The sequence below is a fragment of the Punica granatum genome, chromosome 3 (assembly GCF_007655135.1).
Source record: "Punica granatum isolate Tunisia-2019 chromosome 3, ASM765513v2, whole genome shotgun sequence".
NCBI lineage: Eukaryota > Viridiplantae > Streptophyta > Magnoliopsida > Myrtales > Lythraceae > Punica > Punica granatum.
Genome location: NC_045129.1, coordinates 12366626 through 12488521, shown reverse-complemented (window position 1 = coordinate 12488521; position 121896 = coordinate 12366626). Strand labels below are relative to the sequence as shown.

Genomic DNA, 121896 nt, shown 5'->3' with positions numbered 1-121896 from the left:
TTCATAGAAAATATAATAAGATATAATACAATAAAGTAAATCCACAAAATAAAACAAAAATTGTGCAAGAGTAACACCATATGACATACTCTCTCTATATATGCTCACCACTTTATAAGTTTACTATTAATTAATAATAATAATAAATCTAAATCCAATAATTCAAAAATAATATTGGATGTGAAAACAAAATTTCTTTTAAAATCAGAAAAGTAATAAATATAAAAAGTAGTGATTACGTCCCAATAAATGACGTGGCTGAAAATTTTTTACGAAAATATAATCTTTTTTATGTATTAAATTTGAATAAGATATTATAATAACAATAATAATAATAATATTATTATTATTAAAAATATTAAAAAAATAAAATCTTTTTTAATTCATGCCAAATAAGACAAAGAGTAATAAGGGTAAAGTTTATTTTCATTCATAAAAAATATAATAAGATATAAATATAATAAAGTAAATCCACAAAATAAAAAAAATGTGCAAGAGTAACAACATATTACATACTCTCTCTATACATGCTCAAAACTTTGTAGGTTTACTATTACTATATATATATATATATTATATAATAACAAGAATGTGTCAGTTTTAGATTCAAATTCCGGTTCTAGTTTTGGGTACCTGTGTGTAGGAATTGGAATTAGATTTCACCGATTCCAAATTTTCCTACTTGGACCCTACCTTTTTTTAAAGAAAACTACCCCGAATCTACCTATTAGAGCAAGTTCCAACCGGTTTTGGGTCTACCCTATGTCCGTACACACGCCTAGAAAATATATGTATTCTATTATATAAGACATTAATTTTACATATTTTATTTTGATTGTAATCAATAAGTATATATCTCATAGAAAACTCATGATAATAAAACCGGTGAAAAATATCATTTCTCTCAAATGATGAATTAGCATAAGATTTATTCACTTATTCACTAATATAATATCAGGAATGTAATGTCTAGAATAATTTTTATTCACTTATTAATATATAATGTCACGCATGCATCAATTTCAGTATAAATATATGATTTTAAAAGAACATGACAAAAAAATTATTAAAAAATTGTTTGTATAGAGTTCTTTTCATCCAATTAATAAGGCTATGTTGGTAATTTTCTTGATTAATACGCAATTGAATTTATAATTCTATGCAATTTTATGATGATAATAATTAGAAATAAGTAAATTTAAAGCTATTAAACACGTTAAAATATATTTGCTTTAAAATTTTTGTAGATAATTTAAAATAGAAATAAAAAATTGTCATAGGATGTAACAAAAAAATCATAAATAAAGTAAAAGATCTACTTTAATATCTTTAGACAAAAGCAGATCATATATGATTAAAATTCTTTGATTAGAAAACCCACACGAAAATATGAACAAAAACTGTTTAATATGCAATAAAAATTTATCATAAATAAAAATTTTATTTCAATATTTTTTAAACAAAGCTAATCATATATGATAAAATTTATGTTATATATGTATAACCCGTAGGTATTAATAGATGTGAAAAAATTCAATGATCATCGAATTAGAAGTCAAACCAATTTCACATTAATTATCATTGTGACTTAAAATTTCTAAAACTTAATGCAATAAGATCTACATAAATATTATCTTCCAATCAATATTAGTCCAATATAATTTTTACCCACAATGCAGATAATAAAATGAATAACAAAGTTTGTAATAACTAATATTAATGGTATCATTAGGATCAAATTCTAAATTGTTTTAATGCATGAAAATCTATGTATAAGTTGGATTTGGAGCTAATCTGCTCATTGACCATAGGCATGCTGAGAGGCTAGTTGGTCAACATTCAATATGATTCCTTGGCTTGGGTTTCTTCTTTTATTGAGCAAAATTCATATGGCACCTTATTTCTTCTAATTTATTTCTAATTATAATTTTAAATCCTTTCCAATGTTTTAAGTGTAAATTCCGTTGGCGTATTGTATATACAGGACAAAGCGGTTTATCAAGTACATTATGAAACGTGTAATTTCTCCATGGTGAAGTTTGATTATTCATACCCTTACTATTTTTTGAACTTTAATAGAATTTTTAATTCTTTTAAGGTTTCTCACTAGAAGTATCTAAATAAAATTTATTCACGATACAAGATTAATGAATAGTTTTCTTCCTTATATATTATACTTTTTCCGTGTCTCTCGAATAGTTATTTGTTGTCAAAAGTTTGAAATTTACAATATTAAAATTAATAGAGCAAAAATAATTTACATGTGATATATTTTATACATAGTCCATATTAACTAATATTAATAAATTTAATTCCTAATTTTATAAATGCATTATTTAAATTTCTACATTTTATGAATTTTTATTCGTAAAACCCGTGCACGCATGAGTCTAAAAACTTTGTGTGTACTATATTTTAGTCCTTTAAACTCGCCACCACGCATAACGAGAGTACATCGCTCTATTACTTTTTTTGATGGAATACTTCAATAATAATAATGACCTTATTGTTTTTAATTTTATATAGATTTAACTGACTTAACTTATTTATTTGTTTTGTAAACAAATTATAACTTTTATGCGCGACTTTATACTTCAATTGAATATTATATTTGGAATATTGGAGAATTATAGAAATGGTCCTATAAGTTTGCCATTTTTTGACATCAAGTTCTATAAGTTTTATTTTGGCTTTTTCAACCCTAAACATGTGCTTCATTGGACACTTATAGTCCAAACCTTGACTTACCGTTAACCAGTGCTGGCGTGGACGTAAATGGCTTTAGATCTTTTTCACCCGTATTTAAAATACTTACAAAACTAAAAAAATGACAACATTGGTCCTTAAAGTTTTCCATTTTTGGAACTAGAGTCCAAGTTCAACTTTGTGAATAATCAATCTTAAATCGTTTCAAAAAGTGACGGTTTTCTTTTCTAATTTTTATTTTTTTAACCTCTAAGAATCTTCTAAGTGACGTGCGATGGTTGGTCCATGTATACCATATTAACTACTAGCCGTAACCTTTTTCACGTTGTTAAGTCCACATCATCACCCATTAACGACGGTTACGGAATGAACTAAAATAGTCACTTTTTAAACGATTTAGGACTATTTTTTCCAAAATAAAGTTATAGGACTCAAGTTCAAAAAATAGAAAACTTTTAGGACCATAGCTATAATTTTAATTTCTACGTAATTTTTTTAAATATAGGTGGAAAAGATTTAACATCATTTATGTCTACATCAGCATCGGTTAACGGTTAGTCACGATTTAGATCATAAATGTCTAACGGAGCAAAACGTTTAGGACTGAAAAGCCAAAATGAAACTTGTAAGAATTGATGTAAAAAATGTAAACTTAGAGGACCATTTCTGTAATTCTCCCTTTGAAATATCAACAATAAATCTATCAACATGATATAATATATAATATAAAAGATAGGTTATCGAATCCCAGCGGAGTACAATTTAATCTCTAGTACATTAATTATTATGCACAGATGTATAGATGTAGATTTAACATTAGTACAGTTACTCTTCAGAACTGTTGAATTATTTTTATTTTAAATGATCATCCAAGAGTTGTGAAGGTGAATGCACGACACCGTGATTGTAATATTGTACAATAGAAGTTCCCATGACATGCAAATTATTTATGGATATAAATTAACGGAAGAAAACTTCATTTACTAAACTCATATACATATGAAAATCCTAGTAGCTAAATGTGTATTAGGATATATATATATATATATATATATATACACACATATACTTCTCTCTAATATAAAAGAAAAATGGAAAAATCATAAAAGAAAATGAAAATAACAGAAAGAAAAAAAAAGATCATTTCTTACTTTATTCGGGTTTGTTTGGTTTAAAAATTGAAATTTTACTCCACCCCGTTCTACTCTATTCTTCTCTCAGTCAACAATACAATTATTATTTTTTTATCACTTTCTCAAATTTAATAATAAATTTTCTCGCGTACATTTTATTAATCATTATTATAACTAATTTTTAATATTAAATTATTTTTTTAATTTTATAATAAATTATCTCACATACTCTTTCTTAATTATTATTATTATAATTCATTTTTTATAAAAATTTTCAACTATTTTGTCTCCATTTGATTAAGTGGAGTGGAGTTATAACTCTTTTTCGAAACTAAACGACCACATGGACAGTAAGAATGGGAAAATTATATTTTACACCCTAAACTGCAGTTCTACATCAATGTGGACCCTATGAACTGTCTTTCACTGGTTTGTTTGCCCCATACCTAAGATCAAGGCCACATTGCACCTTGAAGTATAGAGGAAGCCAGATTTACACCCTTAAGTTTTCAATATACTTCCATTCTGCACTTAATAACTGATGTAGCTGGCCACGCCCGAAGTTACCTTAACCACAAAGAGGGAGGATACTGGAGTGAGGAGGACTCAATGATTATTCGTTCACGAGAGCTAGAAGTCAAAGTTTTGACATGGCTCCCCATGAAAGTTTCTTTGGAGAATGGACCATGCTTGGCCATTTCCCGAGAATTATTGTATTTTATTTTAATTATTTGCAATCTTATTGACACTCTGTATTTATATTCATTGCGTCTATGATTTAGGTGAAATTCTGCTTTTGGATCTTTGCTAATCGAATCTCCTGCTTTGGGTGTTATTTCGAGACTTTCTGTATATGAGCTCCTTCAGTCAAAATGATCTATAAATTAACAAGAAGATCCTTTCAAGTTTTTAAGTTTGTTATCTGACCTGGAACATGTGAGGGAAAACAACCAACTATTGACTTACCTATTAGGAAACCAATAAGAATGTTCCCTTCCTAATTTTAAGGGCACTTAGTGAATGTGGTCTTATCATCATCTTTCGACTGTAGGTTCGGAGGAGTCATACGTTCGAAAACCATTTGATGTGCAACACTTAGAGGCTGCCAACACCTGTGATTGTATTTGAGAAAAGCTCGATCATTCGACACGGAGACCGAATCACATTTATAGTGGGATGCTACGAGGCTACAAGACTAAACTTCCGTCAAACAAAAGAAAAAGGTTCCTTGCCATATAGAACTAGTTCCAATATTTTGCAAAGAGGATCGAGCCTGCTGGTTGAGGCGAGAGAGATTGACAATTCTCTAACGTACGAGTTTGGTGATATTAAATTTTCATTGGGATATACAGATTCAAGCTCATTTCCACTTAAAAGTTCAAGTTGATAAGTGGTGGTACCTAAGTTTCACATAAATCAATGGTTATTATTTCGTCTTTTTCATGTAAGATTATAATTCCCAACACTCTCTTTCACGTGCAACGTATGATCTATTTCTGCCTACACGTTATCACATGCCCTTAAACATCCGCCATCAACAACTGACCTCGAGCCAGGTTCATTTTACGCGCTGGGGCGAGGGGAAACTAACACGATACGCTCTTTTGGCTACTCTCGATATTGGGTCAGTGCAGTATGAGCCCACGTAAGCACACGAAATCGTAACCCGCTCTGAAACCATACTTAAAAGTTCAAGCTAATAAGTGGTGGTATCTAGGGGTGTGCACGGATACCGGGTATACCCGGAACCGGTCAGAACCTACCCGGTAGGGTAAGGTCCGGGTAGCTCGTATTGAAAATAGGGTAGGGTCCGAATATCAAAATAAGGAACCGGTGAAATCCGGTTCCAGTTCCGGTTCTATCCTATGGGGTATCCCAAAACCGGAACCGGAACCGGAATCCGGAACCGGATGGTAATTACTTAAAAAAAAAAAAGAGAGAGTTAAAGTTACCCTCAATATCATCAGTCGGGATTGGGAAGACATGAAGCAACAAGGTAAAGCTCAGCTTTCGTCTCAGCCTCTAGCCGGCAGCCGCTATAGTCTTAAACCCTAAATCGACTCTGTACTCCCTCTCCCTGCAGTTCCTCTCCGTCGCTCGCCTTTCGTCTCCGACTCTCCGGCTCTCCGGCTCCGACTCTCCTTGAATCTCTCTTTACCGGTGAGATTTTGCCTCATCTCTTTACAAAAGCAGTTTTTCTGTAACATTGCTCCGATTGTAAGTCCTCCGAATTTTTCATTACCATGTCTGATTTTTTCTTCAATGCCTCTGCCTCCGCTTCTTTACTGGAAATTTGTCCATCCAGTTTCATGTAGGAGAGCAAATCAGAGACAAGTTGCACTCCAGGTGTTCGGTGGAATTCCTCAGAATCACTCTGTAAGTAGTACAGTTGCATGCGGCACCTCACCTACATATGCTCGCTCATCAACTCCACGTTTAGTCTTGACGCTTAAAGAAGATTCTGCTTCTATTGGGGTTTGGGACGAGTTCTTGATTACTAGTTTCTTCTACCCTTTATGCTCTTGGTTTAGAAGACTCTGAAATAAAAATCGGATCTTTGAACACCGATTTTTGCTTCTGTTGTGGTATATAGTTGCTGCCTGGCCTTTTGCATGAATTATCTTTGACTGTCCAATTTATCATGGGAAGCTGTAATGGGTGTTTTCTGGGTATCGTTTTAAAGCTAATGCAGTTCTGGGTATTTTAAAGCTTAAAGCTAGTGTTGATTTTGTTTCCTATATAGTCCAACTTCATTGAGCTAAAAATCTATTTTTTACTCTGTGAAGACAACTGAAGAGCCGAATATAGCTCGAACAGTTCATTTCTCCAGGCTGATACTTCCCTGCTTACCCGTGTGGTGGTTGTAGTCCAATCGTTCAGGGTAACTTGTAGTGTTACAGATTTCTGGTCTTCTGTTCTGCTGGTTATAAGCCTATATATACTTATTTGTCTAGCTTTTGTGTTTATCAGTTCTCCATTCGGATCTCTGTCAATTTTTGTCCTGAAAATTTTTGTCCCTGAATCTTTCCTAGGTTCCATGATCTTTCATCAATACATAAGAAGTTTTATAGTCCAATAGGTCCTGTAAGCAGAAAGCAATGGATTTTATCCAATTGTCTTCGTGAGAACGTGAAATACTTTTCTCAGTTTCCTTGTCCTCTCTCTCTCTCTCTCTCTCTCTCTCTCTATTTTGCCTGTGTGTTGACTACTCATTTAGAGGATCCTTTCTCGGATGTTTTGAGCCAGAGTTGTGATATTATAGTTGCCGTGATTACTGATTATGGGTGTGATATTTTCTATTTTATTTACGAGACAAAAAAATTTACAGGTTCCAACAGGGTACCCGGAACCTGTGGTATAATATAGGTTCCAGGTAGGTTCCGGTTCCAAGATTCAACAGGGTAGGGTCCGGTTCCAAAATCTTGGAACCGGTCCCTGGGTATCGTGAAAAAAACAGGGTACTCGGAACCGATCACCCCTAGTGGTATCCAAGTCTCATATAAACCCATGAATATTCATTCATTTTTCCAATGTGATATTAACATCCTCAACATGTGATAAACAACAGGGAGGCATTGCAGAGACGGTCAAAATGTTCAAACTTTATGGTGTAGGTTGTCGTAGAATGTAAACATTAAGTGTTAAAAATGGATTAAGCAAAAAGTTGGGTTGCAAAATGGTGATCCAAAAGAATAATGTGCATAATTTTTTATCATTCTCCATGGATCAAATTGTTACAGGAGAAACAATTCAGGGTCCAAAATGAAATTTTGCCGCGCAAGAATAGTTGCGCTTGTGAGCGTGTGCGGATAGGGAGCGACGAGTGAAACCGCAAGGAATTGGGACCTCTTCTTCAATGGCCCCGCCCCGCTGCTATGGCTTCCGGCAGCTGTTGAAGTGAATTTCCAGTCATGGCGGTGAAGGCAACGCTGCGGATGAGTTGAGCCAAGAGGACGAAGAAGAAGTAGCAGCAGCAGCAGCAGCAGCGGAGGACGAAGGATGGCGCTTCTCACCTTCAGCCCGGCAGTAATCTCATACCACCATCCGTTCTCACTGTCACGGAAGCATTCTGCCGCTCCAAGTTCCACCTCAAGCTCCTCGTGTCCATGTTCAATCTTGGCCTCACCTGCTTCTCCACTCCTCTTCAGCTCCAGGCCCGGGCCTCCGCCGAGGCTCTGTGTCGTTTCTCAGACTGCTAACTTGGCCCCTGACACTGATACCGCCGCTCGAGTCGGACAGGATCGTCTCCTCAAGGTCCGTAATCGTTTAATGGCAAATGGGTATTCGTTAAAATGCTGTCGAGGTCTTTGGAGTGTGTTCATGGATGGCCGTCTGCGTACAGGTTCCGACATCGAATATCAGAAACTTTTGTATTATTGCCCATATCGATCATGGGAAATCAACCTTAGCCGATAAACTGCTCCAGCTGACGGGTACGGTGGAGAAGCGGGAGATGAAGGACCAGTTCCTTGATAACATGGACTTGGAGAGGGAGAGAGGCATCACCATCAAACTTCAGGTTCGTGTTGTGTTGGCCCAAGTCGAACGACGAACAAGCTCAAAATGTTCTAAAAGAATTAAGCTTTTCCTGTGCTGGTTGCGATGATTTTGTAGTTCTTGAACAAATGCTTCACCCAAAGTATATGCAGCCTTTTTCTTTTCTATTCCTGGATTTCGGACGAGGTCCAGTGGCTTATCTGCTGTGGTAGAATGGGAACTGAGTGCCATGCCACGGCATGACATTGTGTACACTAGGGAATTTGATGCCTTTGTTTGTCTATCATAGCAAATGAGCCATAAGACTGACTGTGAAACTCCGTTATATCCTTGAACGCGTTATTATTTATTTTCTTCTGCTGGGATCATGTATTTATATTTTATAATTGTTGTGGCAGGCAGCTAGAATGCGTTACATGTTTCAGAAGGAACCATACTGCCTTAATTTAATTGATACACCGGGGCATGTAGACTTTTCTTATGAGGTATGTTTTCCATTAATTTGTACCTATAAGAGTTCACTCTGCTGAGAACAGGTTGCTACACAGTGCTATTAATCGTACGGTGATAGTTGCATGTAAAAAACTCGGAAAAGCTGCCAATAAAAGCCATCCTTCATGATTTCTCATTTGCTTGCCATCTAAGCTAATTTCGTCTTCCATTAGCTCTAATCTACTAGCTAAACATGATATTATAAACCAAACTTCTTGATCACTGATGAACTCTCTATCCCAGAATGACATGCTACTTTCTGTATGTTAACATCCTTGTTTCAATGAATAATATGGTTCCACTACTTGTGGAAATAATTTTGATCTTACACTGGTCTTATAATTTAAAATTTGAATCCTTCGAGTTACATTTCTCTAAACACGAGCTGCATGTTTTATAGCATTTAAAATGGTTGTTATCTTTCAATGCACAGGTCTCTCGCTCTCTTGCTGCTTGTGAAGGTGCTCTTCTTGTTGTAGATGCATCTCAGGTCAGTTTTTTTTTTTTTTTGGGTTAATGTTTAATCCTTAAGTAGTTATGAATAAACGAGAATTCTTGTACTTAGCTTCTGTAATTTGAACATCACAGTTATTTGTACAGATTGTTATTATGTGTTCTCTGCGGATTCTACTAAAATTATCTACTGAAAGGCGTGTTTTTGAATCATATTTGTCTTCTTGTAGGGAGTGGAAGCACAAACTCTGGCTAATGTTTATTTAGCCTTGGAAAACAACTTGGAAATAATTCCTGTAAGTGGGTTATTCTTATATTCTCTCTGTCCACCCTTGTCTTGTTTTAGCTTATTTTGCTTTTCGTTATTTTGGTTGGCATTATATCTTATATTACGCTGAGTGTTCAACAGAATTAGCTGAAAACATACCATTGGTCCCAGGTTTTAAATAAGATAGATCTCCCGGGGGCTGAACCTGATCGTGTGATCAAGGAGATTGAAGAGGTACCTGCAAACATCTGATTTGAGTTTCTGCTGCAAATTAATTTGGATATTAGGTGTAATTTCTCTGGATTTTTTTCAAGCTGTTATTACATTATTCTGCAATCTTCTTCTCCATGCGAGTGTTAAAGATGCAAATTCAGGTTAGTGAAAGCGACCTTGGAAGCATGATATGAAGCTTAGATTTTTTTATCATCTGCAGGTGGTCGGTTTAGATTGCAGTGATGCCATATTATGCTCCGCGAAGGTTAGTCTATTATCAAAAGATTTGGAACAAGTTCTCATTAATTGTGTTCATATAATAAGTGTTATGTTTGACTTGTCTGAATAGTAGTATTTTCTTGTGAAATCACATCTTTTGCAGGAGGGCATAGGTATAGTTGATATTCTGAATGCTATAGTTCAACGCATCCCACCACCGAGTGATACTACAGAGAGACCTCCAAGGGCTCTAATATTTGACAGGTTTATATCTCCACTTTCATATTATTGAACGATTATTTGCCGATGAACGCTTGATTTTTGCGTGTTATATGAAATAATTACATAGTAATTGAATATGATCCGTGAGGATCGCAGTTGCTGTTTTCCCTTCTCAAAATTTTGTGTTGCATTTCGAGGAGTTTTATCCTTTGGCAATTTCAAGTGAGGGTCTTTCATTCTTTGGATATTTCCGAGCAAATATATGGTTTAATAGTTTATCTCTTGGACATAAAAATTGTAATTTTCCAGTATCACTATAATAGTTAAGTCCTTTAGTGGACTTTGATCTTTGCCGTATTCAGGGTTCAATGATGAACAATTTCTATAAATTGTCCTATCATCTCTACACATGTATCCCTGAGCTTCCTTCTGGATTAAGTGTCCATCATGTATCAATTTTTTTCACTAATTAAACTATAATATTTTTTTTTAATTTGGCAGTTATTATGATCCCTATCGAGGTGTTATAGTTTATTTTCGAGTCATTGATGGGACCATAAAGAAAGGTGACAGAGTTTATTTCATGGCAAGTCAGAAGGTGAGCTAATTTGTCCTCTTTGAGTCCATGGTGGATTTTGTTGCTTAGATTAGATATCTATTGATCGATTTTTTTGATATATCTGATTTCAGGATTACTATGCTGATGAAGTAGGCGTCTTATCTCCTAACCAGATGCAAGTTGAAGAACTATATGCTGGTGAGGTAATGTATGAGATGTTCGATATTTTATTGTGAAAAAATCACCTTTTCTTTTGTACGATTGCTGTATTTGTCAACAATCTTGCAAGGCGCTCTGCTTCTTTTCTTTTGTGTACATTTGCCCTTGGCATTGAATGTTCACTATTTAGTTGCAATGCTAGTACCAATTCTTTTTACCTATTACTTCTCCAATTGGCCTGTACATTAGGTTGTCTTATGTTTCATTTATTTATTTTTCAGGTGGGCTACCTCTCAGCTTCTATCCGTTCTGTAGCGGATGCAAGGGTGGGTGATACTATCACTCACTATAGCAGGAAGGCAGAGAAGTCATTACCTGGTTATGAGGAAGCCACACCAATGGTGTTCTGTGGCCTCTTTCCTGTTGATGCTGACCAGTAATTTTTCTCTTGCAAGTTTCATGTGTTCTTAAAAATATCTCAGTTGAAATTATGGCCTACTCCTGTTAAACATCATTCCTAATTGTTGATCTTGTTTTTTAAGGTTTCCTGAATTACGTGATGCTTTGGAAAAACTGCAGCTTAATGATGCTGCATTAAAGGTGTGTAATGTTTTCTGTTTATCGTTTGAAGTTCCGTACTTTTTTGCCATTTTTAACTGGTCATATGCGCATTTGGGTGCTGATGGTTCGAAGCATCTTTTGTAGTTTGAGCCTGAGACATCTAGTGCCATGGGCTTTGGCTTTAGATGCGGGTTTCTGGGACTTCTACATATGGAAATTGTTCAGGTTTCCTTCTTTCGACCTCTTTCTCTAATGTTTTAAAGTATATATATCCTTGCTATTGTGATTTGTGATGTTGTATTGTATCACATTAACAGGGGGTTCTTCTATCATACAGGAAAGGCTTGAGAGGGAGTACAACCTGAGCCTAATTACTACCGCTCCTAGTGTTGTTTACAGAGTCAATTGTGTGGACGGCGAAACTGTAATTTCTTGATACAGAATATCAATGCTTTATCATGCCATTGATCTATCAAGTAGCTTGTTCAGTTTGAAGCAATCATTTTCCCATTGACGAAACGTAGGCTTGAGTTATTATTTTAGTCTTAGACCCTTCTGCAAGAATTTTTAGGTTCAACACCTAGTCTCGTCAAACCTAAAGGGCATCAGTTTTAGCAACTGGTTTAGAAGCTTAAGCTAGGTAGAAGTGAGTGATATATATACTTGTCATAATTCAATAAACATCTTTACTCGAGAGCACTTGGTCACTTGTGATTTTAAGGTTAACTTTTTCATCTGTAAAGATGATATCTTGCGAATGTTGATGATATGTTTCTTCGATTTCTATCTTTTAGGTAGAGTGCTCAAATCCATCATTACTTCCAGAACCTGGAAAAAGGAGATCAATTGAGGAACCATTTGTCAAGGTTCGTCCTTGTATGCTTTATTTAGCCATGTCTCTTTTAATGAGACAAATGAAAGAAAATACTTTATAATTGCAAAATTAGGATTGTTTTATTCTAGAGCAATAATTGCAGATAGAGATGCTTACGCCAAAAGACTACATTGGTCCGCTTATGGAGCTAGCTCAAGACAGAAGAGGGGAATTCAAGGAGATGAAATATATCACTGAGAACAGAGCATCAATCATTTATGAGTTACCTCTAGCAGAGGTAAGCATTTTCTTGTATGTTCTGCTGGAACTGATCACCTTGCTGATCTCCAGAATAAGTGCTAATTTTTTCTTGTTACGAACTAATATTTTTGATGCATTACCTCTACTAGATGGTAGGTGATTTCTTCGACCAGCTGAAGTCTAGAAGTAAAGGTTATGCCAGCATGGAATACTCTTTCATTGGGTAAAGTTATATTTTGTACAGCTAAAGTGAACTCTTCTTACAGCATGCATAATCTTTCATTCCATGTTGTTGTAACTGTTCTCTGATGTAATTAGAAATGCTCAGCTTCTTATTGCAAGAAGATGTCCACAGGACGTGTCCATAGTCATATTATTATTATACTAGATATAAATATATATATATATATATATTATACACTTCCATTTGCCAAAATTACATCAAAGCTTTGCATCGTGTCTATGATCTCTTTTCTGTTAAGTGATCTCTTCTATGTCATTAATTCTTTATGGAACACCAATATATCAGTTGCCATTCAGTTGCAGTGTAAATGTACTATTTGATTAGATTTCTGGGACCTGTTTACCACAGATACTTTCAGAAAATTTCCCAGTCCGACTGATGTCATTGTCTGCTCTCTTTCTGACCTTTAGGTACAAGGAGAGTCAACTGATAAGGCTTGACATTCAGATTAATGGGGATCCAGTCGAGGCTCTTGCAACTATTGTGCATAAGGATAAGGTAAGTAATACTTATATCTGATTTATCGCGACACATTACCATTTCTATATTCAGTGAAGAGTTGCTCATACGACCATATGTCAATGCTCTCAAGAATTCAAGTCAAATACTTTCAAATTTCTCTGGTTTAAAGTTTAGACTGATTAGCATTGTTTAATGTTTGCACTTTATTGGTCATGAAGAGAGTGATCAACTTAGTACCTCTCTCAGTTTTGGGCTTATCTAGAAAGGAGTGAAGTAGAAAGCGCCTTAATGAAGTTGAAACATGAGGCCGAATTTATTATGCTTGTTTTTGAAAAATTTTAGCTCATTGTACAAAAGACTATGCCTACATATAGCTGGATTGTTTTGTTTCATTCAAAATGAAATAAAATAAGAAAATCTGGACCCGGACGACTTGGTTAAGAAAAGCTAAAAGATTTTATGAACGAATTGCTTCCTGATTCTTCAAATATTTTTACTACTTTTTCCAGCAGATGAACTGTTATAGCGTGTAATCATGCCATTTTATTCTCTCTTCCAATTAGAAGGAGATATTGTCTTTCTAGCAAAAAAATTCACTCATTTGTTGCGTATCCTCAGTATCTTTTGGCAATAAGAAGTTTGTGGAATTTAATTTCCAGGCTTATGCTGTGGGGAGGGCATTGACGCAAAAGCTAAAGGAGCTTATACCACGCCAGATGTTCAAAATTCCTATCCAAGTAAGATCATCATATTCAAATTTTGGATATGGTGTTGGAGTATATTGGTTCAACAATATGGTGAATTATCTTTATGGCACCTACAATTATCATATCTTCATCCATGAGTTATCAAGAAGAGGTTTTTCAAGTGATGGTAACAATTTGCAATAAGAAATCCCGGAAGAAAATGGTTCTTAATTCATATATTTCCTGCATTTACATTATCCGTTAATGCATCTTGGCCACTCAATTTTTCTACACCAAAATGCCATTAACATTTCCTTAGGACTTTGTTATATGCTTCATGAGATAAGACATTATATATTACTACAATCATATATTACTACAATCAGTCTGCTACTTACTGATTTCCATTCACAGATAGTGAACTAACTCGTACATAGCTTCTTGACACGTTATATGCATGGTTGATACAGGCATGCATAGGCTCAAAAGTTATTGCGAGTGAATCCCTCTCCGCAATTAGGAAAGATGTCTTAGCCAAATGCTATGGTATGATGCAATCGGATTTGGGTTTCTCTTTCATTCTTGATAAGATGACTTCCGATGATATCTCATTCGTGTTCCTTAAGCTGCGAAAATGGTTTTGTCACAACAAGGGAGATAGTGAAGCAGTGTTCACAGGCTCCTGTCTCTATATTGTCTCGTCCATTCACCTTAATTAAACGCGTTATTGAGCTTGTTCTTATTCTGATTGGATAAAATGTTCATGCAGGCGGTGACGTCACGAGGAAAAAGAAGTTGCTGAGGAAACAGGTACGTCCTCTCTTCCTTGAACCTTTTCCTGAAGTTAAAATTGTACTTTCACCTATTGACTGAACAACTTACAGATCAGCGTCTTCTATTAAAGAGTTGAAACCTAGATAAACAATTTGGACCACAGAAAATTCGACTACAACTTAGACATCACCATGAGAAGTCATACATCAATGCTACTCTTGTTCATCTACATGAGATGGAACGAATATTTGAAACCGGCCCTTATGCCCTCGCTTTCTGCATATGTACAGGCTGAAGGGAAGAAAAGAATGAAGGCAATTGGTAAGGTTGATGTACCTCAAGAAGCCTTTATGGCAGTGTTGAAACTTGAGAAGGAGGTACTATGATGCGATCCCCCGTTTCATCAAAACTTCAACACGATATGTAAAGTTGTTATCCTTTCTGCAAATAGAAAATCTCAGTAGTTATATATATATATATATATATTTCGATTGATTTCTCCTCTTTCGTGAGCGGATTGAAAAATTATGGTGGAATGGCATATCGTAATTATTGAAGTGATAATGGCACGCCGTAGTTATATAAATTATGGTGGAAGCTTTATAAGATCTAAGAAATTTGTTTTGAACTTTTTGGAATTTTGGTGTCATTATGGAAAACAATTGTATAGAGTTCCAGAGGATATTCGAAAAGAAGTGCAAGAAATGTCGATGAAACCTCCGTCGACGTCTGGGATTGACTAATGAATTTGAAGATTCTCCATTAAGATCAGCGTTATCAAAAGGGCTCGCCTCGGCGCTTAGGCGCAGCGCCTGTGCGCTTTTTTGTCGAGGCCTAAGCGTGCGCTTTTTGCGCCTGATTAAAATTTTGCGCCAAACCACCTTTTTGGATAATTGGATTCATATGATATGCAAGACTTTGATTTGTTATAGTATTGATCTTCTTATTGCACGTACATGCTATATTGCTCATGCATGATTTTTATCGTCTTAGATTGAGAATGACATAGCTAGGGTGCGCCTTAGTCTAGTCAGGCGCGCGCTTTTTCTTGCGCCTTGCGCATCAGGCGATAGGGACACTTTGCGCCTTGAGTGCACCTAACGCTTTTGACAACCTTGATTAAAATCATAGCAGCTCAAAACCATGATCATATCAACTTCAAAAGACAAAGTGTTTTGAAAACTAATTTTAACTCTATTCACTATACAACAAAAATTAACAACACAATTATTACTTTTCTCATTTTCTTCAATTTTTTAACCATTCAATTCAATTTTTAATATTAAATTCTCTCAACTATTCATTATTTTTTTTTACAATTCAACAGCAGAATCATTACTTTTTCTCAACTATTCAATACTTTTTCACACTTTTTCTCATAATTCAACAACACAATCATTACAACCTAATTAAAATCAAAACTCAACTCTACTTAACTCTAAAATCAAACACATTATTAGTATAAGGCCTATTATGAATGAACCTCGAATTACAAACTAAGGTGATTCGAAATATTTCTGTTATTCTCACAAATTAACCTGGTTTTTCAACGTCAATTAATATCTAGGCTACTCTATTCGGGGCTAAACATGGAATTTCTCTCGCGAGTTCATTACGCTCCATTTGATTTTACAATCATGTTTTTATACCCGTTTAGTTTTAGGGTTAGTTTTTAATGGCCCTTTTGATTTCGCAATCTAATTTTAAAATTTTAACTTTAACTTTAACTCTAGTCACTACACAACAAAAATTAACAACACAGTTATTACCTTTTTATTTTTTTTCAACTTTTTTAACCATTCAATTCAATTTTTAATAATAAATTCTCTCAATTATTCATTACTTTTTTCACAATTCAACAATACAATCATTACTTTTTTTCAACTATTCATTACTTTTTCACATTTTTTCTCATAATTCAACATCACAATCATTACAAACCAATTAAAATCAAAACTCAACTCAACTCAACTTTAAAACCAAACACACTACAAATGTTTGCTTAAAATCATAGCAGCTCAAAACCATGATCATATCAACTTCAAAAGACAAAGTGTTTTGAAAACTAATTTTAACTCTATTCACTATATAACAAAAATTAACAACACAATTATTACTTTTCTCATTTTCTTCAATTTTTTAACCATTCAATTCAATTTTTAATATTAAATTCTCTCAACTATTCATTATTTTTTTTTACAATTCAACAGCAGAATCATTACTTTTTCTCAACTATTCAATACTTTTTCACACTTTTTCTCATAATTCAACAACACAATCATTACAACCTAATTAAAATCAAAACTCAACTCTACTTAACTCTAAAATCAAACACATTATTAGTATAAGGCCTATTATGAATGAACCTCGAATTACAAACTAAGGTGATTCGAAATATTTCTGTTATTCTCACAAATTAACCTGGTTTTTCAACGTCAATTAATATCTAGGCTACTCTATTCGGGGCTAAACATGGAATTTCTCTCGCGAGTTCATTACGCTCCATTTGATTTTACAATCATGTTTTTATACCCGTTTAGTTTTAGGGTTAGTTTTTAATGGCCCTTTTGATTTCGCAATCTAATTTTAAAATTTTAACTTTAACTTTAACTCTAGTCACTACACAACAAAAATTAACAACACAGTTATTACCTTTTTATTTTTTTTCAACTTTTTTAACCATTCAATTCAATTTTTAATAATAAATTCTCTCAATTATTCATTACTTTTTTCACAATTCAACAATACAATCATTACTTTTTTTCAACTATTCATTACTTTTTCACATTTTTTCTCATAATTCAACATCACAATCATTACAAACCAATTAAAATCAAAACTCAACTCAACTCAACTTTAAAACCAAACACACTATAAATGTTTGCTTAGAAATTATCATACATTCTTGTAGGCACTGCAAAATGTAGAGAGAGATCTCGAATCTTAACTTAACAAGGAATCGGCTGTTTAATCCATCGGTCACAAGTTTTAGAATTTTACCCATCCAAATATTCAAGTTGAGTTCGGTATTGAGCACTCGACACCCCCGCCTCCTCCACACCACCTCATATTAAGACCTCCGGTCTTCAAATCAGAAACTGGAGATTTCGAGGCCACACTTAAAATTTTAACTATAACTTTAACTCTACTCACTATACAACACAACACAATTATTACTTTTTTCATTTTTCTTCAATTTTTTAACCATTCAATTCAATTTTTAATACTAAATTCTATCAACTATTCATTACTTTTTTAACAATTCAACAATACAATCATTACTTTTTCTCAACTTATTTATTATTTTTTTTACACTTTTTCTCATAATTCAACAATATAATCATTACAGTTTTACTCAATTAAAACTCATTTATACTTAACTCTAAAATCAAACACACCTTGTGTCAGCGGAATTTACTGTCAAAAAATAATGTTCTTCATGGGCTAATGAAGCTCGGTTGGGCCAACGTGCCAATGGGCCGGTTCGTCCCCAGTCTCCGGCCCGACCGGTTCGGTGCGAGTTTGGAAATATCGTCATGGTGGACAAAAGGCAGAAAAGGCGGCTTACTGCTGTCGGGTCTCCCCGCCGTTGTCGTCGTCTTCCTCCCCGGTCCCCGCTAATCATCCTCACCTACCGTACCGACCTAAATCACCGCTCCGATCCTCCACTAGCCATCCTCTCCTCTCCCTCCCTCCCTCCCGCCCCGGACGTTGGCTCATTGAGGCTTGTCTTCTTGGGAAACATTAGGGTTAGGGTTTACTTCCCTGGGTGCAGTTCCTCATTTGGAAGTGGACATTTCTTGACGAGTGCGGTCGATCAGGGAGAAGAGGAGGGAGAGAGAAAGATGCAGCAGCCGCCGCAGATGATTCCCGTCATGCCGTCCTTTCCCCCGACTAACATCACCACCGAGCAGATTCAAAAGGTAACCCCTCTCCCTCTCTCTCTCTCTCTCTCTTTCATTTCTTTGGTCTTTCTGCGGTTCGAGCATCCTTCTGTGGCATCCATTGGGGTAAAGATTATTTATTGGGATCTGGGTTTATGAGAAGCGAGCTATGCCTTCGATGGGCATGGCCGAGCTTCTGCCTGCTTGTTATGGACAAAAAGAACAGGTAGAAATGAGGCCAAAAGAAGTTATTCAGGATCCGTGAATTGTGAGGAAAGGGTTAGGTCGGTTGGGTTGTTTCTGTCTGCTTGACTGAATAGGCAACGAACTTTGAAGAGAAGTTCTGATGAAGCTTGGCGGATGACGGTCTTCTTGACCAGTTATGTTTATGGAAGAAGACATTTCTTAGCGAGGCATTGGTATCTTTGACGAGAAAAGATAAAGGGAAAGAAATGGCTAGATGGAGGACGAGCTTCAATTCTAACAGAGATAGATATTGCCATCATCGTATATGACGAAGTGTTGGATTCTTGTAGTGTTTGCTGTCCTGTCATGGTGTGTGTTTCACAGTTATTTCTGTGATGCTATATATATTAATCTGGCTTGAAATGGAAGTTTGTGATGTGAAAGTTTTTCTATAGTTATATATTATCGCAAAATAATCCGTGGCCTGATTTGATGCTTCAATGTGATTCAGTACCTTGATGAGAACAAGAAGTTGATTCTAGCGATATTGGACAATCAAAATCTCGGAAAGCTTAATGAATGCGCCCAGTGAGTAGTCTCTCTCCCCCCCCCCCCCCCCTCACTCTCTCTATCAGTCTCTGGTTGTTTGCTTGAGATGTTGATGTGATCTTTTACACACCAGCCCGGTTCCTCACGATGTCTGGCGACAAGATTGCAGCTTGAACTTCCCTGGTTTTTTTATATGAAAAATGATCTTCTTTATAGAAATTAACCATCAGCAATTGGTAGGATTGGGGTGTAATCAATTGTGTAACAGCAGAGGGCTGATGCAAAATGTTATTGTTGAAAATCCATCCTTTGCTTTCTGGGGCTTTACCCTTTGGGGGATTCCACCTCATTGTCTATTCGACTGAATATGGACTTAATTTGGGAGCTTGTGAATGATTAAATGATAGCTATGCTGATTAATAAATTGATCAACATAAAAAGCTATGTTCGTTTTAACTTTCAGTGCATTGTCGAGTGATGAGGGAAGATGGTGAGTCAATAGGATGATGAGATTCCAGCAGTAACTAAGTCATAGGTGATTGCTAGTGCTGATATGCAATGTCTATAGTTGATCTTGAACCGTTTTGTGTTTGACATTGTTTACGTATATGAAGTTGTATCACAAGAGTCTTGAAGGTTTTAGCTCTGTTATTTTCAGGTATCAAGCGCTGTTGCAAAAGAATTTGATGTATCTTGCTGCAATTGCTGATGCTCAGCCTCAGGGCCCCGCAATACCACCCCAGGTATGAACTGACTGCATTTTTATATTCTTTCCCTCTATATGATTACGGGTTGCTAATTTGCTCTTTGTTTTGGGAATAGATGGCTCCACACGCTGCTGCCATGCAAGTTCAACAAGGTGGTGGGTACTTCATGCAGCATCCACAGGCGCAGGCCCAAGCCCAAGCCCAAGCCCAGGCTCAAGCTCAAGCCCAAGCCCAGGCTCAAGCTCAAGCCCAGGCCCAGGCTCAAGCTCAAGCCCAGGCTCAGGCTCAGGCTCAGCAGCAAGCAGGGCTTTTCCCTCCTAAGATGCCTCTTCAGTTCAGCAGTCCACATCAGCTGCAACTCCAGGACCCTCAGCAGCATCAGCTCCACCAGCAAGCCATGTCTAGCCAAATGCAAATGGGCATGCTAAGACCGAACAATGGGCTGCTTCATCATCCCATGCAGCACCCGGAGGCCACCACTCACACTCAAGGTAGCAAGCAAGATGCCCCAGGCTCTGATACTGGGCCTGCCTCCGGGACAGATGGCCAGGGTGCCTCAGGCCGTGCCGAGGGGTCCGAGGAGGCAAAATGAAGGGAGCAAGTGGACTTAATGGATAGCTTGCTTATTTTGTTTTGCTGTAAGCTGAATGAAGATAGTTGTAGTTGTTACTAGAAAGTGGTTCTTCTGGTCTCCTAGTTTTTGGTTCCTGATGATGTATGTACTATGTAGCATGTTAGTCGAAAGCCTGCAGCTAGGTATCATTGCCATGGAGGCAACGATTGAGTCATAGGAAGCAGGCATTGGCATCCAATCACCGGGACTGTCATTTTTAATTTTTCAAGTAAATGACTCGAGGTGAGGTGTTCTGAGAATTTGCAGGCTGCAAAGCTTGTTCTTCTCTCTTGTTAGTTAAGGTCACAGTCTGAGAGTTAGTTTTACATTTCAATGGTGATGGTCATGTATGGAGGAGGAAAAGCTCCAGTGCTTATCGTATCGTCGAAGTTAGTCTTTTGTGATTGGAGTTTCATAGTCAGGCAAATTTTTCCGGTATTTGAGATGGTTTCGAGTTGAGCTATCAAGCAAGAATTTCTGGCATTTGAGACCAGTGATGAAATGAAACTCGCGAGGGGAGTCCTCGAAGATGGGTTGAATAAAAATTGAGATACTCGAACTAGCTGCCTAACCGTTCGATGTTTCCTGGGGTTAGCACAGGGTATTCGTTCAAATATCCTTCCTTTTATGGATATTTCTTTTTCTCCTCCGGTGAACTAGGCTAAGAGCCAAATTATAAATGAAGCATAGCAAAGATGAGATAGAAATCCCAACAATGTCTCTTTTAACATTGAGTGACTTAAACCATTAGGAGTAGCATCAAGAACATCGATCACTAGAGGTCGGTGATCGCTCGTCTGGCTGGTTCTTCTTAATTCTGAGCGAGCAAATCATGAATACTCACCATGAGATCAGGGGGTGTTGAGGAAGACTAAGCAATGTCCGAGACCATGCTCTTCACGATCTCCAGGTCCACTTCGGATGAGTAGGCCTGAATCCTAGCAACCAAAGCTAACACAAGACCCGATGACTCACCCGAAAGTTCGGTCGTGACCAAGGAACCAACGCCAATATTACGGGTAAAGCTGCTATTCCAATTGCTTTCTTTACCCCCTCTGATTAATTCACCACCGACTGAACCTGCATTGCTTCTAGTTCTAGAGGATCCGTCTATCTTTCGCTTAACCTGACCCTCCCCTAGTTTGGCTCATGAAAACTTTTACTGATTTTAATAACCCAGTAAAAAGCCGAACCATTATTTTTTTAAATTAAAAGATTTAGAATTAGCGTGAAATCAATAAGTTCTGAGTCGATTCTCTATAGTATAATTTTCATTACCTGTTCGTTCCTCTTTCCATTTCACTCTATTAAATATATGGATTCTCTATAGTATAATTTTCACCCTATTTAGGTGCAAACTGGAACTATATATTCATTGAATAACATTAAAAGACCACTCGAGAAAAAGAAAAAGAAAAAAGAAAAGGAAAGATTCTATCAGAGGAACGCGCCTTGTGTTCCTGTCAGTAATTAAAAAAGAAAAAGAGAGAGAGAGAGAGAGAGAGAGAGAGAGATTCGATCTATCTATCTAATCTATCACTTTTTTTTGATAAGTATCTAATCTATCACTTACACATTAAAAAAAAATGTAATCTATCAGGTTAAAAATAATAATAAAAGAAAATTTCTTTCTTTTTTCTTTTTCTTTTTTCGTTTTTCTGGGTGATGTCTGGCTTGAACAAGGACAACATAAAGATCTGGTAGACACGTGTCGGAAGATGACAGCAGATGCGCCGACCGGTGGTTGGGGGGGGGGAGGTGGGGGGGTGGGAAGAGCACAGCCAGCGACAAACAAAGGAGGTGCCCCGCAGAGAGTCGTCCGGTGATGGCGCTGGCTACGGTCGGAAGGTGAGCGAGAGAGGGCGAGAGGTCGGAAGCCATGGAGCTGCTTTTTTATTTTATTTTATTTATATGTAATATATATATATATATATAAAGTTATATAGGTAATTTTTCGGTAATTCAGTTATAAATAACAATATTCAACTGGGGTTTCTTCCTCGCTTTTGCAGAGGTCGGTCGGATTCAGTCTCAGCTGTAAAAATCTCTCCTTTTCTTTCCTTTTTTTTTTCCTTTTTTTTTTAAAGTTTTTTTTTTCTTTTCCATTTTCATACATGGAGATTTCTATCTCCTTCCACCATATGATGCGTGCGTGTATGTGCTTATTATAGCATAGCCCAGCTGGCTAGCTTCGTGGTTGGCAGTGGGTGTATGGTCGATTCCCCGAGGGGAGCCTATCATCGATCGCTCTGGCGACACACAGTGCACATTATGGGTGTTTGAATAAAAAATTTCATCTGTCGACCCAAAAAAGAAGAAAGAGCATAGCCCAGCAAAGGAACAGCTCATTCAATCAATTATTCAGCTCAGCTCAGCTCAGCTCAGCTCAGTTTTCCTTTCTTCATCTTCATCACCATGGCCAATCTCTCTCTCTAGTTTCTACTCTTCCTCTCTCTCTCTCTCTCTCTCTCTCTGTCTAATCCAATCCGCTGCTTATCATCTGCTCAACTGCATCAGTTGTTTGTTTGTTCCAATCGACGAGCAGTCAGATCTCAGGTGACTTCACTCATTCATCATACTCCAAAAGGTTTCATCTCCTATGGAGTCTGTCTGTCTGTCTGTCTACTTATACTAAACCCGAGAAAGACAGAGAGAGAGGAAGAAAGAGAGATCTGAAGCAGCCTTCTTCCTCTATTAGTTGCTGAGTGCTGTGGAATTTACTTCTGATTACATCCTTGCTTGCTTGCTGACAGCATGGGAAAGCGAGATGGTGGCATGTTTCTCGTTTGACTGTGATCAGTGATTAGTTCTGTTGGGATCGGCTTGTCCTCTGTCCTTCAAGAAAGAAGAAAAAGAAGGCAAATTTCTAACAGCAACTTTGCTTAGCTCGAAGTTTCATGTTACATCGGATGCCGCGCATTTTAGTTTGTTTCCTCGACGCCGCTGTTTCATGCATTTGATGTTCATCTGGATGTGGGATTTGCCCGTGAACTTTGCTTCTTATCTTGCTTGAAGTTTTCATAAGCTGTTTTTACTTGTGTCTTTTTGCTTGTGGTTTGCTTGATTCCCCCTTTCAAACTTAATTCATTTGGGATGTTAAAAAAAAAAAAAGGGTCTTGTTCTTACAGTTTACTCACCCTTGAATTGCACCGTGTGGCCAGAATCATGGCGGCTGAGCTTGTCAATTCTGCAACAAGTGACAAATTGGCAGAGATGGATTGGATGAAGAACATTGAGATCTGCGAATTAGTGGCGCGAGATCAAAGGTACATTTACTATATGCCATTGACTTTTTTGGTGCTCTTGTAATACTTTCTTTCATTTGCCGTCGCTATGGCAACACCACATTTGGGTTTACCCTCAAAACTGAAGTTTAAAGCTTGAACTTGATTCTAACTGCATACTAAAATTGGTTTCTAGTTGGTGAATGTTTCGTTGGCATTATTTTGGTCACTTTACTAATGCAGGGCGAGCAAAGATGTCATTAAAGCTATCAAGAAAAGGTTGGGCAGTACAAATGCAAATATACAGTTGTATGCAGTTCTGGTAAGCAATTGACGTATTGGGAATTTCAATAATAAAAATATTATGGGTGAAGAATGATTGCCATGTCTGTTTCCATCTTTGTATTATTTCTACCAGCTTTGGCTTTAAATATTTGAGCTAACATGGCATCAGTTCATGCGGAAGAAAATAATGAAAAGTAGTGTTTTATGCCCCTTTTCAGTCAAGTGAAGATTTTCTCTTTAAGTAACCCGAAAAAAGATTCCCTCTTTCAACGATACATTTTAGGTTGCTGACCTGATATTTGGTCTAATTTAAGTTCTGCAAGATGGGCTCTAAGTATGTGAAAACACTCTTGATGTTGCAGTTGTTGGAGATGCTGATGAACAATATAGGTGAAAGGATCCACACACAAGTGATAGAATCAGGAATTCTCCCTATTCTCGTAAAGATAGTGAAGAAAAAGGTGTGGATTTTTACCACATATTTAATATATAATTTCTAGAAGTCTCGCGTATACTCATTCAATGTTTCTTTCAGACTGATTTCCCCGTTAGAGAGAGGATATTTCTTCTTCTTGATGCCACACAGACATCTCTTGGTGGTGCTTCTGGGAAGTTTCCGCAGTATTACTATGCGTACTATGATTTAGTGGTGAGTACAAGAAATTGATGGAATAATCTTTCTTTTTCTTCCTCATCTAAGTGCTGTATGCTAGGGGTAGAAGCTCAAAGTAGGGATGCTCTCGATACATGCGATGTTCCTATCTCTGACTGTGTTCCTTGACTTTAAGATGGATACTATCAGTACCTCAAAGCTTGGTTGTTTGATTTAGTTTTTCTTTTCCTAGTGGTAGTCAGGAAGTTCTCAGTGATGACTATTTCACTTCCTATATAAAAACCAAGGTTAATCATCCTCCTTTTGGGGGGTTGAACCCCTTAGAGTGCAGGAGTAAAGTTTCCTCAAAGGCCTCAGGCTGCAACTTCAGATCGTCCAACCAACCAAGCAAGCACTAAGAGACAAGCTGCTCCAGCTTCGTGGGCATCTGAAAATACTTGTTCTACAGTTGACGTGGCCTATTCCCAGGATAATGGGACCACGCAGCATATAACATCACAATCTGTTCCTGAATCAAGGTATGCTTCATCTGTAAATTAGAATACCCATCCAATGGATCTTCTAGTAATTTGATCTTATTTGTATTTGGGGCCGAGATATTGGTGGTAATGGAAGATTTGATGGGAAAAAATTTACTTCTTGCAATGCCCTGGGACAGCCAAGTTCTGCTGGACAGAGAGAATTATTGACTGAATCATAAGATATAGCTTTTGATCGTGTTCCTATGTTTCTCTTGCCTAGATGAACACATGGTTAATATGACATGCCATGGTGTACCTATTTATTTATTAGTATTTTGTATGTATACTGTGATTTTCTTTTCAGACAATGTTTTGACAGACTCTTCATTTCATTCAGTATTATTCAGAAGGCTAGTAATGCAATGGAGGTTTTGAAAGAAGTGCTTGATGCTGTTGACCCTCAAAACCCAGCGGTAGGTTTGTATGATGGTCCTGATAAAGGATTCTATGCAATGGCTATTTATTTTAATAAGTAGGACTAAACCAATGAGCCCTCTTTTCACAATTTCATCTCTAATTTTATTATCAGCATCTAGAAAAGGATGGGCTGAGAATAATCACAACGGTACAGATAGTTTTGTTGAAGATTTAAAGTCATTTTAAATCTATAGCTGGGTTGATGTGCTAATTTTTATAAGAACGTTTATTTACAATATGATATGATTATTGTTTTGATTTTGCTTAGTACACTGGAAATTCCATGAAGGTCATTAGGTACTTTAAGCAATTAGTACCATCAAGATTATACACTCTAAGATGCGAAGAAACTGTGCTCACCACTATAATTTATTGTAAAAGATGAAATTGAGAAAAAATTGAGTTTGAGTTACTCCACTGATTCTTGAGACACGGTCCTTCATGGTTTTTCAAGTTCATATAGCTGTGGTAGTTATGGAACTATTATCAGTAATTGCTTATTTGAATTTCATCTTATTATTTAGGCTGCAAAAGATGAGTTCACCCTTGATCTTGTCGAGCAGTGTTCTTTCCAGAAACAGCGAGTGATGCATCTTGTCATCACATCGAGGTAACGCCTCCTTTTGGATTAAGCTCATTCTTTTCTTTTTTTCCCTCAAGTGTTATGGGGCTTATGTGTTCAGCAATCCAGTAGAATGGGCGATGCAGTAGGATTGTTTAATATGCTCTGGCATGGTTTTATCAGTTAAATCAGTTGCTCATTAATCATCTGTACATGAAAAACAAAATTTGGGCCATTGCATGTTTTGAACATAATATATGTATGTTGTTCAAGTTCATGCTTCTCCTCTTGTTCAGGAATGAGAAGGTAATTTCTCAAGCAATCAAATTGAATGATCAGCTCCAGAAAGTACTTGTAAGACACGATGCCCTTGTATCAAGCAGACCCATTACAAGCATGAATCATTCCAACAATGACGTAGTGGTGGAGGAGGAAGAGGAAGAGGAACCAGAGCAACTCTTTCGAAGGTTTGACCATTTCCTACTGTTCTATTGATTCTGTGCAAAGGAAAAAACGCATCCTCTGAAGTGACTTGAAGATATGTCACGTAGAAAAAGAATATTGCTAATGTTTATCCAATAGATATGTAGCTGAACTCATCACAAATGACCCCTGGACGGTTCCTAATGATGATGGTTGACGTTATTATGAGTTCCATTGACTATGACCATGGAAATTTACAGGATTCGAAAAGGGAAAGCATGCGCAGGGCCTGAAGATGAAGAGGGTAGTAGAGATAAGTGCTCTCCTCGGGATCTGTACGAACCACCCTTTCAGGTACCAGCTGAAAGGCTGAACCGCCCGCTCATACGGCCACTCTCTCTGGAGCCCAACTCAAACTCGCAGCCTCCACATCCGCCTGTCACGATTCCGCCCCCTCCTGCAAAACATGTTGAGAGGGAAAAATTCTTCCAGGAGAATAAGTTACACAGCCGCAACCCGAGCAGCTCTCGCAGTGATAGCTTAGATTTTAGCGAGTGAAAAAAGACGTGTGGTTTCGAATTTTTCGATGAAAGGATTTGCCTCTACTTTTCTCATTTGTGGCTGAGGGTATTGCAAAAGGCTATGGAAGTGACTGAGTTTGTGCTCTGCAAATGGTGTTGTTTCTGCAGTGGTCGATCTTACTGATGGGATGCTACTATATGATATAGGTTTCTGTATGGAGTGGTCGCTAACATCGTTTATTCGGTGTAATTTGCTGCAGTAGAATTCATCTATTTGGGGGCCGAACTGTAAACTCTCTAACATCTTGAGGAATTATTGCAATGTAAAGTATGCCAAGTATAGATTTACTGTCAAACTTATCTGCAGCTGTTCTGCAATGGAAGAATTCTCCAACCATTATCACAATCTAAGGCCCCCGTGATGAGGTCCTGAAAGTCTAGGGTCCCATCAGCCATATGGTGGTCCATTGAATAATTTGATAAAGAAGGTCCGGTGCATTAGTACAGTAGTGCATGCCTCCGACTCAGAACCGAGATATCTCGGGTTCAATTCCGGAAAACCAAGGAGATTATTTGTGGAGTACTTATCCATGCGTCCATGGAATTGTCAAAACACCTCATTTTCCAGGAAACGTACAAGGTCCGCTTTTTGACCAAGAACAGTCTTCTGTTCCTTTTAAAATGTCTCTCAATTCAAGCTGCCTAATGCAGATAAGAGACTCCAACACAAGAAACGGTTCACTCCTTCATCGGCAATGGAAGAAGCAATCGCCCTTTACCCAGGTCCCCAGTTCCACCATGTGGTGATGATGGTCGAACTCGGGAAGCTAATTCATCGACACCGACCCGGGTTCGCCTTCAAGTTCCTCCTAACAAACGACCACACGAGTTCCCCCGGTGCTTCCTCCTACATCAGCGGCATCCAGTCTTCTCTTCCGGATGTATCCTTCACGCATCTCCCTCCGGTCGCCCCCCAGAAATGCCAGAACGAGATAGAGCTTGCTTTCAAGACCATGCGCCTCAATGTCCATGGAGTCTCCGAAGCTCTTAGGAGCATCTCCCTAACGTCTCGGGTACTCGCCCTTGTGACCTCGACGATCTATGCTCCCTATGACCTCCTAAACATCCCTACTTACTATCACTTCACGTCTTGTGCCTCGGTCCTGAGTTTCTTCTTGTATCTGCCAACCCTTCATGATCGGACAACCGGCAGTTTTAAAGACCAAGGCGATGCCCTGCTCACGGACGTTCCTGGCCTGCCTCCAGTCCGGGCTTCCCACATGCCGGAGCCGGTGCTGGACCGCGACAACCCCGCTTATCCCAACTTCCTTGATTTCTCTTCCTCCTTGCCTAGGGCTCGGGGGATCATCCTGAACACGTTCGACTCCCTCGAGCCTAGAGCCCTCCGAGCTATTGCTGACGGCGACTGCGTTCCAAGCAGAACGACACCTCCTGTCTACTGCATCGGTCCGCTGATCTCTAACACAAGAGATCGGGAACGTCACGCTTCTTCACAGGTAAAGAATTCGATACAACTACTTGCTAACACTATCTTTGAGGCTCGGCAAAAGTTTACTAAACAACGTAGGGATACGTTCTTATGTTCGATAAGGATCAGGTCGATGAAGCGTCATCATTGGCCGCAGACTCATGCCTGGCGTGTGATGCTTTTATTTCTTCAATGTCTGCAAGTATTGCAGAACAAAACTCTCACTTTCACTCAGTATATGCACTCTTGTCTGCAAGTTGTTGCAGAATTGCACTCACGCACATACAGAACAGCAGAGAGATGGACAGAAGAAAAGTTAAGAAGAGAAAACTTCATTAACATTTTTTTTTAACCCATAACTTACATCATTGACCCTTACATATAAAGCCATAACTGATTGAAGATAACTGTTTTCCACTGGAGAATATTTGAAATTCAAAATATAACCTGTCTAACTTAACTGCTAAATTACAGTTAATCAACAACACAAGACAGACAACATAAGTCTTAAAGACACAAACTAATACATCGATAAATTAAACAGTAGCTGATCCACATCTCCAACACTCCTCCTTGGATTAGGTACTGATACATACTCCAACCATCCTTCTCAGGTGCTCAAATCTTCCCACATGAAATGACTTGGTGAATAAATCAGCCATTTGATCTTCTGTCCTGCAATAAACAAGCTTGATTTCACCACTTTGCTGTATTTCCCTGAGATAGTAAAACTTCAACTTGAAGTGCTTTGTTTTCCCATGGAAAACTGGATTTTGAGAGATGGCAAGAGCAGCCTGGTTGTCAACAAATATCTCAGTTTCATGGTCAGAACCCATCCCTAAGTCAGTCATCAACTTTCTCAGCCAGATTGCCTGGTTTGTTGCTGCTGTGGCTGCAATAAATTCAGCTTCTGCTGTTGACTGAGCCACCACTTCCTGCTTCTTAGAGCTCCACGAAAAACAAGTAGAACCAAGAGAAAAACAATAGCCAGAGGTGCTCCTCATGTCATCCAATGATCCTGCCCAGTCACTATCAGAGAAACCATGCAGCTTGAAGGTAGAGCTTCTGCAGAATTTCAAACCATAGGAAGATGTCCCTTTCAGATATCTAATGACTCTCTTAGCAGCCACCATATGTGCTTCACTTGCACAACTTAGAAACCTCGACAGTACATTCACAGCAAACATTATGTCAGGCCTTGTTGCTGTTAAGTACATCAAACAGCCTATAAGACTTCTGTAGGTTCTTTCATCAACTGGACCTGATCCATCATCCTTCTGCATTTTTGTCTTCTGATACATTGGTGTGCTTACACTTTTGCACTCTTCCATTTGAAACCTCATCAAAATCTCTTTGAGATACTTTCTCTGGCAAATAAACACTTCATTTTCTTTCTGTTGAATCTCAATGCCCAGAAAGAAAGTCATCTCTCCCAAATCTGTCATTTCAAACATTTTCATCAGATCCAACTTCAATCCATCTACCTGTACTTTATTGTTTCCAGTGACCAGCAAATCATCAACATACAAGGATAGAATTACCATGTCTTCCTTCTCCTTCCTGACATAAAGTGTGACTTCACTTAGACTTCTCTCAAATCCCAGATTCTGCAAATACTGATCAATCTTACCATACCAGGCTCGAGGGGCCTGCTTTAAGCCATATAACGCTTTCTTTAATTTGTAGACTTTGCTTTCTTCTCCTTTAGCAATGAACCCTTCAGGTTGCTCAACATATATTTCCTCTTCGAGCACACCATTGAGAAAAGTAGATTTCACATCAAGTTGGTAAACCTTCCAATTTTTCTGAGCTGCAACAGCAAGTAATAACCTGATAGTGTCTAACCTTGCTACTGGAGCAAAGGTTTCAGAGTAATCAACCCCCCAAATTTGAGCATATCCCTTCACTACTAACCTGGCTTTGTATTTATTAACAGAACCATCTGAGTTTAGCTTGGTCCTGTACACCCACTTAACTCCAATGACCTTTCTTGAGGTCTTTCCACTAGATCCCATGTCTGATTTTTTTTAATCATTTTTAACTCCTCCTCCATTGCAGATACCCATCTCCTGTCTTCTTTTGCTTCTTCGAAATTTCCAGGTTCAAAGACAGCTACATTGCACCTCTGATACACTTCATTTAATGACCTGGTTCCTCTTACTGGTATGTTATCTACCAGTTCTTCATCATTCAAAGCTTCAATTTCCTCCACCTCAGATGAAGTCTTCTGAGGTGCTGCCTCCCAATTTTGTGCGACTTCCATTTCTCCTTTCTCTTCATCAGTCCACTTCCATTTTTCTTTCTCCATAAATCTTACATCCCTGCTTACAATCACCTTATTTCTTGAAGGCTGATATATTCTGTAAGCTTTTGACTCCAAGCTGTAGCCGATGAAGATACCAGCTTCAGCCTTTTTATCAAGTTTGTCCCTTTTCGCCTGAGGAATGTAGGAATAGCATATACAACCAAACACCTTCAAATTTGCTATTGAAGGTTTTCTTCCACACCAAGCTTCAACTGGTGTTCTCTTGTCCAATGACTTAGTGGGCAATCTGTTTAGCAGGAAGACTGCGGTATTTGCAGCCTCAGCCCAGAATTTTTTTGGCATCTCCTTCTCTTGTAGTAGACATCTGGCCATCTCCATTATGCTTCTGTTCTTCCTCTCACTAACCCCATTTTGTTGGGGTGAATAAGGCACGGTGAGCTGGTGCATTATACTGGATGTTTCACAAATTTCCTTGAACCTCCCTGATGTATATTCACTGCCATTGTCGGATATTATAGCCTTCATCTTGCACCCACTTTCATTCTCTACAAGCTTTTTAAACTTCATGAAGATCTCAGCTACTTCTGACTTAGCTTTCATAAAGTATATCCAACACATTCTACTGAAATCATCAATGAAGATCACAAAATACTTACTCCCACTTAGTGACTCCTCGGGCATAGGTCCACATACATCTGTATGGACTAGCTGAAGCTTCGAGACAGCTCTCCAACTTGATCTCTTAAAAGGAAGCCGGACTTGTTTTCCAAGCAAACAAGTTTTACACTCTGTTACTTCTTTCTGAATTGCAGGCAACCCATCCACCATATCATTTTTCTGCAGAAAGTTTACTCCTTTGCTGTGAAAATGTCCCAGTCTTCTATGCCACAGCTCTTCTTCTTCTTTCAGCAAGTTTGTCATAGCCATGTGCTTCTTATCTAAGGGATTAAATGAGAAGCACTTGTCCTTCATTGGTATCCTAAACAGTGTCTGCCCTTCACTGTCCATGATCACACATTCAAATTCTTCAAATACAACCTTATAGCCCCTTTCAACCAGTTGACCGACACTTAGTAAATTTTGGTCAATATCAGGAACAAACAACACTTCATGAATAAGCTTCACACCATTAGAACCTTCAAGCATTACATCTCCTTTTCCCTCAACAACAATGTATTCACCATTTCCTATCTTCACCTTTGACTTTACTGATTTATCCAGGGCACTAAACAAGTCTGCATTACTTGTCATATGATTTGTGCACCCACTATCTACTAACCAACCATCTTTTATCACATTTGAAGTAAAACATGAAGCCACAAACAACTGCTCTACCTCATTTGTTATAGCATTGTGTGCTTCTCCTGGCTGTTGGTGACCTTTTTCTTTGCAAATTGCCTCCATATGACCAATCTTGTGACACCTTCTGCATTTAACATCTGGTCTCCTCCAACACTTGAAATGTGGATGACTTTTTCGCCCACAATGCTGACAAGGAACCTTCTGCCACTTTCTCTCCTGGCCACCAGTACTGGTGTTTCCAGTTTTTGAAGATACTTCTCCTTGCTTTCTCGGCTGATAAGCCTTCTTCCTTTTTGCTTCACTGTTAAACTTCAACCTTGCCTGCAAAGCTGCTTCTACAGGTTCTTCTTTTCTCATCATTCTTCTCTGTTCTGGTGCTTGTAAAGCACTCAGAACCTCAGCAAACTTCAATTCTGATAGTTCCTTCGTATTCTCTAATGAAGCAATGGTTGCTTCATACCTTTCTGGTACTGAGACAAGCATTTTTTGCACCAACCTTTGATCACTCAACTCAGTTCCCAACACCATTATCTTATTTGCAATTTCCACAAGTTTATCTGCAAACTGTTTCACTGTTTCCCCTTCATTCATCTGCAACCGTTCAAACTCTCTCATCAGATTAAGAACTTTCATACCTCTGATCTTCTCATCTCCTTCATACTCGGTCTTCAAGTAATCCCATATTGCCTTAGCAGACTGAAGCTTCATTATTCTGGTGAAGAGAGTGGCTGTTACAGCAGCATAAAGGCATGATTTTGCCTTAGCCTTGCTCGTTACTCTTTCCTTGTGATATCTTATCTGATTCACCGTGGGGTTGTCTGGAAGAGCAGCCACTTGATAATCTTCTTCTACTGCTTCCCACAGATCAGCCCCTTCCATGTATGTCTGCATCTTCACAGCCCACACGTGGTAATTCTCTCCATCAAACACAGGTGGTGTTATGGTGGAGAATCTCGATGCTGAAGTAGCAGCCTCCATCTTCAATTGATTTCCTTCTTGCGTTTCTCCTCCTGCTCCACAGATCCCTTAAGATTCTTCACAGCTCTGATACCACTGATGCTTTTATTTCTTCAATGTCTGCAAGTATTGCAGAACAAAACTCTCACTTTCACTCAGTATATGCACTCTTGTCTGCAAGTTGTTGCAGAACTGCACTCACGCACATACAGAACAGCAGAGAGATGGACAGAAGAAAAGTTAAGAAGAGAAAACTTCATTAACATTTTTTTTAACCCATAACTTACATCATTGACCCTTACATATAAAGCCATAACTGATTGAAGATAACTGTTTTCCACTGGAAAATATTTGAAATTCAAAATATAACCTGTCTAACTTAACTGCTAAATTACAGTTAATCAACAACACAAGACAGAAAACATAAGTCTTAAAGACACAAACTAATACATCGATAAATTAAACAGTAGCTGATCCACATCTCCAACAGCGTGGCTCGATAAGCAGCCGAGCGGAAGCGTGGTGTTCCTATGCTTTGGGACTGGAGGAGCGTTCTCGGAGCCACAACTGCGGGAAATAGCCACGGGCTTGGAGAGGAGCGGCCACAGATTCCTATGGGCGGTGAAGAACCCACCACCGGACATATCCACTGAGCCCGACCTCAACAAGCTCTTGCCAGAGGGGTTCCTGGAGAGGACGGAGGGGAAGGGCATGGTGGTGAAGTCGTGGGCTCCACAAGGCGCGGTCCTAAGGCACGGGTCGGTGGGAGGGTTCGTGACGCACTGCGGGTGGAACTCGGTGGTGGAGGCAGTGAGCTCCGGGGTGCCAATGCTGGCGTGGCCGCTGTACGCTGAACAGCGGATGAACAACGTAGTATTGGTGGAGGAATTCGGGGTCGCAATACCGGTGGCAGGCGATGGGCGGGGGGAAGGAGAGGGAGAGGTGCTGATCAGTGCAGAGGACGTGGAGAGGAGAGTGAGGGAGCTCATGGGGGATGGTGATGATGGGAAGGGTAGGATTGTGAGAGAGAGGTGTAAAGAGATGAGAGACTCGGCCATGGCTGCTTGGAGCCATGGCGGGTCATCCCTCTCTGCCTTCTCCAAGCTGTTGGACTCATGGAAGCATGGTGCTTTAGTTGTAAATAAAGCTAATTTAACTTAACTTTTACCGTAATTCAATAATATAATTATTATTATTTTTTCTTTCTTTTAATTCTCTTTTATATTTTTTCTTATCTATTATTTAAATTAAATTTTTAACGTTAAATTCTCTTAATTATTCAACATTTTTTTCTCAATTCAATAACATAATTATTATTTTATCATTTTTTTTTCAAATTCTCTCACATGCTTTTTTCAATTACTTTTGTCTTTATCTCTTTAAATTAAATTTAATCATATTAAATTCAACTTAACTTTATCACCAAACGCAATGTTAATGAGAAAGTTCTGTTCCATGTTATGGTCATTGTGACATGTTTAGTCCTAGAGCAATAAGGTAATAAATTTGAAAACTTTCTTTTTATTCTAATTGGGTAAATTTACAATTAATAAATTTGAAGATTACACGGACAGCATCAAGAGCAAGCCGTCGTGTGAACGAGATTTAATGTCAAAGATATTTACATAATGCAAACCTACCTTGTTAAATTGTGGGTTATGTTAGCGGTAATACTTACGTGTGGAGCGTAGGTTAAACTCGTCGAGGTCCTGGTGTTTTAGGGCATACTTGGACATACAAAAAAAAAAAAAAGAGAAGGTAAGACTATGGACTACAGTGAGGATCTCAGTTAGGTTCATCTATTTGAATGGGTCAGTACTAGCTTGCTCAAGAGCTATCTCTCATGTGGTTTTAATGGTGAGATCACATGATGAAATGAATTAGTCGAAAAATGAGGATTTACCTAACTCGACTGGTGAGAGACAAGTGAGCAAAAATAAGGTATTTGCTCAAAAAATAAACAAATTTACCAATACTACATATATTTAAAAATCTATTAAAAGTACTTCGTAATCAGGACAAGTCGATATTCAAGAAAGATTACTTTAATTAATAGATTGAAAATATACTATCGTCTTTTCGAAATATCAAAATCAATAGACTGGATATACTTCGTGGTGTGACCGAAAGATCAAACGAAAATACGGATCGAGGATCAGCCATGAACTGAAGAGAAAAAAATCAGTTGAATGTGAGAAGGGAAGAAAAGAACAATGACCGGAGGGGAAACAGGAAAATACGTAAGGACGAGGAAGCTAAGGATAAAGTTTTGGCCTTGTTGGGCTAATCTTGTTCTCATGCGTCGCCTTCCACACCACTCAATTTCCCTGCTCCGAACGACTCTGACCCAAATGAAATGAACGAAAAATGCATCAGCTTCTTTAATGGATTTTCCATCCACCAGAGCTTCACGTCCGTCATCTACTTCTTCCCTGTGATAACATAGAAAGAAAAGCTCCGATCTTGTCTTCCTTCTGCAATGGTCTCTCGGAAGTTTGTCACTGCAGAAAGACCAAAGCTTTGAGCTTCAGGGAGTGTGTGGTCTGGTGGGCACTTCTCTTTCTTTATCTTCTTGCTAATCGGATCAGACGATGAACACCGCCGCACCTTCTTCTTCCTCGTCCTCCTGCATCCCGGCCGCATCCCGCAACCCCAACCTCAATCTCTTGCTGTAAGTCTTCTCTGCTTACAGAACAGTCGGTTCTTTCGGTTTCTTCATCCGCTTCTGCTGATTGCGCAAGTTCTGGTCATGGAGGGAATGACAGTAGCAGGTCACTGCTGCCCCGCGCTGTCTGCAGTTTCCCCTCCCACAAGAATGGCAGCCGATGCACGGGCCTCCAGTTGGAAGCTTCTTCTTCTTCTTCGGGCAGTTTTCAGGGTCTTCCGAGGAACTGCGTTGTGGGCAGATATGCTGCTGAACCATTGGGAGCTGTGGCCACCTCAGATGCTCCCGGAGCCACCTCCCCCTCGGTGGTCGGCGAAGACAAGATTGGAGTGCTGTTGCTGAACCTCGGAGGCCCCGAAACTCTCGACGATGTCCAGCCTTTCCTCTTCAATCTTTTCGCTGATCCCGTAATTCGAATCTCTCCCTCTTTGTGCTTTTTGCTGGCCTTGCCACATTCCCACTCTAGTCATCTCTAACACCCATTGCCTTTGACAGGACATCATTAGACTGCCGCGGTTGTTTCGATTCCTTCAGAAGCCTTTGGCGCAGTTCATTTCTGTTCTTAGGGCCCCCAAGAGTAAAGAAGGCTATGCATCCATCGGTGGCGGATCCCCTCTTCGTCAGATAACCGATGCACAGGCATGTTCTGTAATGGCAGATTCTGTTCATAAATCATAAGTTGTTAAGAACTTCAGAGCCTTGTCTCTTACAAGAGGAAAGTCGTGTTTTTCTCTTTGATTTATGGGGGCAAGTTCTGAAGATCATACCTTGTTCAGGCTGAAGAGCTGAGGAAGTCTCTTTGGGCAAAGGACGTTCCCGCCAAGGTATATGTAGGCATGCGGTATTGGCACCCATTCACCGAAGAGGCCATTGAGCAGGTAGTTAATTGACTTTACTTCAAGTCCCATATATCATAGTGTAGGATAGGAAGGTTAGGCGCGCAAGCTTAGCTTGGTAAGATTCTTTTTCATGGTCCTATTGTTGTTGCAAGCCATTCTTCGAAGTGTCCTCCAAAAGATTGTTGCTAGAATTCCTGGTTAATATCTTTAATATCAGAATAGGATAAAAAGGGATGCTGTCTTAAGAGGGCTAGGGAGTCCTATTGACATCTCTGAGACTCTTAGGCAACAAAAACGGGGAAAGAAAAATTTGATGGTTCTGGATTGATCCTCAAGAGACAGTGCTTATAATGATGCATGTTGTATTCAAGTGAAGCCTTTCCTGCTACTGGTTCGTCTTTACAATGGGCTGGCGTAATATAGTATCTGTCATCCCAAGATTGTTGGATTACCTTTTGTCAGCTGGTGCATGCAGATTCCACCTGCTCTATGTCCCCCTTTGTCAACCTCTTTAACTAAACTAACTTCCGGGAACCAACTTGAGAGTTTTATCAAGTACAATCTTCACTTTGTACACATAATTCGGATTTTTGAATGAGAAGTTATTTGATACACGCCAACATGTTGATGAAAATGTTAGAGGACACAGCAGTATCTGAGAGTTGATTGTTGAGCCATGACTTTGGTGTTGGAAGGCGAACTTCTCGTGGTAAATTTTAGAGTTCTTGTTTATAATTCTGTTGGATGTGACTTGACTTGATAGTCGATCTTTAGTATTTTGCAAATATGTTACTTTTTGATCAATTTTTAGTCAACTGCATATGGCCCCTTTTTTGTTTGGATGGCTAAAATTAATCATTACCTTATGTTTTGATATATTTCTGGATGAAAATCTCTGGCCATGGTTACCTTTTTGTATTCTCTCTTCAGATAAAAAGAGATGGAATAACAAAGCTTGTTGTGCTTCCACTTTATCCACAATTTTCAATATCAACTAGTGGTTCGAGCCTTCGGCTCTTGGAGAGTATATTTAGGTAATGAAGATGTGCTTCTTTTTTAATTGTTATACTTGTAGATAAATATGAGAATTGTCCGTTTATTTTTTAAATTGACCTACTCTTTATCAAACCAAGAATAAAACTGATCTGACATATTATCTGTTGATTTTCCAGGGAAGATGAATATCTAGTAAACATGCAGCACACAATTATACCTTCCTGGTACCAGCGGGAGGGATATATCAAGGCCATGGCAAATCTAATTGAACAGGAGTTGAAAACTTTTGACAATCCTGAGAAGGTATGATGTGCCTTATCTTTGGGAGAATCTGGCTCTGACAACCCTTTTGGGAGCTAATTTGAATGGGGCTGCCCTTCCAAATCTCTCAGATATTCCCATTACAGTTGCATATTGGATTTATTTTCTTAGCGCATCTTCCTGTTCTACATTTTAACTGCCTTAGAATTCTCATTCAAATCTCAATAAATTCTTGTCTCTATGAACTATACAATTCAATGGCTTCATAGAGCAAAAGGTTTTAACAGCTAGACAGTAGCTTCGTTCTGGCATCTTGTTTCCAGCTTATCCTCATCCATATATAAGATTATTGCCTTCTCTATTATGCTATGATTTAAATGCATCGAATAAAATTAAGGGTCCTGTAACCATTAAGATCTTTTCTTCATACTGGTTCCTTTATTTTTCTCCTTGGGTGGTTTGTTTGGGATTACAAAGGAAACAGGCAAGCCTACTCAAAAAATGAACACAAAGTAGGACTCAGTGAACCTTTTATTCCAAAGCATGGTTGCATTTTGACTAAAAGGGTGTGATGTAGGTGGTGATATTCTTCAGCGCTCATGGAGTGCCACTTGCATATGTGGAAGAGGCTGGTGATCCATACAAGGCAGAAATGGAAGAATGTGTGGATCTGATAATGGAAGAGCTGGAAAAAAGGAAATTCATCAACGCCTACACTCTTGCTTATCAGGTACTGGACAACCCCTTTATTAGGTCTTACAATGATGATGAATATTTGCTCATATACTTCTCGAATGATTATACTGTGAATTATGTTCTTACTCTTAATCATCTTAGGAACAGTATTTTTCTCATTATAATGTCGCAATTGATGTTATTACAGAGCAGAGTTGGACCAGTGGAATGGTTAAAACCATACACAGATGAGACAATTATCGATCTCGGGCGGAAAGGAGTCAAAAGCCTGTTAGCTGTCCCAATTAGGTATATGATGTTCTCAATCTGTTTAGTCTGATTGCATTTTAGATTTATAATATTATCTAAGTAAATTTGACAATCCTTTTTATGATGGGTTTGGGCCTCAGTTTTGTCAGCGAGCACATAGAAACCCTTGAGGAAATCGATGTAGAGTACAAAGAGTTGGCTTTGAGCTCGGGCATAGAGAAGTGGGGCCGTGTTCCTGCTCTAGGATGCGAACCCACCTTTATTTCGGACTTAGCAGATGCTGTAATTGAAAGTCTCCCCTATGTTGGTGCCATGGCAGTTTCGAACCTTGAAGCTCGGCAGGTATCTACCCTTTTTTTTTTTTTGTCCCCCCTTGAGAAGTTGATGAGTCAACTGAAATGTCCTGTTATGTCAGGGAAGCTTATTTTTTCTGCCTCTGTAGCACTTTGTACGCTTCACATAAAGGACTTATTCTTCCATTCCTTGTCTTTCCTGTTATGGTTGGGGACTAAAACTTGATAGAGTTTCTTGCAAGTTAGCCATAATTTGGTTAGGTATTAGTCATTGAACGAAGATGCTGGACTCTCTGAAATCTCTAAATTGAACAACCGCTTATTTTATTAAATATTATCAGATGCTTCATTTGACTCCTAAGTTGAATATGACCTCTGCAGTCATTGGTTCCACTCGGTAGTGTGGAGGAGTTGTTGGCGGCATATGATTCACAGCGAAGGGAGCTCCCACCGCCTGTGACGGTTTGGGAATGGGGATGGACAAAGAGTGCGGAAACATGGAATGGGAGGGCAGCTATGTTAGCAGTGCTCGTATTATTGGTCCTCGAAGTCACCACAGGAGAGGGCTTCTTGCATCAATGGGGAGTGTTGCCTTTGTTCCGTTGATGGCGGTGGATCAAATCAAGGTGCTCATTCATTGTAGATTATACTTAGAGGAACACTCGTGCATTACAAATGGCCATCAATGCCAAGGAAGGTACGTCCCCGCTCGCTCTAAAGCTGGGATTCGAGTAATAATACACAGGCTATACAATTTTTTCTTCAGGTCAGAAGATGTCGCTAATCTTGTTATGGGAAGTTTTGTTGTACTTTTTAATCTGTAAAGTTGTCGTTTTCACTGCACTAACAATCCATAATAATCTTTACAACAATATGCACTTCATGTGTATTGCAGACAAGACGAATGTAAGTCATGGCATTGTATGAGAGTTTGGACCCGTAGTCTCAGTCATTTAACTTGGTTCTTTTATGTGTATTTTACTGTATGCACACTTTGACATGGAAGTGACCGTATATCCTGTTGCGAATTCTATTCTAGATTGAGAGGGAACAGACTGGTACAGAGTAATGGACAGAGAATGTAATGGGAATGGACTTATAAGATAGTCGCATTTTGTATGGTGATTTCATCGTGAGATATTTCTATTGTTTGGTTCCAGTTTCTTATAATGCCAAGCGTCATGGAAGTCGGGATACAAACTAATAAAAAGAGGGTAGTAGCGAATCCTCCAAATATAGTATCGTGCATAATACGTTGTTCTTACGAGTCCCTCATTATTCATGAATTCTTGAAATATTCGACGAGGATCCTAACTGATCTGAAACTCCCCACTGGCACGGACTTCCTTGACCCTCTTGTCATACTCATCTTCCCCATCGTCTTCTTCATCTATTTCCTCCTCCAGGTCTTCCTCATCTTCGTTGGCTGCTCCTCCCCACCCGAATCCCTTGCTGGGTTTCGAAGAGGGAGAAGGGTTCCTGGCCTCCCCCACGATCTTCATAATCTCTTCGATGCTCTGCCTTGAGAAGCTTTGGTTGTCTCCCTGTCCCTGATAGTAGACGGCCTGAGCTGATTCTGTCAGGTCCCTCGGCAAGTTCTTCAAGAACCACGGGTGTTTCTTGATTTCCTTGATAGTTATCCTCTGCAATTTAAAAATAGTTCAAATTTTCCGGAATCATGCCGCAAGCTCTCTCATCAAAGAGGTTTAATCACTGATCATATTGATATGAATACAAGAAGCAAAATTAGAACAAAAGAGGTGGTCTTATTGGATAGATTGTCCAAATATTTTTCTAAATTTTCCCTAGCTGTTTTCCGAAAACCTGGAACAATCTTTCTGGAAGTGATCCGGGAAACAAGTTTTGAGTACAGTTTCTTGAGCAATCGCAAACAGCCCCTCAGCAACTGCAAGCAAAAGCTAAAGCTTACCCTGGAAGGATTCGCAACGAATATGCGGGATAGCATATGCTTGCAATCTTGCGATATGTGGACGTAGTCAGGAATCTTGTACTGAACAGCCATGATCCTCTGTTGATAAAAAGTCACAAACCTCGGACATTAGAAATGTCCAATCACAAATATAATCAGTTACCTTTCATCTGAACTCGAATTCAAGAACCTGAATTGTCTTCCTGAAATTCTTTGGGTCCGCGTGATCTTCAAAAGGGTATGCTCCCACCAGCATGACATACAGAGTCACCCCACAGGACCAAACATCTGCTAACTGCAAATGAAATAAATGAAACATCTTAGCATGTTAAGTTTCGAGTTCATTCGTTTTTTTTCTTTATCAAAACAGAAAGAACAGAACTATTTATACCTTGCCATCATATTCTCGGCGAGAAAGAACTTCTGGTGCAATGTATGCGGGGGTCCCGACTGTAGATTTGGGTCGAGAATGGAGCACAGATGACTGCACAATTATTGCCGGATGAAAACACAGGGACGGAAATCAATTCAAGTACGTTACTATGATTGTTAGGTAAGTAGAGCTGATCTATTAAGAAAAGGGGAGAAAGGGAAACCTTAGAGTAGCCAAAATCGCAGATCTTTAATCGGGGAGCAGGGCTTCCATCTAGGAGGGTGTTCTCGAGCTTCAGATCTCGATGGCATATTTGCTGCACCATAAGCAATAAGACAGGTGAACATAAGATTAACTTCTCAAGCTTGATAAATAGTATTCGGCGTCGAACAACAGTAAGTCAGCTTCTCTGCTGTTGATTTGGTCTTGACCATCAACAATACTGACTATTGGTGCCATCCACTGTAGAAGGAGCCAAATCCTGGTGGGCTGTCGATCCTTACCATAGAGTGACAGTAATTGACTCCCGAGGTCAGCTGCTGGAAGAAGTATCTTGCCTGATCCCAAATTAAGAATGAAAATGGGGAAGACGTTAAGTCAAGTGGCTTTGGTCTAATTAATCTGGACAGGTTTGCAGACAGAGAAGCAACAGGTAACCTCATCTTCACTGAAACGACCGGCACTGCAGATACGTTCGAAGAGCTCTCCCCCAGCGGCGTACTCCATCACTATCGCCAGATGCGTCGGAGTCAAGACGACCTGCACAAATTGCGACAGAAGAAATGAAAACCGTTGATCGGAATTCTTAGCTTAGCAAAGGAAATACTAGAAGGGTGGAAGGAATGAATGAATGGATGTCACGGTCTTGCCTCCTTGAATCGGATGATGTTCGGGTGCCGAAGGGATCTGTGGTTTATGATCTCCCTTGCCACATTCTCATCTATCTGCAAATCAGACAAGGCAAAGCAGTCAGCAATCATCAGGACGGGACTGATCATACTCTACGTCGACGTCCGACAAACCGATGGGAAACTACAAAATGCCTTTCATGATCTCAGTTCGTATTAAAAGTGTATCAGATAGAAGCAGCAAGAATGAAAAAATTGGCGGGACGACATATCACGGTACCTTGTGGCCGCGCTCGATGTACTTCATGGCGACAAGTTCCTTAGTGTCCTTGTGGCGCATCAGTCTCGCCACCCCGAAGTTTCCCGCGCCCAAATCCTTCACCACCTCGTACTTCTCCATCGGATGTATCGAACCGTTACGTGGTAGCTACGCAGATATATACGTTGGGGAATAATTAGTAAGGGCGGAGCGATCTAGTTCTATATCGACTTGTCGCGGATGAAGAGTGAACTCGATCGGGTATGTGCCTCCGGAAGATGATGGAGTCAAGATGGATCAAGGATGTGAATTTATGGAGAGTTGAACATTACAATGAGCAGAGAAGAGAAGGAAGAAGAAGAAAAAGAATTATGAGTTGACAGTGCCAAGGCATGGGAGAGTGGAGGGGGGAGAGCGTGCACGTGGAGGGGGGGCCAATAGCATAATTGAGGAGGCTGACTTTTAATCTTAAAGAAATTAAAGAAATTATTTAAAAAACTTAGATTACGAGATTCGATACGATTCACAAACGAGTTATCAATTGGATGAATTTTATGTGCAGGAGTTTGGAACTCATTAGAGCATTTAGTGGTTAAGGCTAAGCTGACATTCGAGCGGACATGTAACTCAGCTAATAGGTTGAGGATACCCGTATATCAATGGTATAAAAGAGAGAACGAAATTGTATTTTGGTGAGAGGGGACAGATCCTGGAGATGACCAGCAAAGAACAGCCTGCCTCCAATTCATCACTGCCCCCTTTTACACTTCACTTCTCAGTACAAGTCAACTCCCTTTGCCTTCGGTTTCCTCCTTTGCTTTCTTGGTGGTGTCTGTGAATGAATTGGAGAGTTTTTTCCTCCCCCTTTTTACTGTCTTTCCCTTTCTTTTGGATGAATGTTCTGATTAATGTGGAGTTTGATGATAAGAAAGGCCAACTTGCTAAAACATTTTTATTTTATTTTATTTTATTTTATATCAGAGTGTGTCGATAGGTCTGCGCGTTCCACAGATTAAATTTATTGGCCTTAATTGAACATGTTGCCCTTGTAAAGATTGCGCATGGAAGACGAGGAAAAGTTAGAATAGGGGCTGGAAATTGAAATTGGACAGCTAGAAGCAGTTAGTCATAAGATTTACTCTAGGTGGTTACTCTTATGTCGTAAATTATAAGTTTTGGTCAAAAAATACTTTTCATGAAAAGTTTGAATAGGGGTGCAAATTGAAATTGGACAGCTAGAAGCTGTTAGTCAGTAGCTTTACTCTAGGTAGTTACAATTATAAGTTTTGGTAAAAAATACTTTTCATGAAGAGTTAGAATAAGGCGGTAAATTGAAATTGGACAGCTAGAAGCTGTTAGTCATAAGCTTTAATCTAGGTAGTTACTCTTATGTCGTAAATTATAAGTTTTGGTCAAGTACTTTTCATGAAACACGAACTTGCTGCTCTATCAACATTCAGCATGATGAAGCTGTTAAAATGTCTAAGTCTTATTTCATGGGTGTGTAGTCACATTGATCGTGTTAGGATCGGGTACAAGAACTTGGTATTCACAATAGACATAGAGTATCATGGACTTTATAAGAACTCATGCTTTTTACCAATCATATAGAGATTTCTGAAAAGTGAACTGGGGAAAGAGGGGAAAAAAAAACTCTCCAATATCTCTGAATTCAAGACGAGATATATGAACCTAACATAAGAAAAATGGCAAAGCAAACAAAGAACCTTCAGGATTAAACTAAATCGAACTTAAAAATCTCTCAGTTTTAAAAAGTAGTGATATTGTGCTGACCCGACCCACGTTTCCGAAACGAAAAGTACGTAGTTCTATTGGAGATAAATTCGCTGGCCACTTGCTCAAGGCTTCTTTCATAGTTGGTTACCTAGTCTTAACAGGCTAAGCACTATCAAATGCTTAAATGGGGATTGTCATTCCAACCCACTCAAAGTGAGTTTTGGGTGTAGGATTACTGGGGGAATTTGATGCAACTTATTATGCTGAGGAGGTCATGTTGGATGGCCAATAAATTGGGAACTTGAATGGGTTTCAAGCTTGAAAGACATGTCACTTGATGCTATTGCACATAAACTCTTCTGGATCATATACACATACATGATATGAAACGAAAGGAACTGGAGAATATTTGAGAAGAAATTAGCAAGTGTAGCGGATTTAGTGCTCCGTACCATCAAGATGTTGAAGATGAAATTGTTATCAATTCCAAATGTATAATTTAAGCTATCTTGATCTTCTATAACTCAAAGTTTAGGATTACAGTGTTCTTTGTTTTGAGTTTGTATTTTGGATGAGTGGAATATTGGACATATTTTTTGCTTACTGAAAATTACACCACTTATCCAAAAAAAAATTTGAACCAATCACTGTTCGCTAATTCCGGAGCAAATAATTAAATTTATTATAATGGATCCTAATTAATTCAATTTGAGCCTAGTTGATCCACATAGGGGTAAAACTCTCACAATCAATGATTTTCTTCATTTATAATATTCGAATTCGAGACCTTACTTAAAGAAAATAAGTATTAAACTGTTTGAACCAACCCTTATTCATACTATGAATGCTTATTTATTCATTGATTGATTCGTTTATTTTATTTTATTTATTTGCTGTAATAATTGATGAGATGGGAGGAGCTCAGGTCAGGTGGGTCGGTACGAAAGGGTGCGTGGGATCTCTAAACACGCCGTGGGGAGAGGAAGCAATTGACGAGTAGTTTTACTGATTGGAGAGTGAGGCGGGCAGCGCGGTGGAGTAATGGATTCCGTCTTTAAGCTTTTGAAGAGGAGTATCGATTATATTCAACTAGACCGATTCCGTACCGGGATTAAATAAATTTATCATTTTTTTTCTCCTCCATATATACTGCCATCGACTTAACTGACATCAAACTTCTATTCACAAAAAAAAAAAAAAAAACTGACATCAAACAAAACCCTAAAGCCCCCTTGTCGGTATATGTCGGTAGTTACAACTTAAATCTCGTTCCCAAGTCACCTCCCGGAGAATAAAGATATAGACTGAGACCAAGTGATACTTATTTTGCTTAGTAAGAATTCAAATTTAAGTCTTCTAATAAAAGAATGAAATTTATAATTAGGAGAGTTTTTTATCATTTAATGATTCGATTAAACAATTATGAATTAGTTGACACTCACTAGACTTTCGTATAATAAATAACGTGAAAAACAAATGACTACAATATAAATATAAATATATATATATATATATATATATATATATATAATGACATCTCTTGTCTACTGTGGGTTTAACTCATTGTGGCACGTATATAACTATAATATCAGGTTGTCTATGGCACTTAATTATTACAAATGTCACATCTCTGAATCGTAAGAAGTTCGAGTTTTCCTACCATTAAGATAAGATAGATAAGATAGATAGGTAGATCGATAGATATGGGTACGTTGAATAGAGACTACACAGCATATGCATATATGCATATAATATTATATAAGATGATCAATCATAATTCCCTTTCGGAGCCATTACCATCTCATAATTTCCCTGTCTGTGTTCTCTCAGTCCTCACTTATGGGCATCATTTAATGGAGCTTAACCAAGCCACTAGCGTCTCGTCTTAATCAGAAAAAAAACTAGTTATAGGGGAAAGTTTTCCCTTCAAAAATTTTGGTTTTAAATCCTCCAAAATGTCTCTTGTTTAGTAAATGACCACACTTTCCATACGAGTATTGCACAACTGCCATTATGCTCTCTCATTTATGAGGCTCCGATGAGGTTCCATTTGGACCATGAAGGCGTCCAATAAATATTCTTATTAAGCAACTCCGATATGATAACCATAATTTATACCCTAAAAATGTTCAACGTTCTTTTCGGCGTGACAGGGTGGATGTCCTCAGTTGGCTTTTTATAAGCCGTGTTTTCATGAAATTCGTACTGTAATACTAGTACACTTCCCTAATGTTGTTTTTTTCATTTTTCATTTTTTTGTATTTTTCCTTGATAAGCATGAATATAATAATTGACAGATGAAAAAACTAATTAAATATTTAATGCATACACACCTAGAGGCTGTCCATCTGGAATTGTTGATTTGCAAAAATCGATTACGTGAAATGCTCTCCTTGTATAAGGGGAGCCTCTCATCATGTAAGAACTCACAGGATTTTTAATGTAAAGACATGAAGAGACTTCCGATCATGAATTACATATTTGTAAATATTGATAATGTGAAATGCTTACTTGCATGATAGAGCTTTGTATCCTAAGAACTCATTGGGGTCTACTTTAATCTCCCATTTCAGATTATCCTGAGCTAAAAAGTCAAGGGATCGGTCTAGTGAAAAAATTATAAAAGAAAAGGAGAAAAGAAAGAATAAGAAAAGGAGGCAGCTTATAACTAAATATTCAATGTGTATTATTACTCATTCACAATGAATGAGTAATAACCAATAAAATTACAAGGTTAAAAATACTTGTAAGTAAGAATATTTGGATCCGTTATGGGGTTAATTATTCACTTTCAGACATTCTGATTCAATGTTATATAGCCTTGTAACTGAATAGTACTCACCGAATATTTACTCGGCTCCTTATATATGTCATGGGATTCTTTGAGGATTATTTTCTTCCATTATGTTTCTTCTACTCATTCTACCAATCCCTCTCCTAACCCGTCGACTCAGGCTGCTCTCTCCCTCATGTGTTGTGCCCGGGAGTTCGTTTGCTCATTATTGAGAATATTCATGATTTTCAGTTACAACATATGAGCTAGCAATAAAATTTATGAAAGAGATATACAGGAATGTGAATTACATCGAATTTGAAATATCTTTTCAAGTCTGCACATTGACTAGATTCTCTTTGTCAAATCACTATATATTGTTTTGTAAAAAAACAGAGAGAGAGAGAGAGAGAGGGGGGAGGGGGCGAGGAGAAAAGAGAAGCGAAGATGAGATGTGTACCGTAATGCAGGTAATCACATGGGGGAGGCACATGAGTATCTGTGCATGGCCATCCCATGAATATAATATCCACATAATTATATGTTATTGCCATTATTATTTGATTATGGGGATTGTACAACTCTGTGGTCGTTTTTTTTTTTTAAATTTTTGGGATTTGATTGGTTTGATGAATATCTATTTATATTTCACAAAGAACAATCTAACCTTTTCTTAAGCATCTTTTAAGTTTCATTATTTTTCCAGTCAATTCTCAGCTCCAAAATCCAACCGGCATGTTAATTGTGTTGCAACTCCATTTCGTGCCTCTTGTAAAGGAGAACAAGAGAAAAAATCGATACCTTTTGATCGGACCTCTTCTCCGTGTTCCGAATCTTGAACTGGCGTACGATTATGAGTTCAACCTCATCCCATCATCCCAATTTTTGTTTGGGATACTAAAATATTCATTCACATTTCTTTTTCCATTTCAAAAAATTGAGTAGTAAAACAGCATATCAATTCGAAATTATGGACCCAATGGAACTTTACATGGTGTCAGAGTATGTTTGATGTCCGCATGCCAATATGAGCTCACACCGTGGTAGGCCCAGTATTGAAAGAAGCCAAAGTGAGCTTCATTTTCATCTCCCTCGCTCGAGCAAGGAAGAAAAAAAAAGAAAAAAGAAGCCTGGTTTGTGGTCTATTGTTGATAGTAGGTGTTCAAGGGCATGTGGCACATGTAGACAAGTAAAAGAGGACTACGCATTGTCATGTGAGGACAAATGTCGAGAGTAGAATCTCGAATAGTAATAAAATTACAACTTCATAAGAAGTTAGATTTTATAACATATTAGCTTGAGTTTTTATATTGGAGATTAAATTAGTTATAAGCCAGTGAAATTTTGCACAAGGGATATTTTTCCACTATTTACTGATCTATTTTTCAGATGGAAGCCTTGATCTTATATTATTCCATATTGTAGCGTGTCCAATTGAGCAACAAAGGCTACCTTCCTCCAAATATATATGTACTTATCCAATATTTGACTTAACTAAAATCTGTCCTGTGAGAACTTAGTATAGCACGAAGCAATCATACCTTTTTTTTTAAAAAAAAAAAAACTGAATATAGATCTCTTTGGAGGGATCTCACTCCCTTGTTCCAGTCTATTTTCCTTAATCCAGACAAAAACGTATATTAACGAGTAATGATCAGAGGAAGGCAAATCAATAGAGCCCAACCATAGTGAAAAAATGTGCTTTTTTGAGGGCCCAAATTGTCATCAATTGAGAAATTGGGGGCCCGAATACTACTACATCATGAAATGGGATAGCCCGACGAAGGCGTCTCATGATGTAGTAGTATTCGGGCCCCCAATTTCTCAATCGATGACAATTTGGGCTCTCAAAAAAGCAAATTTTTTCACTATGGTTGGGCTCTATTCGGGCCCCCAATTTCTCAATTGAGAAATCGGCATATTGTGGATGGGACTGAATTTTGTGGACCACCAGGTTTTGTTTTGGTTTAGAATTATAATTATATTTCATTTCACTTTACACAATCATTACTTTTAAAATCTTTTTCTTCATATAATAATAAATTTTTCCACATTATTTTTTTAATCATTATTACAACTAATTTTTTAATATCAAATTCTGCAAACTATTAATTTCTTTTTTATCTATTTCTTCAATTTTATAATAAGTTTTCTCACACTTGTTTTAACTGTTATTACAATCAAATTTTTAATAATAAATTCCCTTAATTGTTATTACAATCAAATTTTTAATAATAAATTCCCTTAACTATTTTGACACCATTTGATGAAGTGATGCAGAATTATAACTCTACTCCAAAACAGTTCACTAAAAATCTTTGATTATTAACGGCGCGTTTGGTTTCAGAGTTAAAATAACTTTGATTTTGATTGTGGAAAAGGACAAATGTTGTGTAGTGTGTTGAGTTAAAATTAAAATTTTTGACTTGAGAAATGTGTATTTTTATTGTGTAGTGGGTTGAATTAAAGTTAAAGTTTTTGTTATTTTAACCCTAAAAACAAACGGGTCATAAATATCCAATGACTCTATAAGAAATTAGATCCGAATACTTCTTAAAAGCTTAATTCAACATAAAATTAGAATACTTAACACATGCATTCAGTTGCAGCATGAATAAAAAATCAGAATATTGCTGAAAGGACGCGTAAGCAGCACGCTGGAATGACCTTTGTGAATGTGAAGCCAGATTGAACGCGTAATTGCAGCACGCTGGGTTGGACCTGCGTGGACATGCAGCACACTACCGGGGATGTAGAACTCCGATCAACCTACAAGGAATTGAACCCATATGTATCTTACGTAGAACTAACTTCGATAGACCTACAAGGAATTCAACCCACACTTATTCTCATATGAAATTTAAAATCCCGACATTATATATATATATAATGGACCCGATGTTACCTATGACTCTGAGATCGGATTTCACTCTATTGTGCGTTTTTTCTTTTTCTGGTGAGGTCTTGTGCGTTTATTTTCAACTAGAGAAAAAGAGTGAACAATACCTAAAAAGAAATGAACTTCATTAAAAAAATGTGGCGCCATGTCGCCTAATAAACAAGAAATAAAAAAATTTAACGTGATGACACACGAAATAAAAAAATTTAACGTGATGACACACGCTATTGCATAATAAACAAAAAAAAATTCCAAATTCGATACCTAAATAAAATTACTCGTACCCTTTTATTAGCAATTAAAATTTATATTTCATTATGCCCTAATAATAAGAATTAAAATTTATATTTCATTATACCCTTTTATTAGGAATTAAAATTTATATTTCATTGTATAAGCTTCATTGTCTAAGCTTCATTGTCTAAGCTTCACGAATCGGAAAAAAAAAACTTTATAGAATGTCGAGAGTACTTATTGTGAGCGCATTCTAAAGTGATACTGACATTTCTTCTAAAGTGATACTGACTTTATAAAATGTCGAGAGCACTTATCATCGTGTGAATGACTTCTAAAGTGATACTGTCCAATGCATGAAAATTGAACCTACAATCGAGGAGATATGAAGTAAACAAAGTAAGAGCATTTCGCTCGGCTGCAATACGAAGCAAGCTTTCAAGCTTTAAATAGAGTGGGCATGAGCACACGAACACTCCGAGTTGGCTCACAAATCGCCATCATATTGCCGGTACAAGCTAGACCACCATCATATGGCCATTACGAAGAACTAGATCACGTAATTAACTTAAGCTGGACGTGGAAAAACACAGCACAGAACGATGACTCATAGAAATAATCATAACAAGCTACTGACGAGGGCCGAGGCTTCCCTCTCTGTATCACTCAACGTGCTAGAGGGGAACTAGAGAAATCGATAACCAAGGTTGAAATCAGATCGACTGCTCTCTCCTGCCTATATTAGATGCATATATATTAAACATTACATTAAACATCAGAGATGATCTCGCATTTGGTAGGATAAATGGCGATGATGGGTCGGCCGGCTGAGACATTGAGGGGGATCAACAGACCTTGGTGCAGAAGCAGCGTTTGCGGACGCCCCGACATCGGCCACCAGGGAAGCCCTCGTTGTGACAGACACTGGCACAGTTGCTGTTGCTCATGCAGACCCCACGGAACCTGTGGCTCTTCGACTCGCATATCCTCGCTTCCGTCGGCATCACCGCCTCTTCTGCATGTCATGCAGTTAAAATTTCCAACACGCAGTTATTATTTATTTGACTAATCTTAATTAAACAATTACTTAGCAATTACAAATGTTGATTTAATCGAAAAACAACTATTCGTTTTCTTATCTTTTTTTCCCTTCCTGGACTAGACCCTGCATGTCAAATAAAAAAATACTTCGTAGACCCGAGTCAACTACAACAACGAGTCACTTCCAATAATTTCTTACTAATTATAAATTATAATAATGGCCTTATCCACAAAACAATCAACAGAAGAATTGCTTTGTTTTATTTAAATAGATTTCACATTAAAATCGTGCATGCATGTTGTTGCGGCTCGGTCCGCTCATCTTATTAACTACTCGACGAATCGTGTTACCGACCCTGTTTAAACAAACAATCCAGCGACTAAGGATTTTTCGATGACACGACTAAAACACAGGATGACGCTGCGGAGGGATATATCATGATCGAAGCAGGAGCAACGACTTACGGGAAGCCAAGACAATGAGCAGCATCAAGAACAGACCCATGGACCTCTTCATCTCCATTTCTTCTGCTTCTCCCTCTTAAAGAAGATCACCGATCAGCTGATTCTCTCAAAGAGCTTTTGGGGTGTGTCACGTATATATACGTGTGTATATATAAAGAGTTGAAGAACTGATCAGTACATTAGGAAAGTGGGGCCTTTACATATACATGTACATATGTATCATACAGTGGGAAGTGGAGCTGTGCATGCATGATGGGTAATGTGTCGGTAAGTCGCGGAAGAGAGAGAACAGGTGGAGCGGGGCAATGAGTCCCTCTGCAACTGCAATGCATGCAAAGAAGAAATTATTGCGTGGATCTGGATTAGTTGAAGCGATTCATATTTTATTTTATTTAAGTAAAAGTTCGAGTTGGATTCTTTATGAATGTAAACAATTTATATTAAGAGAGTTTTAATTTTTAGTAAATCGACCTAGCTTGACTGAATTAGTTGGCACCTGATTGAACTTTCGAATATGAGCATTTATCCCAAAAAAATTATTATGTGCAGTTGGGTTTATCTCTTAGGTAATTTGACTACTCTTCTTATATAATGATTTAATGTGACATGTCTCTCCAAGACATGGATCCCATCCCCGAAGAAGTGTCTGGGTAACGAGTATATCGCATGGCAAATGCCTCTAAACAATTGTTGTCAAATGTTGATGGATCGTGTTAGCCTATGCCTTTACATTCTCTACAAAAATTGGTCGTTTGCTGGGTTCGATCGATGTATTCACTTCAACTGATGTATTAAATGCATAGGCTAGTGCAGTCCATGATGCTGTATAAACCCATCATGTTATCGCTTAAATGAAAGATTAATATAATAAAGAAAGTGGACTTTCTTCTGTCTATACCCGGTATCTGTAACTGGGCTCCGATTTATTCAAGTTTGAGTATGCTTATATAGGTCACTAAGAAAGATATAACTTTCTCAATTATGAACGTTTTTTATTGGCAAACTTCAAACTCGAAATTTTATTTAAAACAAAAAGATATCGAATGATCTAAACTAATTCATATTTGTAAAAGTGGGTTCTTTTTATGTATGTGGACAGTTGAGGCCATGGCAGCACTACTGGCCATCTCCCTAGCTCTTGATTGCGACTGGAAGAAGATCTAGATTCGTTGTAATGCTTAGTGCTAGTTGATGCTATTCTTAATTCGCATCGTTCCCATTGAAAAATTAGGAGCATAGTTTCGGATATCACTATGTTATTGGCTTTCTTTTTGGGCTGAAAATGTTCTTGGATTCCTTGCTCGGATAACTCCTATGCCCATAACCTCGGCCAATACGGCCTAAGGTCAAATTTTGTTTCCTTTGTATGCATGAGGGCTATTCCCGAATTGATGTACCTTCAGTTTCGTGGTAATACTATCATAATCTTTCCTATAAAAAAAAAGTCAACAACAAAAAATAATTAAGAAAAAATATGAGCGAGAAATTACTATCAAATGAGAGAAAGAGATAAATTTTATAGTGTTGAATTTGAAAAAGAATAGAGTTGAGTTAAGTTAAGTCGACTAGTGATTGTATTTGAAAATCAAACACAACTTCGTTTAGGAAAACAACCTACTTTTAGTACTTACCACAAAATATGTTATACAATGATAGCAAAATAAAATAACCCGTATTAAGAGAAAGAAGTAACAACGAAGTAGACAGAGATAAATGATTGACTTCGAGTATCTAAGGACTTGGAAACTGTTTAAGGAGAGTTTTCTAACGTCCTAACGTATTATAATAAAGACAAGATCTATGTGCACAATAACAATACAAAATATGAGAGAAAAATATATTCGGCATGTAAATCTATTTTTCTAAATGTTGTTAGCTAAGATAAATCTATTTTCTAAATGTTACTTTTCTACTTTATTGCCTAACTAATAAAACACCTTATTACGTTTTAATTCACACATACGCGGAAACCTTTCGTCTAGTTTGCTTAATACTGTTTCTCAACCTTCTTAACATTCCATCACATCCTCTTTTCCTTCCATGCCCACCAACGTACAAACTTCCGCTTCTGCAATCACCGATCAGCTCTCCCCTTCCGACCTCTCCACCCTCGCCATTCCCTGCCAACATCCACAATCCAACTCTCTCAACCCAACATTCAAATCCCTCTGCCTTGCCCCTTCTTCGTCGTCCATCTTATTAACGCCTTGCCTGGTTCGAAGGTTTCATCCCGATTGCCTCTCTTTGATGGAAACTAAACTAAGATTCATTCGGCTGCAGTGATGGATATTGTAAACAGACGGGTTCTCTCTGAATTGCATCTTCCCTGCTCAAGGGAAAGCTGGTGGTCCGTGCTTTTGTTGCAAGGCTGGTATAGACATTGAACAGGTGTTTGTTTCTAAGCATATTATCACGCTCCTGATTTTCGATATGCCTCTCCACACCCCTTGGACTCTTTCCCTGGTTCACGAGGACAGATGGGTACATTGGATTCACCAATGTATCCCGATTGTCTCTTACTCAACTCTCTTAAATGGGAGCCCTTGTGGCTTTTTTAAACCCTCTTGAGGTATTCGACAAGGAGACCCACTCTCACCCTTTCTTTTCCTGATTGTTTCTGAGGTCCTCTCTCGTTTGCTATCAAAAGCACAAGATCAGGGTGCTATCTGTGGTATCAAACTTGGTCGAGGCTAGCCTTCACTCACCCATCTTCTATTTGCGGATGGCCTGTTTCTTTTTGCCGAGGCCTCAGATCAAAATCTCTCTGAGCTGTTTCATGATCTGGATACGTATAAAAAATGGTCTGGCCAAAAGATCAATCGGTCCAAATATGTCATGTTTTTCAGGAGGACCATTCCGAATCAACGAAGGAACTACATGTCGTCTCCTAAATATGAAAAAAGGACATTACGATTCGAAGTATTTGGGTCTCCCTTTGTATATTCAGCAAGCAAAAACTACTTCCTTCCTTCCAGTTCTTGACAGAGTCACCCAAAAGTTCAGTTCCTGGAAGTCAAAAAGTCCTTTCCCAAGCTGGTCGTGGAGTTCTCATTCGATCTGTTGCGTCTGCTCTTCCCTCCTACACTATGTCAAACTTCCTCCTGCTTAAGCCCATCTGTCAATCTATAGGTAGCAGGTTAGCCAATTTCTAGTGGGGTTTCTCTTCCTCTAATAAACCAAAACTTCACCTTCGTGCATGGTCTACTCTTTGTTTCCCAAAAGAAAGAGGTGGTCTGAATTTCCGTAGAGGTTACGACCAAAATATGGCCCTCATTTCTAAACACTCTTGAAGCCTAGTTCAGAATTCCCGGAGACCACATATTCAGCTCTTGAAGTTTCGTTACTTGAAGAATCATCATTTTCTTAAACACGTGCCCAAGCAGACATCTTCATTCTTCTGAAAATGCGTCTGTAGATCTGCCCCTCTCATTCGTAAAGGAGCTTGCTACACTGCCGCCCCCGGGAAAGGGATCAACATTTGGGAGGATCCGTGGGTTCCTAATCTTCCTGGTTTTACTCCCTCACCTCGTGGCAACATAGCTCCTTCCACTGTCCAATGGGTTTCTGATCTGCTATTATCAGACGGATCCTCTGGGAATGTTCCCCTTCTTGCAAATCTATTTGATGACCCCACTGTCCAACTTATTCTTGCCATTAAAGTTCAACCTCATCTTCTCTTTGACAACCTTACTTGGTCTCTTCGAGGAATGGAAGTTTCAGTGTCAAATCTGCATATCTTACAGATTAGAAAGTTCGATTTCCAAGCTCTAATCTCACTTTTTTAGAATGGAAATATTTTTGGAGAATGAAACTTCATGATAGGCACAAAGTTCTATTTTGGAAAATCATTTCCAATTCCCTTCCTATGAGCTCCATCCACTCTCAACGTTTTCAGATCTCTGATCCTTATTGCCCGTTTTGCCAAGGTGCCTTGGAAACGCCTGAGCATATGTCCGTTTAAAACTATTGTTTGGTCTCAGCTTCCGCATCCTATAAGAACTTCGAGCTTCCTTAGTATGAACATCATTGTTGGGATCAAATTGCTTTTGGGTATTGATGATGCTCTAAATACTCCTCCTAGCCTTCTTCATTCCTTCCAATTGCAGGCTGCAATTTGCTTTTATAATATTTGGCAATTGAGGAACACCTGAGGCTTGCACCATCAGATCTTGATCCTCTTCAGCTTTATCGATCCATCTCCAGGAGGCTGAGAAATCATTGTGTTTGCAGGGGAAAATATTGAAGGCCTCTTCATTCAATCTCATGTTCTTTTTTGATGTCGCTTTCAGCTCGACAGTAGCATGGACTGGTGTGGCTTGCACAAACTCTACAGGCTCTCTTGTACATGCTTGGACCTCTAAACTGGACGCAACCGACCCTCTTCAAGGGGAAGCAGCTGCCGTACTTAAAGCTATTGAATATGCTAGCAATCTCGGCCTCAACACTCTGGTTCTGCTCTGCGACTCCATGGATGTTGTGGAAGCCCTGCAGAGCTCAGAAACCACCATTCCCTCCCTTTTGACTTTTACCTCAATAACTTCTGAGGCTTCGTTGTTTTTTGACTCGTGGGAAGCTTAGTATATTTCTCGTACCGACAACTTTCTTGCCCATAATGTAATTTTGTTGGATTAGTTGGTGTATTTGATTTTAGAATTAAGTAGAGTTAAGTTTTGATTTTAATTTGTTTGTAATGATAGTGTTATTGAATTAAAAAAAAAGTATGAAAAAAATAATGAATAGTTAAGGGAAAGTAATGATTTTATTGTTGAATTGTGAAAAAAATAATGGATAGTTGGAAGAATTTAGTATTAAAAATTGAATTTTGAATGGTTAAAAAATTGAAGAAAAAAAAGTAATAATTGTATTGTTGATTTTTATCGTGTAGTAAGTAGATTTAAAATTAAAATTTCATCTTTGCCCGCTGAAGTTCTTTTTAGGGCTTCTGGATATAACTGACCCAATTAACTTTGTAGTTTGTTTTAATGAATTTGCCTTTAATTAAGAAAAATAAAAATATTTCAATAATCCGTTCTTTTCACGAGATATAAGGAAATATAAATAGAATTACAGTAAATAAACAAGTGGAATTAATAGTATATAATTTATGGATCATTAGTCTACGGTATAATAAATTTCAATAATTATTTGTTCTCGTATAGTTTTTCTAAAATAAACGGACAGAACAATGAATATTTGATCCAAAAGATTCAATTCATATCGAGATGAATAGGTTTTTCTTTTCATGAGATTTTTTTTAAAAACTTTTTTTTAATAGAAAAACTGGGATGGAACAAAACGACGAATTATATACGGAAAAAAGAGGGAAACAAAACGATATACGACGAATCTGCCACTGCATGCATGCATTTTTTACTCTCTCACCTACTCTTGTCGGTCCTCTGTTCCCTCGTCAGTCCTCTGCTCTGTTCAAATTACATCAACTAAAAGAAAAAAAAATCAACATTTCACCAATAATTTCAAGTCGTAAATGAATAATATATGGTTATTGAGCATCCTACATCGAAAGCACTGGGTACGAGTATAAATCTCACATTACAAAATTAAAGAGTTTATAAGGAAGTTTTTTTTTGGATGAATAATACATATAAGAAAGTTAGTTGAGTACAAGTGTTTATAGTTTAAACTCTTAAGTTGATTCCATTATATTGTATTAAGTCAATAGGTTTCTTTTGTAAAAAAAACAATTCTTAAGTTGATCCTAAGTTTAATCGGTCATCGATTCAACGGAAATTTCTATAAATACAAAAGAAAAAACGGGGGAAATTTCTCCTCCGTCTACAATTGGATTAGGTCCATTCCTATCCAATCTGATCTAAGTGTTTATTTTCATGCCATGTCGAGTAGAGAATACAAATATATATATATATATACACACATTTATATATACATATATATATATATATATTAAGATAAGGGAAAGAACTCTTCTCAGTTTGCACGCGTCAATTGTTAATTGATAGGTGTAAAAAAGATTTATTTTCATCGACTTATAAGAGCAGCTAGAGACAAGAGAGTGGTGATTTAATTGCACTTTCAGCAAGAAATCCCCTTTAAATGCAAATCCATCTATATCTATATATGAATATATAAACTTGTATCCCCGTAATTAATTGAGTTCGAAAAGTGATTATATTTATAGTATAAGATCATAACGTTAAATGTCTAAATAAAAAATTATAAATGTATATACAATTAGCATTAAATTAATAAATGCATATAAATTATTAAATAATTAATAATTTTGTTATACAAACACATTCTTAATTTTAAAAAAGTAATCTCAAAATTTATTTAGAAAAAATACAATTTCTTAAAATAACATGAAATAATTAGTAAATAAAAATAAAATCTACTTATATGCATTAAGCATGTTTAAATGTTGAACACTTTTGAAATAATAAAAGATAAAATCTATTTATAAATTTTTAAAATAGGAATTTGCAAGAATAATTTACGATGTAGATGATTTGCACTTCTTTTTTTTTTTACAAAGTACATGGAAGTCATCTATTATAATTTTTTAGAATTTGATATTTAAGAAAATGTAATATGTTTTCTAGGTAATATAATTTTCTTCATCCATATTTAGTATTATAATTCATTTTTAATTATCCATAATTTATTATTTTATGCACTAATATTTGAATGGTTTCAATTTAAGAATACATAAAACTTAATGAATATTTCAATTGTGATGTCAAAAATTTTAAAAATCCATCTAAAAATAACCACTCTAACTAATAATCAGTGCATAGCACATGCAAAAAAGCTAGTATATATATAACGTTGTATCACATGCAATAAATAGGGTTAGAGATGTAAGTATTTACTAACATAGGGATAAAAGTGTCAATATATACACAATAAATAGAGTTATAAAGGTAACTATTTATTGAAGCTGGACTAGAAAGGTCAATATTTATGCAATTAATAAAGTTATAAAGGTAAATATAATATGTAAATAATATTTACTTCTATGTCTAATTTAGCTTAAATTTAATTTAAAAATAACAAAATTAGAAAAAAGAAACTCTACTTCAATTAATTTATATAGGATTTTGGCCCTCACCCTGCAAAATATTATTTGTAAAAAATAATTTCCAATTGATATGTTAACTGTACGATTTATAAACGAACTAAAATTTATAAGTACAAAATTCAATATATTATTAGATTATTGCAATACAAATCTCCTATCATTTTAAATTTATGTTGGAAAATTTATTATAGCAAATAAAATTTATATATTATATATAACAATTAATTATTTTATGTGCATAAAACTATGATAATCTGTACTTTGGATCTGTATAAACTTTACTTGAATTAATTTATATAGGTAATTTTGCCCTCAATTAGGAAAAATTTAGTAGTAAAAAAATTAATTTCCAAGTAACAGGTTAATTGTATAATATATAAACGAACTAAAACTTATAATTATATGTACTGTGGATCCTGCATAGTTTATGGAAACTATTTTACTCAAAATGAAACTATAATTAAATTTGAAAAACAATAAATTCTCTACCGGAAAAAAAATGATAATCACATCTAAAGCAAAAAGTTCAAGAATTTTCTATGACAAAATAGACGTTTTGGTCCCTGAAACATGATGCTCACGGCAAGTTCATCCCCGAAAGTTTTTCTCTGTACTATTTGGTCCGGCCGTTTGAAACCTTTGGACCAATTGGTCCTTCCGTTGGAGAAAACGTTGGTCCCTGGGCAGAAGACCTGACCGACGCTGTGAGGATAGAGCCTGCCTTCTTCTCCTCTTCTCTTCTCGGTTTCCCGCTCGAAATTCCCCCAATTCTTCTCTTCTCTTCTCGGTTTCCCTGCCTTCTTCCGATTCAGTGTTGAAATTGCCCAGACAGCCGTCGAATTTCTTCCGAGAAGGCCGATTGTTGTGAAGATTTCTTCCGATTGCCCCAGCCGGCCGTGAGAAGCCCGATTGTTGCACATGGGGAGCAGGTGAGTTCAATTCCCTCTAAGAATCCCGATTGTTGCAATGTAATTTCAGCCGATTGTTAAGTTTGGGTGGTTTTGGTTTGTTTTTGGGCTGTTATGATGTTGAAATCGATGTTGCTGTCAATTGCCCTAATCAGCTCCAAATTGCCCCAAATCGATCAAACCCTAAATCGCATGGCTGTCGGAGAGTCCGAGCCCTAGCCGTGATCGATTAGCAACGGGAACCTTCTTATTCTCTTCTGCTCACTTTGCTGCTGCTTGATTCCGGATTTGGCTTCAAAGTAATCGAAGAAACAAGCTGCCGCGAGTCCTCGAATCTCACTGCCTTCAATTTCGAGGTAATTTTCGCTATTTCCTTCAATGTGGTTGCCCAATTTGGTTGCCTAATTCTCTGAGTCGAAGAACTCAGTTCAATGTGGTTGCCCAATTCTCTGAGTCGAAGAACTCAGCTCAATGTGGTTGCCCAATTCTACCATGTTCAATTCAATGCGTCTATTTAATGCCATGTCATGATCCTGCTCAGTATGTTACTACGAGAACTGATTTTGCAGATCGTGAGGGAGATCAAGCTCTTTACGGGTTTCTTGATGGACACTGGGAAGTCAAAGTTCCTGAAGAAGAAATGCCACCCAAATTTCCGGAACCCACGATCATCATTAACGTTCCCAAAGATGATAAGCCGTTTGAAGAATGGCTATCCAACGTTGCTGCCTTCAGTGATGCATGGTTGCTTTCTGTGATGACCCACTATGCTAAAAGTCTCAAGTTTAGCAAGGCTGATAGGTAATAGTTCTCCTATATGTTTGGTTCCCATCTCATCATGTTTGTTGGAGTCAAATCTCCAAGAGAAGACTTGGGTTCATACATTGATCCCATTTCCAAACACTTCTCTTCTTTTGTATAGCTCGTGACGGTGGGCGTTCCATGATATGTAAGAAATGAATGTGATTTGGATTGTACTCCTGTTAAGAGTCGGTATTGTTCTGTAATGCAGGTCTGTTTGGTGGAAGAGTCAAGAGCCCGAGCACTCTTCTAAATTGACTTTCTTGTATATGCTGGACTTCTTAAGTTTTATTTTCTCTTTTCTATGTCATATGTTATGGTCGAAATTTATGGTGCAGGGGATGGCTTTTCAGTACGATAAGCAAGCTTCCAACAGTACTTGAGGTTGTGAAGGAGGTGAAGCCAGCACTAGCAGTCTTGAATAATAGCAGCTGCCATACTGGCCCTAACTCCGAGGTAGGATGAACCTCATGTTCATACAATATATTTAAAACTTCATTCTCAGAGTAGTTTATTGGAATTAATATCTTCACAAAATGCTAGCAGTTTGAAGCACAAGATATATGTTGTATACACTCGTTTTCATTTTCTGAAGCCAATGTCTTCAAATCGATATGAGAACAATGTCCAAACAATGTGATGGGAATGAATGACTGGTTCCTGTTTCTTATTGTTCATCTATATAATGATACACTCTCCTAATGATTTGATTGCAGAATCAAAGAGATTCAGAACCGCACAACGAGAGCCATCTGGTAGCTGTTCATCCGAAGCTTGAGGATCAGGATAAGTCGGCATTGCAAGAAGAGCACAAAGATGAACCTGGAGGAGACAGATGTGCAATCCCTAGTGGGAATTATATTTGGAGCGTGTCCTGGATCATCTGTAAAGTTTGCAAGAAGTGGGTGCAAATGCAAAAAAATTGAAGATTCATGAGTGCCGAGAGAAGAAAACTCCACCTTGAGATATTATAAGATGATTCTTTTCCTCGCGTTGGTAGGAGTCTGAATCGTGAAGCGAATGGCATTGTCAAGAGATGAGAATTAAATTCTCATTGATGTTTAGCAGTCTCTCCTTTTTTCCTAGTGCGGTTCCAGTAAATTCTTTTGACAACTGAAAGGGAGTTATTTTCATTTCATATTTCTCACAGTTGTATCAATGATCAATTTACCGAGATGCATAGCACAAAAATTTCTGCATGAAATTAGCTCTTCGACATGACAATGTTCAGATGAAGCCACGCGAGAGGTGTTTTCCCTTGAAAAGACTTCAAGTTCTACAGTTTTCACAACCTGGACTGGAGCGGATGATTGAACTTGTCAGAAGTACAATTCGTTTCTTCTCAGTAAATCTCAGTAAATTATCAGGGGAAACAGTTGATGCTTATTCCCCTGGTCGTAAAATTTAACTGACTTTTCATTTGGTACAAAAACTTGGAGAACATTTGAGAGTCTGTGACACACAAATTGCTAAACATATTGCAGGAATCAATATCAATATATCATATACAAGGTACTAACCCGCGTGATACCGTCGGCCAAATTGTAAAGACATAATTATTTTTCGTTGAAAAGATTCCGTTGGGTGGCATTTCTTCTTCCGGAACTTTGACTTCCCAGTGTCCATCAGGAAACCCGTAAAGAGCTTGATCTCCCTCACGATCTGCAAAATCAATTCTCGTAGTAACATACTGAGCAGGATCATGACATGGCATTAAATGGACACATTGAATTGAACATGGTAGAATTGGGCAACCACATTGAGCTGAGTTCTTCGACTCAGAGAATTGGGCAACCACATTGAACTGAGTTCTTCGACTCAGAGAATTAGGCAACCAAATTGGGCAACCACATTAAAGGAAATAGCGAAAATTACCTCGAAATTGAAGGCAGTGAGATTCGAGGACTCGCGGCAGCTTGTTTCTTCGATTACTTTGAAGCCAAATCCGAAATCAAAAAGCAGCAAAGTGAGCAGAAGAGAATAAGAAGGTTCCCGTTGCTAATCGATCACGGCTAGGGCTCGGACTCTCCGACAGCCATGCGATTTAGGGTTTGATCGATTTGGGGCAATTTGGAGCTGATTAGGGCAATTGACAGCAACATCGATTTCAACATCATAACAGCCCAAAAACAAACCAAAACCACCCAAACTTAACAATCGGCTGAAATTACATTGCAACAATCGGGATTCTTAGAGGGAATTGAACTCACCTGCTCCCCATGTGCAACAATCGGGCTTCTCACGGCCGGCTGGGGCAATCGGAAGAAATCTTCACAACAATCGGCCTTCTCGGAAGAAATTCGACGGCTGTCTAGGCAATTTCAACACTGAATCGGAAGAAGGCAAGGAAACCGAGAAGAGAAGAGAAGAATTGGGGGAATTTCGAGCGGGAAACCGAGAAGAGAAGAGGAGAAGAAGGCAGGCTCTGTCCTCACAGCGTCGGTCAGGTCTTCTGCCCAGGGACCAACGTTTTCTCCAACGGAAGGACCAATTGGTCCAAAGGTTTCAAACGGCCGGACCAAATAGTACAGAGAAAAACTTTCGGGGATGAACTTGCTGTGAGCATCATGTTTCAGGGACCAAAACGTCTATTTTGGAACGCATGGGTGAAAGAAGATGGTAGATGAATAAAGATGAATAAATAAGCCTTCTTTTTTTTGCGTTATGCCAAATGTTTAAATACTTACGAATCATATAATCAGTTATTCAATTAAAAATTAATATTGCATGAAATAAAAATATTAATTTGGATAAAGAAAGTTCAGTTCTATAATTTGATCAACATTATTTATAAAATTATATTTTTGAATTTCAGTAACTGATTCCGTGCATCACATGAGTCTTTTCATTAGTTTTTCTAATTATGGAATATCTATCTCAATGTCCATGAGAAATTTCATTCCATATTAGCTGTTAAGTAATTGTTATCGCTGTATAAGGTATTTGGACAGTGTGATTAGATTAATCAATTTAATACGTAGCTATGGAGATACAACAAATGTTCTGTAAAAATCTCCTCAATATATGTAACCGGTTGCTCATCGATGCCCCGAGGCCCCCTAGGTCACAAATCGTTGAGCAGAAACATCTAAGCATGTTAAAAGGGGTCTTAACATGCATGATGATCTAGATCCGATCAGAATTACCGAACTAGACTCGTGGACTCAACTAGCACAACTAGGTACCAATTAAATATGCTTTTATAGGTAATTTCTTAAAAAAGTTCAATTTGTTATGTCATTTTGTCTGGTTAGAATATTCTCCTGCCCTGTAGTAGAATTAGAAAACACACTAATTATCAGTTTAAACTTTTTAGTTGAATATAACCTACATATATAAGTTCAATGGAACTTTTGTAGTATTTTGCTAGACATGATCCGTGTTACATGCGCAATTAAATTACAATCGTCTCAAATATGATATTATTAAATTCGTCAATTAGACGCAAATTTTGCGGTAATAAAAATAATGTGATAGAACGTGAACTAGAAAGTTAAGAGGAGGGTAAAATAAGGAGATATTGACTTGTAGAAAGGAAAAAGGGAGAGGAGAATAATATTAAATCGATGATATTCTTTATAAACTCTTCTATTTTATTTTAAATTATATCATATTTAAATAAGAATAAGAAGTATTTTAAAATTTTTTAATCACATCAAATCCTATAAATATGGTGATACTTAGAAAATCAAACTTTCTTTCAAATAATATGTTATTCATTAAAAAAAAGTAAAATATGTTCAACAAATTGTGTCTCGCATCGGTTCCTCCAACCCAGAAGTGGAAAAAGGAACCGCCCAAGCTTGGCTATTGAGATCTCCACTTCCTTTTTTTTTTTCTTTTTACCCCTGACTTATTGAGATCTCTGATAACTCGATATCCTCGATGGAATTGAGTTATTTTAAGTACTTTTTGGGCTATAAATCAAGGCTAAATTGTTCAAATTTAAGCATGAAATTTAAGTTAAAATATGATTCATCTTCATATAAATCTGGATAAATTGCACTGGTAATCTAAAATTAATTTAAGGGTAAATTGCACTAGTGGTCCAAAATGTTTTACAAATATTTCATTATGATCCAAAAAGTTTTTTTCGCTACATGATGATACAAAATGCTTCAAAGTTGTTTTATGATGGTACAAACCGTCAATTGGCCCTAACGCCGTTAACATTTTGCTGACGTAGCTCATCCTATGTGTCACTTTTGTTACGCGGAGCCAATTATAGTACGCCACGTCATTAAAGAAAAATTCAAATTTTAAAAAGTCCAAAAAATACAAAAATTAATTAAAAAATACAAAAAAGAGTAAAAATTTTGAAAAAAAATAAAAAAAAATTAAAATTTTGAAAATTTTGAAAATTATTTAAATTATTTTTAAAAATTTAAAATTATTTAAATTATTTTTAAAAATACAAAAAAAAAAAAAATACAAAAAAGAGTAAAAAGAGTAAAAATTTAGAAAAAAAAAAAATTATTTTAAAATTTTGAAAATTTTGAAAATTATTTTAAAATATTTTAAACTTTTAAAATATTTTAAAATTTTTTAAATACTTTTTATTTTAAAAATAATTTTAAATAATTTTATAAAAAAATTAAAATTTAATATTAAATTATTTTAAATTTTAAACTTAAATTTTAAATTAAAAGTTTAAAATTATTTTTAAAATTTTTTAAAATTTAAAATTATTTTTAAAATTTTTAAAATTTTAAAATTTTTAGAATTATTTAAAATTTTTCGGCCACGTCAGTAAGGAGGTGACATGTAGTAGCCACGTCAGCGTCGGCTTGGCGGCGTCAAGCTCGAGTTGACAGTTTGTACAATCATAAAACAACTTTGAAACATTTTGTACCATCATGTAGCGAAAAAAACTTTTTGGACCATAATGAAACATTTGTAAAATATTTTGGACCAACAGTGCAATTTACCCTTAATTTAATTACAATTTAAATATTTGTTTAATTATGTATAATTAATTAAATTAATTTAAACTATTATTAATATATGTTAGCTATATTCATTTAATTAACATAATATGTATGTGGGCCCTCATGAGAGATCCAACAAGAGAGACAACTGTTGGAGTGGGATGTCTTTATTTTTCTTGAATGTGTCTCTAAATGATGTAGCACCTATATAGCAGAGCAGAGCTTGCATTTGAGATTTGGCGGAGTCTCTCTTGATGGAGATGGTCTAATAATTCGAAAAATGCCATGTCATAAAATGAGAATCAAATTCATTGATCAGCAAAATAAATAAATAAATTCAAATTCAAATTCAAATCAATACTCTTTTTCCACCTATGGCCTTGAATTTACAGTCAGAACGAGCAGAGCATTTACTCATCTCATCTCATATCATGGGCACTATGTAACTCTCATGAACTGAGCAGCTTTACTGAATCTCTTTCAGCACCAAAAAAATGAAAAAAAAAAAAAGTAGGACAAATTTCTTAAATTTTAACACAAATAAAACTACAATTACAAATGGATGTGTTGGATATTACAGGAAGTGTTGCTTGTTTCCTTTTGCTAATAAAAGGAAACGAGCTGCAATTCAGACCCAGCATCGATTCGAACTGGTGGAAAATTAGCATGGATGCGGCTTGTTGCGGAATTACAGCAGCCATCGCCGGAGAGGCAAAGCCCCTGGATGGAGGCATACATTACTCATGGTGTGCCCCGACCTCTGCACCCTCCCCCCTACACGCTGAAGCTCAAGCACTGCTCCCTGCTCCCTCCTTTGCTCTCAATTCTGGTTAGTCCAAGATTTGGCTCGAAATTAATGCTTTAGTCCTAGTTCATGCTATCCTATGTCCCTGTTCTGTTCCTTGGGACATTAATACCATTATCCTTGACATTAGGCAATTGCTTTCATTTTTCTCAGACTCGCACTGTACTTGGGTTCCACGATTCCATAATCCTCAAGCTCACGACTTATGTCAACTTTGTCTTAGGTCAGATTTTCGCTCCTTTTGTACTTTAGAGGGTTAACCTTGTAAAAATACTTGGCTTTCCTTAATGAACATTGATGATTACTCGACAAAAATATATATGTACATATATATTATATTCATGTTATTTCTCAGGACCAAGTTTGGAATCCGAATAGGGATGACAGTCTATACAAATATTTCGCTTCCATGCATAATGCAAGGACCGGTCGCCATCGTTGATGATCAAAGCCACATTTTAATATGGGTTCTTTTGCTCCTCATTCAAATCAAGGAATTCTTAGTCCAATTTTCATCAAAGGGATTCTCTACCTATACGTGCCTCTTGATCCTTTTCTTACTATGTCCGTAGACCTCCCCGTACGTGTATACATATATAACAAGAAAAAAGTTGCACTTTGGACTTGTATTGGGCCAAGTAAGTGGGCTTAACTGTTGAAGTGATTAGCCCATTTGATTCCAATGGGCTTCTTGTGAATTACCAACCAATAAACCTATATAAGTTGGCTTCCAATGATAAGCTAAATATTTCCCGACGATGGGTATAGTGTTACTGGCATGGACCACTAGATGAAACATGTAAATGCTTGCATATGTAGGACCAACTTATGCCAGCTTGACTCAGTCCTTTCCTCCAATACTCCCACCGGATAGCCGAATTCACCCTTGGACCCTACAATATTATGATCGATTCATCCGGCATGACCAATCTTTCACCTCTTGCAGTCTCAGCCACATCAACTGGCCACGGTCACTCATCATAGTAAAAGGTGCATTGACTGCCCTACTATATCGGATATCGACATCCCTTACTCAGGCACGAGCTGAGGTCCGCAGGACGGCTTTAAGAAAAGCATTTCTGCGTATTTTATAGTTACATAGATCAGTAGAAATTGTCTCAATCCCACATATGGGAAAAGGACATAATCATATTTATATATATATAGATATAGATATGTATACTGATATAAATATATATATGGGGAAGAAGGTGGGTACGGGCGGTGGATCACCTACAACCCTAAACGGTTCTCTGATTTCTCCTGGTCCCTTTAATTTAGTCTCAATCACTTCCTCGTTACTTTTAGTTTAAACTTAAAATTAAAATTGAATTAAATCAAAAACCTTCTAGAAGGAGCATATAATATCGGGAAAAGGCACATGATAGTTGGAGGCAGCGGACATATGCTTTACCTACCACGTTACTTGCCCGAATATATATATATATACACACACACATAATAGTAACACACAGATTTAATTATAAATTGTGGCCGACCAATATACCTAGAAATGAGCAGGTTGGCTATGTGTTGAAAGTGACCAGAATATTAGTAGGGAAATATCCTTTAAGGAAATTTGGCTTATTCTTTTTCCCACCCCTTAGAAATAACATCTTCTGGTCCAAAGACACAGATGCTGCTTGTTTTGAATGATACAATGAGATGGTCTTAGAGCATAATGTAAAGTTAGGCTGTTGCCTATATCGTTCGTCGTGGACGGTGTACCACAAGTGAACTTATTGTGTGCGCACACGGTGTAATTAGTGAGGTTCCTATAAATACATATATATTCTCATATCCAGGCGGGAGAGCAAAGCGCAGTTTGGGGTACAGTGTGCACAGTGAACATTGCATTACATATTGTATCATCGAACAATTCATGGGACCTTGTCGGCATAACCAAAAGATGAGATCGACGAGAGGTTGTTGCTGTTAAAGCTCTAAACAAATTGCACGAAAATATGGGTTTTCGGGAATAGCTGCTTGACATGATAATATTATAGCATTTGGAAGACACGCTGAACTTTCGCGAATATACACTCGGTAATGTACGTTGCTGCGTTTGATTTTAAGTAATATATGTGGATGTTAAGTAAATTGATGAAAATAAGTCTTTTTTTAGACACAAGTACTCTTCCTCTATTTAGAACACTTCACATATGATACGGAATGACATTTCAATATTTAACATTTTTTATTAATTAATGCAACATAATACATATGACATATATATAGAATATGTAAAAGATATTATGTAAACGCTCAATATCATTTCACAAACGTAAACAGTCTGAACTTTCTTCTTAATATCTTTATATAATATGTATGAAATTTATAGCAAGATATAATGACATGCTTTCGTTAAGTCTAACCACATAGTCCGGTGTTTGCCTGAATATATAATGATAAAACGTTAAAGAAGGGCAAGGAAGAACGAAAAGGACTGGTAGAAAAGAGTATAATTGAATATTGATTCCAACATGGAAGCAGTTGGACGGTAGGGGAAGTTGGGCAGCTAGCCATTCATATTATATATATATATATATATATATATCTTTGTGTATATATGTGTGTATGTTATCTTCATCATGAAAATTGACAAGAGTAGGTAGAGTAATTATATCCTCGTCAGCACATATCTTCTAGAAAGTCGAACTCATTTTCATTTCTTCTTCAAGTTATAATTAAAGATAAATTACGCTGATCGTCCAAAAAGTTTTACAAATATTTTATGGTACAAAAAATATTTTTTGTTACTTGATGGTACAAAATGTTTCAAAGATGTTTCAATATAGTACAAATCGTCATCTCGCCATTGACATTGTCAAATCAACGTTGATGGTGCAAAATCGATTTTTGTGGGACGTTACATGATGGTGCAAAATGTTTTAAAGTTGTAACTTAATAGTACAAAATTTTTTACGTAAGTTACATGATGGTGTAAAATTTACAGATCTTGTAAATGACGACCTGATGCTGATGGTGCAAAACCGATTTTTGTGGGACGTTACATGATGGTGCAAAATGTTTTGAAGTTGTAACTTAATAGTACAAAATATTTTACGTAAGTTACATGATGATGCAAAATTTACAAATCTTGTAAAGGACGACTTGACGGCGTCAATGGTAAGATGACAGTTTGTACTATACTGAAACAACTTTGAAACATTTTGTACTATCAAGTAGTAAAAAAAACTTTTTGTACCATATTGAAACATTTGTAAAACTTTTTGAACCACCAGTGCAATTTACCTTATAATTAATGAGAGAATACACAGGTAAAAAGTAACTCAGCAATAAATAAAGCATTAATTGCTCCGATAGTCCACAAAGTTTCATGAATGTTTCAAGTTGGTACAATATATTTTTTGGTAACTTGTTAGTATAAAAAGTTTCAAAACCATTTTAATATAGTGCATTCCGTCAATTACCCATGACGCCATTAACATTTTGCTGACGTGGCGCGTCCTATGTATCACTTTTGTTACGTGGAACCAATCATAGTGCACGACATCATTTAAGATGATATAAAATCTGAAAAAGTTGAAAAAAAATACAAAAAATACAAAAAAAAAATACAAAAAAAGTTTAAAAAAATTAGAAAAATAATTTTAAAAACTTTTAAATTTTAAAAGTAATTTTAAATTTTAAAAAAATTCTAAAAATAAATTAAAAATTTTAATTTTAATTTTAATTTTAATTTAAAATTTAAAGTTTAAAATTTAAAATAATTTTTATTATTTTTAATTTAAATTTTAAAATTATTTTTCTAATTTAAAATTTAAAATAATTTTAATTTAAAATCTAAAATTATTTTTAAAAACTTCTAAAAATAATAAAAATATTATTTTTAAAATTTTTAAAACTTTTAAAAAATTTAAATTTTTATTTTTATTTTTATTTTTATTATTTTCTATATTTTTATAGAACTTTTTCAGATTTTATGTACTTTTAAATGACGTGGCGCACTATGATTGGTTCCACGTAACAAAAGTGACTCATAGGACGCGCCACGTCAGCAAAATGTTAACGACGTTAAGAGCATGCACTACATTGAAACGGTTTTGAAACTTTTTGTACCAATAAGTTACAAAAAAAAAAATTGGACCAACCTGAAACATTCATGAAACTTTTTAGATCATCGGTGCAATTAATCCATAAAAAAAATAAAGCAAAAAAGACATATATATATATATACATATGTAGATACGGATTGGTTCAAGCGGTTCGGCGTTTGTTCTCCTTAAGCACTATCTTGAATTTGAGTCTTGTGAATGAAGAAAATCCACACCGCGAGAGCTTTACTCTTTAGTGGGCCGACTCGGCTCGTTTGGATTAGTTGGGGTCCAATTAAGCTTTTGAATAATATGATTTACGCCCAAAAAAAGAAAGACATACATACATCTATCTACATCTATATATATTTATCAAAAGAAAAAGAAAAGAATTAATTGATAAAGTTGCCTTATAGTTGCATGCAATAATGCAGAAACATTGTAAACCCCTATGTTATAACATGGTTTAGGTTAATTACATATATTCGATAAAACATGCAACATCTGTTTAAATAGATGTTATACGAATTGTTTCTTTGCACGTGATTGTTTCTGTCTAACCATATCAGTTTTGATCGAGGAAACTGCCTAACCATTTCGTTCTTGATATATTAAAATCTAGGGAAAAATACAAAAACCTCAATTGTAGTTTGAGCTTGAGACAAATTGGACCTTGTAATTTTTCAAGAGACAAATAACACATTGTGGTTCACTTCGTGAGATATAATGGACCTCACCGTTAATTTTTTCGTCACTTTTGGTTCTCAAACTTTCAACCTTTTTTCAATTTGATCCTAACATTCGGGGGAAAAAAAAGGAGGGAAGGGGTCGAGGCTGTCGGTTGGCAATCATAACCCCACCATTGAGGTTGCATGCACCCACAGAGGATGCCAACGACCATGGAGTTGGGGTTAGGGCCGCAGATTGGTGGCCTTGCCCCCAAATCGATCAAGATCTCGGTCGATTTGGGGGCTAGGGTCACCAATCGGAGACTCGACCCCATCCTCAAGGTTTCCGGCGTCCTCTGTGGGTGTCAGCCACCTTGGTGGTGGGGTTGGGATCGCCGACCGGCGGCCCAAGCCCCTCCACCTTTTTTTTCGAATTTTATGATCAAATTGCAAAAAATTGAAATTTTGAGGGTAATAATGATAAAAAAAAGTTTGAGAACCAAAAGTGATGAAAAAATTAATGATGATGTCTATTATATCTCACAAGTGAATCACATGGTATTATTTGTTCCAAAAAAAATCACAGGATCCAATTTGTCTCAAGCTCAAATCGTAATGGATTTTTTTTTTTACTTTTTCTTAGATTGTAATGTGGGTCCGTCACTGGCTTGTGTTGACCGGACGTCTATGCATATGACCCGGGGAAGATTCATAGCAATTGACTAATATATAATCCTGCCTGCATGTGTTTGATTCGTCAAGCTTGTTAGCTTTCCCTGGTCCTAGAAATCCAAAGATGTGCGCACATAGATATATATAATTACGCATGTTGATCGTGCATGATCTGATCTAATACATATCTGATTTTCTTTCTTTCTTTCTTTCTTTCTTTTTTTGGGAGGTTTGTTTGCTTTCCTTTTCTTCTGTAAAGGCAATCAGTCTCCTGTTTTTGGTTTTCCTCGATTTTGTGGAGTCCCATGATTTTTGATTTTTTGGCCAATCCCATGATTTTTGTTGGAAAACAGAAGAAGGAGCCATCGGGCATGCTTTGACTTTGACAATGAATGCATCTCATCTCAAGCCTGATCTCCATGACTTCGTTAAATATATGACCAACCTGTATTACCTACCTACGGAAACTCATACGGCCCTAAATCTTCCAAGTGCAGCATTTGCTGGGCTACCAGATCGAAGTATTTGGAACTGCTGAAAACGCCATGCAAAATTAAACTTCTCCTCCTCCTAATTTTTTGGCTAAACAATAGAGCACATTATGTACGCACGTGACGTTACGTACTAGCACCTAACCGTGATGCATGATCTCCTATAGCGTGGACATACAAGCACGGTACATTATGCCTTGAGAGTTGTGGGGTGTGATGTGGTGGACATCGAAGGGTGAAGAGTGTGAGGCATGACTTCATTTCCCGAACAAGGAACTTTGGTGAAATTCCTTCCATTATTGGAAGGAGTTCGTAATTGTTATCCCGGAATATTAGTAGAAAAGATTAGAAAAAATTTATAAGAGAACTGAATAATAACAATAGAATACTTTAAATTAATTCTTTTAAGTTCCTCCAATTTTGAAGGTTAGAAATACTTCGATAGTGGAGAAAAATGGGAGGGCGGGAAGAGTGTCTTCTCCAAATCCCTCCATCTTCATACTTTTTTCGATTATAAGAGACTCATAAATCTAATAGAAGAAAATAAAAAAATTAAATAAAATAGCATATTATAGTCCTATTTACTAAAATCAAAACCTAAAATCTACTAAACAAATTACGTGTATCATTCATCGCACAATACTCTTTTTTCTCTCCCTCTCCCTCCCTCCTTCAAGGAACTCTGGTGTATCTCCCTCAAAATCTCTCCCAGCCCCTCCAAATCCCTCCAACTCCTTCCTCCCCCAAACATGGTTAAAGAATCAAAATGAGCTTAGTAGATAGTTTAGATTTTGTAAAAGATTTCGAGTTGGTAGGCGTACGTTTCTCATAGATCGATACACATGGGCTATGATCCATCATAGGAACTTTGGATAGAGATCTAGTTTCACTTGTGTTGGGAAAGCATGCCGATTCGATGAATTTAGACCGAGAAGAGAGAAGAAATAATACCAAGATATATATGGTAAAACCTTTAAGGCGAGGAAAATATCCATTGACAAAACAGGAAAATTTCAATAAATTAATAATCAGATATTACACACCCATGTTTTCCAGTCCTCATTACGAGACCCAACCCGAGAGTAGCCTCACAATTCTCTCAATTCTCACCATTCTCGCACTCTAAGAACCATAGAGACTCCAAGAGGGTAAACTCGAGAATTTTCAAGAAGATTATCTGTGATTCTCACATATCTTTGTCTTGATACAAGACCATCTCCCCTTTAAATAAATACAATACATCCTCAATATCTCAAAGATATCATAATATAATCCTATGATATTTTTTTCTTTTGAAATATTCTAACGATGTTTTAAAATTATCTCTAACATCCTCTAAAGATAATTTTTTTCATCTAAAAGATACAACAAAATCCCTACAATTTGAGATCTCGCAACTTCCTTTTTTGTCAGCTTTTCGTTATCGATTATGGTTTTCGGATTTTTAGGTTCTCCGTTGAATATGAGACACATCTCAATAACTTGTTTTCACCCGCTTATGGACACACCAAGTTCCTCAGGATCATAGACACCACAGGGTTGGACTTGCAAAGCGTGCAAGTCCATGCTTCGTACATGCAGGCCAATGCCCGATCACATGTGCTCTAAGCCGCGAACTTAGACCGCTTATTTGATTTCACGATATATAATATCATGTACAGGGCACTCAAATTATCACCGTTACAAGGGAAATAATCGAGAGAATTTTTCTCGGTAAATCGTCGGAAGAAGTTTTCGACGACTTACAAACGGTTTACCTACGGAAATTCCCAAGTAACTTACTGAGGGAAATGCCCTCAGTAAGTGATCAATAACTAATTTTCCGTTTGGTTTTACAATCATGTTTCTAAAATTTTAACTATAACTTTAACTCTACTCACTACACAACAAAAATCAACAACACAATTATTATTTTTCCCTTTTTCTTTAATTTTGTAACCATTCAATTCAATTTTTAATATTAAATTCTCTCAACTATCAATTATTTTTTTCACAATTTAATAGCACAATCATTACTTTTTCTCAACTATTCATTATTTTTTTCCACTTTTTCTCATAATTCAACAACACAATCATTATAATTCAATTAAAATCAAAACTCAACTCTACTTAACTCAAAAACCAAACACATTATAAAAAAATAGTAATGACAGATTCGAGAGATTTTCCCTCGGTCCCACGATATTTAAAAACAAAAAGGTCAAATATTACTTCCGCCTTTACTGAGAGACTGGGTCTCGCAGTACTAGGGCTATGTAAAGATAACCAAACCGGTTCCAAACCAAAAAATAACGGAATTATTCAGTTTTGGGAAAAATTTGGTTCCTAAATTCCCAAATCATTTGATTTCGCGATGATTACAGTTTTTAATTCAAAAACTGCGATTAATCGTCATTTCTCGAATTTATATAAAAATAAATTATATATTTTGTTATATTTATTTATAAATTTGAGTTCAAATATCTCCACTTTCTTTTTTTCTTAAGAAAAAAGTTGAAAAGAAAATCTAAAAAATCATCTAGTCATTAAGTAGAAGATTGAGAGGTGTTGAGTGATGATGGGAATTTTAATATTTTTGTGTAATTAGAACTTCGTAAAAATTTGATTAGTATGTAAACATGCTTGTTTTTATTGTCTTACACTTTATTTAGTGTTGATTGTACCCTTGTAGAATGATTAGACTTTATGAATTTAGACTTTAATGTTAATTTTCTTAGTTCAAAACAGTTTCGGAAAACCGAATCGAAAAATAATCATGGTTATTTTTCGGGATGAATTTATGATTGTAATATAGTTATGGGATCGGTTTCGATCAGGAAAATTTTATTTCTGAAAATTCAAAACCGGTACAATTAGCATCTAAAACCGAACCATCCCGTTCCGTGGTCATCCCTAGTCGGTACCCTGCCAGAAAATGTTTCCGACGGGCAAGACATACCGAGTCCCTCATCCACGAAAGGGACAAGAGACAAAAAGTAACTAGTTGGTTGGTCGTTCTTCCACTTGTAGATAGCAGACGCATTAATGGATATACATGAGATGATGTGACTATGTACATTATGTCAAGAGTGTACGAACCGACTGATTCATTGAATAAAAGGTTGCTAGCGAGGACATATCCGAACCCCAAGATAAGGGGAACGATGCGTAAATACACGAAAGACAAGGGGCTCGAGATGCAAATAAAGTGAAGAGATGGCAAACAAAAAGGGTTGAACTACCTACCAAATCCATCACTAACTTAAATTGCAACCACTCGTCTGTCCTCACCAACTCGGTCAAACTCCACACACACACACACACACACACACACAAACACCTAAATCAAAATAAAAAAACAAAACAAAACATTATCACGAATTGATCCAAAATGTTCGACACTTGTTACTCTTTAATGAGATTTCAAGTTTGAATTTTGTAAATGAAGAAAATTCATGTCGAGAGAACTCTATTTTCTTAGTAGGTGACTTGACTCAAACTTAGTTAGAATGATTGAGTTTTCGAACACCAAATTACAAAAAAAAATTAAAAAAATTTTAAAAAAAATTCCGTTGATTTGAATATAAATAAACACAAAAGGTCCGAGTCAATTGCTTTGCATCCCACCTGCTTTCACCCACAACTTTCTCTCTTCTATAATTCCCATCTTCTTCCCAACACAGACCAGACATTCCCCCCACCAGCAGCTTTCCTCGGACGACCAAATGGGAAGATCCCCTTGCTGCGAGAAGGAGCACACCAACAAGGGTGCCTGGACTAAGGAGGAAGACGATCGCCTCATCAACTACATCAAGCGCCACGGCGAAGGCTCCTGGCGATCCCTCCCGAAAGCCGCCGGTATGATACATATAACACGACCCGACTTATCACGTTACGTAATATATATGGAGACCTGACAACCTCGATCCCTTCTCGAGACGTATGTCTCTGATCATTGGTTGGTTTGTTTGCGGCAGGTCTGCTTCGATGCGGGAAGAGCTGCAGGCTGAGGTGGATAAACTACCTGAGGCCCGACCTCAAGAGGGGGAACTTCACGGAGGAGGAGGATGAGCTCATCATCAACCTCCACAGCGTGCTCGGCAACAAGTGGTCCCTCATTGCCGCTCGCCTCCCTGGTAGGACCGACAACGAGATAAAGAACTACTGGAACACTCATATCAAGAGGAAGTTACATAGCCGGGGCATCGACCCTCTCACCCACGGCCCTCTCAACAACCGCGCCTCCTCCGCCGATGGCGTCACTAAGAGAGGGAGAACTATGTCGAATCATAATGTCAGTGACCATGATAAGACAGGTAACACGAGCGGTTGTCAGGCAGGAATCAAGACTGAAGGAGATTCGTGGATGATATCTTTGGCCGACGATCATCAGTTCTTGAAGAAGATCAGAAGCGTCTCCGCAGCTGAATCAAACACCAGTAGTAACAGTGGGGTGACCACCATGGAGGAATTAGTATTCCCTCCTCGAATCAACCTCGAGCTCTCTATAGGCCTCCCGAACGATCAGCAGCAGCAGCCTCGGAACATTAGTTTTTCTATGCACTCTCCTCCAGCAGTCGACGCAAAGGATTTGAACGCGAGCCAGACGAAGCAATCGAATCATCCCGAAGATAAGAGTTTCCTACCGCAAGCAGTCTGTCTGTGCTGCCATCTACGTTCTCGGAGCAATAACAGCCAGATGTGCAGCTGCAACTCTGTAACGTCTGATAACCTCTTCAGATTTTACATCCCATTTTGTTCTTGAAATCAATGTAGAAATTATCACCCCCATATACGCGAGCCCCACGTACTCGTTCTCAATTATAGATTCTATACATCCCGATCGGGGGTCTCCCGGAACACCAGAATGATCATTAGCAATGAAAAGCATTGATTCGCCTAATCACAGTCGCGACTCTCATAGTCAGTCGATAATTGGAGTAACCGAACATCACCTGCGGAAGTATCTTATTTTTGGATCCAGTTCACTTGTTCACACCTTGAAGCCTCCTAACTCTTGCACCAAATTAAGGACAGAAACATGGTTAAAGGGGAAAGTGCAATCAGAATTGAATTAATAATCTCATTTTTTCCAAAATAATTTTAGATGGGGTGACGTCAGATGAAGATCTGTTAACCAACACTCCGTCTGTTGTCACTTCTCATTATTAAAGTAACGTGTGTTGTTGCCGATCCCTTTATTCCATTTTCCTTTTTCCAATGTTTGTATGTATATGTTTGTGTATGTGTGTGTGCGCGTGTACCTAATTGATCTACCTAACTGTGGGGCTCACTTTCTTCTAGAAGGCAGGCCAAGAAACACAAGTCAGTTCCACCAAACTTACATTCCTCAGATAAAGCAAAAATGGGTTAGCGGTTCAAACCTTCTAATTGTGCTTTTAATGGTCAAAACTGTCTCTGCTCTATAAAAATTCGCGGATTTAGCATAGGTAGATCAATATCACAAGATAAGAACAGCTGAACAGATCTGAAATGTGTTAGTTCGCGTTCAAGCCGCCTTCAAGATTGCTCCGTGATCGACAAGTTTCCGTGTATTCAATTCAAAGAGAAACAAGTAGTAGATTGGAATGGAAGAAATCAAATCAAATCAAATTTCCCATTGAGCTAAAATAGAACAGAGGAAAAGTTCCAGGTGGTTGCACCTTAATTCACCCAGTGACAGCAAATACAGTTTCAAGGACATGAAAAGAATTCGGCTTTATCCAACATGGGATCCTATCAGCATTCTTCTTCAATTGTTTTGCCTTTATCAGCGGAACCATCAACTGCCGCACTCAGTCTCTTCACCCATATATCATAGTCAACAGGGTACGGGGTCCCGCAGAGGCTGTCCACGTAGTCCGCGAATGCCTTTAGAAGGGCAGAGACCTCACCGAGCTGTGACTGGATCGAGCGCCTCGACCAGCTCCTCTCCCTCCACTGCAGTGCCGATTCGATTGAATCGGGCTGAGGGATAGACCCTCCGCATACAAAGAGGAGCAGGTAAACAAGGCTCTCAGCATCGGAAGATGAGCACAGCTTCCCATGTCGAAGGGCATGAGATGATGAGAACTGCAAGTTAATTGCAGGGCTGTCCCGATCTTCGAGAACTGCCCGACCCCACGAGGTCAGAACGTTAAGGAATGTGTTTCCTGATGCGACTCTAATGATGTTCTCCGGACATATATCACCATGCTGTATATTAGCCATCGATGCACTCCCGAGGGCAGACAGGCAGTCACGACAAATTCGGGTCGCTTCCTGGGCCGATAGTGGGCCATCACGTGCAACTACAAAAGAAAGCGGCTCTCCAACAGGACGAGAGACCAGGATAGGAGTCCCACAGCTTGGATGATCACATCGGGCCCCCATGGGACCCGGTCTATCATCCTTCATACAAGGCCCAGGATGCAGAATGCGGCCCGAGGCGACTAGCTCAGGCAAGTGCTTGCTCGCCACTTCCCGCTGCCTCAGGGTGTTTAGGACCTTTGTTTGCCTCTGCACTTGGTACCACAGGCTCATGTCTTCCCACGAGGGCTCAAGTCTCGATGGGTGGGCCCCCACATAGAGGCTTAACAACTCCGAGGGATGCTCCAAACAAACAGCGCTGTAGAGATAATAGTTGCCCCCAACGTGAGACTCCTGTACCTGAAAACTCCTTGGACCCTCCTGCTGCTGCGTGCTACTGTCTAGAAGCAGTACTTCACCTGGCTCAAAATTAACACGGAAAGCTTTCTTCCTTAAAGACGGAACAGATTCATTATCGTTCTCCCCAACTTCGATAATCTCCCCATTTTGATGATTTATCGATCCATAGGAGACTAGAGCATTCTCATCCTCAATTAGACGGCATTCCATCCTCCGCTTCTGAAGACGGAGGCTGTGTCCCGAGGCCAGTGAAGAAATCGACTTTCTCGGCGGCCCGTTCCACTGCACAATAGAGTAGAAGGTTGCCATAATTAATTGGAGAGGCCCTAGGTCTCCCCAATTTGCATTGCCTAACTTGTTCCATATTTGGTCCACCGGGGAAACACAGACCTCGCAATGATTCCTTATCCATTCAGCTGCAACTTCATATGGATTAGAATTAGAAATAGATGGATGTGTTACTGTTACCCTGATTTTGCTGACATCACCCCCAAGCTTCACTACCGCTCCAAAATTAGAATCGAGAACTAGGATGAAGACTGAATCGAAGTCCAGAGAATCAGACATGTCCAAACTCCTCGAGATGAGGGCATGAAACCCGTAAAAGAGCGCCTGGCAGATAGTACTAGCAGATAATCTTAACTCATTACCTGGAGACAGTATGTTCGGTTTATAGAGGACGAACTCCATCAATTTATTCCAGTGCAACTGTACATCATTTCCTGTTCTTGATACCAGAGCTAACCCACAGAGTTCTGAAAGCCTCCCCCTTGATATTGCCTTCTCCACAGTATAGAATTTGGATCTGGGACCACGAGGACCTGATACAAGAAATGGTAAAGGTCCCGATTTGCGCCAAAATGTGCGCCATAAACTGGTAGCAGTGGCATGTAGGAAGTCTTCTATAGCAAGATAGGTGTCTTCTTTTACTATGTCATCATCATCAGAAGAACAAGGCAAGCGAGGCATTCGGCATAGCTGCTGTAATAACACCCCTTCCAGAGCGAAGTCAAGCTTTTGGAGTTCATTAATCTCAAAAGGAGATGCAAAAGTCCCCATAAGCGAGTTCTCTGAAACCCATTCCTCGAGAACCTGTGTGAGTAGTTCAACGTCAACAAGATTTCTTACGTACTCCTTTAACCCCTTCGAAGATCTTCTGGATGAGGGGTAGAGCTTGCTCGAAGTTGAGATACCAGATAAACTCTGAGTCGAAATATCTGCAACGTACCAAGAACGCTACAGTCTAGTCATCATGGTCATCCCTTGTAGTTTTGGAACAATAAAATCATGCAGTAATAAGATAGCAACGATCTCTGTACTCCTAGATTTAGAGAAAATAAAAAGACCCATTCTGAGCTATATATGTGTGTCTGCAAGTTTGTACTCTTTATCAGTGAACTTGAATAACCCCCATAATTTGACATGCTACCAAAAATAACACATAACATAAATAGGGTGCTCAAAAGAGCTTAGTGCTAAAATTCGGAGGAAAGAATGAAAAACTGACCCGATAAATGAGATCTTATTCAGTGTGTACAATATTTTATTACATGAATTCGAATAAGGATTTGAGGGAAGATTTTATCAGAGTAGTTTAAAACAAATTCCAATATTAGAACAGCGAAAAACTCTAACAGGTTTGTTTTACTGGGGAATGCTGGGATCAAAAACTCTTCGAGTCAGTCATGCTATGATAATTAATTAGCCTTAACGACTCACCAGAGTTCGACTTCCTGAAACTCCCATCAAAGCTTCTCACAGGAGAAGACTCCATCTGATCCAAAAGATAACCTGAATCATAATATCGTATCATATCATATAAATTCAGTCGGGTTTCCAACAAGAAGGGCATTCCCTCAAGAAAACTGAAGTGCCAATTATCTTTCTGTTGGCAACAGACAGACACGCCGCAAGAGTTCACTTAAAACCAAACAAAATCTCGAAATTCTTCGAGCCCGTCATCGAAGCACATTGCAAAGGAACATTTTGCAACTCTATCCGCACTTGACCGAATTGGATTATAAGGGAGCGAGCATTCTTCTAAATCGAGGAAGAACAGCACTACCAGATAGCGGAGGAGATGCCCGAATTAGGTCTACCCACCAAATAAATGGCATATCATCGTGTGCACTCACACACAAATATAATTTTTCTCGCTTGTTTTCTTTAACAAACGCAATGCAGAGGTACTAACTTCGAATATTCTACATGATGATTGAGGGGGGGGGGGGGAGGAAAGGGAAGACGACAGATGGAAATATACCCTCGGAAGACCGGCTCACCTAATTTCGTCGAGACATGTCAGTCAAGAGAGAGCGAGCATAGTGGGCACTGCTAAAGGTGGAATCTTTAAGATCAGAGAGCAATGACGCGGAGTGAAGGTGAGGCCAGCGAATTTTGATGGAACAGAAGGCAACCCGACCCGTCCATTCTTCCAAGAGGAAGGACGTCGACGGGAGCAAGCAAGCACAATGTGGGTCGATTGGGTCGGGATTCTTCCTCTTCTTCTTCTTCTTCTTCTTCTTCTTCTTCTGGGTCTTGTTCTTGCTGGAGAGAAGGGGGAGAAGATAGCTGAGAAGAAGAAGAAGAAGAAGAAGAAGAATAAGAGGAAAAGAGAAAGGAAGCCCCTTTAGGAGAAATTTCGAAAACAAGACAGCAATGTCGGAGGAGAGGATGAAGAGAAGGAAACAACAAAGACGACGGCAAGAAAGCAGACAAATGGTTCTGCTTCTCTCTCTCCCCTCTCTCTCTCTCTCTCCCCCTCTCTCTCTGTAGCACTAAAAAGCTGGAACTGTGACAGATGCTACACTGGAGGTGGAGGGGCAGGGTGCTCTCTCTCTCTCTGGCAGTTGGTCCCCTTTGACCAGTGACCAGTGTGATGTTCTCTCTCTCTCTCTCTCTCTCTCTATGATGAATCCACTGTTCTCCTACTCCCTTCCTGCTGCGCGTGCACTCACTTCCCACTTATCGTTGGACTCAATCAAGTGGTCTGATCGCTTCTTGTGGCAATGGCAGGGAAAGGGAGGATTTGCAATATTGCGTCCATGATCTGGTCTGGTGGTGGTCGGATGTTCTTGAGCCCAAACTTAACCGCCAGGGTCTAACATACGTATGTGAACTAGACATCGAGGATAACTCTGAGGATGAATTGAAAACATGAATGGATCAAGGGAGATTAAGAGACAGCAGTGTTATCAGAACCGGACCGGATGATGAACCGGAAGGGATACGGGGTCATGGGTTTATGGGTCCAACCGGGGGTTCGATGGGTCGGACCGCTCGTTTATTTAAAATAAAATAAATATTCATATTATTAAAAAAATTGTGATAATTAAGATAAAAGTATGATGATTTTAAAGAAATATAATAATAGTATAAGAAAGTATCTATATATTTAATATTTCTTACTTCAAAATAAATATTTTATTTTAATAAGTACTTAAAAGTAGAGTTAAAAGAACAAAAAAGTGGTGGTGGCTTGGTTGGTAGTATGCTAATATGAGAAGTAAGAGGTCATGAGTTCAAATCTTTACACAACCAACCAATTTTTATATTAAATAGGAAACCCATAAAAACCCATAGAACCGGCCGGTTTAATGAAATTTTGCTTAAAACCGGCCAGTTCAATGGGTCCGGCGGTTCAAAGCTGCCATTTCGGTTTTTAGGCGAACCGGACCGGACATGGTGCCGGTTCCCGGTCCGACCGGTCGAACCGGCCGGTCCGGTCCGGTTATGATAACAATGAGAGACAGTCATCCCAAAATTTTTACGTTTTAAAAGAATTTGTATATAAACCTTCTGAATTTGATGAATTTCTAATATTCGCTCTCAAATTCGAAAAAGATTATCCTATCAGTCGCCCCTTTAAAGATCTCCCCTTAATCTAAAGTTTGAATTCGCACCCGGAATGCGAGGTCCATTGCTAATTCCCGCCAACGTCACTATATGATGTTATTAGTAGTCGTGGGTTGTCGTCGTCACTTCAATTGTTGGTTGCTGCTAGCTAGCTAGCTAGCTAGCTGCGTAAGATTTTTATCTTAATTAGGCATGAATTAATATCTATCCCAAAAAATCTATCCCAAAAAAAGGGGGGGGGGGGGGGGGGGGGGGGGGGGGGGGGGGGGGGGGGGGGGGGGGGGGGGGGGGGGGGGGGGGGGGGGGGGGGGGGGGGCGCGCACTTGAAGGGAGAGAAATAATAACAGGCGTGAGAACTTTTCTAGTTTTGTTTAATAATGGCCACAAGCTAAGCTAATGAGAGGATGGTGTCGACCACATTCCCAACCGCAGTAGAATAGCGGCTTGTTTGGCATGCCATGAAGATTTGGATAGGAGGGGAAGCTTCAGCTTTACTCTACTCCTCTGCCATTGATTGATCATTTTGATTCATCATGCGGTCAAAAAAAATTTTAAAAAAAGGGTAGAATAGAAAGCATGCCTGAGTGAGGCTATTTGCTTTGCTTGTTCATGCCGCCATACCATATTAATTTCTATTCCTAAGTGCTATTAGTTTATACATATAGCTCGTTACATTTACAGGCTGCCCCCATGTTACTAACTTGATGGGGGTGTTAAGTGAAAAAACCGACCCTAACAGTGAATATATGTGTGCGAAGGCGGTCCGTGGTCTAAAAGGAAATAAGAGACATGGGTTGCCGGAAAAAGCAAATAAGAGAGACGGAATTTAAAGGAGCAAAAGTAACAATCCTATTTCCCGGCCGATGTATCCAGGTGGTCACTTGTGCTATGGCGCTCGATGCCGACCGAAAACTGTGTAGCCCGATTTTCTTGATCCATGCCTGTCCAATGCCATTTAGATTTAGGTCCTCCCTTTCAGCGAGGCTTGGCAGTCACTGGGCTAGGGCTGATTCAGGCTTTATGGGCCTCCATTACACTGCAGCGCCAATCCGACACTGTCCGGTTCAAGTTTCTATATATGTCCAACCTCCGATAAATTCTATGGTGCCATCAATGCAGCTCCCTCTCATCCCAAAGAATCACCCTAAGGGAAAAGGTGTAAAAAGAGGGGGGAGATCCAGTGGCCGGAATCGAGCCACCATAGAAGCTTGTCCATCGATGGAATCACTCCTCCATAAAAGGTAGAACTTGCTTCGCACAGCGGATACGAGGGTGCAGATCGTAATATAACTATAAGCCACCATATACATTGATAGGAAAAGGTACCTAACCAGGCTTGTTTGATTTGATATACTCACTCCCCAACAGAGATTGTATCATATGCATGTAAAGTTCAACATCCATGATACATCGAGTATAAGACAGCTGGAAGACCTTATCAAACCAAAAATCGCTCAGCCAAAGGCTTTGTTGCTATATCTTGTAGTCACCTCCGGTAAATAAGGCTTCGTCCGAGCCGATTCTTTCATATGGATTTTCTTCAAAAGTACAGGATCAAATGAAAAACTGGAATATACTGAAGTGAGGATAAACTTACATGCTTCTTGGAAGCGCTGGAGAAGATATGCTTTCAGAGATCATCACGACCGCAGCGGATATCGAATCTCGACTTTGCGAGTATCAATTGTTTATTTTGCACTGTCTACACCAATCTCTGTATCTATAAGAACACAAATTCCTGTCTACACAAGTGTTCAATATCTTACATAAATCTGAAGATAAGAGTGGTATAATCAGATTTTGCTAGGGATTGGGACGGCCAGGTACTTCGTGTGACGCCCCTGAGCAATAATCTTGCCATTCTTCTTCCTCAACTCAACACTGATAACACCTATGCTCTGCCCAACATGTAATGCTTTGGCCTCGATCTCTATTTCCTCCTGCACATGCATGCCATATCTGTCAGGTTTCAGTAAGAGAAACAAACAGAATTAAATACTCTTCTAAGAACTAAATAGCACTGTGATGATTACTATATAAATGAAAACAACCGCGCAGCCATCAGAAGTGTACAATGTCCCAGAACCCAACATTAATTATCAACATCTAACTTATCGCCTAGACTCTGGTCCACCTGGTTTTTGCCAGAAACAGTATTACTTTTTCATGCAAAGAATGCCATTGGTTTCCACCAGGAGAAAAAAATTTCTTTATATTGGTCCAACCACAACCCTGGATGTTTTTGGATAACCATAAGAATCAAACTAAGACTAATAGCAATCAACAGTTGTGATTCACCAAAAATCTTTCCTACATTTATCCCATTATCCTGTATAAACTTCATCCCAGCATGCCATCATCAAGCTGAATGCAGGTTTCAGAGCACGCACACGATTCGCCATCGATATAATGATTTCTCATGTAGATCATTGCTCTACATTCTATTTCACATTTCGACACAGAAAGAACTCTTTCCTTCCTACAAATAGAAGTAAAGATTTCACATGTCTAAACAAGAAACTTCACAACAAATCTAAATAACCATACAAGAAACGCAAACCATCAAAAAGGAAAAGGAAAGAAGCATCGAAGGATAACTTTATCAGTTTATTGTGTTCAATTTTCAGTATTAAAGCTTTGAAGTTTGAACAAGAACAGATGCCTCACGCCCCAAAACAGTAAGAAGTGCCTTGCAAAAGTATCTTTCAACTTCAATGAGGGAAAGGGTTTTCGTATCAAAAATTAAGACGTGTAGTTTAAAGCTTTTCTCGGATAAAATCAAAATCCATATTTTTTGCAGAAAAATGCGCATACTTTGGAAATTGTCCCAAATCTGGTCAATCCATTTGTCAGTCACTCCTTCCAATTCTTTCCACCAAGTCTTTGGCATGTGCATTTGCTACGGAGGAAGCCCATAAGTTACTAGTTGAGTCTAGGTCACTGGCAAGAGTCAACTAAGCTCGTTGCCAAGACTTTTAAACCTTCTCCTTCTACCAAAACCTCTCCATAATTCAAGTGCGACACTGCTATTATTATGCACGTCACAATAATCATCAATAATCGAAGAACTCATGCCGAATCCAGCAATTTTCCTCACAAGCATGTTGTTTTCTGATCTTACGATCCATATTCTATTATCCCAGTGGTAGTGAGACATATTTGAATACCACTCTCATGAATCAGACTTCCATTTAATTTCTAGAACTACAAGTCTAAAGATAACAAACTCAGTCAAAAGTGCTCAACAAAAACTCCTTTGATCTTTACACCTCTTGCATCCTTCTCGGCAACTTCTTCCGACTAATAAAAACCCCTTCCAGCTTCCACCCTGCTAGCCTAAAATCCTTGGATCAAAAACTACCACGACCAGCAACCCCTCCCTCCCCCAGACCCCAAAAATCTTCATATCATCTCTAATACGAATATTCTGTAACTCGATCATACTAAAGCTAAAGCCGGAGCTACCCACTCTATCACCTTAAAAAACAGCCTCAGTCACTTCCAGCAGTGTCCGGGGTGTATCAGATTAACCAGGATAGGTTGGAGTTGATAAGCGCACAATCAATAATTGCAGGAATAGATAAAGCCAAGTTCATGGGAGAAAGCAAGTTCTTTTATACATCAAGGGAGGGAGCATCAAAGTAGGAGACATTGATCTCCACGGAAACTCCGCTTGCGAGAGCTCCAAAACTGTAGAACACGGCCGATCCCACCACGTCCACCAGCGTCGCTGTGGCCCCGCCGTGCAAGGAATTTCCTGCGTTCTGTGCCGAAATTCGTCAAACAAGACGGACGAGGGACAAATTCACGCAGCGACAAGATCAAGAATCCGAGGATGGGAGGAGTAAGATACCAGCAAGCGAGGAGGAACCTTCAGGGAGCAGACGACGCGGCCGGGCTCGAGGAGACGGAGGCGAAGGCCTTGCAGGACGAAGGACTCGAAGAATCGGTCGGGAAGGCCTTTGGTGAGCTCGCCGACGCGGCCGCCAAGGCCATCAGCTTCACCTTTCTCCAAGTATCGCCTCAGTTTCTCGGCGGCCTCTTCCTCCATTTCTCTTCACCTCACGATCCTCCATCCTGAAACCTGCCTGCCCCATCATTTTGATTCCTCTTCCCCTTTTTTTTTTTTGGTTTAATATTATTATTATTAAATTATTCGATTTTTTCTTTATAATTTCAGGTTCATTTTACTTCTGCAATTTCACTTTTTCATGCCCATTGGTTTAATTGTTTTTAGTTTTACAACTGAGTAACAAATAAATATTGTTCAAAACATCTTTTTTATGGATAACAAATTGTTATCTTCTTATAATATGCACACAAGTGTCATGACCAAGTCAAATGCTTTTCCACTTCGACAATGATTTGCCTTTTCTTTTAAAAATATGTAAACTTTTCACAAGCGGATGGACTCATTTAAATTTACCGATTCAAAATGTCGAGATGATAAATTGCTCAATCTCTTTTAAATTTACGATTTCCTACTTAAATTTTACATATTAAATTTTGCACTCCATGGAGGATATATTTGTATTGTTGTGCCTAGCATCAATCGGACTGTTAAATATAATCCAATACCACGAAATGGAAAGAAAACAAAATGATCACTATCCATATACGGTGATTTTTTTCTATTCTATTCGGTTCGTTTTCATTCTCTCGTACCAAATATTTGATAATACGAGAACAATTCCGATCCGCACCGTGACCGTTCCATCCGGAAATAATAAAAGGAAGACTGACTAAAGCCATCTAGTAAGGAACGGTTGATGAATATACAGACGCTTCACACAACTTGTAACCATAGAGCATGAGACGAAACTCATCATCATCTCTTATGGCGGGCTAATTTGTGAAGCATAAGCAACTTCCCCACCATCTTGAGCATCCCAGTCTTTCTCCTCTGCGTCTTCGAAGAAATCGAAACGCTGCAGCCGCTGTCGCTGCTTGTACTGATCTTCGACTTGGACAAATCGAGAGGCTGGAGGTGGTACGGGACGCCGTAGCCCTCCGCCAGGTCAGTCTCCCGAGCATCACTTTGCTTGTGGGGCGTGGAGCAATCCGATGCACGACGGGACTTCGTGTATAACTCGTCGAGCCCACTTACATGGCCCCCGACATCAGAAGGAACCCTTTGGCGCAGCAGTTCCTCGCTGAAACTGAATTCCTCCCATAAGAGATCCATGGTCTCGGACCGATCATGGCCGCCGTGTTCATGTCCGTCTTCGTGACCTCTTGAAGGCCACACCGCCTCATGTTCATTTTGAAGCAGTAGCTTCGAGGGAGACGGAGGAGCCAAGTATTGATCTTCCTTGCCGAAGAAATCTGTTCTGACCAGGGAGGAGACGCGCCACAGCGAAGGGGATGACATTACGAATAGATGGGCGGCATCGGCAGCGGCAGAAGAGTCGGGGACACTCGGGAAGCTGAAATCTTGATCCTTGTCGACAAATACCGTGGACGTCATTACTACTTTCCACTGCAACTATGCTTCTTTGCTTGATCGAGGAAGGCCAGAAAGATATTTGGCTCAGTTCTTGAAAAAGGCAGGCAAAGGACCGATTAAGCCATGACTATAAGCTCAGCTACTAAGGTTGATATTTACGATGATAAGACGGGACGATGGATGGGAATCGCGATAACGAAATACCGAAAAATATCAGTAATCGGGATAATATTACTCGATGGGTTTGTAGAACAATGTGGTACCAGAATGAATTGGAGGAGGGGGGCGGCTGATCTGATTTTGAGATGGATCGCCGGATTGGACGGGGAATAGAGAGGCGAGGGAGGGTGATGTGTGGACACAAGATAGTGGAAATTTTAATGGCTGAAAGGTACATATAACCCCCTCGATTGGGAGTAGAGTGGGAAGAAATCGTTCGTAGATGGTCCCCGGGCGTTTGGTATTGAAGGTAATCCATTGGATTACTAGGAATTTAATTTTATATTCCCTAGGTATATTAGACTACCGTGTTTGGCTGAAGCAGATTACCGGTAATCTAGATGTCTAAGGTAATTCATTTTTTCACTCAACTAGTAAGAGGTGAAAATCTAGATTACCATTAAAATTAGGATTAATGACTCAAAAAAGCGTGAACTTTGATTAATATTTAAATTTTGGCATGATTTTTTTTTTGCAAAAAAACACGAGATTTAATTTTATTGCCACGTTGGGCATCTGTGATATTTTCCATCCATTTCGCTGACGTGGCGGAAAACAATACTTATGTGGCAAACGGTGTTACGTCACATTAGCAATTTTTTAAAAAAAAAAACTTATAAAAAAAATAAAGGCTTTGATTAGAGAAAGGGTGGGAGCTCCTGGCCTCCTAGCGCCCCCGATTGGGGTCGTTGATGACCCAAAGGGCACCAACTGTTATCAGCGACTCCAATTTTTCTTTTTCTTTTTTTGGCAGGGGAAGTGACCAGAATCAAGACCCCACTCGCCGGAATAGGGAGAACACCCAATTTAGGGATTCTACCGATTCCTGCGAGCCCCGCGAGTTGGGGTGCCGATGACCCCACAAGAGGGATGTGGCCGATCGGGGGGCCCTACCCTCTCACCGGTCAATACCTTTCTCTTTTTAAAGGAAAAAACTTAATAACTTTGATGATGTGGCGTGACATCATTTACGATGTAGGCATTGTTTTCCACCACGTCAATAAAAATAAATAGAAAATGTCACAAATGCCTAATGTGACAAAAAAAAATAAAGTTCATGCGAAAATTAAAAAATGGATCGAAGTTTACGCTTTTTTGGTTCATTAATCCTTAAGATCACCAATACTATGTATCACTAACAGTTCAAACCAAATATGGTTATGAGTATAACCGGTAGCGGGAATCTAAATTACTAGTAATTGCAAATGGAAATTCACCAAACACCATCTTAATGGGAATTATATGATGATTGAATCAATCGGTTTGAGCCTTTGAGGTGAAGTTTTGGAGATACTCGACGAAAATTTTAAATGATATCAGAGCGTGTTACGCATTCGAGTAACCTCACGTTGCACCTGGTCCAATGTCTATTTATCACGGGCAACCAAAGTATGCCCATTTTGGATGAGTATTATAGTTTCGAGTAGAGGAGAGTAAGCCGGTTTCATATTCAATTATCCTCCTTCCTTTTCATTTGATGTGGAAGAAGAAGCCCATCTTATGGTTATAAGTTCGAGCATGGAATTGGAACTGTGGAAGTCCGGCTCATAGTCAGTTTTTAACGTGCTAGTGTTGCAAATACTATGTCAGGGATTCAAGGCTCTTTAGGAACAAATATGGGGGGTTCCTATTTGTTGTCAAACCTATTTACGATAATAGTACTATAACCGAAGACTTGTGGATGGGTGATTTTCCTCTGATACATTATTGGGATCGCGGTGACGAGCACAGACCCTCAGGTTCTTGTGGGGGTTGTTACGCTGGTTGTCCTCTCGATCCCTTTTATTCATATAAAATGTATATATGTGGCCACTCCATCAAATTGCTGGGCCACTTGGGCCTCCAAATCACTACTGGGCCTGTTTCCGCCCACTTCTTCCTCCCTCTCAATCAAGGCCTCACCCTCTTATTATTTTGTCAATTTTAAGCAAAACTATTTTTCCCAAACCTTTTTTTTTTTTTTTGATATTTTGATAAAGAGGGAAAATGAGCTGGGCAGTGTAAGGAAAACGGCACGATTGATTGAAAAGACGAGAAGAGTGGAAATGATAAAAGAAAAAAAATAGGAGTCAACAACAGAGTGGAAGTCAAAACTAATCCTGCAACTATCCCTACCAATTTAAACAAACAAATCACCCACGAGTTGCTAATAACAGTGCACTGTTGTCCCTTTTTGCGGGTTTCATCAGCATAACAGAAAACCGAAACAGAACATCAGATTCAATTCCTATGGTTCGAAATCGGTTTTGTGTTACCGCCCGAACTGTCACGCAAGATGTCGGCTTTCAGTTGCAAAATAACCGATCAGCAACCTCTCCTCCTCTCTTTCCTTCGAGTTAGTTAGTCTCCCTGATCCACATTCCCCCCCTTCAAAGCCTCTTTTAACCCCAGTTGAATAAGGCACTCGGCTCTCGCCTTCTCCTGTCCGAATGTCGCTTTTCTTGATGCAGCGCTCGGGCTCCTCTTCCGTCTTCGAGGTATGTTGCCAAAGTTTACCTGTTCACGTTCTTGAACTTGAAAGTTAGGGGTGTTCCTTGGAGAACCACATTATGCTTACGGAAAGATCGGCATGCATGGTTCGGGTAGAAACATTGATTTTGTTACGTAGACCACTGAATGAGGAATTGAACTTCTGCAGGGGTTGCTCTCTCGCAGCAGTCTGAGAAGTTAAATAACTCTGCCGAAAGAGAAATACACTGAGCCATGAAGAATGGCTCGCTCGGAGGGGATTGTAGGCCCCTAACGACCTTTGTCAGGACTGACACCAACACCTTCCGAGAGATTGTGCAGCGCTTGACTGGTCCCTCTGAGGAGACGGACAATGCATCAGCGTCGCACAAACCTGGAGGAGGAGCCACGGGTTCCAATAAGTTTGGAGGCACGAAGAGGCCGACAGCATCAGCATCCAGATCAAGTACCCTGCTCGAAAGAAGGCAATACAACAGGAACAGACAGAAGCTCCAAATCGTCAAGCCTCCTACCCGTGCTAGATCGATGGGCAGTTTTTCAGCAGAGCTACATTCTTTCACGCCTAGTCCAGCGCTGACCCCGACTTCCAACTTCTCGAAGCTGTCCCTTGCCCAGGAAAGCACAGAAGAGCCGGCAATGCTGCTCGTATTGGACAAGAAAGAAGAAGAGAAGGCCATCAAAGAGAGCCGATTCTATTTGCATCCCTCGCCCCGATCTCAGACCCGAGCCAGCCAGCCTGAGCTCCTCGATCTGTTCCCTCTTACGTCCCCAAGACAAGGGGGGACTGATTCAGGAGGGGGATGAGTTATCATACTAGTAGAAAGGCTATGATTATGTACCTCTTATCTTGATTAACTCAAACCAAAGTATTTTGGTTGAAATGGTTGAAATTTCATCGACTTCCAAACACTCAATACTTTCAATTCGACCATGAGTGATAAATTCATCTTAATAAATGAGCCTATCGAGAAAGTTTCATCGAACAAGAAAGTAAATCAACCAGAGCTATTTCAAAAGACTCAGTTCCGATTCCAAGGTATTAACCAAGCAAAAGTCTCAATCATCCCGAGAAATTAACGAAGCAAAGCCACCGTCAAGTGTACAAGTCCTCAAATAACTGCAAGTACACCAGGCCGCACAATCAGTAAGCTTCTTTCCATCATTCATCACTGTCCACACGATCAAGAGTACCTTTCAGTTGCCCATCGGTGCATCTTCCGGGGAGTACTTATTCATGAGAGCAGTGAGTTCGGTATTGAATTCATTCTCCAATTCGACTTCCTCCTCCCAGTGCCTCCTTTTCATCTCCTTCACCTTCTCATCATGTTCTTTGATCAGCTTGTCCCTCTCGGCCATGAACTCATCCATCTCCTTGTTCTGCAACTTGATGAACTTCTCGACGTCTGCCAACCTACAACAAGCCACAATAATAGATATTCATTCACTTATCTGGGCATGGGAGAAAGCAGGTGCTGGTGTCAGAGTCGAAAGTCGAGTGTCTTCCCTTTTCATACCTGCGTTTGTCCTCTTCGGCATTCAAAGTGCTAGCATTGGACTGCATCACCATTTCTCTCTTCTCCTGCTGCTGCTTCTCGAAATTTTCTTCCTTTTGATCCATTTCCTCATGGATGAACTTAATTTTTTCCTTAAAGAACTGCTCTTGGTAATCCATCTAGTAACGCAGTCACGAAACCAAAAGTATAACTCAGCAGAAGGATGAAAGGATTCACAATAAGAACTCTAGGAACATACTTCTAGATGAGCAAGCATCTTCGTTGTTTTCCTCATCAATTTCCAAGATATTGACCAAGCCACACATAAAAAACCTTATAACACGCTGCAAATTCATTATAATCTCCTCACATATGACAATAAGAGCAAAAAGGATCAAATAACGAGACAATATTCTCATGAGGGGGATCTAGAAACAGGTTTGGCGTAAGTACACTAGCAAGAAGAAAGAAATGCTGCTGCATACAATTTACCTCTTCCTTGTTTTGCTCATGCTGTATTTTGGTTCTTTGCCTCACTATACGGTTTTCCTCCATGGTCTTGCGCAGCTTATCACTGACGACTTTGAAAGATTCTTCAAGAAATTTTGAGTGCCTCTTTTCCCTTTCAGCCCTATCCATATAGTAGTTGAGCTGCTGGTTCTTCTCAGTTAAGTGCCTGGCTTCTCTCACCACCATCTCTTGATATGATCTCATCTCGAACTTGAGCCTGGATTTACCTGATTAAAAGAGTAGTGAGATCTGTAGCATTAAAACCAGCAATAAAGGTGAAAGCAAGACAAGTTACTTACAAGCTAATTGGGCATAAATAAACTTTTCAGGCTTGAGCACTGCTTCCCTACCAAGGGAACTGAGCTCGAGCTTGGAGATACTTGGCTCAAAGAGCTGGCATCTAATTGAGGTTATGCTATATTACTAATTTATAAACTGATTACAAGTATCCCATTTTTTATTTCCGGCAACCATTGAAGTTAACCTCAGGTCAAGCCAGACCTATCCAAGTCTTGCTAGAGCTTGAGTCTGGCCTCATTTGACAGAGGGATCTCATCTATATTTATATTATTATGAAGGGAGGATGAGTCCTTTGGTGTAACCTTCGGTTCCTGTTTTTACCTGTGCTGCCACAAATTTGAATAATCACCCAGTCTCCACTTTTATCTCCCTCACTCTTTTCTCTCACTTTCTCCTCTCCCTCACCTAAAGCAAACATAAATCAAGGCTTTTTTTCTTTTTCTTTTTAATTCCTTATTATTAAAAAGTATAATGGATTTAACTAACAATTTGAAAATGAGAATATGGGGTTACAATAAACCCCACTGATCGAGATGGGACAGGCCTAAATGAAGAAAAACTGATCAAGCTTTTGGCATTATTCAGGTCTAAGTTTTGCAGGCCAAGCGCAGCCAAGCTCAGGCCTGAATGCGCACATAAACAGGAAAGCAGCTGATACCACAAAATTTACACATACCTTGCGAGTGCCGATTTAAAAAATCGATGTCCTCTTTCAGTGCCATGAATCCATACAGCTGACGATTTCCCCCGCTGCCTTGATAATATAACACACGTTGATTACTATCCCAAGCCTTTCGGTCAGTTCTTTGCTCCACAAAATGCTTATGGAGATACTCTGCATTTAGATAACCAGAAGCTGAGGCCTCAAAGATTAACACACTCATGCCTCGGTGACCCTGGGGACCATATGAGTGGCGTGCCTTGACCGGTTTGTAAGAGCTAAAGTAGTCCAATAGTTCTGCATTACCCATGCCAATCCACTGTAATTCAATACCTTAAAGCAGTCAGCAGGTGCAATTGAGCAACAATATTTTCCAAAAAGAAAAGTAATTAATAATAATGATAAAGCAGACACATCATCCTAATGATGGTGGCAGCCTCAGCAGCAGCATAGGTCAGTTGTACAACTTGGATTAGTCTTAATTCTAGGTTACTTAAAAGAAAAATTCACAAATATGACAAAGCTCTTAGTACTGATAATTAGATGTAGTAACATTTACTCTACACTTTTCCTTCCTATTGTCTGTAGCCCTTTTATTGGGTAGATTGAACAAAGATAAGCTTGGGATATGTGAGATCTGACCATGTCATTTTCATCTTGCTCCAGCCTTGTGTTCATGATCACCACCATCGGAGGCCAAACTATTTCATAATCTTTTTCCTCAGCTGATAGACCCTTCCATTTACCAAACAATTCACCGGGAGGAATAACTGAAGCTCCCCTCCTCCTCAGTTCCTCCTCCAAGATTTCAGCAAATTCTCTGTGGAGTTTGACCCTGTTTGCACCGATTGTTTTAGCATGAGTCATCAGCGGCTGCAAACCTCGATACCAGTCGATGGCACCGGGACCTCCTCGACATGCTGGGCAGTGCCACTGCCTTTCAGGATCACTAATCTGATCAGGAGCAAGTTCATCCAGGGATTCAAAAAATTTCTTAAACCAGTTCTTATTCCTTCTCGTTTCATGGCTCTTCTGACTCGAATCTGAGTCATAGTCATCACTCATTAGATCATCATCAAAATCATCAACCGACTCAGTCTCCGAGTCACCCTCATCATTGGCATCACCGTCACCAACAACTGACTGCTCAGCTTGATCCTGGCCTTCTTCTGAAGCCGTAGATTGATCATTACCAGCTCTAGCTTGCCAGTTCCACCCATTAGCAAGAGGTGCTCCAATAGAGGGTTGATGCACATTGTAGTTCTGCTCAAACCCTCTACTGTTATAGGCTTGAGGGTCAGGCCTTGTGCTACCCCTACCCACAGCTCCCGGTCTCCTAAAATCAGCATTCGACTGCGCAGACCAGGCATTTCCAGAAGACCCAGCCCTTCCAGTCCCCGCGGACTGTCCCCAAACTTTCTGAGTCTGAGGCTGCCAGGGCTTTGAGGCACTAGTTCCTCCTCTGTTCTTTGACTTCTTATTGTAGACCTCCCATTCACCATCATCATTCCCCTGTTCCAGATTCATTTCTGACACAGCCGCACTCAACTGCTCAGTATTGTCAGCTGCAGCCTTTCCCCAGGAGGATGCATTTCCATTCCCTCTCCTATTACTCATCTTATCCCTGCGCAATCATATTTTCCAACAAAACTAAATTAAAGGTTAAAAGCACTACGAACCAAAAGAATAGTTTGATTGAGCTTTCTAAACCCAGTTATCAAATGTATTTACCAACCAACTAGTAAGCATAAAGATTTGAAAAAGCAAAACTAAACAGGAAAATATTTGCTATTTTCTCATTAAAATCAAAGCTGGACACCAGGGGGAAGGGAATCACAGCAGCAATTGAGGCAAGACTCGATTAAAACATCTGCATTTAAAGGAATAGAAAAACCAACTCTTGCTTGCATCTCCTGGGGAAACAACAGTGCTGTTAATGAATCATCATGGGATTCCTCATCAATGGAACAATAGAAAAGGCTACTAGATAATCTGAGATCATTGTTCCAAATTGAGAGAAAGCGCCAAATATTGATACCTACCCACCAGAAAAGAATACCCAGACATCAAGAGAGAAGGAGAAGGGAAAAAAGAAAAAAAGAGTTGGCAGAGCGCAGGCATATTTTTATATAGGAGAGAAGTATGTCTTGATCGTCATGTTGACTGCAGGCAGAGCATCATGACAACAGGATTTTTCGCTTCTCTACAGAGAAACTACAGGGCATGCGGTTGACTGGCAGAATGAATCCAGTCGACTTTGAAGGTCAAAAAATTCAGTTCCAAGCTAAAAAATTTGTCAAGAAGGACTTCGAAGCCTCAGATCTAAATGGTATAAAAAGAAAAAAAGGAAAAAAAAAGATTGGAGGGTATCAGAATCAATCTGGGCTTTGAAATGCACACCCAGAACAGCACAGGAGCTCAAATAATAATGACTGGCCAAGCATTTCTACCACTTAAACTGTTCGAGGAATGAATCTCGTGAAAGCCCTACACAGCCCACTAAAGAAAGCTCTCGAAAAGGGAAAGCAGTGGAAGGATATGAGGATTTCTTGATCCTCATTTCAGAAATGAGAAAATCGTCAACAATGGCAAAAATGCATCACCATCGAAACGAATTGCTCTATAAATTCCTTTCTAGCTAATTCGTTATTTTCCTGCAAATTGATGCAAATGAAGATGCCTGTGGAGCCACATCAGAAACACATAAAAGACGATGAACCGATCTTCCGGCCGATCAAGTCACAGCATTATGCCAAAACGCAACCGACAAGCACGCAGTCGTCAAGAAGAAAGACGAAATCCTCCCAGAAATCCACATTTTGGGCAGAAAAAGCTAATCGGCAACGAAACAGTGGCGATCAACACGAAAATGGAGCGGACAAGATAGGACGCGAACATAGAGGTGCGGCGGAATAGAGCGCAGGGACACACGATACAGACAGGCGGGGCAAAGCATGGAGAGCTAGAGGAAAGAAGAGAGAGGGTGACAGAGAGATTACGGCGGCAGCGATTGGCGAGTCTACGCCGAGAGCGCCGGCGTTTGAGGAGGACGCGCCGGGAGGGGGAAGCAGAGTGGAGAGGGAGACTGAGAGAGTGCAGCAATAGACAAAATGGAATTTTGATGGAACTACGGATAAAGTGAGTTGGGATATTTACACCCGTTTATTTTTAGAGTTACAATCACACAAATTTTAACTTTAACTTTAACTCAACCCACTACACAACAAAAATACACATTTTTTAAGTTAACTTTAACTTTAACTCAACACACTATACAACATTTGTCCTTTTCCACGATCAAAATCAAAATTACCTTAACTCTGAAATCAAACGCCTCGTTATTCTGACCCCAGCCCGGACTTGAAACCATCGTTAAATTTTGTTTTTGTGATAAATTGATCAAAAAAAATTTATTATTTTTTTCCAGAAACCAAATATTTCTCCGTACATGGGAATGGGATAAACATAAATAAACAAAACAATTGATCAAATTAATTATTCTCTCCTGAAACTGAAACCAAATTTCTTCACTCATTGGGTGGGGAAGAAAATAAATATAATAAGTAAGTAAATAAATAATGAGTAATTTAGCCTATTATATGTAAGCCATAATAAGTCAGCAAAAATATGAACTTGGTGGTACGTCTACATACAAAAAACATAAAGGAAGGTAAATATGGCTCGTATTATACCGAATGATTTGGAGTGATCTGGGTTCCGATGTGCGCTCCGTGCTCATCAAGTTATTATCTAGTTTTCTGATGAAGGTCAGGAGGTGTTCGCGTAGAGAAAAATCGTTATTTGGCTTAGCCTAAAAATTGGACGGGACTAAATTGATCGCAATGCAAAAGAAGAGGGAAAAAAGGAAGCCATTTCTTTATTTTTCCTTCCATTTTCTTCTAGAATTATTACTAAAATGACATTGAAATTTATTAAGGTGCACTAAAATTATTAATTTTCTCTGAATACACTTTGTTGGGATAAAAAAAATTTAATAAAAAATGCAATGGGAGAAGCAAACAACATTTGGGATGCAACTACCTCGCATCTATTCAGATAAAATTCTGATTAAACGCACCTAAGTTATTTATCTGAAAATTATTAACTAATGCACCTAATTATTTAAATTTCAAATTTAAGATATACCGATGCGATAAGTAAATTAATTTTTTCTTAATATATATAAAAAAAATTAATTCTTTTTAAAGACTTTCTAGCTATATTGTAATTCAATAGCATACTTGATTATGGAATGGCAGTCGCTCTTATAAAGCCCTTGAGAGGTACATTATTACATGTACAGAGAAAATCTTCAAATGATCTTTCCTCGTGAAAATATCACAAGGAAAACAAATAAACCTTTAAAATTAAAGGAATATGGTCTATGCATGCTTAATAGTCCACACTCTCGTTTATTTTAACTAGTCATTTCACCTGCACGATACGCGACATTATTATTTGTGACAAAAGTTTTGTATAATTCTAATTATTTAATTGGGTCTTCAGAAAATATTATATAGTTTTTAATTGTAGAATCAACTCTTTGATAATTTTCAATCAACATCGAACATAAAATGTCAACATTTTATACAATAATAAAATATTTTATTATATAGTTTATATTATATTTTTTATTTGTACATATTATACAACACCTAAAAATTTAAATGTTTCAATTTAAAAATGTATTGCATGCATTGTGCATTTTACTAAACATTTTTATTAATGCATTTGGTTTGAAAATCTACATTTATAATTTTATTTCTAAATTCTTTTACATAAATTTGTCTTTTATTTATTTATGGATATTTTCCTCAATTTTTCTTTCAAGTAGATGTTTTTTCATCAAATTAACACCGATTATTCAAGTTTTCAAGATGTTGCTCATTACTTGTTGAAATGTAACTTCTGCATATAGCAAGTACAAAAATTGAGAATTCGATGTTAAATATCACTGAAGGAATTTGGGGTTCGTTTTCTTGGCCAATGGAATATCGGATTTGATATGACAACTCTTTTCAAGCTTCGTCACACTAATTATTAATTATTATTATTATTATTATTTAATTCTGGCACAAACGTAAGCAAACTAAGCAGTTCCTTCTCTTACATTTATTTATTTATTTACCCGGAAGAGGAAAAAAGAAGTATTCCTTCTCGACGAAGGTCTGCCTTTCTGAGGTGGGTGAAAGCAACTTCCTTGCCACGGGATCAGAACCCCCCAAAGAGAAGGCATTAAATTTTAAATTATTTATTTATTCATTATTTATATTATTTTGCAGAAAAAAATAAAACAATGAAGTGATGAGTGAGGTCCCGGACAGAACAGACTTGCATGAGAAGAAGAAAAAAGCCATTCATCATCAATCAATGTAATTAAATCAAACTAAAAAAAAGAGAGTAAAGAATCATTGAGAAATGTTATAGTGCAATGGTCTCAAATTGTTGTACGATATACTCAATTATTTTATTAAAAATTTAAGTGATGATATAGGTCAAAAAAATTTGAAACTCGTATAATTTATTTTAGATATTAGTAATTTACTACAAACTGAAGTAATAAATTCCAGTAAATTTATCAAAATATACGTGATTTTATTCGAAATACGTGCAACTTATTTAATATTAAGTTATTTTACTACAAGATTTAAGTAATACTTTTTGCATGCACAGTGATTGCACATAAGACATTTCCTTAACTTAATAAATATAAATAGTTCAAAAAAAAATGATAAATTAATGCAAACAAAGTTGCTCAAATGGGCTGACTAGGATCGACTTGGCCTTTAATTTAAGGGAAACACGTTAGTGTTTTTATCTTCTTTTCATTTTGGGAGGGGAAATATTTATGGCTTGTTTGGTTTCAAAGCGTGATTTTAAAATTACATTTTAACTTAATTCTACAAATAATAAAACAAAATAACTCATACAAAATCATAGAGTATGTCTCATTTATACCACTATTTTTTCCACAACAAAACAAAATAATTCATACAAAGTTAAAAAGTGAGCCTCATACATAATCATTTTATCACTCTTTTTCAAAATCAAAATCTGATTTTAAAATCCTACATTGAAACCAAGCGCAGCATGATTGTGTTTGGTTTTAGAGTTGAGTATAATTGAGTTTTGGTTTTAATTGGTTTGTAATAATTGTGTTGTTGAATTATGAGAAAAAGTGTGAAAAAATAATTAATAGTTGAGAGAAAATAATTAGGGCAAATTACAAAAAAAAACCCAAATTTTGTAAAAAGTCTCAGTTTTGTCCTAAATTTTGTTTTGTTACAAAAAAAACCATAAGTTTTCTAAAATGTCTCAAAAATGACCTCCGTTATAACTTCCGTCAATTTTTGCTGTTGATGGTGGGTCCCTTTAACAGTCCACGTAGGTCACACGTAGGCAAAAATTGACGGAAGTTATAACGGAGGTCATTTTTGAGACATTTTAGAAAATTTATGGTTTTTTCTGTTACAAAACAAAATTTAAGACAAAATTGAGACATTTTACAAAATTTGGGTTTTTTTTTGTAATTTACCTAAATAATTATTGTGTTGTTGAATTGTGAAAAAAGTAATAAATAGTTGAAAGAATTTAGCATTAAAAATTGAATTGAATTGTTAAAAAATTGAAGAAAAAAGGAAAAGTAATAATTGTGTTGATGAATTGAAGATAAGTGAAGTAGAGTGAAATTGAGTTAAAAAAAATTTTATGACCCGTTTATTTTCAGAGTCGTGATTTAAAATTTTAACTTTAACTTTAACTCAATATACTACACAACAAGATACATTTTTCAAAAGTCAAACTGGTGGACCCCATATATTATTAAACATACAATCTCATTATAATCAATTATCTATACTTTCCATTCATTCCAATATTACTGGTTTCCTCTTGTTTTCGCATTCCATATTGCATTTGTAATACAATTACGAAATGCATTCATTTCCCTGCTTCTCATGTCTACATCAACCCGATCCCCAGTTAGATGAGGAGGATTTCGAAATTCATCGTAATATGCCCATGCATTTCCATACTCTTCGAATAATTTATCGTGATAATTATTAAGCCGAATGAAATTGTGCAACACGAAGCATGCAAGAGTAATTTGTCCTTGGCGAATCGGGCCGTAATTTGATATTGTCCGCAGTATTGCAAATCTGTTCTTCAACACCCCAAAACACTGTTCGATAACATTACGTACGGATGCGTGACGCTGATTGAAAAACTCTTTCTCCGTCGTTGGTGGGGTGTCGTCATTATAATCACTATGGTGATACCTTTGGCCTTTGTAAAGAGCCAGATAACCGGGAATATTAGAGAATCCCGCATCAACTCCATAATATTGTTCTTCAAGCACAAATGTAGATCTAAAATATAACAGTAGTGGAATGTATTTATGAAAATACATACGCGATTGACACACGAACATGCGATATGAGCATGAAGAACTTACCGCCATATGGTGCAGGAAATAATTCCAATGTAGCGGCATCGGACAGAATTCGAGTCATGAGCAGAACCCTCCCATCCAGTGACGACATAAGTGAACATCATGTCATGCGAATAAGCGGCGAGTACATTTTGCGTAATCTCGTTATTTCGATCGCGATACGCACCTCTCACCAATGATGGAACACAAGCAGACACATGGTCCCATCGATTGCTCCAATGCAATTCTACAATAATAATGAAAAGAATACGAATTACATTATAAAGCAAAAAAAATTAGTGGCATTTTAATTTCTCACATGTACGACACATACCTGAAAGAATGGTTACCATTTTCGGCAACTCTGAATTTTCGACTGCACATCAACGATTACATTGTAATGCTATTTCTATTAAGCCATTCATAGACATTTCATCGAACATGTGTGTTGCCTGTGACCCGGGGAACGAAACAAATGCAAGGAAGAAGGTTTCAGCAACACAGATCAATGCAAAACATATCAGTATTCCAATCAAAAGCGGCCGGAATCGACAAATTGACCAACAGCAACAACAAAATCCACTGCACAAATGTACACCTTAAGCAATCAAACCGAAATCGACCAAAAATCATCAGGTACTTCGACCAACAGCATGGGCGAAGAAATATCCTCAACCCAGCATAAAAATGGTGGAAAATCACAGAATGTAACTTGAAATTGGTGGAAGAAAGTACCTTTCACTTCGATATGGAAGTGGCTTCGGACGAAGATGCCTCTTATACAGTAACACCACTGGTAGGGGCCCGGCAAAATTCGACGGCTGTCCACTGATTCCACTGGCGATCGAATTCTGCAGGGGGGACTGTGCGGCTTCACGCATTCGTACATGACAGGGATCGTGCGGTAGAATCGACAGATTCGCGGATTAAAACTTAAAGGATGTAGATCACAGAAGGAAGAAAGTGGGGGTTTGGGGGGGGGGGGGGGGTTGGGCGGCGATGTGTCTCAAGATAAGAAGAACGTTGGGTAGGGGTCTCTCACTGAGGCTGTTAAGTCAAACTAAGACTGTTCTGCACGGCTTAGGGTGTGGTGGGGGGCAGGGGGAGAGACGGGTTTGTGGACCCCCACAAACGGGTAAATTTATTTTTATTTTTTCCTACAATCAAAATCACAACCATCAATTCTTAACTTTTAACTCTGAAAACAAAAGCACAATTAAAGCCAAAAAAGGCCCTTAAATGTTTTGAATAGTAGCTTTTGGTACATTTATTTGCATTTCAAATTTTCAATATGATGAGGAACACCCGCCCATACCATGAGTCTTCTCTGCGAATTAAATTATGTTACCAAATCAATTTTAATAATTGATTCTTTTTCGTCCTTTTTTTTGCCAGAACAATTATGCTCGATTAAGACATCTTTATAGTACATTTTGTGGGACCCCCAAAAAATATGAGGACCTTCTTCGATAGGTTTTACAAAATTTTATTATATTATTATTAGATTTGAGGAAGCTATCTCACGATTTTTTCTTTTAATAGAATGATTTAATAGGGACCTCGAGTCATTGATGGAGAAAATTTTAAGGTCGTTTGGTAGGCCTCGACGGCATCAGATCATGAAGCTATTGACATTGCTCATATCGGATGTTCTTGTACATCTCTCAAAGGGCTATTCTTAAGAGAAAGCATATAATAAGATGATATTGTATCATCAATCATCAACCATCAATCAGCAAAGTGTAAGATGATTGATCACGATCAAAGTTGTGCCATCTGATGGAGGTTCATGGGGTAGCAGTCGGATGTGGGCCCGCTGTAAACCCTCTGGGCGATGATCTTATTGAAGGCTTGCGTCGGGTGGAAGGCATCCCAGAACACGTACTCGTCCCGGTTCAAGCAGGGGAAGGCCAGAGGCAGGCATGTAATTTGACCGCGGTTCCTCCCTATCCCACAGCATCCTCTGTCCACCACCTTAAACCCTATAAGATACGCATTGCAGCCATTTCATTTTACTTAGCTTGACACTGGCCTAAAGTAGTAATCATTACGGCAAATATGGCCCGACAGAATGTCAAAGAAAATCTAATGGTGGAACTTTGCGATATGTACGCTATCACATTCGGGTTGCCTTCATCGATCCCGATCTTGACCTGGTCCATAGTCAGAGCTAGCACTAATAGTATTAGCAGAAAAAACATTATATAGGCATGATCTTACCGTAAGATTCGGCTCTATTGAGTATACTGGTAAAAAGATCAAAGGTGTTGCCGTAGACAAAGACGGCTCCTAAGATGCTGATTCTGGAATTGAGTTGATCCACAAGAGAAACCAGCCTGGTATTGAATAAGCTGACCAGTTCGTTCACATCAGTCACGCACTTCCCAGGAGGTGGAGGCGGATCTACTCTCGCTATTTGGTTCGGCATACACCCAAGCGGCCCCACTGCTCCTATCAAGAACTTCCTCACTCCTAAGCCATGCAACATCTGCAACATAACTCATGGTTAAAATCAGTCCTTTGGTGGACCACACAGATCCCGGTACTGTACACTAGAAAATGTTGATCAGATCCCTTTTACGTGATGTATTTTGCTTAGAAAACTTTGAGCTTTGAACTGCAGAGCGCAACATAAAACTGTCAAACCAAGCGGCTTTACACCCAGAAACAGCTCAAGTTTGGACCAGTCCGACCGATCCAAGCAAAATAAAATCGTAATTGAGTATGTGCAGGATGGAACTTGAATCTTTGAATAGAATTCTGTGGCCTAAGACAATACCAAACCTAGCCTCCCGATCGTATATTTGATAAATATAAGTGTACTCTAATGACCATTCAACATCCGACTGCGATAATAGTCGAACCAGTGAACCCTCAAACCTGACGCTTCCTAGATCTTAAACTGGTACAAAACCCGCTTACTTGACAAAGATGGCTAACTTCTCTTGAAAATGAATAGGTATATCTAAAAGGATTAATGCATTTCAAGATTTACCAGGATTTGGGCCGTGTAGTTTCTGATGAGAAGGTCGGCAAACTCCCTTGGGTTGTAAATGGAGCTAGTCGGGTAGATAGAAGGCAGCAGGTAATTGTTTAGATAGTCATTGCTTCCAATGTTCATCACCACCAAAGACTTTGCAAGGAATTCCCTCAATTCCTTTTCTTCCATTGGGTTCTTCAGCTGGTTCACCGTGTTCTCAAAGTTTGCTATCTGCTGGTTTAGGGTAAACCGATCGCCCTGAAACATGAACAGCAATAGTATATCCGCATGGGGAATAAAATTTCAATCGAGATTCAAAATAAATAGAACTAAAAAAAACAAAAAAAAAACTTACTAGCTGGCTTCCTGATACATCAAGGATGCCGGCAGCAGCTGATGCAAAATTCACTCCTCTTAATATGCTTCTGTCGTTCCCAATCGTATTCACATAGGGTGGAAGATATGGAAGGCCAAGTAGCTCTCCTGCAATGAAATTGGACGGGTAATTGTTTCACAAGAAGAGACAAATACCAGAAAGAAAATCATTAAGCATGCTCTACAGTTACCGAGGAAGTCGATAATGGTTTTCCCATTGCAGAACCTCCCACTTGGACCTCCAAAGAAATCAACACCATAGGGCAGGTAGTTGGCTTTAGCTAAAGAGCTCAAGTAATTGTTATTTCCATCATCCACCAGAGAGTCTCCAAACACGAACATGGTAGAATATTGCAGCGGTGCGCCGGCACAGGTTGGAGATATTACCAGAACGGAGACAGTGATCGTATACAGAAGTAGCAATCTCAAGAGCGGCTTCCCTGTTTCCATCTTTGCTCTCATCTCTATTTTCAGGAAAAAAGTTAAACGGGTTCCTTTTCCTCTATATGACAGATTCTTTGAGGGAGAGAGATTCAGGGGCCACTTTTCTACAAAAGTTAAAAGAAGTTACTCTTCAAAACCGACTAGTCATGTTTTCTTGCTTGTTGTCCTCCTTATATCTCTCTTGATTTCTGGAACTCCAGTGGCAGGCCATCTCGGATGGTGCGATTGCCACCTTTTCAGCAAAAGCAGCTCATTTTCCGGATGGCACAGGCATTATCTCATGATTGGAGCCTGGACACGCTTTCCCTTTTCTTTCTATCGCTCAGTTCCTGAATGCATTGACCATCCAGCATTCCAAACTCTTATCTGAACCATATATCCATCCAGAGAAAAACAAGAATCAAACAGTTCTTTTATAAACCTGTTGCTGCTGAAACCAAAATTCGGTGTTATGTTTGCAACACTAGATCAGGTGTTTCATAGTGCTGATAAATTATAATCTACACACCAACCAGAAGGATCTGAACTGGCAAAGGCCGAAAATGCGTGACTGCTACAATATGCATGAATTGTATGATCTTGCAATTCATGTGTATGTACCAGGCATACATGCAATCATCTTTCCCTGTTGCATAAATTGTGTTTTAGTAGTTACTCTCCTTATCAGTAGAAGCGCAAGGCACTTTAGTTAGTTTCTGCTACAACCTTAAAAAGGTGGAGAGAAACGTTTTTAACATGATATCAATACAGAGGAGAAGAGGCTGAAGACAGTATTTATTAAATTCAACACTTGACAAGCGTAGGATACAACAGCAGCTCTACAAAGGATAATCGAATGCTTAGATGTGCATTAGATAATCTGTAACTTCTATAAACTATTTTACAGAGAACAACTGTCCCCAACATTCACATTTATTAACAACGAAACCTGCCTTCATGACAAGAATCAGCTGGAAGCGGAATTGGAAGTGGATGTGAACCGGTAAGAGGCATAAGAAAGGGTACCGAGGCTCCAGCTGTGGTGAATAAGTTCAGCCTTGGAATCTTCACCAGCAGCCCCAATTGCTACATGCAGTGGATAGAAGTGCTCAGGCCATGGGTGAGCCTTCTTGGCATGCGGCGCTTCCTTCTCATAGTGATTTATGTCATCATATCTATAAAACAATGGGGACAGAAGAGAACGTATTTCGCGTTAGACAGATAGCCTAAATCATCATCAGCTCGCTCTCATAATCCCGAGAAGGACAAACCCATTTCTAAGAGAAGTACTGGGCACTCCACAGAGTGCAAAGTTGTACATATGGTCCAACCCATTATGAGCTCCAACACATTATGAGCATATGCTCATGCTTGAGGACGACACTGTATACATCATCAACTGAGTGACAAGATGTCATTGGTCAAGAGCATCGACAATGCGGTACTCATAGAGCATCCAATGATTTTGTTTCTAATAAGCCAATGGTTGATGGGAGAAGCTAAGAAAAGCTGGCTGCCACATAACTAAAATCCCCGCAGAAAAGTACCCGTATTTGCAGCCAAAACAAATGAATCAAGGATAAAACTAACTTTAGTGTCATATCGAGGTGCATATAGTAGCCAACAAAATCGATGCATATGACACAGAATTCCTGCCGTCAAAAAGAGTAAGCAATCCACAATTAGTCTATAAAGGGATTTAAAGCTGAAACCTCACCTTCCTTCGAGAAGGCTATCCTTGAGCCAAGTATCAAATTCTAGAGCCCAAGGGACAACAGAACCATCAGACTTGAAACGGAGATCCCGCAAGTTGTGAGTGGCGCTTCCCGATCCGAAGATGAGCACCCCTTCCTCCCTGAGAGGCCTCAACGCCTTTCCCAGGTTATAATGATACGTCCCATCCCGATTCGGCTGTACAGAGAGCTGGCAGACCGGGATATCCGCTTCCGGGTACATCAGCATGAGCGGCACCCACGCCCCGTGGTCGAGCCCCCGCTCAGTGTCCGCGAGGACGCGCTTGAAACCGCCCGCGACCAGCACCTCCTTCACCCTCTTGGCCAGCTCCGGGGCTCCTGGTGCTGGGTACTTGATCTGGTGTATGATTCGAAAGATAGAATCTATCAGCTCTGGTCGGAAATCTTAACATAACATCGTTCACCCCTAACCTCATGAAAGCTACTCCAATCATGATCTCGAACGTCCATTATCATAAAAACAAAGACAAAAAATGAGAGCTTTCCACGCGGGCATTTGATAAATCAGTCCCTTCACCAGCACAGATGAAGAAGAACAAAGAAAGAGAAGAGGAGACGATCATGGGACCTTGTACATTGGGTCGGGGAAGCCGTAGAAGTCATAGATGGTGGGGTGGCGGCCCCCGATGACGTTGACGGTGGGCTCGGCTGTCTCCCAATGGGCGGAGACGACGAGGATGGCAGTGGGGAGTTCGGGCAGCACCTTGTGCTGCCAGGACTGGAGGAAGTGCCTCGCCGGCAGCGAGTCGTCGATGGACAGCGTCGGCGACCCGTGAGATATGAAGAACGTATCCATAACCTCCCGCAACTGAACCTTCCCTCCTCTTCGATCCGAGCTCGACGACGGTGACGGTGACGGTGACGGTGATGGCGATGGCGGAGAATCAAAGAAAGCCCCGTATAAGAAGACGATCAGCAGCAGAATCAGGATTTGCTTCGCCGTCTTCCCTCTCATACATTCACGTGTTCCCGCACCCCACCAACTCCCGAATAGAGACCAAATTCATTGGAGCATACGTTCGTCCTCATTTCCCTTCCAGAAGGTCAATGCGATAGACTGCGTTAGGTAAAGTCCCCCCCATTCATCGCGCCTTGCAATAGGTTAATAATTTTATTTTCAAATGATCTAGGTCTCATTAAATTAGTTTGCTTGCAATAATTCCTTCTTCTTTTAAAATTAATAGTAAATTTATTATTTCTTTGAGCGTGCTATCTATTGCAATTCACATCACAAAATTATATAGTTTATTTCGATCCTAGAAAAACCAATTTCTTTCAAGTCATTTAGTTGATTACTTATTCCGTGGATAATTTAAACAATATTAATTAAAATTTATTATATTTATGAGATTATGCATCCTCATTTAGTTAAATCAATTTTTAGCTATACATATTATATATACATATATTTATATCTAAGTATAATATTCTCTATAGAATCAATTTCTACTTGTCATCGCTTACTAATAATTTTCTAAATTATATTAGCTCAAACAAGGTTGCTCTTGCATACATTCAATTGTGTATTTTACTATATGCGGAGTGTAGATATATGGATTAAAATAATTAATGATATATATGTTTGTAATAATATAGGTAATTTAAAATTATATATCGTAATTTGAATTTTACCATATCAAATATAGTGGTTAAAATAATAGAAAAGTATAAATTATTTTGAATTCTTCACAAATTTTATGATATAAGAAAAATTTATAAAAATTATTTATCGATAAAGCAAGTTGATGATATAACCCATTAATTGTGTTTAGGAGTCAGTTTTACTTATATATAGATAGATAGATACAATAATACATGATTTTATAAATAATTCATAAATACAATTTCAAGTCGAGCATTAAAATTCATGAAATCCGTTGTGCACCCTGATATTCAGTCCTAACCGACCTTCCAAGGAACTCATCTGAAAAAGTATGAAATTGAAACAATTTGACACACCTAAACTAGTCGAGTACGAGCATGGTTTCAATATCAAAATTTATAATACACATAATAACTATTACGGCCCCTTCTCAACTCTCTCAATGCAGTAGCAGCTCCATATCTGACAACCTCTTTGCCTCGGTGTAACCCAGTTTCCCCGAGTCAATGTTGACTCAGGGCGCCACGTGGTTCACTATTCTCCCAAAAACTCAATTGGAAACATATCGCATATCATAGCCATAACATCCAAAATCAACTTCGCATTATATCAAAATACACGTGTGACTCGAATATTGCGTGGCCATGACAATGAATTTTGACAGATTATATATGTACGTTTCCAAATCACTAGTTTAAATAGATTACTCACCTGAAGAACCACCTGAAAATTCGGGGTATTACAATATTAGCCTGATTCATTGAAAACAGAGGGGGACGACATCGTCGATGATTCCGTTATTTGATACGGTATGGTTGAATTCTGATCGGCATTATCCGAAGTGAATGAACCTGAATGAAAGTGGGAGTCGTAATGATTCTATGCCTCGAATCACATACCAGCTCAATTACCCGATGCCGGGAGATCAGAGCTGGCGAAGAGGGTGAAGGAGTTGCTTGTAGTGTTGCGGGCGGTTTACCAAGCGGCTGCTCAACCACGGGGCGTGGATCATGCTGTTTCTGATGTACCGCACTACTCGGAGGCGGACCACCACTGTCCCCGCTCTGTGTACAGCCGAATCGGGATGGAAAGTAAGAGGATAATATACTGCTGTACTTTTACGTATAGGAAGAGGAGCAATAGAGAAATACCAGTGCCAAAAAATGCCGTCCAACGAGTGAAAGCAACACTGAAATGTGTATAGGAACAATCATTGGTAATTTTCATATGCAGCACGTTCTTACCAGGACTTAGCTCCATCTATTTCAAGCGTGGGAGCTAGCATAGTGAAACTAGCCGACGTATAAGAGGCCGATCACAGTACTGCTTGTATTTCAGAGGTCGACCATGGTGAAAGCTGGCCGATATTTGGATCAATCCGAATAATCCACAGTAGTAAGCTCTGAGACAGACTACACAGGGAAATATCGACAAATTGCTCTCAGAAGCACACCAACCACACCAAATTACTTTCAAGCAAATGAACTAAAACCTCAAAGTAATAAGAACTTTCAGCTATGAATCATCGAATAATAGTCATGCTAATTACAAAACCGGAGTTAAGCTGCAGGGCAACGTAGGATCAGCAGGTAATTTGTTACCAAGAAAACAACCTATCTATCCCGATAAGGCGATTAGTTGAGAGCATTCAACTGGAGGATGCATTGCACTTGCCCTGCAACCAAGTGAGTCTCCACTCGTTCTTTAGGGCGACGAAGGTTTCTCTCGCATTGGGGTTCTCAAACAGGTCCAGGGCGTGAAAGTAAACCCGTTGATCAACGCCCTGTAACTCATCCAGTAATTTAATGCACTTGCTTATAGAGAAACGTTCCTCGTTCCTCATGATCATGTTCGCCCTCATTCTAGAGGCAGCGGCTATTTCTAGCATAGCATCAACTATAGCGTCCCCTGTAGCCTTACGAGTTCTCTTCCTCCGACCAGAACCAGAAGGGGCTGCAGCAGATGGATTCTTGCTGTTCCCATCTAACACGTTCATATCATCCTTGGAGCCCGAAGAAGCATCTTCATCCACGTAATTCATCAGAGCACTAAAATCAAATACCCATAAAACTCGACGTCAGAAGCAGCTTATCAAAGGAACTTCCTTGGCACTTAATTTTCTTCATCAAACGAACAGCAATAGCGCATTCATCCTATAACTTAACCGAGAATCATATTGTGAGTCATCCATACAAAAAATAAGAGGACAACCGGTTAGAGAACAAGTTAACCGGTTCTTCTCAGGCAGGTGATTCGTTATATTCAAGAATATGACAAGTCACCTACACAGGCAACCTCTTTAGTTTCGAGAAAGCAAAATTGGCTAATGTTCTGAAAATTATTTTCGAAAGCTGCCCTGCAAATTAAGTTTCTATGAAGAAGCTTCAGAGAAAAATGTTTTCATGTTTCCAGAAATAAATCACAACCTCGCGTGGAATCATCATCTCATCTATTCTACCACTACCACCACCCACCCAGGCACCTCCATGCCCGAGTTCCTCACCGCCAACCTACGGTCACTGCTTACTGGCGGTAATTCCAGTAATTATCATCCGATAGCTTTTCCAAACACGTTATTCGTCAATAATTACAGGAAAAAGAACAATTTTTTTGAGAACAGCTTCCAGTTGAAGCCTCATCATTTCCCCAGGGAGCGAACAATTTCCAGGAAAACACATGCTATAACCCAGAAAGGGCATCAATCCGCATCCACAATCACCATCGTTGCAAACAACCATGAATTGCGAGTGAAACCAAATTCGACGAAATCGTCAGAATCGAGTCAACAGCTCCACCCAAAACATCCGAACTGCAATCCGTCCAGTCAACGGAATTTCGAAGAAAAATCCATGAATTGGAGGAGCCTCTGCTAATGAATGTGCTACTGAATGCAGCCCCCCTAAGCAACGTCGACAATTGAATGTAAACTCTGTCAAAACGAAAATAGAGCAGACGACGAGCTCACCGTTCTGTTGCTCAGTCGAATGCAGCCGCCTCTGTTGTCGCAATCAATTCCTTCTCTGATCGTGATCGCGGACCGGAAAATGCTGAGAAAATCGAATTTTGCTGATGATGATTAGGGTTTTAGGGTGCCGGTTGAGGAGGGAAAATTCAAGTGCTTCTCTATTTTAAGAAGGAAATCCGCATACATTGGGATATATCTTCTTATATCTTATTTTCTACTAATTTTGTAAGTGAAACTCCCATTTTATAACCAAATCATCATTTATATGACGCGGTTAAAAAGTTAAAAATATCCCTTATTTTTAGTTAATTATGATATAATCTATATATAGTTTACATAACATATAAACTTAACTACAAACTAATAAATAGGGATAAAATCGTAAATAAGTAATACTATAATATCAAATTATGAAATGTTTGAAATTAATTTAATGTAAATATTTATATAATTAATTCATATAAATATAATTACATTATTTTCAGTATGTACACAATTAATTATAAATATATTAATTATATACTATAAATACCACTGTAAGGATCTAATCAATTAATTAGTATAAAAATATTTTACATTCATAATTTTCAGTATAATAAATAAATATAATACAAATTATTCTTATGAATAAGCCTATATGAACCGATTACAGTGACTACATTATATTAAAAAAAATTTAGAAGTATTATATAGCTAATCGAAGTTATTAGATCATTTCATCTAAAAGTATTCAGATTCATGAAACTTTATAATGTAATGTTAGAAGAATAAAATACAAGCAAATAGTAAAATTATAAAATTTTAAAGATTCTATAATTATCATTCTTTCATCAAATAAAAACTAAAACCTTTTAATTTTTAAGAATTTAAAATTATTTTCACAAATATAAGATTGATAATTCAAATGATGTCTATGAATTTGTTGCATGAATTCTTTATTTATAAATTGATTAAAAGATAAACCTTTTGCATAACAATATAAACTATAAATTCATATTATTTATTATTTTCATATTTAACTTCTTATTATAAAATTTTACTCACAAAAATCGTGCAACGCACGATAGAAGAGTTGAAATGACATTATTGTACACTTAATGCTATTCTCTCATTTTTTTTTTCTTTTGGGTAACAAAGGGAAGTTCTTATTCAAGATAAAACATCGAGTCTTTTACAGAACCGGGCACTTCCACCTCCAAAAGCATATCAAAGATAAACTAAGGAAAGAAGGAGCATCTTCGTAGAGAATCAGTGTCTCAGATGGGGCTCTACCCTTCTTAGCCAAGAGGTCCATGCAGCTGTTTGCGTCTCGATAGACATGGCTGGGGCGAATATCCTCGAAGCCTTTACATAAAGTCCCGCAGTCATGGATGAGTGTCCCCATATCCATTGATGTAGTAAGATAGCATCAGAATCGACACACAGTTTCTCAATGCCGAGTTCTACAGCAAGCTTAAGTCCCTGTCGCAAGGCATTTTGTTCCGCCACTACATGATCCAGGAGCCATCAGAGTCTCTGATAATTCCTCTTGCCCCCTACTTCTCCTGAGTTCCCTCAACTTGGGAGATTCCACTCGACATATATGGTCTCATAACTCTTTTTATTCATGTATCAATCTCTCCTTATTTTAATATCTCCTCTCAACCTTTTAATTCCATATTCTAATAAATTACTCTTTTTTTTTTGTTATTTCAAACCTATCTCAAATTCTTAATTTTTATTTTTACCATATTATTTTTCACATTATTACTTTTTTTCTTCTTCTAAATTAGTCAATATGTGAGCATATTGAAAAAACTCATTATAGTTGAAGTGCCGTAGGCGTGGTTAGGTCGTGCTATACACGGGTAAATTTCTAATATTATTGATTACGTATTAAAGATTTATGATTTCCCTTTTCCATTTTGTTATTTTAATCTTTTTAAAAAGAAAAGACAGCTATAAACCTAGCGGGGTTATCAATAACCTTGTATGTTTGGTTTGCAGGAATTCGGGTTCCCTTCCCCCATGTATATTACATGTGGAATACTAATTCCCTAGTTTGGGAAACCACTTATCCGGAATAGGAATTTCGGATCGGGCTCCTCATCGGGCATGGATGTTGAATATGCATTCATCATATGGACATGTTGAATGGCCATTCCTAACAGAATCCTCGTAAGGAATAGAAACGAAATCCCATGAATGCCCTCCGCCAATATTTGAATTTACAAAGTGTGCCATCCGCTTGCTCCAGCCTCCGTTGCCTGTCCTCTCCTAGCGTATCTGCCAGAAAAGGTCCCCTGCGGCGGCGGACGCCTTCTCTGAGAGGCTCGAGGTCATGAGACTGGACATGACCATCGTGAATTCGGCGGAGCTTGAGGTCAAGATCTGGGCTCGAAAACTCAAGAGCCTCGGAGATCCTCGAGTAACTGCGAGCCTAGATCCTTAGCCACCAAGGGCTCAAGATCCATAAGATGGGTTCGTCAGACTAGGGTGACCTTAGCTCAGGGGTCCCGAGCACAAGTTAGGTGAGCCTAAGGCTCGGAAAGCACCAAGCTAGAGAGGGAAAACTCTATGAGGCCTAGCCTGGGTTCGCTGAAATCAAGGGATTCGATCCTTGGGCTATGGTTCACATTGCAAATGCTACAATTCATCTTCTTCGCACAAAGAAGAAGTTGAACAGTGACTTATTCTTATAAAAAAATGTATTTCCTTATCTCTATTTTTATGTCAATATTAAAATAAAGGTATATATGTCTTTTGATTTTGCAACATATTGAATTATTTGTGCATTTTCGTCCACCAAATATAAAATTTCAATTCCCAATTTTGTTATTCTCTCCGACTAAACAAATGAAATTTCATCACAATTTCAATTATATTCCCTCTCCATTTTAGTCCTTGTCCATTTTATTTTGCATCAATTTTATTCCAACAAACCAAACGTAACATTAAGGCTTTAAGGTCACTCGTGACTTAGAAAGGAGATGTAGCCGCCAATTAGACCTCTCAATATGCAATCGAAAGAATGATAATTATGTAACATAAGGTCTCATTTGGTACGTGGGAATGGAATGTATTGAAATATAATGATCATTTCTTCATTGCACTATTAGTGTCTCTTACATAAATTGGAAATGACGTTCCCTCATTATCATCTTTTTCCTTCATTTGATGGAATTAGAATTCCCTCATTTAAGAAAGAGAATGGTCATTCCCTCATTTCATGCTATATATTGCGGACCATCATATATGTTTTTTTTTAATTTATATATTTAAGAATGTATATAACATGATATCTTGATAAATAAATCTAATATTATAATTATTTTTATTTTGTGATTGTTATTAAAGAAAATCACATTTTTTGACTCAATATTAATACATTTTTCTATATATAACCAATTCCAAACGGGACATGGTGGTGATAAATAATCCTATATAAAGAATTTAAAAGATCTTCTATTTAAGCTAAAGTAGAGTTGCAACAAGCTCTACAAAGGGGAGTAATAAAGAAAAATCTATTCTCAAGAGAGAGAGGATTCAATATGTTGGCTTAACCAATTTTCTATTATATTTTATATTTAAAAAAGATAAGTACTAATAGTTATTATTTAGTTTATGCAAGAAGTCCTAATAGGTTACTATTTATCAAGTATTAAACTATAGACCCTCTAAGTTGTATGTACTAGAGAAAGAATTACATATTTTATTTTGTAGTTTACTTTCTTTTTCAATATTTTTGCATCCTTACGAAGTTTTTTCTAATTTTTGTTTTTATCTGGAAAACCTAAAATTTTATAAAATCATTATAGATTGTATTTTACCACCCTATCTTAAAAAACATGTATAGAACTTTTACTTCTTATTTTTAAATTAATCTTCTTTATTTATCTTCTTTATTTATATTCTCCGTTAATATAAGATCCATATATATATAGAGTGTTTATCAATAATATTCCATATCCAATTATTGAAAACTTCATATAAAATAATTGATCATTTACAAGATAGTTGTTGAGTAAACTGAAATATCTAAATTGAAACTCCTCAAACATTGATTTTTTTTTTGCATGAGTCTAGGATTCATATCTCATACACATGTAATATGGCTTATGTAATATAGTTAATAATTCAAGAAGATATTTCAACAACTCAAAGATGATATATAATCATGATAAAAAAAGTATAATAATAACATTAATTAGTAATATTTTATCTAAATAAATTTATTCATATAGTTGAACAATTTCTTATTAATTCAAATAATACTTAACTAAAATTGTTGTTATCCCAATTCCCACCGCGAAGCACAAGTTCACTTTTCCTAGTATCATATGAAGGAAACTTTCATTTGGCATCTCTCTATAAGGAGGAATACAGGAATCAATTGGAGAACGTCATTTGTCGTAGTGTGTTGAATGACTGTTAATGGCTTCCCTTATTATTCAATAATGATATTCTTATTAATTAATAAAAAACTTATTATTTTAAATATAATAACGGGCAATTAAAAGTACGTATTTTTATTGGGAAAATGACATAATAAATTACAAACTGTACATATTTTTTACGTTTTATCACAACTATTTTTTTTTGGAAAAATATGTAAAATATCGATTCATTATCCCGTTCTTTCTCCACCTCTTTTTTTTCATTTTGTCTTTTTTTTTAAAAAAAATCAGAATAATTTTAATTAAAAATTCATGTAGGTCTCGCTCAATCTGCGTGTGCCACATGACACCGTTAAGTGCCACTTTAGCACATTGGTTAAAATTGACGGGAAAGTTAACAACATAGTAAAACTAATAACGAATTGATAGTTTGTGCATTTTTCTTTAAAAAAAATTGTCATAAAACTTTAAAAAAAATTGTGAAACTTTTGATTTTTCGTGTCATTTAACCATTTTTATTCGAAGTTCATTTTTTAATAAAAAAGGGATCTGGGGCGACAAGCATAGTAATCCCATAGAGCATAACCATGTGGGCTGGAACCCTTCCGTCAAATTTCCTATTTGAACCATAGTTATACCAGGATCCAAGTACCTGGATTTGCCATCGCGATCCTAATCAGGTATTAGCGGACGCCACCCATATGCATGTATATAATCAGAGTATTACTACCAAAAGCGGATTCGACAACAAATAGATGGACCTTCCCCTTCTTATTTGCTTCTAATGAGACTTGAACTCCCAACTTAGTGCTTGAATACTAGCACGTTACCAATTGAATTATACCTTATTGGTAAATTCTGTTTACTGCCAAATTTAAAAGGTTTTGTAAATAAACACGACGTCTGAAATTTGGTCAAGATCTAGTCCAAAGTTAATATTGTCGACATTTCCATTAGCTCATGCCACATGTCACTCTTCCATTGGAAGAATTGAATTATTTTATTTCTTTTGTTTCCGTTATTTCTTTCATAATGTAGCGCTTTGGTGCATGCCTTCACTCGGTGACCAACAATTTTCATGCTCAATATTTATTGTGGGACTAGTCATATTCTTTTATTAGCTATTAAGATTTTTATGTCGTTATATTAATCATATAGACCTCCCTTTGTAACATAAAAAAAAAAAGTTAGTCAGTTGGGTCCAACTAGTCTTGCACTTCAATTAAGAAAATAATAAAATGTTGAAAAATATTTTTTTAAAAAAATTAAAAAAAGAAGAAGAAAATTGGAGGTAGCCGATGGGTGGCGCCCTAGTCAACGGATTGGTTTGGCTGCATTACGGTCCGATGATTGTGTCCTAGTATAATCAACCAGTTCCTATTTCTTTTCCTTCCATTAATTTAAAAATGAGAAAAACATTTGCTATAACACAACTTTTTATTTTTGTGTTTATTTTATCGCAATATTTTAAAATTAAACTATATAGCACAACGTTTAGAATGTAGTGTTAATTATGGCATGGCATTAAATATTTTATGAAAATTAAACGGAAGGCTGATATAGGGTACATGTGGACAAATAGTGAGTCTAGTCTCTTGGCACATGCGGAATAACCTATATTTCGACCCGCTTCGTACCCTTTTACTTCCTCAACTCCTTCACCATCCATTGTGGAGTCTCATTCTTGCCTCTTTATAGTATTGCTCTTTTTGAAAATAATCACATCAATAATAGAATGAAAAAAATAACATATTTAACTTATTGCAGTATATATAGTTAATAAGAGATTAAAAATTGTTAGAAAGAAAAGGAGAGCTCATACCTGTCAAATGAAATGTAAACATTAATTCATTTTTTTCTAAGGGAACAAAAGATGGAGAAGTGTGAAGAGAAAAATTGGCAAGCTCATGACTGAAGAAGGGGAATTGAAGAGAAATTTAGGGTTGGAGTGAGGCAGGAGATGTGTGAAGAGGTGGGAATGAGATTTGGGTATTAATGATGAGGGAGTTGGGAGGGTAAAATTGCATCCGGCTGGTCGAAATATGAGTTATTTTGCATGTAGCAAGAGTCTGGGCCCACTATTCATTTACTGGTGCACCAAATCAGTCATCCATTTAATTTTCACAAAAAAATTGACGTATTATCATAATTAACACTACACCCTAAACGATGTCTTATATAATTTTAAAAAATTGTGATAAAACTAACACAAAAGTAAAAAGTTATGTTATGATTGGCATTATATCTTAAACTATGTACTATATAGTGTAATTTAAAAATGAACCACCAAGATGGTAGCCCATCTGGTAACGGACTTCGTCTTCCGAAGGGGAGGTCAAGGGGTCGAAACTCGACTCAAACACGAAAGCGTTTGCGTTAGTAGACTCTTGTCCTTTACCATATGGGAACTGTTCTAGTCCACTGTGCACTTTGGTAGGGTCATGGTGACCTAGGTGGGTTATGTCTCATCGAGCTCTTTACCCATTCAGGCAAATGGAACATTTCATGACGACTGTGGAGCCCCTTTGGTCTCCAGAGGGAGGTTGCTACGCCGGTCTCCCATTTTCGGCCTCTTATTCAGCTAAAAAAGTGTAATTTAAAATTTTGCTATTTTATATACTTTTTCTTTTAAAAATTCGGGAAAAAAAGCATATAGAAAAGTTGCAAAGAAATGGCCAATTGGACTTGGATACGACCATTTAATGGTGATGCAGCCATGCCTACCAGTTGGCTGTGGCATGGCAGATCGGCCGCCTCTATTTTTCTTATTTATCCCTTTTTTTTTCTTTTCAATCTTTTATTCCTTTTATAATTGTTTTTAGATTTAAATTAGTGGAAGAGTCAATCGTACTGAGATGCTTGTTGGGAACTAATGTCGTACTAACTTTTGGCTAGATTTTAAGCGAATTTCATACTTCGTGTTCTCTATTATAAAACCTTTCAAATTTGGGTAGAAACCGATTTACAAGTGAAATGCGTGCTTTTTCGAAATTGCCCTATAGTAGGACACATATTAAATAATAAAAAACTTAAATTTTAATAAAATGACATATTCTTTTATAACCTTTATCTTGCAAAATAGTAAAAATTTTGTTAATCTTTTTCTAAATTTTTATTTCATTATACTAAATCCATGGACTTCCTCATGTAATCGCAAAAAAAAAAGGAGTTTTTTAAAATTTTTGAAGCACCCTTAAAATTATAGTTTCATACCCTAACAATACTCAAAATTAATAAAAGTACGGTCTTTGCTGCATTGATAAAAGAATATTTAATCCCCTATATATACGGGCACGATGCACCTTTGCCTCATAAATGAATTTCTTGACTTACTTGCCCTCGTGCACTAGTTTTACCTTTATAGTTTTAGTTAAAATTGACATAAAGCCGCGTGAGCAGCACGTGGCAAGAACAAAATCAAAAATGAAAAAATTTAAAAATTTAAAAATTTTATAAAATCGACGGAGGGTTGGAAACCCTCTTCTGCACCCTTGCCTCATCGTGCAACGCTCCTGTCGTTGGGGACCACCTACCCCCATGAGGCCGTCAATAACTATGGTGGTTGCCGACAACCTCGTGGGAGTGCATAGGATCAATAGCCAAGGACGGATACAGAGTTTATCAAATTTAGAAGGGGTGAGATCTTTATAAGAACGAACTAGAAGATAAGATTTTCAAATTAAGGACGAATATAAGTTTCATATAAAAGTGACGAATAATATGTAAAGTTTCATAGAATATCAAATTTTAGGGGAGATCGAATAGCTGCCTCTTGAGCTCTTGGCTCCATCCTCGTCTGTTGTCTTTGAGAGAGAGCATCGGGGAGGGAGAGAGCACGACAGGGAGAGAGAGACCCTAGCTAGGGGAGTTAGGAGCACCTCCATGCCGGAGCATAGAGCACAATGAGCAACACCTTAGAAGAAATTGGGTGATGCCAACGCATTGTGTGGTTAATTTTTTAAATTAATTTTTGAATTAATTAAAAACAAGTAATCCAGAGACATCACATGAATTAACGAATATATGTGAAAAAGTTATGTATGAATTATATATTAAACACTATCAATAGTGAGTAAAAGGTCAAGAAGTCAAAATCAAGAATGCGAATAAGTACTTACCTAAGTCTCTTAAGAAAATGCATACATAGCATATATATATATCGAGAGACAATTTATAATATGTATAGGTGCATATGAAGGGAACAATATGGTGGAGAAGTTAAGCATAGAAAAAATCTAAAACAAATGAAAAGATGATGTATAAAATGAGACAGCCGCTCCTCTTCATCCCCTCCTCCTTCCTGCATGTTCCCCTTCTTCCTTCTGTGCTTTGTCCACATAACGTAGGCCGAAATCGAAGAAATTTCTTTGTCCTCCTCGGTAGGAAATTGTCCGTTTACTGATTTGAAGTTATCAATTTCACCGATTACTGACTTATGAACGCATTATTTGCAAACAGGCTGTTTGTCCGTGAGCGGTACCCTGTGCATCTTTGGTGCGAAGAACAGTGAAAAGCACGAGTTTTGCAGGACAGATTCGCGAAAGACGTCCTATCTGTCACCGGCTGCCAGAGATTCCCAACTTTCGTCGCTGTCGGGGACCCCTCCAGTTCGCTGTTCTCCACCAGGGTTGGGGTTTAAGAACCCCAGGAAGTTGTTGTTTTGGAGAGGCATCGACAGTGAGGTAATATCTTCTGATCTCTATCTCAATTAATGATTTTTTATTGCAAAACTTGGTGGAATTTCGACGATTGCTGTCTGCATAGCGAGATCTCCTTGGTCATCTGGTGCCCTTGCCCTGTTACTGTAAGGTCGCCTACCTATGTCAATCTCATAGATCTGTTCTTCATCGGAATGAATGAGCCTTGTTTGTTGTCCTTTCTGGAATAGGCCGAAGTTATCAGCTTGTTCTTCCTGATCTGTTAACAGAATGTTTCTATGTTGCTGTGGGTTTGTGGTTCGGACTATCTGTGCTTGTCTTCCTTGTATGGTCAGTTAATTTCACTACTTCTAATGTGGTTGGAAAACTATGCGTTAATGCTATGGTGGTCTTTCAGAATTTTTGGCTTATGGCCGTTGCCATCTTACTGTGCATTCTGTGAGAATTGGAAGATGCATGTTTATTATTATGAGATGACAAATGAATTTGCACGCATTATATTGAATGACAAAAATGAATGTATATAATAACTTTTGTACGTTTATTTAACGTGCTTACTTTACTCTGTCAAATGTGCGAAAGTGTATCCTACTCCTCTGAAAAGTTGCGACATTTTCATGTGGCAAAAGGCCAAGGAAAGTTGAAAAAGTAAAGGAAAAAAAATTTAACCTGAAATTAGCTTGGTATCAGTTCAAATAAAGTTAAAGACAATTCGTGGTCTGAAAAAATAACACGAAGGATGCACAAATTTGTCCATTTTTAATATTGTTATATTCCTATTCCTAAAATTATTGAAGAACAGGGCATTTGCTACAAAAAAAATTCAATCGCCCATTGTTGACCGTCCTTGTGCTGCTGCGACTGGGTCCCACATGAAGGAAATTGCTGCCCATTGTTGTTGGGTAGTAAACCAGGATTGAGCAGAGTTGAGCAACACTCATTTTTCAAACAGGCTCTTAGCGACTTGTTTGGCAACAAAATAATTTTTTTTAACTCTACTTCAATTTAATTTTATTTTTCTTCAATTGAACAATACAATTATTATTATTATTATTTTCAATTTTTTTATCTTAATTATCATTCGATTCAATTTTTAATACTAAATTCTCTCAACTATTTATTACTTTTTCCACAATTCAACAACAAAATCATTACTTTATCTCAATTATTCATTACTTTTTTTCATAATTCAACAACACAATCATTACAATTCTTAAATATAATTACTTATAATTGGAATTGAGTGAAGTTAAACTTCATTCCATTTCTTGTTTCAATGGACACATATCAAGCTAATAAATTTTTGCTTTTTATTATTTTGATTTTTTATATTAATTTATAATCTCATCTAAGGCTTATATATATATATATATATATATATATATATATAATTTATTTACCCAAATATAAAATTTTTATTTTAAGTCGCCACCAATTTTCAGTGAAATACAAGGTTACTCCAGCCTATTGACAATCTTTACTTGGATTGGTCGGGTTCACGAGATGTTTTAAATGAATTTCAAAGGTCACTTAAAATTAATAGGGTTCTCAATGATGAGTTT

The 121896-nt window shown here is 38.0% G+C and overlaps 16 protein-coding genes across 17 annotated transcripts; 8 read left to right on the top strand and 8 right to left on the bottom strand.

Annotated features, from left to right (window-relative positions):
* Positions 1-5810: 5810 nt before the first annotated feature.
* Positions 5811-15361, top strand: LOC116200232 (translation factor GUF1 homolog, chloroplastic). Its single transcript, XM_031531036.1, has 24 exons — positions 5811-5999; positions 6145-6215; positions 7580-8093; positions 8182-8358; positions 8735-8821; positions 9262-9318; positions 9512-9577; positions 9721-9783; positions 9983-10027; positions 10145-10245; positions 10705-10801; positions 10894-10965; positions 11203-11357; positions 11464-11521; positions 11627-11707; positions 11820-11906; positions 12277-12348; positions 12460-12594; positions 12707-12780; positions 13212-13299; positions 13923-14000; positions 14420-14495; positions 14719-14759; positions 15014-15361. Exons 3-24 carry the CDS (start codon positions 7839-7841, stop codon positions 15107-15109), a joined length of 2061 nt encoding a protein of 686 aa, XP_031386896.1. The 5' UTR covers positions 5811-5999; positions 6145-6215; positions 7580-7838; the 3' UTR covers positions 15110-15361.
* Positions 15362-18281: 2920 nt separating this feature from the next.
* On the top strand, positions 18282-21100 carry LOC116199447 (GRF1-interacting factor 2-like). The gene is made up of 4 exons (XM_031529793.1): positions 18282-18646; positions 19305-19381; positions 20001-20085; positions 20165-21100. The coding sequence occupies exons 1-4, from the start codon at positions 18569-18571 to the stop codon at positions 20639-20641; spliced, it is 717 nt and encodes a 238-aa protein (XP_031385653.1). The 5' UTR covers positions 18282-18568; the 3' UTR covers positions 20642-21100.
* Positions 21101-22855: 1755 nt separating this feature from the next.
* LOC116199445 (TOM1-like protein 5) lies at positions 22856-27584 on the top strand. Of its 2 annotated transcripts, XM_031529791.1 has the most exons (11): positions 22857-23218; positions 23416-23520; positions 23824-23928; positions 24130-24208; positions 24534-24632; positions 24707-24820; positions 25109-25302; positions 25643-25718; positions 26247-26332; positions 26581-26751; positions 26968-27584. In XM_031529791.1, exons 3-11 carry the CDS (start codon positions 23828-23830, stop codon positions 27263-27265), a joined length of 1218 nt encoding a protein of 405 aa, XP_031385651.1. In that variant the 5' UTR covers positions 22857-23218; positions 23416-23520; positions 23824-23827; the 3' UTR covers positions 27266-27584. The 2 variants fall into 2 exon arrangements, with proteins under 2 accessions (XP_031385652.1, XP_031385651.1); XM_031529792.1 differs by lacking the exon at positions 23416-23520 and having other exon boundaries at positions 22856-23218.
* A 337-nt stretch (positions 27585-27921) lies between these two features.
* LOC116199448 (UDP-glycosyltransferase 88B1-like) lies at positions 27922-34469 on the top strand. The gene is made up of 3 exons (XM_031529794.1): positions 27922-28745; positions 32205-32229; positions 33733-34469. The coding sequence occupies exons 1-3, from the start codon at positions 27984-27986 to the stop codon at positions 34401-34403; spliced, it is 1458 nt and encodes a 485-aa protein (XP_031385654.1). The 5' UTR covers positions 27922-27983; the 3' UTR covers positions 34404-34469.
* A 1064-nt stretch (positions 34470-35533) lies between these two features.
* LOC116199470 (ferrochelatase-2, chloroplastic) lies at positions 35534-40241 on the top strand. The gene is made up of 10 exons (XM_031529821.1): positions 35534-35913; positions 36008-36314; positions 36403-36546; positions 36684-36785; positions 37677-37780; positions 37919-38045; positions 38581-38733; positions 38887-38987; positions 39089-39290; positions 39623-40241. The coding sequence occupies exons 1-10, from the start codon at positions 35834-35836 to the stop codon at positions 39845-39847; spliced, it is 1545 nt and encodes a 514-aa protein (XP_031385681.1). The 5' UTR covers positions 35534-35833; the 3' UTR covers positions 39848-40241.
* Positions 40242-40420: 179 nt separating this feature from the next.
* Positions 40421-43064, bottom strand: LOC116199471 (serine/threonine-protein kinase SRK2A-like). The gene is made up of 9 exons (XM_031529822.1): positions 42673-43064; positions 42414-42488; positions 42202-42303; positions 42048-42101; positions 41768-41860; positions 41563-41655; positions 41362-41466; positions 41172-41270; positions 40421-40884 (listed from the first exon to the last, which is right to left on the bottom strand). The coding sequence occupies exons 1-9, from the start codon at positions 42790-42792 to the stop codon at positions 40552-40554; spliced, it is 1074 nt and encodes a 357-aa protein (XP_031385682.1). The 5' UTR covers positions 42793-43064; the 3' UTR covers positions 40421-40551.
* A 7621-nt stretch (positions 43065-50685) lies between these two features.
* On the bottom strand, positions 50686-51961 carry LOC116199085 (defensin-like protein 1). The gene is made up of 2 exons (XM_031529382.1): positions 51801-51961; positions 50686-51309 (listed from the first exon to the last, which is right to left on the bottom strand). The coding sequence occupies exons 1-2, from the start codon at positions 51856-51858 to the stop codon at positions 51140-51142; spliced, it is 228 nt and encodes a 75-aa protein (XP_031385242.1). The 5' UTR covers positions 51859-51961; the 3' UTR covers positions 50686-51139.
* An 8564-nt stretch (positions 51962-60525) lies between these two features.
* On the top strand, positions 60526-61495 carry LOC116200391 (PHD finger protein ALFIN-LIKE 6-like). Its single transcript, XM_031531237.1, has 4 exons — positions 60526-60569; positions 60781-60834; positions 60908-61025; positions 61286-61495. Exons 1-4 carry the CDS (start codon positions 60526-60528, stop codon positions 61493-61495), a joined length of 426 nt encoding a protein of 141 aa, XP_031387097.1.
* Positions 61496-75777: 14282 nt separating this feature from the next.
* Positions 75778-77073, top strand: LOC116201033 (myb-related protein 308-like). Its single transcript, XM_031532100.1, has 2 exons — positions 75778-76028; positions 76148-77073. The coding sequence occupies exons 1-2, from the start codon at positions 75896-75898 to the stop codon at positions 76933-76935; spliced, it is 921 nt and encodes a 306-aa protein (XP_031387960.1). The 5' UTR covers positions 75778-75895; the 3' UTR covers positions 76936-77073.
* A 686-nt stretch (positions 77074-77759) lies between these two features.
* On the bottom strand, positions 77760-81662 carry LOC116201032. Its single transcript, XM_031532099.1, has 3 exons — positions 81101-81662; positions 80538-80609; positions 77760-80035 (listed from the first exon to the last, which is right to left on the bottom strand). Exons 2-3 carry the CDS (start codon positions 80590-80592, stop codon positions 77910-77912), a joined length of 2181 nt encoding a protein of 726 aa, XP_031387959.1. The 5' UTR covers positions 80593-80609; positions 81101-81662; the 3' UTR covers positions 77760-77909.
* Positions 81663-84164: 2502 nt separating this feature from the next.
* Positions 84165-86771, bottom strand: LOC116200956 (acyl-coenzyme A thioesterase 13-like). The gene is made up of 3 exons (XM_031531979.1): positions 86527-86771; positions 86294-86437; positions 84165-84613 (listed from the first exon to the last, which is right to left on the bottom strand). The coding sequence occupies exons 1-3, from the start codon at positions 86722-86724 to the stop codon at positions 84467-84469; spliced, it is 489 nt and encodes a 162-aa protein (XP_031387839.1). The 5' UTR covers positions 86725-86771; the 3' UTR covers positions 84165-84466.
* Positions 86772-90926: 4155 nt separating this feature from the next.
* Positions 90927-91625, top strand: LOC116200109 (VQ motif-containing protein 31). Its single transcript, XM_031530818.1, has one exon. It carries the CDS (start codon positions 91042-91044, stop codon positions 91609-91611), a length of 570 nt encoding a protein of 189 aa, XP_031386678.1. The 5' UTR covers positions 90927-91041; the 3' UTR covers positions 91612-91625.
* Positions 91626-91738: 113 nt separating this feature from the next.
* LOC116200108 (protein SUPPRESSOR OF GENE SILENCING 3) lies at positions 91739-96914 on the bottom strand. Its single transcript, XM_031530817.1, has 6 exons — positions 96771-96914; positions 94414-95395; positions 93787-94090; positions 92793-93037; positions 92322-92479; positions 91739-92218 (listed from the first exon to the last, which is right to left on the bottom strand). Exons 2-6 carry the CDS (start codon positions 95386-95388, stop codon positions 92002-92004), a joined length of 1899 nt encoding a protein of 632 aa, XP_031386677.1. The 5' UTR covers positions 95389-95395; positions 96771-96914; the 3' UTR covers positions 91739-92001.
* A 5898-nt stretch (positions 96915-102812) lies between these two features.
* LOC116200876 (GDSL esterase/lipase At5g08460) lies at positions 102813-105606 on the bottom strand. The gene is made up of 5 exons (XM_031531827.1): positions 104747-105606; positions 104536-104663; positions 104196-104438; positions 103421-103688; positions 102813-103182 (listed from the first exon to the last, which is right to left on the bottom strand). Exons 1-5 carry the CDS (start codon positions 105015-105017, stop codon positions 102962-102964), a joined length of 1131 nt encoding a protein of 376 aa, XP_031387687.1. The 5' UTR covers positions 105018-105606; the 3' UTR covers positions 102813-102961.
* A 150-nt stretch (positions 105607-105756) lies between these two features.
* LOC116200878 (extradiol ring-cleavage dioxygenase) lies at positions 105757-107799 on the bottom strand. The gene is made up of 3 exons (XM_031531828.1): positions 107301-107799; positions 106696-107069; positions 105757-106153 (listed from the first exon to the last, which is right to left on the bottom strand). Exons 1-3 carry the CDS (start codon positions 107685-107687, stop codon positions 105946-105948), a joined length of 969 nt encoding a protein of 322 aa, XP_031387688.1. The 5' UTR covers positions 107688-107799; the 3' UTR covers positions 105757-105945.
* A 1842-nt stretch (positions 107800-109641) lies between these two features.
* LOC116198731 lies at positions 109642-111488 on the bottom strand. Its single transcript, XM_031528953.1, has 2 exons — positions 111301-111488; positions 109642-110383 (listed from the first exon to the last, which is right to left on the bottom strand). Exon 2 carries the CDS (start codon positions 110374-110376, stop codon positions 109984-109986), a length of 393 nt encoding a protein of 130 aa, XP_031384813.1. The 5' UTR covers positions 110377-110383; positions 111301-111488; the 3' UTR covers positions 109642-109983.
* Positions 111489-121896: the final 10408 nt, after the last annotated feature.

Coding starts and splice junctions, on each gene's coding strand:
- LOC116200232 (XM_031531036.1), top strand. CDS start 7,839: ATGGCGCTTCTCACCTTCAGCCCGGCAGTAATCTCATACCACCATCCG. Junction 9,319..9,511: donor TTGTTGTAGATGCATCTCAG/GTCAGTTTTTTT, acceptor GTCTTCTTGTAG/GGAGTGGAAGCACAAACTCT. Junction 12,781..13,211: donor ATGGAATACTCTTTCATTGG/GTAAAGTTATAT, acceptor TCTGACCTTTAG/GTACAAGGAGAGTCAACTGA.
- LOC116199447 (XM_031529793.1), top strand. CDS start 18,569: ATGCAGCAGCCGCCGCAGATGATTCCCGTCATGCCGTCCTTTCCCCCG. Junction 19,382..20,000: donor AAGCTTAATGAATGCGCCCA/GTGAGTAGTCTC, acceptor TGTTATTTTCAG/GTATCAAGCGCTGTTGCAAA. Junction 20,086..20,164: donor GCCCCGCAATACCACCCCAG/GTATGAACTGAC, acceptor TTTTGGGAATAG/ATGGCTCCACACGCTGCTGC.
- LOC116199445 (XM_031529792.1), top strand. CDS start 23,828: ATGGCGGCTGAGCTTGTCAATTCTGCAACAAGTGACAAATTGGCAGAG. Junction 24,209..24,533: donor TACAGTTGTATGCAGTTCTG/GTAAGCAATTGA, acceptor TTGATGTTGCAG/TTGTTGGAGATGCTGATGAA. Junction 25,719..26,246: donor TTGACCCTCAAAACCCAGCG/GTAGGTTTGTAT, acceptor CTTATTATTTAG/GCTGCAAAAGATGAGTTCAC.
- LOC116199448 (XM_031529794.1), top strand. CDS start 27,984: ATGGAAGAAGCAATCGCCCTTTACCCAGGTCCCCAGTTCCACCATGTG. Junction 28,746..32,204: donor AACGTCACGCTTCTTCACAG/GTAAAGAATTCG, acceptor TGATTTATCCAG/GGCACTAAACAAGTCTGCAT. Junction 32,230..33,732: donor TAAACAAGTCTGCATTACTT/GTCATATGATTT, acceptor CATCTCCAACAG/CGTGGCTCGATAAGCAGCCG.
- LOC116199470 (XM_031529821.1), top strand. CDS start 35,834: ATGAACACCGCCGCACCTTCTTCTTCCTCGTCCTCCTGCATCCCGGCC. Junction 35,914..36,007: donor CCCAACCTCAATCTCTTGCT/GTAAGTCTTCTC, acceptor AGGGAATGACAG/TAGCAGGTCACTGCTGCCCC. Junction 39,291..39,622: donor CGAACCTTGAAGCTCGGCAG/GTATCTACCCTT, acceptor TGACCTCTGCAG/TCATTGGTTCCACTCGGTAG.
- LOC116199471 (XM_031529822.1), bottom strand. CDS start 42,792: ATGGAGAAGTACGAGGTGGTGAAGGATTTGGGCGCGGGAAACTTCGGG. Junction 41,861..42,047: donor TCAATTACTGTCACTCTATG/GTAAGGATCGAC, acceptor CTTATGGTGCAG/CAAATATGCCATCGAGATCT. Junction 41,656..41,767: donor GCGATTTTGGCTACTCTAAG/GTTTCCCTTTCT, acceptor ATAATTGTGCAG/TCATCTGTGCTCCATTCTCG.
- LOC116199085 (XM_031529382.1), bottom strand. CDS start 51,858: ATGGAGATGAAGAGGTCCATGGGTCTGTTCTTGATGCTGCTCATTGTC. Junction 51,310..51,800: donor GCTCATTGTCTTGGCTTCCC/GTAAGTCGTTGC, acceptor CATGACATGCAG/AAGAGGCGGTGATGCCGACG.
- LOC116200391 (XM_031531237.1), top strand. CDS start 60,526: ATGACCCACTATGCTAAAAGTCTCAAGTTTAGCAAGGCTGATAG. Junction 60,570..60,780: donor AAGTTTAGCAAGGCTGATAG/GTAATAGTTCTC, acceptor TCTGTAATGCAG/GTCTGTTTGGTGGAAGAGTC. Junction 60,835..60,907: donor TCTTCTAAATTGACTTTCTT/GTATATGCTGGA, acceptor TTTATGGTGCAG/GGGATGGCTTTTCAGTACGA.
- LOC116201033 (XM_031532100.1), top strand. CDS start 75,896: ATGGGAAGATCCCCTTGCTGCGAGAAGGAGCACACCAACAAGGGTGCC. Junction 76,029..76,147: donor ATCCCTCCCGAAAGCCGCCG/GTATGATACATA, acceptor TGTTTGCGGCAG/GTCTGCTTCGATGCGGGAAG.
- LOC116201032 (XM_031532099.1), bottom strand. CDS start 80,592: ATGGAGTCTTCTCCTGTGAGAAGCTTTGATGGGAGTTTCAGGAAGTCG. Junction 80,036..80,537: donor TTTCAGGAAGTCGAACTCTG/GTGAGTCGTTAA, acceptor GGTACGTTGCAG/ATATTTCGACTCAGAGTTTA.
- LOC116200956 (XM_031531979.1), bottom strand. CDS start 86,724: ATGGAGGAAGAGGCCGCCGAGAAACTGAGGCGATACTTGGAGAAAGGT. Junction 86,438..86,526: donor AGGTTCCTCCTCGCTTGCTG/GTATCTTACTCC, acceptor ATTTCGGCACAG/AACGCAGGAAATTCCTTGCA. Junction 84,614..86,293: donor TTGATGCTCCCTCCCTTGAT/GTATAAAAGAAC, acceptor ATGCATGTGCAG/GAGGAAATAGAGATCGAGGC.
- LOC116200109 (XM_031530818.1), top strand. CDS start 91,042: ATGAAGAATGGCTCGCTCGGAGGGGATTGTAGGCCCCTAACGACCTTT.
- LOC116200108 (XM_031530817.1), bottom strand. CDS start 95,388: ATGAGTAATAGGAGAGGGAATGGAAATGCATCCTCCTGGGGAAAGGCT. Junction 94,091..94,413: donor AGCAAGATGAAAATGACATG/GTCAGATCTCAC, acceptor ATTGAATTACAG/TGGATTGGCATGGGTAATGC. Junction 92,219..92,321: donor GCCGAAGAGGACAAACGCAG/GTATGAAAAGGG, acceptor GGCTTGTTGTAG/GTTGGCAGACGTCGAGAAGT.
- LOC116200876 (XM_031531827.1), bottom strand. CDS start 105,017: ATGAGAGCAAAGATGGAAACAGGGAAGCCGCTCTTGAGATTGCTACTT. Junction 104,664..104,746: donor AACCATTATCGACTTCCTCG/GTAACTGTAGAG, acceptor ATTTCATTGCAG/GAGAGCTACTTGGCCTTCCA. Junction 103,689..104,195: donor ACTACACGGCCCAAATCCTG/GTAAATCTTGAA, acceptor GTTATGTTGCAG/ATGTTGCATGGCTTAGGAGT.
- LOC116200878 (XM_031531828.1), bottom strand. CDS start 107,687: ATGAGAGGGAAGACGGCGAAGCAAATCCTGATTCTGCTGCTGATCGTC. Junction 107,070..107,300: donor TCCCCGACCCAATGTACAAG/GTCCCATGATCG, acceptor ATCATACACCAG/ATCAAGTACCCAGCACCAGG. Junction 106,154..106,695: donor GATAGCCTTCTCGAAGGAAG/GTGAGGTTTCAG, acceptor ATTGTTTTATAG/ATATGATGACATAAATCACT.
- LOC116198731 (XM_031528953.1), bottom strand. CDS start 110,376: ATGAATTACGTGGATGAAGATGCTTCTTCGGGCTCCAAGGATGATATG.